The 144,179-nt window shown below is 37.9% G+C and overlaps 1 protein-coding gene across 2 annotated transcripts; it reads right to left on the reverse strand.

Moving 5' to 3' along the window:
- Window positions 1-48,165: 48,165 nt before the first annotated feature.
- On the reverse strand, window positions 48,166-120,013 carry MCHR2 (melanin concentrating hormone receptor 2). 2 transcript variants are annotated; one of them, XM_008007497.3, is made up of 6 exons: window positions 119,726-120,013; window positions 79,013-79,220; window positions 70,674-70,883; window positions 66,226-66,420; window positions 57,622-57,741; window positions 48,166-50,866 (listed from the first exon to the last, which is right to left on the reverse strand). In XM_008007497.3, exons 2-6 carry the CDS (start codon window positions 79,192-79,194, stop codon window positions 50,551-50,553), a joined length of 1,023 nt encoding a protein of 340 aa, XP_008005688.3. In that variant the 5' UTR covers window positions 79,195-79,220; window positions 119,726-120,013; the 3' UTR covers window positions 48,166-50,550. The 2 variants fall into 2 exon arrangements, with proteins under 2 accessions (XP_008005688.3, XP_072878796.1); XM_073022695.1 differs by lacking the exon at window positions 119,726-120,013 and having other exon boundaries at window positions 79,013-79,225.
- Window positions 120,014-144,179: the final 24,166 nt, after the last annotated feature.

Here is a 144,179-nt window from a genome sequence, read left to right on the forward strand (position 1 = left end):
GAAACTTTATAATGTTTTAAAATAAGAAATAGAGGTGTAGGCATAAAATTGAAAAATAAACTCCTAAAAGAGCTAAAATAGATTATAGCACATAATCTCAATACAGAAATCACACAGACAAACCTTTAGTGATGTTGGTTTTGCATCACATGTTCAAGTGGGAGCACATGATGATAGGATGAGTCCTCTTCTGTCAAGTTCCTCATCAGCTTTTATCTAAAAGAGTTTCATTTATTGAAGATCATCACCTCTTTGGGTTTAGTAGGAGTTGCAAAATGAAGTTGTTCTAACATTATCATTCCTTTCACTTAAGTTAGGTGGAGTTCTTCTGTAAAAAAAAACAACGCCTTTCATGAAATACGGCTATTTTTACACTGAAGTACGGTTTATTCATCAAAGGGAGAATATATATTTAACTCTTTTCTTTTAGTTACCAAATTTCAGATTAAGGCGTTTGTGGGCTACTTTAATACATGATAAAAATGTTGCTTCCTTCTTTCCCTCCCTTTATTGTTTCTGATGGTAGGCTTTCTCTTTTTCCATTAGATGCAAATAAATTCACGTATTTGAAATTGAATTAGATTTTAAATTGAATTCATGGATTTTAAATTACATTTAATTGAATCAATTTGTTTTGATATTGATTTGAACAAATTGATGATACAAAATATTTGGCGACATCCAGGGAAATATAATTATTGACTAGGCATTAGATAATAACACATAATTGTTATTGAATTGTTAGCTGTAATAATGATATTGTGTTTATAAAATAAGTGTCTATTTTTAAGAGAGATTCATACTAAAGATTGAAGGCATATATGATACTTTGGATTTGTCTTAATTATTCAAGGAAGAAAAATAGGAGATAGAGAAGCAAATGTGGCAAAATTCTGACAATTTAAAAATATGACAGAAGGGTAAGTGAGGGTTCTATTGTACCATTCTCGCTGCTTTTGTGTATACTTGGACATTTTCACAGTACAATTATTTTCGAGGCTTAGATTTAAAAAGGAATGATCAAATACGTATTATTAATAAAGAAATATTATGATATATTAAAAAGGAAAAAAGCAAGATAAGCAATGTTGTAAATTTTCGTGTGTGTTTGGGATATGACCAACAAGAAATAAGCTTAAAGCATATCCGTCATTCTCAATTGCGGCAGGTGGCCTGAAGGCCAGATAGCCAGCAGATGGCGCTCTGCGCCTGTTTTATGTGGTGGAGAGGCCTGCGCCAGTCATTCCGCTTCTTCCCGTGTTGATGCAAATCCTGAGCATTCTACCGTGTCAAAATCAACACTTCATGTTTTCATAATTAGCATTCTGCTTTTAGAAATGACCCTACTGTCCTTTTTTTTTCCTTAACAAAGCAAAGCTGCAAAAGTTTATTAAGCACAGTATTACACTCTTGGATGGGGAGGGCAGACAGACCTCTCTGCGAGATGAGATCAGCCCCTACTGTCCTCTTGGATTTGGATTTTGTCTTCCTTAGTCCTGGCTCAGTTTGGGCTTGAATTCCGCAACGTGCTTCACATGACGTGGGGGATGAGTGATACAGTGAAAGAACACTGGGCTGGGAGCTGGTAGTTCTGTACTTGGGTGACTTTGGGCAGATGTTTGACCTATTACGGCCTCAAATTCTTTGTTTGCAGACTAAGGTTGTGTACCAGATGATCACTAAGGTCCATTTCTTCACTCAAATTCTATGCTTCTGCTTCCAGCTTTCAGCCTACAGTTCTCTGGGGAGGGGACATAAAGGCACCACAGACAGTAGTGTCTTCAATAAAGTCAAGTTAGAGAGAGGATAGTTGTCTCAGTCGGTTTTCTGTTGCTTATGACAGAATACCTGAAACTGTGTAATTTAAAAAGAAAATGAATTTATTTCTTACAGTTACAGAGTCTGGGAAGTCCAAGGTTGAGGAGGCACATCTGGTGAGAACCTTCCGGCTGGTGGGAACTTGCGGTGTCCTGAGGTGGCACAGGGTATCTCATGGTGAGGGGGCGGAGCATGCTAACATGCTAGCTCACATCGGTCGTCTTCATCTTATAAAACCACCAGTTCCACTCCCACAACAACCTATTAATCCACTAACCCGTTAATAAGGGTAGAACCGTCATGATCCGGTCACCACTTAAGGATCCCTACCTCTCAATACTGCCACATTGGGACTTATGTTTCAACATGCGTTTTGGGGGGGATATTCCAACTGTTGCACTAGTGGACCAAATGACTGGATAACAGAGGAAGGGAACAATTAACAGAGAGGAAGGGGAAGCAACAGTTAGAAGGAGAAGGTCAGCAAGCCTTGGAGATTAGACTCTGAACCTGAAGCAAATGCAGAGCTAGCTATGGCTTTTGACATGGTTTGGAATTCGTTTCTTCCAAATCTCATGTTAAAATGTGATTACCAATGTTGGAGGCAGGGCCTGGTGGGAGGTGATTGGATCATGGAGTGGATCCCTCAGGAATGGTTTAGCACCGTCCCCTTGGTGATAAGTGAGCTCTTTTTCTGAGTTCATGCAGGATCTGGTTGTTGAAAAGTGTGTGGCACCTGCCCCCTCGCTCTCATGCTCCTGCTCTTGCCACGTGATGCACTGGTTCCCCTTTGCCTTCCACCATGATTGTAAGTTCCCTTAGGCCCTCACTAGAAGCAGATGCAAGCACCATGCTTCCTGTACAGCCCACAGAACCATGAGCCAATTAAACCTTGTTTCTTTATAAATTACCTAGTTTTAGGTATTTCTTTATAGCAACACAAGAATAGCCTAATACAACTTTATTTAGCAAATGGCAGAGGAGGGATTCAGGACCACTTTTGTCTCTATGAACCCTGGCCTTAGCTTCAGGCACAAAGTCCTTCACCTCCATGGAAGGTGGATTGTAAGAGCGAATGCAGTGCAGGCAGCAGTGTGACACTGCTCTTGCTTCTAGCTGCCAACAGCTCTGTGTTCATCTGCAGCCCTAGCCGCTGAGTGTCACTTTCTCCTCTGGTTCTGTCTTCTATCAACCCCTCATCCAACATCTATGTCCCTCTCATTTACCTCCATTTACAGACTAGCTCATGTTTAACTCTCCACTACTGCTGAATTTTGCTCCTCTTCTTTCATCTTCTCTCATTTATACAATTGTTAGAAAGGAATACCATAACAGATCAAACTGATATGCACCAGTTAAGGGATGGGAGGTTTAGAGCAAAGTAAAAGGATTGTGTGGGATGTCAGTACAGTGTCATGAGAGCCGCGTGACCATATAAGTATCAGGCATCCAGCAGAAAGGTAGGTGGCAACTCAAAAGATTTGAAAACTTGTCTATTCATGTTTCACTTACCAGATCAGATTCTACTTTCTCTGTAAAGCCTCCTACGCCCTCTGAAGTTTAAAAATGCTTATCTGAAAAACATCATTGATAATTTTTTTTAGCATTGATTATTATATTTTCATGTTCATGTTTCATGCCACTGTGTACTCTAGTACTCCTTGGGGATGGGAACTGCCTTGTTTATATCTACTGCGTCATTTAGCAGTCTTTGAACACAATAGTGCACTTCACTTTCAAGCATAAAAACAAACTTAACTTGGATTTACTTGCCCCTACATTATTTTAGCTTGCTTTCCAGCCTGTGAAAGTCACATTAAATTCCTGATTACTCTAGGATTGATCTCACAGTTTGAATATTGAAGTCCTTGGCCGTTTTCTCTCTAATTTTTACTCTTTTGCCTTCCAACTATTTTGCATCTTTCCCTCAATTTCTTCACATGATGGAACTGGAAGTGAAAGGAGATGAAACCGATTCATTTTTAGGCTGCTACTTGTAACTGTTAGAGTTTGTAGGGTTGAAGTCGAGGGGAAGGTTGGAGAAAGAGGTGGCAGCTGCTGAAAATGAAGTTTCCAAATAATGGGAAGTTTGCTATTCATGTTCTTTTATGTGCTGGTTGAATAAGTTAGGATTTTAAAAATGCAGTTGGCATTTATGATTCTATTATTTCTCATTATACATCAGGTTGTATCTGTGTGTAAATGCAAAAGGTGTTGTACTTTCATTGCCATTCTTCACTGAAATAAGGAGCCAACCTCTGAGCCATATCTCAGAATGAGAATTAGCCTCATGGAGCACCTAGCATCTTATGAGGTGTGCAGGGGGCTCTGCACTGTTCAGAATGGGTCAGGAGGCTGGATGGAAAAGGAGGTAGTTGGCTAGAAGTAATTTGTGTGTTATTAGGTTATGGCTTTTGTGTTTTGAATCTGTGCTGCAAGTTATCTTGAAAAGATTTCCCCCAAGTGGCAATCAGAGGCCAGGAAAGATACTTCTGGATTTCACTACTGGTGGAATCATAGACACTGGCCCCTCCAGCTGGGGTGCCAGATCACAGAATGCTGGAACAATTACTTTCTTTCTTATTTTCTTTTCCACTCAACAAATATTTGCATGACTATGAAACCCAAGAATCAGGCCCTCTAGATATTGAGAAAAGGATGCCTCATGCCTATTCCTAAGTTAGTTCTTTAAACTTGGAAATACTGTCTACTCAAGGCTGTGTCTGGAGCTGACTTTACTGATAGTTTTGGAGTCACAGAGGCAGTTACACTATAGAACAACATGTCAGAGCATACGGCCACAGAAGATGTTAATTTTGAATGTGAGCATGAAATACACCGTCTTTGCTTACTCCTTTTCTGTTATTAGTAGCCTTTCTCTGTAGATTCCTCCCTACTACAACATTACTCTCCTCCCCCCTCCCCCTTTCTTCGAAACCCCTCCTTCCATTTTAGTGTTGGGACCTGGGGATTCTATACTACTTCTTCATTATGCAGAGAAATTTCATTCTTGTTTCCAACTTTTCAGAAGCTCATATTTCTCTAAGCAAATGGTGTGCGGAAGTGCTTTGTTAACTAAAATGCCATCTTCTCCAGAGAAAAAATCTAAGGAGGTAGACAGTTTTAGTTAGTTGTAGGCATGTGTGTGTATGTGTCTGCTGCATTTGCTATAGATAAAGTCTTATGACAGATATTTTAGGGTAACATTTTCCAAAGTTTTTGAAAGACATATGAAAACCAGAGTAAGAAATATATTTGACTTCTCAACCCATGAAATATATAAATGAATATATATGCCTGTACATTTACATTCACATATATGCAAACACACATATATTTTATACAAAGTGATACCTTTATTAAAAGGACTATGTTTGATATTCTATTTCATTTATTTTAAAAAATACTAGTTCTGACCCTTTAATTTCATGACTCCTCATGAGCTTCAAACCTGAAGTTTATTATTTGGTGTGAGTGATATTACGTATCTTGCTTTTAGAAACTAATCCTAAAAAGCTAATACAGCCTTAACCTTAAGTTGCTCTACCGATACTGGCTTCAAAAAACCTAAATCAGTATTTGAAAACTTCAGTGGGAGCTTTCATTCTGAAACTTCTCCAAGAGGTTTTCTAAAAAAATCTTCTTTTTTTTTTTTTTTTTTTTTTTTTTTTTTTTTTTTTTTTAGATGGAGTCTCTCACCCCATCACCCAGGCTGGAGTGCAATGACATGATCTCGACTCACTGCAACCTCTGCCTCCCGGGTTCAGGCTGTTCTCTTGCCTCAACCTTCCGAGTCACTGGGATTACAGCTGTGTGCCACCATGCCAGGCTAATTTTTTTTGTATTTTTAGTAGAGACTGGATTTCACCATGTTGGCCAGGCTGATCTTGAACTCCTGACTTCAAGTTATCCACCTGCCTGGGCCTCCCAAAGTGCTGGGATTACAGCCATGAACCACCACACCTGGCCAAAAAATGCATACTTTAGTAGAATATGGCAGAAAATTTGGAAAGTAAAGTCAATAGAAACACAATCTGCAACTAACTCCCATCATGTACCCTGTTAACATATCATGATATTTCACTGCAGCATTTTTGCTATGCATCCAAACTAACTTCTTATTGCAAATCTTCTTCTTCATCTTGTTTTTTTTTTTTTTTAACTGAAAACCCTTATTGTTTTTCCTCACATGTCAAGGAAGACTAAGAACCTACATATAGGGTTCTAGCCTATATGTAGCCTCCCATGTATGCAGGGGGCACACTTGCACACACATACACACACACTCTCTCTCTCTGTCTCCCTCCCTTTCTCACAGAATGGAGGAAAAACTTCACTGCTTGACTTTAATATTAAATCTCACTTTTCTCACATTTTCTATGTTTTCACACCTACAGTCTGGCTAATCTATTTTCTAGGCAATTCTTAGCAGGAAAAAAATGTGAAAGTGATAACTAGATTGTAATGTGTGAAAAAGCTCTCAGTACAGATCTGAATATATTTGGGAGGAGTAAGAATATACTAGATTTTCAGAAAATTAAAGATGTCATTTAAATAATAACTTTCCTATACTGGCCTTTGAGACTGTCTTCCCTATTACAATGGCTCAGCTATAAAGTGGGACAAAATACTAATGTTATTTTTGAGGATAGCATAAGTCAGAATTAGTGGAGTTTTCCTAGGCTCCTTCTGTAGCTTGGGGGTCTAAATCGGAGTTGCTCTAGGATCATGTAATGTTAGTAATGTGTCTGGCTTTTCTTTCTAATCAACAGAAACACCCACTAATGACCTATGCTCCCTTTTTACAGAATATTTCCCACTTTCCATTTAGCTTATATAAGTTCTTCATAACTTGGGGCATTTATTTTGTTAGCTTTTTGTACTTAACAGGGGATTGGAATTTCATTTCTGAAGAGTAATATTTGCTGCTTTGAGCTCTTGAGGAAAAAATAAAAGGGGTTAATGATTTCAGAACATATATGTTTGAGTTAAGATAGAAAGTTGTAATCACAAGCTGATATAAAGGGATAATAATTTGCAAATATTAAAATCATTAATATAAATCTTCTATGTAAAGTATCTTTGTCTTGCTCCTTTCCAGTTTTAGTCTAAGACAACTAAGCTAATGCTGCCTTGGCAAGAGAGAATAGTACAATACACGAGAAAGCTAGATGGAGAGAGAGAGAAAGAAAAAAAGAAAGAGGAAAAATAAAATATATTTAAGTTTCTGTCTCCCTCTTTAACATATCCACAGCCAGGCTTGGTGAACTTGAACACAGAGTTATTTAGGACAGTAGTAGAAGAGAAAGTAGGACGAGAAGGGCGTCCCCTCCTGGCCCTCAGGGATGGTGAGAAGGAGACATAGAAAGAAGGCAAGACAATGAAGGTAGCTCCTTGCTCCAGGCTTTGATCCAAAGCACAAATGATGTTTTAAAAAAACTGTGGAGTACTGAAGTTAGAGGGGATATACTCACCTTATTTGGATCTCATGAAGGGTGCCTGGCAAGAATTACTGGCAGTCTCACAGAGTGAGGGAGTCAGAGTATCTGAGTCTGGCTCCCCAGCCTCTCTGGATTCTGGTATGGCATAGAGATTGATTGAGAGTCAGAAAACCTGCCTTGGGCAACTCCACAGCCTTGTAGGGTCAAGGTGACCCCATGACAGAAGCTGAGGGTAGAGCACCCAAACCTAGGGGACAACATGAAGGATGCATGAGAGATTTAGAATGGGGTTGTAGCCACTGAAAGCTGAGAGGAAGGAAGTTGAGTGTTTTAAAATGCAGTGTGTTAATAGAACATTTAAGGTATAGTAAGACCAACAGATCAGGAGACAGATGTCATTGAAAAGATAGTTTGTGAAGTTCCCAAGAGAAGGATGCATGCTATACTGTGGTAGGGGCACATGGGTGAGCAATGGGCTTGGCCAGGAGGCAAGGGAGAGAGGAACTGGAGGAATTGTGGTTTCTGTGGGAAGGAACAAGCAAGGCAGGGTAAGCAGGCTTAGGATTGGCTAGTTTGAATAATTTAGGCAAGCTCTGGAGCATGGAAGCTGTCCCTGGATGTCTGGTATCTGGCCCTGTGATGATTAGGTAAGGTTTGTGGTGTCTCAGAGTATAAGAACCTGATAAAGGAGGTGGTTGCGGATGTGACTCTGGCTTGATCATTTTTTATTTGAATTCTCACCTCCCTCCCACTCTGCCCACCCTGGGAGGAAGATTCCTCCTCCCTAGGTGGGGAAGGGCAATGAAGGAAGCGGGAGGCCAAGGCAGGGAGATTCAGTCATATTATCAGGCTGTCCAGAACAAGGTGTGTCTGGAATATGCATACAGGGCAGATGTCAATGCATCAAGTCTACAGAAGCTAGACAGGTGTTTAATACACTGAGTCAGCAGTAATGTTCCACCAGGCCCTGGCCAACTCAAGGAAGAACAGTCCACAGATTTACAGCTGCAAATACCAGCAGTGGATACCAGTAGAATGCTCACGGATGGACCAGTCAACACATCCAATATGTATGTCAGGCCAGCCTGGAACCTGCAAGGACCTGGGGGTCAACAAGAGGGTGAGGTCATTCATTTACTCATTCACTTAACAACTACTGTGAACCCAGATGTCAACTTGGCATGTGTAATCAAGGGAAAGGGCAGAATGAAAATAGACCAAGCACCATTTATCTTTTACCCTCAAGATAAATGATACCTAATAAAGGATTGTTTTATTTATTAGATTGGATGATATGTCAAATGGGATTAGAGTGTAATCTAGTGGTCCCCAAACATTTTGGCAACAGGGACCACTTTGTGGAAGACAAGTTTTCTAAGCTCAGAGGGTTGGGGGGGGGGCAGTGAGGTATGGCAGTGGAAGGGATGGTTTCCAGACGAAACTGTTCTACCTCAGATCATCAGGCATTAGATTCTTAAAAGGGACATGCAACCTAGGTCTCTCACATGTGCAGTTCACAATAGGGTTTGTGCTTCGATGAGAATCTAATTCCACTGCTGATATGACAGGAGGTGGAACTCAGGTGGTAATGCTCGTTTACCTACTACTCACCTCCTGCTAGGCCACCCGGTTCCTAACAGGCCAGGGACTAGTACTGGGTTGGGGACTCCTGGATTAGACCATTCCCTAGCACATGGGAGATTATGAAGGAGATCATATCAGTTAGAAACAACATGCACTATATTTTTGCTGATAGTGGAGCTTATTGTGAGTGAATTTGCAAGATGATTACATTGATTACATCTGTTTCTCCCAACTCCTCATAATAGGAAGCTGGCTTGGATATTGTGTTGGAAGAGAGTTGGAACTAGAGGAAATGGAAATATGGGATTAGGAAAAGAGACCTTTCTCTTTTCTTATTATAAAGGGTCATTTTAGAGCTAGGCAGACTTAGCTCCCATAATATTATGGAACTCATGATACCAATTAATTCTCCTAAGGCTTAATGAGCTTGACCCATACTTACTTTCTTTTAGATAACTATAAGAACCCCCAAAAGCCCTAAATACTGAAAAGAGGTTTGGATCATTCATTAAATTATTAACTATGCAGCTGCCTTCAATTTTCATCTTCAGGAATCATTAACCACTTTATTATTAATGATGGCAAAAATGGAACTAATTTTGCACAGTGGGATACTGAGATTAAGGCACTGCCTTACCTGCTTTTTAAATTATAGTACCGCCAACAAATACTGAGTGCCTACTGTGGGCTAAGCATCGTTTTAGATGAAGATTCAAGGGTAAAGAAGACACAGACTTGCCCTCAAGGAGTTTATAGCATGGTGAAGAATACAAAGGCAATTATCAAAACAGTGATGGAGAGAACTACTGGATTCTAGAGGGGCACATTCTTGGAAACTTCGGAACAGCTTTCTAGAGGAAGGGTGACTTACAGTGAAGAGTGAAAAGATAAATGTGAAAAGACCTAAGGAGAAAGCATTTAGTTTATCTGGAGAAGTAAAAGGAGTCCTATTAAACTTGTACTACCACAATTAGTACTAGTATAAATTGGCTTCCATGTGCTATAGGACTGCCAAGAATATTCCCCAAATCTTGCACATAACTCATCAACCATCTACAATTTTGGGGACTGACAGGCTTATGCTCATATTTTAGCTTTGATATCTTAAAGAATTTACTCAACATCTCTGAGCCTCTGTTTCTTCAACTGTAAAATGAGGATAATAACTTCTTTGAAGAATGATTATGAGGATTGAAATAAGTATGTGAATGTAATGTATATTTCCCTTTCTTACGTTCTTTAAACTGTTGATGGATTCCCTCAGCTTTAATGAAATTTATCCTAATTAAGAGATATTACTAGATTTTACCCCACTTTTGAAGGTCATAGCAATTAATGGGAAGCTTTTTTTTTTTTTTTGTGGGGGTTATGAACCCCAAAGAAAACTTCAAGAGTGAGGATTAAGGGAATGGATAAACTTCTTTCACAAGTGATTTTAGCAGCTAAGATGACAATGTGTCACCTCAGATGGTTAAGTCATCAAAGGACAGAAAAGCTATTCTGGAAAAGGTCAGAACCAACAGGATGGAGATAACTTATATTTGGAAAATTCTTGGCATTTCATGACCAAGGAGGAAAGGAATAATTAATTACAGCCCTCTTTCCCTCCAAACTAAGATAGATCTTCAGAACCCTCAACACTGTGTTCCTGGCAGCCATTGCCAGTAGATTAGCACTCCTACAAGGGTTCTCTAGGAAGAAACTAAAGAAGAAAAGACTTCTTTGGAGGGAGAAAGACATTTCCTTTTCTACCCAGGTGTCCTGTACAGAGATCCCTTTTCCCCTCACAGAGCTGAGGTCAGCCTCCACAGAGCACCAGCGAGGGACCTTCTGGGTTGAGCTGCTGTGTTCCAAGCTTGATGGGATCAATAGTTGGAGTAGTCTAAGAAGAGCTTATAGGATGTAATGGGAAATTTTTGTTGTGGCTATTGTTTGTTCTTGTTTTTTTTTTTTTAAAACATTCTGAAGCCTAATTTTTCTGCTATTAAACCAAAACCTGATTCAGAAATAAAGGCTCAAACAAATGTAACGGAATTATGAAAGTTACAGAATTGCTATATTTTAAATAATATTTTGTTAGAAAAAAATTTATAACCAAATATTGAACTATTCATTAGGGTAACAATTTTATAATTACATTAAAAAATTCTGTCATGAGTGATTAGAACAGATGGCAAGGTCTTCACAGCCTGATACAGTTTTATAACCTGTAGTTTCAAATGGATGTGGGTCAAAGTAATTCAATGATTATTATTCTGTTATTCCTCACCAAGAGAGTAACCAAGAAATTCTATAAAACCAGAAAGTGAGAGAATCTCCTGCTGATCGTTTCCTGTCTTCATCTGTAAGAGGACTTGTAGTTATTGTTTTGCAGCTTATGCATAGGAAACATTCACATTAAACAATCAGGAACTTGAGCCACTCAGAGGAAGTACTGATTATTTTTTTCTATTTTTTAGTGGAATTCATCATAATTTAATGTTTTATGTATTGGGAACAAGTGCAATGCTCCATATATCATACTACTCTAATGAGATGCACTATATGTCACCATGCTTGCAGAAGCCATGATTTGGTTCATCCCATTTGCCAGGTCTGGGATGTGGCAGGGAGCTTTATAACAGGTGCCCAGTGAAGCACACATGTTTTGCACAATTCATAATTCAGCCCTGGCCACATGTCTGTTCAGTGCTGTGGCCAGATTAGGCAAGTTGCTGCGTAGCCATTTCAAACAAAAATTCCTATTAAACTAGTAAATGAGATTTGTAACTTACCCAGCAAAGCTAAAAATGGGAAGAGTAAATTTTATTTTTGGAAACTGGTGGAACATTTACAAAATCAACCTGATTATTACATTTTTCTCACATGCTTGTTAGAGAGATGTTGATGTATAATGGAGGAATATATCTGTGTAGATATAATCGGTAGTCATACCACTGCCTATTGCATATTACTTATATGTTAATTTAAGAATAGAAATACTAATTTTTAAAATGTTTAGTTGATATTTTTTGAAAAATTACTATCTTTATTTTTATGCTACATTTTTCCCCTAGTTTGCTTATAATTGTTCTTGAAGAATACTTGAATGTCAGGGGGACTGGCCAGTGGGGGCTTCGGACACCATCTGCCCAGCTCCGCTGCCCCTCCCGAGTCTTGTACAATGGTCACAGTCTGGTGGCCATGGGGGTGCTGTGCCCTCCCTGGTCCCCACTGCCCATATCTGTGGATTGCCCCTTCCAAAGACTCCAGGGGATAGTGCAGACTGCCTGCCCCACTCCCCCATCACACAAAAAAGGCGATTCTCAAAACAGTGGCATGTTTGGTATTCCCTTTTTCTTCTCCCTCTCTCTCCTTCTGTCTCTCTTCTTTCTTTCTACCAACAAAAATTTCTTTAGATAAATGCTGCTAGGTGAGGCTACAAAGATGAATACATTGACACGGACACATGCTACTATAATGTGAGCCATGAAGTAATGATTGCTTTGAGAAGGTTACTATAATGTGCTTCTAGGATTCTCAGTATGCAAGGATTGTTCTAAAACTTGGGGGGTGGTGGTATCCTCTCATAGAGGGGACAACAGGCTGCTACTGGTGAGGGCCAGGCAGCTGGGGATGCTCAGCGCAACTATGATGTTATGAACTCCTTATCATGCACCAAAGGAGGCAGGATGCCGGAACATTCCTTAATCTCTCAGACTCTTATTTTCTTCATCTCTCAGCAAGATACAGTTTTTCTTTCTAACAATTATCACAGCTGTACACTAAATTGTGTGATTGCATATGCTATTATTTGCCTTGTGTATCTAGCTCCTAGCATAGAGTCTTACATGGAGTATGGGGTCAGTAAATATTAGCTGAGAGTATGAATATGTGAACAATGGAAAATTACTAACCTCAAAGTGTTTTCATGATAATTAAGAATAAATATTTTTTGATAAATGCATATGTGAATATAAAATGCCTAGGGTGCTTCCTGGCTCAGAGGAGGCACTTGATAAGTAAGTGGTTATGAGTTTCAGGTTAAATCATGCATGAATTATTTAAGAAAAAATATATAAATTAACACTTTTAAAACTTCTGATTACTTTTTGTCTAATGTCATTGGTGGCATGTCAATGTCATAGAAGCCAAAGTTTTACCATGTGTTACTATTAGAGCAGGGTTTATCTTAAAAAAATAGGGAGACTTTTTAGGGATATTGGGTCTTTGACAGGTGCAGAAGTTATCTGGATTAAAAATAGAAATGCTCCTTTTATGAAGACATAGATTGACATCAAATATTCCATAAATGAATCACTTTACCTTTCTAGTTAAAAATTTACAGCAATGAAAGCTCACATTCCTGTTGTATAGCTTAGTACAAAACTAGAAAATACATGCTTTAATGTAACTTTGGAGCATCAACCTCTACTAAATCTCATGCACTTTGATTAAAAAATTTACTTGTAGACAGAACCATCACATAAAAAGAAAATCGAAGCATTCTCTAACTGACCTAGCAATAGTTCAGTAATGATGACTGCCTGGAAAATTCTGTAGAGGACTGTCCACTGAGAACGTTCATCTGTCAGCAGCTGGGGAAAAAGCCCTTCAATCCAAAAGCAGAGTCAGGGCCACTATAGCATGGTGGACGGCAAGATGGAGGGTGGTTGACCAGTGTGCTTGGGGGTGGGTGGTGGTGGTGGCTGATGATGGAGGGGTGCGCTCAGCCACTGAGTCTTCTCAATGCTAACTTAAGGGGAAGAAGAGTAGGTTTGGTTTGGAAGGACGTAGATCCAAGCATACAACCTCAAAATAGCCACCTTCATTTTCACTCACCTTCTCATGACTGTTATTATCACATATTTTTCAATGGCTGGGCCAGGATGGGGACTGACTTATGTCTACATCATTTGATCTTTCATTTACTTTCTAGTTCTCTCTTTCAGCTGGCTCCTTTGCTGTGGCTTCTTTTTCCTCTTTTCTACAAAGGATTCCCAAGTGGTCTTATCTCTGGTGATTCTTCTTTTTCTGCATTCCCCACTATTTTGGGGGAAAATATGATTTAGCCTGAAGGATCAGGGCTGGGAGGGGTGACTGGAATCCAGAAGGAGAGAGGGGTGTGCATGGAGGCCTTCTGCAAGGGATGTGGCCAGCGTGAGACAATCTCACAGGAAGGGAACCTGGGGAATAAACAGTGATCTCACTGTACCTCCCTGCCTCCAATCACCTGCTGGTAGAACCCAAAGGGAAGTCCAAGGGTACCATGATCCATATTTGTTCAGATCAGTCTTCTGGAGTGGATAGCAGAGCAGAAAATGTTGGAGAGTAGATCTGAAGAGGCAAACAAGGTATTTGGCAAAACTCCCATATCTGTAGTTCTATCCCTAACTTCCTTCCGGGGCTGGAAATCTAAGGTATCCAAAATATTTTCCATGGAAACTAACCCTGTTTACCATCATTTTGTTTCTGCTGATGGAGTCTTAATTTCTACAGTTCCTGAGGTTCATAACACCAAAGCCTTCTTTGAGGTCAACTCGTCACTTCCACTAACAGTAAAGTTGAGGGAACAAGATGTACTACTTTACCTGCTTTTATATCTTCCACAGCAACAAGTAATGTTTGCAGATAGTGAGCATATAAGATATATTTGTGGAATTTTCTTGACTTCACTTGCTCAGGGCTTATTGCTAAGTAGAATAACTTTAACCTTGGAGATGTTTATTTTTCACTTGATTGTTGAAAGGTTGCAAAACTGGGCAGCTGCAGCCAAAGGTAACAGCCTTGAAAAAACATCAGAGGGTAGGACAGACAGTGCCTGCTCAATCAGGGTGGAAAGGGGAGAAGACAGAGGGAGCTTGCCTGATGTACTCACTAAGTGGCTGTTGAGTGAAGGTTTCCGTCGGCCAGTTATGGAGGAGGGAGACTATTTGTTCTTTTAAAATGATTGCTTATGCATTTGCGTTAGCTTTTATTAATTATTTTAAGTATCTTTAACACCAGAGATATCTCACACTAGTTGCCCTAGGGCAGTTAAAAAGCATTTTTTAAATTGATAAAAATTATATACATTTATGCTGTACAGCTTGATGTTTTGATATACGCTGTATACACTGTGGGATAGCTAAACCAAGCTAATTAACATACGTATTACCTCACTGCTATAGTTTAGATGTTTGACCCCTGCAAATTGCATGTTGAAATGTGATCCCCAACATTGGAGGTGGGGCCTAATGTGAGGTGTTTGGGTAATGGGGGCAGATCCCTTGTGAATATCTTGGTGCCATCCTTGCAATAATGAGTGAGTTCTCCCTCTGTGAGCTCCTGTGAGAGCTGGTTATTAAATGGGGCCTGGCATCTCCCCACCCTTCCTGTTTCTTGTCTCACCATGTGATCTCTGCAAACACTGGCTCCTTTTCACCTTTCACTGCGAGTGGCAACCTGAAGCCCTCACCAGAAGCAGAGGCTGACACCATGCTTTCATGTTCAGTCTGCACAACTGTAAATCAAAAACCTTTTCTTTATAAATTACCCAGCCTCAGGTATTCATTTGTAGCAGCACAAATGGATTAAGACACTCACATACTTATCAACTTTTTTTTTGTGGTTAAGAACACTTAAAATACTCTTAGCAATTTTCAAGTATACAATATATTGTTATTAACTGTAGTCACAATGGTGTATAATAGATCTCTTGAACTTACTTCTCTTTTCTAACTAAAATTATGTGTCTTGGACTAACATCTCCCTAATCCCCCACACTCCTGTTGAGCCTCTGGCAACCACTATTTTACTTTCTGTTTCTATGAGTTTGGCTTTTTAAGAATCCACATATAAGTGAGATTATGTAGTATTTGTCTTTCTGTGCCTGGCATATTTCACTGAACATAATATCCTTCAGGTTCATCCATGTTGTTACAAATGATAGGAGTTCCTTCTTTTTTAAGGCTAAATAGAATTCCATTATATATATATAAAATATATATAATATATATTTTTCTATTTATTTATTTATTTATTGAGACAAGGTCCCACTCTGTCACCCAGGCTGGAGTGCAGTGGCAAGATCTTGGCTCACTACAACCTCCTGGGTTCAAGCGATTCTCTTTCCTCAGCCTCCAGAATAGCTGGGGGTACAGACGTGCACTGCCATGGCCAGCTAATTTTTGTATTTTTAGTAGAGATGGGTTTTCGCCATGTTAGCCAGGCTGGTCTCAAACTCCTGGCCTCAAGCGATCCGCTTGTTTTGGCCTCCCAAAGATTACAGGCATGAGCCACCGTGCTCGGCCTGTGTGATTATTATTAACCTTAAAAATGTTGACACCGAACCTAATGGATTTGGGGAATATATTGGGCTGTGTTATCAAAGCAAAGTCATAACAATCTGTTTCTGAATCAGCGTCAACTTGACAGAAGGGGTAGGTGGGGTAGGCGAACCATCACTATTGCTGATTCTCAACCTTGGCTACACATAATAATCACTCAAGGAGCTTTGAGAAATAGTGACGCCTGGGTCTACTCCTAGGGATCTTGAATTAGCTAGTCCTGAGATAGAACCTGATATTAGTGAATAAATACAGGTCCATTGTGTCCACATCCCTACCCAGGAGACTAGCTGCTGAAGGGACAGAGAAGCCTTTTGTTTAATACTTCGGATTTTTCCTTCCTTCTGTTTCCTCTTAGGACAGTAAAAATGCAACAGTCGATTTCTCTTAAGGCAATTACACAAGAAATTTATGGTAATATGCCAAAGTTGAAGTCAAGGTGACTGCTTGGCTTATCATAGATATGATTGTGAACATGATAGCTCACAACTAAATGTGTTATAAAAATGAGTAGCGTCAGTAGAAAATGGCGTGTGGAGGACTGACTTATAATACGGATGTCCTGCTGCTTTCCATTGTTTATCATCAAGGTGGAAAGTGTGAAATCCAAAGCTCACAGATAGAAGCAGACAGCGTACGATAGTATATAAATCACTGTAAAGATGCAGAGTAAAGATAATACCCTATGTATAAAACTAATGATTCACAATCATTATACATGCATAGTCAATTCTTATCCTAGATAGATTTTTATGAAAACAAATATTTAATTCTTCAAAATGCCACCAGGTCTCAGAAGGAAAAGCCACATTCACCCTTGGACACAGGCGAGACCCTTAGGGTGCCTGACACCTTGGGACTACACTGTTGCCCACATGAACAATTCAAAATAAAATATATTTTAAAATATGATGCAAAATTTATATACATGCTGAAATCAAAATAACTTCTTTCTAGGTTTTCTGAGCATAAAACTCTAGATAAAATTCATGGTTTTATTTTATTTTATTTTATTTTAGAGATAGGGTCTTGCTCTGTCACCCAGGCTGGAGTGCAGAGGCATGTCACGGCTCACTGCATCCTTGACCTCCTGGGCTCAAGCAATCCTCTCACCTCAGCCTCTCACGTAGTTAAGATTACAGGCATGTGCCACCATGCTTAGCTAATTTTTATTTTTATTTTTGTAGAAAAGGAGTTTTGCTGTGTTTCCCAGGCTGGTCTTGAACTCCTGGGCTCAAGCAATCCACTTGCCTTGTCTCCCAAAGTGCTGGGATTACAGGTGTGAGCAACTCTTCCAGCCACGATTTTACTTTATTAGTGGCCCTTCTTTGTTGATGTGCTCAGTTTGGAACTAATCTGCCTACAGCGTAGCCTACACTGGGCCCACTTTCATGGTCCCCAAGGAGTACAGCATATCATTTCTAACCACCATGCTTGTGTTCCTGGAGAGCTGGGATTGTGTCTTTTTCATTTTTGAACGTCCCACAGTGCCTATTAACAATATATATTGATTGAATTATGTACATAGCACCATTGAGTCTGAGAGTCTGAGTAATTTGCTTCTGAGTTTCAACTAAAACTCTCCATCTTTCAACATACAAAAAGTGCCTTCCAGTAAATTTTTTGGAACCAGTTTTATTGTCACCATGTTTTATTGTTTTGCAGTGCTGATATTCTAGGGATGAGGCCTCAGTCTTAATGATACAACTGTGATTCATTGTTTACTACAGATTAGTTTATTTTAGTAAATGATGGGTGAATGTTGATTGATGGGGAGAGGGGAGGAAGTGGGGTGCACCAGAGGAGAATATATTCATCAAGATAAATAAACATCAATTTGTGCAGCCTCTCAAAACATGCTTTCTGAAAAGGACCTTTCTGGCATTGCTCCTCTATTTGCTTTCTGCTTCTGTATTTTAATTTACTGAAAATTCTGCTAGCCCAAACCTGCTTCCACCCACTGGAAAAACATTGCCTTTATAATGAAGAAAATTTATTGCCAACCGTGCCCTTGGAACTTCATGCATGCTGTTCATTTTGATGCCTGGCATTAAAATTAGCTTTTAACTTTTATTTGAATTTGTACTATTGTACATATGTAATTTTCTTTAACAAAATTACAATTTTGTTTTCCGAGAAAGCGACTGGTAGAAGAAAAGCTGCTTTGCAAATATTTGGTAGAATCTAACCTTTGTAAATAACTTGCCTGAGTAAAAATGCATGTTATTAGTCCTGCTTCCTCATATGTTTAAATAACATTTCCATCCTATACTTATCTGTGTCCTTGCAACCTACAGTTGAAGAGCAGTAGTTCCCAAACGCCAGGCTGTAACAGTGTTTTCACTGACTCTCAATCAAATTTGGCAAATAAAGACAACGTTGATTTTTTTTCATAAGGCTATTTTTCAGTTTAAAGAAAAAGTACCCGTCATTCTGTGATTTTTGTTAGATATCCTTTCCTTCTTTCTTTTGTTTCTTTGGTTTGCTTTGTAGGGACAGGATCTTGTTCTGTTGCCTAGTCTGGAGTGTAGTGTCATGATCATGGTTGACTACAGTCTTGAATTCCTGGTTTAAACAATACCCTTGCCTCAGCCTTACAAGTAGCTGGATGACAGGCTGGTGCCACCAGGCCTGGCTATTCAAAAAAAATTTTTTTTTATAGAGACAGAGTGCCACTCTGTTGACCAGGCTGGTCTTGAACTCCTGGTCCCAGGTAATCCTCCTGTGTCGGCCTCCCAAAGTGCTCCCAAAGTGGAATTACAGGTGTGAGCCACTGCTCCCAGTCTAAGTGCCCTTTCTTTCATAATATGATAGAAATAGGACAATGGTAGCTAGTTTTAAAAATGTTCTTGACAAAGTAAAAACATTGGGAAATGCTTCATTGTTTGTTTTGTAAGCTACAGAAACTACTGTTATAAGAATGGCAAAGACTATTCCTGATTCAAAATCAGCAGTTACAAAAACAAAAACCAAAACTGATTATCCTCTAAAAGAAGTGTTTTGACCAACCAAATTGGGGGCAACTCGGTCCTTTCTACAGACTGGAAATACTTTCCAAAGACTAAGAATTAGATTCTTGTAAGCTAGAGGCAACAGATAACATCTTTTGGTATAAGCCGTTGCCTAGGCTGATGGTAACCTCAGACCTAGCTGGGAACACACTCATGATTAACTGATGCTAGGGCAACAGAAAAATTGGCTCATATGTGCACCACAAGATCCCCTACTGGGGAAAGATAAGAACTTTCTAGGGGAAACCCCAAGTTATTGGTGATGGAGTAATATCCTATAAGACAAACCACAACTTTATAAGCTGAGTCCAGTTTCACATTGGCCCAGGATCTGGGCTGGATAAAGTCCTTCCATATGACACTTCTGTGGGTGGCCCACTGGCCTCAGCAGTAAACAGAGTATCCACAGAGGGCAGTCTCCTGCATCTGATCACTTTCCACTCAATAGAATTCCTCCTGGGAGATGGTAGGTGGGAGGATGAGTAGGAGAAGTGTGGAAACATTTTGATCAATAAGAAATTTCTCAAGCTTTTAACACTACTTTTTGAAGAGGACTCTATTAGCATTGTTCACCTATTCATTTTCTTTGTTTAATTTCACGACTAAATCTTAGCAAAAAGCCTGCTCCTACACAAAGGACAGGCATCTTTCCAAGCCCATGCCAAGATGGTCACTGTCATCAGGCATTCACTGTGAAGGAGCCTGCCAGTTATCACCTGGTTGGTGCTATGCTGGGATGGGACGGGCAGGGAACAGGAGGATATTTGTGGTTTCTTGTGGTTCCTTCCATCCCTTTTCAAATGTCCTCTTTTGTGGACCTACTGATGAAGTATCAGTTGTTCTACTGGCCTATGGTTGTCTAGGAAGATTTATATTATACTATACTATACTATACTATACTATACTATACTATACTATACTATACTATTATATTATATTATAATACAATTTCACTTCTTTTCTGGCATTTTCTAAGTCAATTACTCTTTTATGATACAAATGGATATATTGGTATACCATATATTTCTCTCTGTCTTCAGCTTTCTCATTTGCTTGTGCCAATCCCTTGTAAAATAAAATCCATCTGACTATGTCAAGAGAACAAAATCATGGCCATGAAGGCCTAGTGCTACTTTTTGAATGGACCTGACTTGAACTTTTCCATGCTGATAGGAAAAATCTGCCCCGCTTCTGCCCCTCCGTCACAACAGTAAACACAGAGTAGCCATTTGAACTCCATTGCACTTGCTTCTCATCGCCACAGGGAGTTTCCACTACAGTGACATCTCTTTCCAGCCCTCTCCAGCTCCCTCACTTGCTCCTTATCTGATTGGTGAGTTTAGATGGAAGCAAAGGAAATTGCTCCATTCAAACTTCCCAAACTCCCTTTCAAACCTGCTGGCCTGTGTAGCAGGTATATTTGAGTCTGTCCTCAGTATATGGAAAGATTACTGGGTGAACTTTGCCCTTAAAGTGGTGTCTTCTGATTTCCAGTTCAGCCTGTCATGGAGCAGGTAAGAATACTTCTGAAGTTGGTGTCAGGATGCCAGTGGAGACCACTGATTTAAATCCATGTTCTCTAATCCGCTTTACCAAAAGTAAAGCTGACCTTTTGATCTCCATCTGTCTGTCTCTTGGTTCTTATTTCTCAATCAGTTTGAAACTTGACAATGGGGTGTTATTTAATTGAACCCTTAAATTCCAAAATATAACCCCCACAAGCAACTTAACTTGTGACAGTGAGTAAATCATAGTTATTCACATGGTTCAATTTCCATGTCATCCATCTTGGAAACCTCATTTAAAAACTTTTGGACATACAACCTTGCCTCTAACCAACCTATTGGGACCCTGGGTGTGCTTTCTCCAACTGAGCTACTACATGATCTAGATTGGTATAAATTGTTGTTGATACTTTTAAGCTGAAGGCTTAGAGCTGCCATTAGGGGACCTTGTCCCAGGGCCCAACTGATCCTGGCAAATGTACTCACAAAAGACCCTGGGTGTGTGGCTACAGGTGACCCAGCAGCTCTCTTCCTCTGTGAAATATTCAGAATGTATGACCTCCCACATGAAGTAATATTGTAATTCAGATGGCTACAGGAGTCTGTTTCTGTAGAGTCCTCTCCAATATCTCTGATTTAAAATGCACTTGACCTTTGTTTGCCATCATAACTTCAGCAGCCAAGCCAGAAGACCCTAAATGTGAGTAGCTTTGTGAGACCACACAAAATTCTGCCTGTATCCCCAAATCCCATTTGATTGATGTAAGGATTGTTAATCTTTGCAATTTTTTCCCTTATCATCATTTTCCTATTTCTACCTACAGCATCCTAGCAGAACTCCACACTAGTTCCAACTCCAGGCTATCCTTCACCAGGCAGTCTGTCTAATGACCTATCTTTAATGGACGTGTTATGTTAGAATGTGTTTGGAAATCTAATGTTGGCTTCAACAAACAGGAATTTGTGTCAAATGATAGAAAGTTTGGAGGTAGTTGGCCATGCCCATTGTCCACCTCTTTTTGCCCTGCTTTGTGCTCTGGGGAGTTGATCTCTAAGGAGTGGGTTACCTGTGCTCTCTAACTCCTGGACTTTGGATTGGGTTGGCCAGTAGATTGGGTTGGCCAACAGTTAATTGGGTTGGCCAGCTTTGGATTGGGTTGGCTAACAGCAGGGAGGACAGAGAAGTTGGGATATTTCTTTCCCTGGCTTCCTCTATGTTGAGCCCAGTTGGATTGTGGCTGGAATCTTTTACCTAAAACAGTTCCTATGGGGAATCCCTTCTCTATTTCCTCCTGGTTCAGGCCTCTTGTATTAATATCTTCCTCTCCTTCCCTTCCAAGCTTGAAGTTGTAATGACTCCTCAACTACTGATGGTTCCTGAGGTTTCATTATTCCTTATTGGTTCTCCTTGGCTTGCCCACACTTTGTAAAGAGAGGCCCTTTATGAACCTCTGTTTAGTCACTCTTTGAGTGTTCCACCTGTTTCCTGCTGGTACTCTGATTGATGTGGCATCTGGTGGCATTGATTCAATAGAGCAAAGCTATTATATCTGTGACATTTCTGTGATTCTCTTGGCCTTCCCTTGGTAGTTGCAATATAGATGTTACTGTACCTGTCGGTGTTACAGGCAGAAAGAAGGGGATGGGGGTACCAGCTGACTCCTGTTACATTTAGCAGAAAAACAAAGGTCTTTTATTCAGTCCTATGGAATCCTAGTGTGAGGGGCCACACAGTGCCTTTAGGATTTCCAGGGTGATAAGAAAAAGGGAAATCAACATTTACTGAGCACCTGTTATGGATCAGGTAATGTATTAGGTGCTTTACACACCTCACTGCCTCCAGTTGAAACAGGTACAGACAGGTAAAGGGACTACCTTAAGGTTATTCAGCTCGAAACCAGCAGGTAGGGAATTTCAACATTGCTGTTCTTTCAGCAGCATTCAAACATTTATTCAAATGAGATCTTATGTGGAATAAAAATGAAAAAAGATGAAAGCTAAGCCCCTCTAGTTAAGTCAGGGAAGGTACCTGAAGATGTTGAAAAGAATGCCCTGCCCTACCCCATGGGGTTGCCCTAAGACTCTTCTGCAGAAATCCAGGGTTTCTTGGAATAGAGTTTGAAAACCAACACTTTCTACTCTGCTAGAAGCACACACAGAGCTCCCCAATAAAAATCAATTTGAACAAAGCAAATATTGGAAAAACCTTATTGACTCATCCAGTCCTTGACTCCATACTTCTTTTCTTTCAAGTCTATCTTTACTTTTAATATGAATATTTATTTTTATTAATGCAATACACACACATTGTTTTAAAAAATCAAATAGTACTAAAATGCTTCTGGTAAAAAATATGCACCAAAAATCTGCTCCCTGAAGCAACCACTTTCTACAGTTTTAGCTTCATCTTGTGGCATTTACCTCCACATTTCTAAATATAATGTTTTTGTTGCTATTTCCTATTTCTTTTTTGATTATTGTCTGCTGACTTTTTTATTTTATTTTATTTTATTTATTTATTTTTTTTAGATGGAGTCTCACTCTGTCACCAGGCTGGAGTGCAGTGGCACAATCTCAGCTCATTGCAACCTCTGCCTCCCGGGTTCAAGTGATTCTCCTGCCTCAGCCTCCAGAGCAGTTGGGACTACAGGCGCCTGCCACCACGTCTGGCTAACTTTTTGTATTTTTACTAGAGACTGGGTTTCACCATTTTGGCCAGGATGGTCTCGATCTCTTGACCTCGTGATCCACCTGCCTCGGCCTCCCAAGATGCTGGGATTACAGGTGTGAGCCACCGCACCCAGCTGTACTGACTTTTTATTGTGGCAGATTAAGTGTTTAGTTCTTTCATAATCCCCCTTTTTCCTGCTCTACCTATTTAAGGTAATTACAATTTTTATCAAAATCAGCTTTTACTTTATTGTACTGAGTCAAACAATTCAGTATAATTACATTACTTTTCTCGTACAGCTTCTCCTCCCCACACTTCAAGTTTGTATTTGCATCATGTTTCCATTTCCTGAGTTTTTCTTATATGTATTGATTATTTCCTCCAAACATTCCAGTTTACTTGTAGCTGTTTTTTTATTCATTGTGTTTGTTATTTGTTTCCTTTTTTAAAAAATCTTCTTCCTTTTTGCTTTATGTAGGCATTTTATGATTCCATTTTCTCTTCTGTCAGCATATCAATTATATTTCTTTAAATTTTTTTTAGTGGTTGCCCTAGAGCTTGCAATATACATTTATAAGTAATCTAGATCCACTTTCAAATGACACTATACCACTTTGTGGGTAGTATATGCCCAATTCCTCCCTCTTATTCCTTATAGTATTGTTGGCATTTATTTCATTTATTCAAATGCTATATCACCCAATGCATTGTTACTATTATTATCTTGAAAAAACAGTTATCTATAGATCAGGTATAAATAGGAAAAATAAAGATTTTATTTTACTTTTTTTTCCTTCTCTGACACCATTCCTTTCTTTATGTAGAGCCATATTTCTAATCTATGTCATTTCCTCCTCTCCGAAGAAGTTTGCTGATTTTTTTCCCAAGATAAGTCTACTGGTAACAAATCACCACAGTTGTATTTGCCTGAGAAAATCTGTTACTTCTTCACTTCTGAAGGATAATTTCACTGGATACAGAATTTAAGACTGGTGACTTTTTTCTTTTAACACTTTAAATATTTCATTCTACTTACTTTTGGTTTTCGTGGTTTCTAATGAGGAGTACAATGTAGTTTTTATCCTTGTTCTTCCATAGATAATGGTTTTTTTTTCCCCCTCTGGCTTCTGTCAAGGTTTTGTTGACTTTGGTTTTCTGCAGTTTGAATACGATACCTAGGCATATATTTTTTTCAGGGGTTGGAAATTTATTCTGCTTGGTGTTTTCTAAGTTTTTGTAATTTGTGGTTTGGTTTCTGTGATCAGTTTTAGAAAATTCTCGGCTGTTATAACTTTGACTAATTCTTCAGCTCCTTTCTGCTTGTTTCTTTTTCTGGTATCCCATTATGCATAGGTTATACCTTTTGTAATGGTCCCAGGGTCCTTGAATATGACCTTTCGTTTTTTTCATTTTTTTTCTCTTTGAATTTCAGTGTAGAAAGTTTCTATTAACATAGCTTCAGGCTCACTAATTCTTTTCTTGGCTATATTCAGTTTCCTGATGAGCCCATCAAAGGCATTCTTAATTTTTGTTACAGTTTTTTGATTTGTTGCATTTCCTTTTGATCCTTTCTTAAAGGTTTCATCTCTCTGCTTATATTACCCATCTGTTCTTGTATATTGTCTACTTCTTCCATCAGAGACTATAGTATATTAATTTTAGTTATTTTAAATTCCTGGACTGATAATTCTAAATCCCTGCCCTATATGAGTCTGGTTTTGATGCTGCGCTGTCTTTTCAGATCCTGTTTCTCCTTGCATTTTACTATGACTTGTAAATTTTTGTTGAAGATTAGACATGATACTAGGAGTTGAGGTAGATCGGCCTTTAGTGTGAGAGTTTATGTTTATCTGGCTAGGAGTTAGGCTGTGTTTATTGTTTGCTGTAGCTATGGATAATAGAGGATTCAGTTTCCTCTAGAGTCCTCTTTTGTCTTCAGGTTTTCCTAGATACTCCTTCTTAAGTAAAGTCTGAGCCTTGCAGTTCTTTCTGCCATAATCCACTGTTATTATATAAGAGCCTGGCCGATGTGATGGTAAGATGTGGGGAGAAGGAAAAACATTCTATATTTCTATAATTAGGTCTCAGGTTTTAGTGGACCTGTGCCCCTGGGCTTTGATCTTCATAAGTGCTTGTCACATTCCCCTGTCCCCCTTAGATGAGACAGAAAGGCTATATGGGATTTTTCTCTCCTCTTTCCATGACAAGCTAGTGGGGCTCCTTAGAGGTAATATTCATATAAGTGTGGGCCCCCTCAGGAAAAACCCACCCCAAGAATTTTAAACTCTCATGCTAGCCCACACTCAACGCTTAGCAATTTTTTGATTTTACTTTTGAAGTGTTCAAATGATTACAGATTCCAGTAGCTTCTGATTCAGGTAAACTGATCTCTATTCTTCTATTCACCTGTCTCTTCAGTTTTCAGGGTGGTAGTTTGCCAATTCTCTGACAGGTATAAGAAAGATGATTGATTTTCAGTCTGTTCAGTTTTTTTTCTTATTGTGAGGACAAGGATGATGACTTTCATGTTTCTTACATGTTGACATGAACATGGACAGCCCGGTATATCTGTAAAATAGTGCTGCCTTGCAGTACTATTTTCAGTGTGTTCAGATATATCAAGCAATCTAACAATTATGATTTTTTTTTTCTGGAGATCTCCTTCCTGGAATTTCATAGTCTCTGGACTGGAATGATTGCTCTCAGGCCTACTGCAAAATTGTAGTTCAGGGACTGCCTTCACTACCATTGTGAGAATTTTATTTGCCTGTCTTGAGCATAGGATTTTCTACTTTCTGGCTCTACTCTCTCATTTTAGGTGGAGCAAATCCTTCAGAATCTCCTTGGAAAGGGGCTCATAGGAGATACATTTTTTTTTTTTTTGGTCATTAACTATTGTAAATATGTTTTCTATTTTATTTTATTCTTCTGTTATACTGGATTGGTGATTAGGTACAGAATTATAGATTGGATTTTTTTTCTTAGCATTTTCAAGACATTGCAGTATATTAATAAATAATTTTGCAAATTCTAATGCTAACATGATCCATGTTGCTTTTTATTATTTGCCTATTTGGAATCTACTAAGGTTTTTCTTCATTTCTGGTGATGTGAAAATTCAGGATGATGTGCTTTGGTGTGGATTTCTTAAAAATTATTCTACTGGGCACTTGGAGGTCCTTTCAGTCTGGAAATTCACATGCTTCAGTACTGAGAAATGTATTGCGTACATGTTTGAACATTTTCTTCTTTTTTCTTTCCTTTTTCCTGAAACTGTTATTTGTCAGGTATTGAAACTTGTGAATTGATCCTCTGACACTTATTTTTCTTTCCATTTTTAAATTTTTTTTTAAGATTATTTTTTGGAGATTTCTTTGACTTAATTGTTCAACCCTGCTTTTACATTTTAACTTGGGTATTAAATTCTAGCTTGGATACTGTTATTTTAATTTCTAAGAATTCTTTCTTATTTGCTGGTGTGTTTTTATTTTAATAGACTATTCTTCTTATTTTAAGTGATGCAATATTTTCACTTCTTCCTGAGGATATTATTCGTGATTTTTTAAAAGCTTCTTTTTCCTGTATCGTCATTATTTCTTTTTATTGTTTTCTTTTTTCCCATTTATTCATGTTGGTCTCTGTTTTCCATGTTGGAAGACTTTCTCAGACTTCTTGTACTCTGGCTCTAAACAGCTAAAGTGAATCTCATGTGCATGGGTTGAGTTTATTAAATAGCATTCATCAAAGGATAATTATGGGATAATTGTTTTTTAGGAGACAACAGTAAATGTTAGAGTTTGTAATCATTTCTCTGAGGTTGTATGACAGAGATTGTAAATGCTTACCCAATACTCATGTACTTATCTAAATGTTCCATCCCCTTTTAGTTAGAGTGAGGCCATATGACTTGATTCTGGCCAGTGAGATGTGGGTCAATTTGTGCACATCTTGCACAATCCTCAAGCTCCCTCTTTTCCTCCTGTAACGTTATCCAATTCTACATGTTCTAGATGTTTAGCTATGCTATAGAGAAACACAATCTGACCTGTTTCAGACTGATGAGAGTAAGAAATACACTTTTTAAAGGATTCATTAGTTGCTACATCAAGGCCTATTCTTTCTGATCAATACAGGCCAGTTTCTCCGGAAAATAACCTTCTAGTTCTCTGCTTGGGGAGAATATGCCAGATTGTCAGGGTTTGACAGCAAGAGTGGGGAGGAATAGATGAAAATCTTCTCTTGGCCATAAAGGTGGTGAAGCAAATTTAGGGGTGTGTAATTACTCAGCATAAAAACTTTCATCACTTTCTTTTTCAGAAAGGCACTTGTGCCTTGCCCCTGCAGTACCAATTCCTGCCTGGTCTTTCCTATGTCTTGCTGGGTTTGCTTCCCTTTGTCCTCTTTCTCTGTAGACACTTAGGGTTCAAGCTTTTTTGCATCAGTTACCACTTTTCTGTCTGTTTTCCATTTTTTATGTTTTAAAAAATATTGTTCACTTGCTATTCTCCTCTTTTAACTCTTCGTTCTTGTGTATGTACACACTTAAAAAAAAATTCCTTCACTGAATTTTAATGGGGCTTCAAAAGAAAGAGGGCATAAAATGTGTGGTCAATTAGCCATGATTATCTGGATGTCTTCCCTTTACTTCAATACTTAGATTACTATTTTGGGGTTCGGGTGGAACTTCTTGCTCTAGATGTCATATTTCTGCTGTTCTCTTAAGTGGCTTCTTAAGGGCACAACTGTCATTAACCCTCCTGGTCCAGATCTTGGACAAATCCTGATGCCCAAATATTCATTTCTTTAACCAAGCACATGTGTCTGTCTGGGAGGCTGTCCTCCGAGGGTGATGGCGTAGCCAATGATCCCTTTATCACTTTATATCTGCCTATTGGTCCAACTACCTACTCAAATTGCCTCCTCCTCCCCGCTCCACCTCTCCTGGCACATGTTATACCTAAATCTGACCAGATTTTACTCTCCAAAACTTCCATGCATGTGCTATTCCCTCTGCCTACTATGTCCTGCCCCATTTTGTTTACCTGGTGAGCTTTTACTCAGCCATCAAGACTTAAGCCAAGAGATAAAACTTCTTCTTAGTCTTTGTGGATAGCTTTCCTGCTCTTACCCTCAGGCAGAGGTAAAATTTATCTTCTGTGCCCCAAATCATCTTTCATTTATCTTCAATATATAGCACTTACTTTGTTTTACTTTATAAATTGCTCTGTTTCAGCTTTGAGGGCAGTGACTTATTTGTCTTTGGGTCCTAGTGCTTGAAACTGTCTTTGCCACAGAATAAGCACCTGACACATGCTTGTTGAAAGTACTCATGACACGTTTCCTCCATTCTCCTGCTACTTGTGGGTAGACGGAAGTCTGAAACACCCACAACTCAGGGCTATTTACGCTTTTCTTGGGGAGTTCTGGGAAGGGAGAAATTACGACCTTCAGCAGAAGCCATTTACTCTCAGCTGACACCTTGTCCCTAATAACTAAAATCTTTCATGCTGCGTGTAAGCCCATTTCCTCTGATTCAGCAAATTCTCTTCTAAATATATTAGATTTAAACTGGGCGCAGTGGCTCACGCCTGTAATTCCAGCATTTTGGGAAATTGAGGTGGGTGGATCACCTGAGGTTAGGAGTTTGAGACCAGCCTGGCCAATATGATGAAATTCTGTTCCTACTAAAAATAAAAAATTAGCCAGCCTGTGGTGATGCACACCTGTAATCCCAGTTACTCAGAAGGCTGAGGTGGGAGAATAGCTTGAACCCAGGGGACAGAGCTTGCAGTGAGCCGAGATGGTGCCACTGCACTCCAACCTGAGCCACAAAGGGAGACTCTGTCTCAAAAGAAATTATACATACATGTGTGTGTGTATATATATATGTTATATATATATAAATATAATCGTTCAACCCCAGTAAGTTCCTCCTAGATCACAGTTTCCTTCTTGTTTTTTTTTTTTTTTTTTTTTTTTTTTTTTTTTTTTTTTTGCCATTCTTTTCTAGATCCTATAAAATAGCATTGTTAAAGTGAAGAAAAATACAAGTAAGTGAACCTGATTCTCTAGCCCTTTTAGAGAAATAGCCATGTGTAACACTGGGTCAATCCTCCGAGCTTTATGCTGGGTAAAAGGATTACTCAGTCTTTCCGCTAGAGTGGAGAGTAACGAATGGAACTTTTTCCCCAGAGTAAGTGCTCCAGTTGAGTGCACAGTGGACATTGTCTTAGCAGGATGCTAACAGCTTCAGTATACCTGCTATGTTATTGCTTTGCTTTCGGAGAGTGATGCCTAATAGATCAAATCAGAGGGCCTTAATCTTGTAGATCGAAAACTCAGTTTGCTCCAGCCCTGAGTCATGGTGAAATTGGAGTTCCACGCCTGTTGGCCTACCATTCATGTATCCCAAAGGCTCATATAGTATGTCAGAGAATACTTTAGTGAGGGCCATCATGTTAAGCAACAACAATGACAACAACAACAACAACAACAACAACACCACTACAACTGCCCAGAAAACAAAGGACAAGAAGGAAAAAGAGAAGAGCAAAAACTGCAAACAAACCTTTCTGAATGCTGGATGGATTTCAAGAAAAGAGAAGATTTTACTTTTCTTCTGTTTATTTTTAGGGAATTAAAATTATATGCAAAAGGGAAAGCATGAAATGTAGGTAGTTACTAAAATAAAGCTCAAAAACTCAGATGCATTCAGATGACAGTCATATGACTTAAAAGGGGCAAGGTCTCAAAGAATGGCACTTGCAAGGAGTGGGTTCTGGGGAGACGGGTGTGTTTGCTTCTCACCTAGATGGATTCAAACTTTGAAAAACACCTACCAGCATCGGGGAGTTTGGAGTTTCCTAATTAAGATGATGCTATCAAATCAGGCATGCAATCATAAGCATTACCTGGAGTGTGGTTACAAGCAAGAATCCCAGGGCTTTCCTATGAACTTCTAAACAAGAATCTTCAGGGAAAGGTCCTGGGAATTGAGCTATCTAGTATTTATTTATCTATTAGCTAGATGACACTTATGATTAGGAACTTTTGGGACACACCTAAATAAAATGTATGGTCTAGTGCTTTCCAACCAAGTGCAGAGTTATCTGATTGGGGAAGGGTGGAGGCCAAAAAATGGGCTCCCTTGGGATGAGTGTCATGAGATGATAGTGAGGGCAGAGAGAACATCCTGAGTGAGGAGATGTGGATGCTGTGAATGGCTTCAATGCAACTGAGGAAAGTGATTAGGGCTATGTTGAGGTCTTGCGTGTAAGACAGTGGATTTACTAAGATTTCCACAATCACAGGGATTGATTTGAGGTATTTGGAACTTGATGAGTGGAACTGTCTTTAAAGTGCATTTTGTTCCTACAGGAAACATAAGCTTGAAATGTGAAAATGGAGTTTCTGCTGATAGGCCTACTGCTTTTTGAGTGCCTCGGTTGTCAAGGTATATTTGACATTTTTCTGGATCAAAAGATTCCAGAAATTGTCTAATTTTTATTTTTTCATTTGTAAAGGTCATTGGCAATAGATTACTTGATCTGCCAACTTTTGAAGACAAAATAAAATTCCATCATGAAAAATTGATGGTTTTCTCTGTGCCTTATTGAAATGTCATATAGGTATCAAGACACAGATTAAAAATGCCCCTACTACAACTTGGCATATTAAAGGTAGAATAATTGTCAGGCTGTAGTTACATGCCACTATGCTGCAGGAAAATAAAATACGCTCATGATAAATGGAAAGAAGAATCAAACAAATATAGTATGGCAAATAAATACATTGAAGATCCCTTTTCAAATAGATTAAATAGGCATAGTACATAAACACAGATATTGGCCAACCAAGCTTGAAAATTTACTATTTACGTATGCTGTTTAGTGGTTTAGGATAATACTCACTTATTTTCTCATAATATCTTTAGGCCTGAGCATGGCATAACTGGATTTTTTGCTTACAAGGCTGAAACCAAGGTATCAACTAGGGGGCATTCTCATCTGAAGCCTAGGTCCTCTTCCAAACACAATCAGTTTGTTGGCAGAATTTGGCTCCTTGTGGTTGTAAAATTGAAGTCCTCAGCTGTAGAGGCTGTCCCTTTCAATAGGCAGTTCATAGGATTAGATGTTTGCTCCTTGAAGGCCAACAAGAGAGCATTGTATTGTTTGAAGCATCTAATTCAGGAACGCTCTGCATGTCCCTCTTTTTAAAAAATACATTTTACTGCATATACTTGAGGTACAAAACATGATGTTATGGGAGACATATAGACAGTTAAAAGGTTACTATAGTGAAGCAAGTTAACATATCCATTATCTTACATAGTTACCAATTTTTTGTTTCTGTAGCAAGAGAAGCTAAAATCTACTCATTTAGCATGAATTTCATATAAGTTCAATTTTATTACCTATAGTCCTCATGTTGTACAGTAGATCTCTAGACTTGTTCATCCTATGTATCTGCTAGTTGTATCCTCTGACCTACATCTCCATGTTTCCTTGCCCCTCCTTTTCCCACCAATACCCCACTCCCCTGCCCCGGTAACCACTGTTTATTTTCTGTCTCTTTATATTTGAATTTTTTAAAGGTTCACGTGAAAGTGAGGTCATGCAATATATATATATATATGTGTGTGTATATATATATATTTTTCCTATGGGCCTGGACTCCAAGAGCTCAAGTCAGGCCCACTTGAAACTTGGTCCAACTGAGCTCTTTAAAAGGGTCCTGACCCATAGAGAAAAAAAAAGAGCTTGTGAAAACATAAAATTATAAGCCTCATATATTTTACCTCAGCCTTGTCTAGAAAACATATTAGGGCAGAAACTACTAACTTTAATGACTGTAAATGAAGAAAGTTGGACAAATGGTGACTGTTGACACAAGTGCTTTGGGAGAACAAGCACGCAGCTAGCCATCACTTACTGTTAGGTGAGAACAACGTTAGTGAATACTTGCATAATTGTTACTACAAAGTTTAATTAATATTTATTTGTATTCCATCACTATAAAGTTATCCCATCACTATAAAGTTTGCTAATTAGAGCAAAGAGCTTTGCTATAGCAGTGAAAGATTCTTTTTTGTTTAATAGTTCTGCAAATTGTTGACATATAACCTCTAGAATGTTTGCTATAAGAAACTACATTTACTAGAACACTGTTATATAAAATTATGTTCACTTAAGGTTGTAAGCTACATTTAGTTTTACTTATCAACTTTGGTATGTGTTAATTTACTATGGCATTACTAGCTTTGGTAAACTTAATCTGTATAAAAGCTCTGTGAAAATTTTCTTAAAAATAAGCAGATAGCTGAAGGCATATTTCCTCATTGAAAATGATTCACAAGTAAAGTACAAAAGTGTCTTGCACACTGATTTTAGAAAACAACTCAGAATTTGTTGTCAAGGTGAAATAGATTTTAAAGACCTAAGAAGGGTGAATGAATAGAGTGCATGATTAACTGACGGTCGCAGGACATGCTCTGAGATAGCTTCTTGCATGTGGCGACTCCCGTGCCCAGGACTCCCACTTATGTGCCTGAGGCAGAATGAACTGACTATTCAGTTCTTGTCCTCACTGCCTAACTCATTGTTATGGGACTTTGGATAAATCTTTTAATATCTTGAAAGGATATCTCAGGTCTAGTGAAGTTCTAAAACACCATTCTTTGATCTCTATTTTCATGGGACCAGTAGAATATATTTGCGGGATAGCTGGGGTTTGAGATTAGCCACTGCCATGAAACAGTGGAACTAACTGGCACTTCCAGAGCATGAGATCACGATTCTGTTACTGATTACTTTCAAATATGTTTGACAGTTCAGAGAAAGGCAGTAATTGCTTCTCAAGACACTTAACATAGTCTCTGATTTCTCAGGCAGCAATGCTGTTAGTTGCTAGTTATTTTAAACCAAGATGGACAAAAATATGTCTTTGGAAAATATTGCCATTTTATCAAACTTAAAATTTTTTTTGGCATTATATTTACCAAACCAAAACTTTCATGCCAAACTCCAAAAACATTTAGACTTGGTTTCAATAGTTTCAGGGTCCACATACGTCTCAGAGATAATACCATATTTCATTTAATGTTCACTTGCACGTTCTGCCTTTGCTATACCTCCAAGTTAGCGTTCTGAATTGATTCAGCAGAATTAATCTTCAAACACTCTTGCTTCCTTCTGCCAGCTGGTCCCTTTTTAAGTTCTTTAGAGGATATTGGGCTGGTAAAAATAAAGGTCTTACTTTGTTAAGTGGTTATCCTATCATAAAAAGATAAAAATAGACACTAGTCGATTTTCAGACCAATCAATTGAATCCCCCTGGGTATCAGTGGGCAATATGAGCCATTTAATAGCTATTGGAGAGTTATAAAACTAAGAAATAATTTGTTTGGGTAAAGTTTATCTCCTTGTAAAAGTGATTGTTTCTTATAGTATTTAAGAGACTGGTTATGTAATCAGGGAAATATTTTTAGATGTGTTTGTAAAGCTGAAGTTTTGCTCTGCTGGCAAAAGAATCCACCCAAGTCATCATGAGCAGAAGATGCTCAGCAATAAGCATTCAGTGTAAGCACTCTTCTTTTCTCTTTTGGTCAGAACTACCATGATACGTCATGTGAAACAAATGCTTAAGATCTAATTGTGTTCTAAGTGGCCCCTTTGAAGTGACTCAAGTTACCTCCTTTTTAGAGGAAAAAAGCTCAGCATTAAGAATAATTCATTAACTTGCCTCCAACAAGTTTTTCTAATCATAGCAATACACATATAATAAAACAGGGATACTTTTGTATTCAGATGTCAAACCTTTCTTGGAGAAAAGGTTGGAAAACAGTATAATGAGGGCGGGGGAAAGGAAAGTATCTCTGATACATAGGAATCTATAATTTTGAACTAAACATTTAACTCATAAATTAATAAAATACAAGGAACAAAATGGCAGAAGATGAGCAGTGATAATAAGTACTTTCTGTATTTGTCAGGGTCCAATATGGAAAATCCAATATGGAAAACTTCAGGTATCTCAAGCAGAGAGGAATTAATGCAGGGAACTGGCTGAATACTTGTTGGAAGGATGGAGGAACAACTCAGAAAAGGGCATGTTACTCAGTGATGAGCGGTCACCTCTGCTACTGCCACTGCAGCCACTGCTGTTGGAATCATGCTGCTGAACTCCTGCTTCTGCTGCTGCCAGAGGTACCACCAGGAGGTAAGAGAAGGTGAGGTATTTTAGCTGATTTGCCAAAGACTCTAGGTGAGATACATGCAGAGAGGGTTGGAAGAGTAATCTCAAGATGGACTGGAGGACAATGGCTCTGTATTTGCTGCAGACTAGGATTATGGAAGGAGGTACAGTCAGTAACAACTGAGACATTTTTACAGAAAATTGTTGAATTAAGGATGTTGTAACCCACCTCAAGAGTTTGGGAAATTAATTCATTTTGAAAATATAATCAGAATATATTCGCCAGCATTGGGTGGTTATATTTCCTTTAGATACAAAATGCAAGCCCCCTCACATGTCTGAAGTCTACTGTTTTCTTTGAGTCTCTCTTATCGCATAATGCAAAGCGTAATTTTCTGGTCTATGAATTAGGTTTTGTTTTTCATCTGCTACAACTGTTTAGGAAAGAAGAAAGCACAACACATCCTAGAGACTGACCTTGGTGACCTGATCTGTCCTCTCTGCTTGTTTTTTTCTGCCTCTAGTATCTTTTTCTATGAAAATATCTCCTTCCTGTGCTATCCCATTCTCTTTTATATCCAACATATTGGTACAGAAGCCTGGGGTGGACACTACATATCCCTGATCACACTATGGTGGATCTGGACCAAATACATTGACAACAGAAAAAAGTGCTAGTAATTTGAATACTAGCTTTCTTGTTTTTTGAAGGTGGTTGAGAAGCGACTCTATGTAGAAGGAAGGAATCAGCCATTTAAATTGGGCTGACTAATCAGTTAAATCAAATAACTACTTATTTTTCTCTTCACCACATTAACCAAGTGTTTGACAGAACAGAGTGGTTAATTAAATGAAACGGACATTTCAGCACTTAACTTTATCCTACACATTTGTTACTTAAAAAGTATTTTTAAATTGTAACCAGTGAATTACTGAAAATCCGTTTGCAAACTATTGCTTTGAAGAGCTTAGCATTTGTCTAGAGAGTCACCTAAGACTTAGAAACTGGCTCGAAATGCAGGTTATTAGCACCCACATTTTCTTTATGTTCTTCATTTATCTATCAGCTTTTATCAACTCTTTAAAGTTCAATCATATCTTTTACCAGTATTTGGTCCTGCCTGTAGGTCCTGCCGGTAGGTCCAGCTCCTACCCAGCTCCAAAGTTCTATTGGGTGATTGCAGTGCCTATCTATCAACTTCTAGATCTGTTCGGCATCACTTTGGTGGTGAGAGAATGAGACTTTTGGTCAACCATTATAGAAAATAGGAGCTATCACGTTCTCATGTGCCTAATTAAGAGGTCTTTCCTTTGTGCAGTCTCTGGGGTTGACTGTGGCCTTGAGGGTCTATTGCAATTGAGGAAATCTTAGAAAAGAGCCAAATATGTTTAATTCTGTTCCCTAAGCATACCTTCATGCCATCAAATGCTCATAGCACTTTTTTTCTCCCACTAAGTCTCTTAAGAATTTTGAGTATTTACACGTACTGAAGGAAAATTTCAACTGTATTTGGACCAAGATGCAAAATGCAGTTTATTGTACTTTCATCTCACAGTCATTCCATGAAGTTTGTAATTTACCATGTGGCTCCAAAACCAAAAGCATGGCACTGATGCATTGGGATTTATTGGTGAGACAGTGTGATATAAGCAAAGAGGATAGTCAGGAAAAGGGGGTATGCAGCGCTTGGCAGAAGCTATTTACTAAAGGTGAATAGGCACGTGGTAGGGTCAATAGTGGGCTTGGCTAATATCAGAGGTTCAATTAGGCAAGTAAGCCATGGTGATCAAGAAGTTTGGATTCCCAGATGTGGTTCAGGCAAGCATTTGGCACCTTATGTCTGAGCCAAAGAGGCAGGAGGCAAAAGGAGTATGGTGATGGGAAATACGTGTATATGCTTGGTGTGTGTGAGAGTTTTACATAAATAATTCATAATGCAGATAGTGTATTCCAGATGACTGAGACTTAGGAGTAGAGAGAAGAAAGTTGAAAAGGCATGCTACACGGAGGGTGTTTTATGCTTTCTGAGTCTGTGCTTTGACCTGGTCTAAGTTGTTTTCATCAGAAATAAATCACTACTGACATTTCATTTTTAGTCACAACTCTAAAATCTCATTCTACGTTCTTGAAAAATCCTTGGTTTGGCAAATAAAAATTGGCAGCTACTATCTGTAGAAATCCATTCTCTTGAGGTAAAGTTGACAGAATCATTTAATACAAGTCCAATTCTCCCACACAGGAGAGTTGTGAAGATTAATGAAGCCATTTAAAAACATTCTTTGACAGCATATTGTAGAAAAGCCTTTTTAGAAAAATATTATTATATCTAGATTTTGGTGTTAGGGACGTAATCTTTTCCTAAATAAATTAGAATCTGGCTGTCTATCTATTCATCTCTCTATCTCTCTAATCTCTCTTCCCCAGAGGGATGTCTTTCACATGTATTTGATTTTTAACCTGGAGTAAGAAATATACTTTATATCACATACTAGTGTGTGTATGTATGCACACCACACCTGGGAACGTATATTGTATACACAGCTCTGCTCTGTTCTATTGATTAAGGGGGGAAAAGGAGGTAAAACAACTGGTTGAGCCACTAAATTGGTTTCATGGCTTTCTGGTTGCAACTTGTAGCTTAAAAAACACTACTAGTACATATCTTAAGTAAGCAGATAAGCATTTAGAAATATCTATGCCAAAACCCTGTGTCGAAATTATTCAAAGCAGGAACTCAAAGCACAGGAATCGGGTAATTGTTTAACTAGGCCAGAGTCATTTTCTTCAGGGACCTGGCGGGGGCGGTAAAAGCCTATAACAAGCTGCTTCTGAGTTCGCCCTAATTGAGCACTGACTCCCCCATGAGGTTTCTGATTGAATTTTTTTCTGTTTATTGCTGTGAGCAATACAGAAATTAATAGGCTAATTCCCATACCTAGTCCATATGGTATCTTTTGACAAATAATAACATTGTTACTTAAATGAGTGTTTAAAGAGACTAAAGTTATTTTATATGAGTTTTTGCAGTTACATGCATATTTGTGCTAGACGATAACTACACACTTGGTTCTAGTCCTTCTTCCACTGTTCTACAGAAATCTAGATGACAGTCTGTTTTCTGTCACCGTCCAGCATTGGGAATCTCCAGAGGCCATTCAGACATTTGTTTGTGTTGGCATTGGGATATTTCCTCAAGTCAAAATGGAGAATATTTCTGCCCATTTGCTTACACTTTTTCAAAATGACTGGCCAGTTTTGTTGAAACAGCCTGCCCTTATACCTTAATAATCACCTACATGGAAATTAACTACTGTCCCTGTTTCCTCAACTTAGGAGTTCTAAAAATCAGTATAGGCCAGGCATGGTGGCTCACGCCTATAGTCCCAGCACTTTGGGAGGCTGAGGTGGGTGGATCACTTGAGACCAGGAGTTCAAGACTAGTATGGCTAACATGGCAACCCTCTGTCTCTACTAAAAATACTAAAGTTAGCCGGGCGTGGTGGCACACGCCTGTAGTCCCAGCTACTCGGGAGGCTGAGGCATGAGAATCACTTGAATCTGGGAGGTGGAGGTTGTAGTGAGCTGAGATCATGGCACTGCACTTTGGCCTAGGTGACAAACTGAGACCCTGTTTCAAAAAATAAAATAAAATAAAATCAGTATAGCTCATACTGCACGATATGATTTTTATAACTTAAATTCTGGTTTCATTTTTAAAGAGCACACAGTATTCAAAATCTCACACGTTTCATAAACCTTTCAGCACAAATCTGTACAGGGCGGTGACATGCTGTTTTGATTATGTCTCAGCTCATTTATTTAAAAGGCCTGAAAGGTTGTTTCAGCAGATTTCCTGCAGGTGTGTCTGATTACCTGTGCTCCACTGATTCAGTAAGATAAATGGAAAACTTAGATCTTCATGAAATAGGGGCTTAAGGGAGAAATTCTGCAATGAATTGTCTTAAGAAGGAAAAGGTTCCCCAACTCTAGATGTATTTAATCATAGGCTTGCTGACTACTTGTTTGAGACACTTTGGGAAGGACAGTAATGTAGAATTAGATAGCTTGTAAGGTCTCAGCCAACTGAGAAATTATATGAGCTCAAATTATGTGAAAAGGTTGTCATATTTAGCTTTCAGATCTATTGAATTTTCAGTGACAGGCATATGGACTGGCACCCAATATTCTAAGTTATCATTTGCAAAGTCTGGGTTCAGTATGGTAGCAACTTCAGAAAAGCTTGTGCTGAATTGGTTCTTCAGTTTAAAAACTTCAGTCACTATTCTTTAGCCGTTTTCTTCTTCCTTTTTCTGGGGTGTCAAGCTCTACATTTGCAGAAAAATTATTAACGTTTAAATACTAGGGAAGCCAGATAACATCAGGCATGAACATTCTTTGAAGAATCTCTAATGGTTCTTAATCATTTTGGAATCACGGATGCTTTTGGACCCTGCCCAGAACAGTGCACACTGAATTTTACAGGCTTAGAGGATTCACCCCAGATTAAGAATCCTTGTAACGAGCAATAGAAACAATTCCTGAAAGTATCAAAGACCCCAAACCATAAAATTACTAGAATAAAATATTGAGGAAATGCTTTAGGACACTGGTCTGGGCAAATACTCTTTAAAATAAGAACTCAAAAGCACAGGCAACCTAAGCAAAAATAGAAAAATGGAATTTTGTCAGACTAAAAAACTGCTGCACAGCAAAGGAAACAATCGACAAAGTGAAGAGACAACCCGCAGAATGGGGGAGAAAATATGTGCAAACTACTTGAGGGGATGATAGACACCCCATTCTTCATGATGTGCTTATTTCACATTGCATGCCTGTATGAAAACATCTCATGTAACCTATATATAGATATACACATACACACACCCCCCCCACTATGTACACACAAAAATAAATAAAATAAAATAAAAGTCTAGTGAAAAAAAATTTACAAACTATTCACTTGACAAGGGATTAATAATCAGAATATATAAGGAGTTCAAACAACTCAAAAAAAGATCTGATTAAAAAATGGACAAAAGATCTGAGTACATATTTCTTGAAATAAGATAAACAGATGGCCAAAAGGCATATTTATAAAACCCCAACATCACGAGTCATCAGAGAAATGCAAACCAAAAGTACAGTGAGATATCATCTTGTCCCATCTCATCCCAGTTAAAATGGCTTTAATAAAAGAGACAGGCAATAATGAATGCTGGAAAAGATGTAGAGAAAGGTGAAACCTCACACATTGTGGTGAGAATATAAATTGGTACAGCCACTATGGAGAACAGTATGGAGGTTCCTTAAAAAACTAAAAATAGAACTACCATATGATCCAGCAATTGCATATATATCCAAAAGAAAGGAAATCAATGTATCAAAGAGACACCTGCACTCCCAAGTTTATTGCAGCACTATTCACAATAACCAAAATGTGGAGTCAACCCAAGTGGCCATCAATGGATGAATGGATAAAGAAAATATGGCATTTATACACAACGGAATATTTTTCAGCCATAATAAATGAAATCCTGTCATTTGCTGCAACATGGATAAAACTAGAGGTCATGTTAAGTGAAATAAGCCAACCAGAGAAACAAAAATATAATATGTTCTCTCTCATATATGATGTAATGAAATGTTATTATTATCTCTGGTTTCTGAATTAGGGATGATTTTTCTTTCTTTTCTTTTTTTGAGTTTTTTTTTACAAAATTGACACACAGCAACTGTACATGTAAATGGGTACATAGTGATGTTTTGGTACATATAAGAGTGATTATCAGGGTAATTGGCATATTCATTATCTTAAACACCTGTCATTTCTTTGTGTTGGAAACATTCAACACACTCCTAGCTGTTGGAAACTATGTAATATACTATTGTTAACTATAGTCATCTTACAGTGATGTAGAACACTAGAACTTATTTCTCCTATCTAGATGTAGTTTTGTATCTTTTAACAAATATCTCCCTATCTCTCCCTTCCCCATGCCCTGTTCAACTTCTATATCCTCTGTTCTACTTTTTGCTTCTGTGAGATCAATTTCTTTTAGTTTCCACATATGCGTGAGAACATGCAGTGTTTAATTTTCTGTTGCTGGATTATTTCACCTAACATAATGTCCTTCAGTTTCATCCTTGTTGCTGAAAATGACAGTATTTCACTCTTTTTAATGGCTGAATAGTATTCCATTGCATATATATGCCACATTTTCTTTATCCATTCTTCTTCTGCTGGACATGTAGGTTGATTGCACATGTTGGCTATTAAGCATAGTGCTGCGATAAACGTAAGAGTGCAGATGTCTCTTTGATATACTGATTTGTTTAGCTGTGGCCCAGTAGTGGGATTGCTGGATCATATGTAGTTCTATTTTTAGTTTTTGTGGAACCTGCAAACTGTTCTCCACAGTGGCTCTATTACTTGTTTTCCAAATTCTCTATAGTGAGCATATTCTTATACGTTTTATAAGTTCAGAGATAGAAAATAAATGTTATCTTTAAAACCCACATCCGGACTACAAGAATATATTTAAATTGTTTTTCAAATGATGCTGTTATATTATAATAATTATATGAAAGCAAGATAGAAAGTATTCATGTAGAGAAGACACCTGGTATTATAGAACCAGCTGTCTTTAGAATCTGTAGTTATTTAGCTTGATAACATTTACAGGAATTTGATTCATTGAAAAGAAGACAGAACTGAGCATTTTCCACTTGATACCTAATCTAATTTTATAATTTTGAAAAGGTTATTCTTTGAACTTTCAGACATTCTTAAAATGTGCTAGGCATTTTTGAAGTTCAGAAATTGGTTTACAGAGGTGCAGGCTTTAAGTTAAGTGCTTGTATTATTTATTAAATACCTTTTTCATAGATTCACAGTAAAGCATTTGAAGCCATATTAAATCTTTTTATCTCATTTATTTATATTTTTTCATATGAAATCTTAAGGAATGCAAATTGGTCATCTTTTAGAAAATCCTAAACTCAAATAAAGGCAAAATGTCTGCAAGGATTTTAATACATAAGTGATATGTCAGTGCTTTATCACTACATTTAGAATAAAGAAATAAAAAGAGGAGGTTTGAAGAAATTTGTAAGGTACCTGAATGACAAACATGCTTTCTCAGTTTATTTGACACATCTTTCTATTTGTTAACCTCTAGATAGATATCTTTCCACATCCATGTGTAACTATGAACATGCATATAAATATGAATATAAATATATGCACAACACATGCACACAAACACTCCTCAATATTCCTGAGAGTGTTCTTTGTCTGTCTTCCTTTCTCATTAATTCATTCCTTTGTTTATTTCATTACCTGTTTCCCGAATACTTATTATGTAACAGATACTGAGGTACCACAGATGCTAAGATGAGTCAGATGCATTCTGGATTTGAGAAGCTTACAATGTAATGGATAAGATAATTATGCAAGTAATATCACTGATTATACTACAACAGAGGGAGTTATAAAGTATGTAAGCACTAACAAGAGGATGGCTAACTTGGCTTGCTTTGGGGGTAAGAATGGAAGGAAATAATATTTAAATTTGGTGTAATGAGTACAGGTTTGTTAGGTGAAGGGGAAAAAGCCCCCTAGATTTGTGAATGTATACCCCACGTGTATGACTGACCAATCTACAGGGTGAGTAGAGGTGAATGGTCACCGTGGCTCAACTGTGAAAGGCTTTGTACATCAGACTACATTGAAGCCTCAATTCCATTGACCTGGAGCATGACTGTGATCAAGCCCCAAAGTATGCTTTGTCTCAAGGCCAAGGATCATCTTGTTCTTCTTCTGTTCCAATTATCACAGAGTGCTCCTTGTAGATATATAATCAGTACCCCACTGTGCAGAAGGCAACCCTCCATTCTTGCTGAAGAAGTGCTTTAAGTAAGTCCATTTTTCTCTTCAGGTGTACCTTTTTCAGAATCAAATAGTAAACAGTACTCACAGTGCTTTCAGGAGACCTTCTCATTTGCAATGATCTGGGAATCCCAAACTCTGTTAAAAAGCAGCAAATACCTACTCAGGCTGGCAACTGGGTCAAAATGTTAATTACTCTCCAACAGCCACATTTTTTTTTCCTCTCTTCATTTGCTCTTTCACCTCTTCAGAGACTGTAATCAAGTTTGAATTTTCCTTACTGCTGAGACTACTGTGGTGTTAAAAATAAGTTAGCCCTTTGCCTGTCTCCTGGGCACTTATGATGTCAGACGTCATTGGTTTCTCTCCTTTTTCAAGTTAATTACATTCAGTGTGAGTTTGAATTTTCAAATCCATCTGTTTTCTCCATCTCTGTAGGCAGTTTATTTATATCTACCCTTTTAAATAGAAAAGGAATAGAACAACAGCTTCCTCATACTTTAAGCATTTTCTGTTCGATGCTATAGCTATTTCTTTTAGAATAAAATTGCTGGAAGTGAATTTGTTTCACAGCTGCTAAGTAGTGATGAAAAACTGCCCAGTGCAGCTTGGGTTTCTCTTTGTTGTCCTCTCCTATAGGCACCTATTACAATGTATAGACTTGTGTGTTAGCACTTTTAATGCTAACTGGACTATAAACTCCGTAAGGGCAGGAAAATGTTTTTTCGCCAAGCTGTATCTGAAACATATTTTATATTCATGCTATAGATATTTATGGAGCAGCTAGCATATTCAAATGGAATAAATGAATGAGTGAATGAATCAAGATTCATAATAACTGCATGCTTTAGAGGTTCACGATTTTTTTAATCACAGGGACTATTTTACTAATTTTTACTTACATGGATGCTATTTTGGTAACCTATACTATAATACAAATCACCCCAAAACTTATGGCTTACAAAACAAGGACAATTTATTATTTCTTACTGTTTTGTGGATTGGTAGATGACTCATTTTTTGGTTACATCTGAGTCACTCTCATGGCTGTGAATGCTGGAGAGTCAGCGGGTCCAGAGGGTATCACCCACATGTCTCACAGTTGGTGCTAGCTACCATCTCGGGTACCTTGGTTCTCCTTCATGTGGCCTCTCAACCTCCAGTAGGCTAGACTGGCTTCATTATGTAGTGTTTCAAGCAGGTTCAAGAGGGCAAAAGTAGAAGGTTCAAGGCCCTTGAGGCCTACCTAGGCTTTGGAATTTACATGGTATCACTACTGCCATATTCTATTGGTAAAAGGAAGTTTCAAGGCAGTCTGGATTGAAAATAGACTACTTCTCAATGGGAGAAATTGCAAAATACTGTGACTGTTTTTTCAATTAAGTATTTTTAAGTGATGATGTTGATAATCATGATAATGAAGATGATGAGGGTAATGATAAGGACACTAAACGTATTGAGTATTTGCACTATCTAAGCAGTGTTTAAAGTACCTTAAGCATCCATGTCTCATAACAACAGTTTGAAATGGGTGATGTTATCATCTTCAATTTGCAGATAAGGAACTGAGAGTTAGAGTAGTTATTGAACTTGCTCAAGGTCTTGCAGGCACTAAGTAGCAACTTAGGGATGCAAACCTAGGTCTACTGACTTTATAACCTGTGGTTTTTCTCTCTTCTCCCACTTCTCCATATTCTTTATGCAATAATTAATCCCTGGTGTCTGTATTATACTTTTCCATGTCAACATCAATCTTGATTTTAAGGAATGATACAAAACTCTAAAGGATTAATAATGAGATTATAAAACTAGAAAAATTATTGTATGACTGGGTTGCTAATAAACAATATGGTTGAATGAGCATGTAGATATATACACACTGTTAATTTCTACTGGTAGCCTGGTGTTGATAATTGCCAAAAAGTATGTTACATTCTTTTTCTTTTTAAGATTGATCTAGAAACAGATGGGCAGAAACTCCATTTAATGAATACAGATTGCAGCTGGTCTTTCTCCTGGGTTCTTATGTTAATCAGTAGCTTTCCCATTGGCTAGAAATCTCAAAATCATTTCGTCATCTTCTCTCTTCCTCATTCCACATAACCAAATTTATTTTTGAAGGTTTCTCCTATGTCTTTCCTCCCTTGCATTTCTATTGGACACAACTTTTTTTCAGCTTAAAGTGTGTTCTATGGAACAGCAGTATCAGCATCACTTGGGAGCTTGTTAAAAATGCATAATCTCAGATTGCACCAAATCAGAATCTGCATTTTAACAGTATCTCCAAGTGACATGCATCCACTGTGAAGGTTGAGAAGCATAGTTGATAAGAGCATCAGCCTGGGTTGCTAGCCGAGTAACCTTAGGCCGGTTACTTAACCTTCCCAAGCCCTGGATTCTTCATGTATGAGATGTAGACAATATGGTATGTAGCTTTGAGGGCTGTGTGAGGATTATACGAGATTATGCACAATGCCTGGTACACTGTATGCACTCAGCAAATGGTAGGTATATGTACACACCTTTATTGTCATTGTGCTGGTTGAGACATTTCCTGGACCATTGTGATAACTTACTATGATTTTCAGCCTCAGGCTCTTCCCGTTCTTTTCATCACACACTCTAGTGCTAGCTATTTCTAAGAGCACAGATTTGATTGTGATCCTGCCCTCCTCAAAAAGTTTCAAGGCATCTCACTGCATTTATAAACCAACTTCTTGGCATGGAATCCACAGCCCCCTACATTCCGAGTACAGCCTGAGAAAGAAAGATATGGTGGAAACTAGGGAAGGCCTAAGAGTCAGGAGCTTCAAAATGTTGCTCTTGTTCTGGCAACAAAAAGTTTAGTGATTTTGAGTTATTACTTTACCGTCTTTGGGCTCCAGTTTCCAAATCTATAAATTAAGTAGTTTAGTCAACAGTTTTTTAAAAAAATATTTTCTTCTGTGCAGGATGTGCAGGTTTGTTACATAGGTAAATGTCTGCCATGGTGGTTTGCTGCACAGATCAACCCATCACCTAGGTATTAAGCCCAGCATCCATTAGCTATTCTTCCTGATGCCCTCACTCCCCTAAACCTGCTGACAGGCCTCAGTGTGTTTTGTTCTTCCCAATGTGTCCATGTGTTCTCATTGTTCAGCTCCCACTTATAAGTGAGAACATGCAGTGTTTGGTTTTCTGTTCCTGCATTAGTTTGCTGAGGATAACAGTTTCTAGCTCCATCCATGTCCCTGCAAAGGATGGGATCTCATTATTTTTCATGGCTGCATAGTATTCCATGGTGTATACGTACCACATTTTCTTTATCCAGTCTATCATTGATGGGCATTTGGGTTGATTCCATGTCTGCTATTGTGAACAGTGCTGCAATGGACATACGCATGCATGTATCTTTATAATAGAATCATTTATATTCCTTTGGGTACATACCCAGTAATAGGATTGCTGGGTCAAATGGTATTTCTGCTTCTAGGTCTTTGAGGTATCACCACACTGTCTTCCACAATGGTTGAACTAATTTACATTCCCACCAACAGTGTAAAAGTATTCCTTTTTCTCTGCAACCTCACTAGCATCTGTTGTTTCTTGACTTTTTAATAATTGCCATTCTGACTGGCATGAAATGGTATCTCATTATGGTTTTGATTTGCATTTCTTTAATGATCAGTTGAAATTTTTTTCATATGTTTCGCTTGCCTGAATGTCTTCTTTTGAGAAGTGTCTGTTCATGTCCTTTGCAAGGGTCTTACATCTAGTAATTTACCAGGGTGGAACTTAAACCAAGTCTACTGACACTAGGAATTCCAAAGCCCAGTCAACACAACATTGAAAATTGAGGAGAGGAAACTCATTCCTTATTTCTTATTCCTGGAATAATTTTGTCAATTGCTTGGGAATAGACTTACATATGATATTTTAGATAGCTGTTATTAAAAAGTGTCTAGTATATTTGCCTTGAATGTTTTTCAGAGAAATAGCAAATGTATTCAGTTTTATAAATTAGGATGAACAACACATTTAGTAAGCTACAGGAACCACCTGTAGTCTCAGTAAAAATCATACAGTGTTTTAGAAATGCTTTTTCCCCCCGCTTTTGATTAAAGGACTACTTTATACTTTCAAATAGGTTTCTGATAGAAGAGAATACCCTTGAAGTAGCATCCCAGAATTACACTCCCAGTGATGGTGTGATGGGCCAGAGGTAGCTATTTATCCTCAAGAAGCTCAAAGCTCTATTTTCATAATGCAATGTTAAGTTTTTCTGTTGTTAAGGTAACAAGTTCTTGTGGTTTTGCTGCTATTGCAATACATTTAATTCAAAATTATTCCCATTTTCTCAATTCTTACATGAAAAAGGTAAACTTTTTTGTGAGATTTAATCAATTTTGACCCTTTGATATGATTCACTTTTGTCTTTAAATTCAGACATTAGTAGCAATGAAATCACTTAATGAAGAATCCTTTCATAAACTGATGAGATGAGTACATTTAGTCTTAGAAGAAAATGTCAACACAGTTTTTTTCCTTAATTCTATGATGTGCGTTCCATGTGTGTTTCTGAGGGTATATTTATTAATGCGAATGTTGTGTTTTTACTCCCCAAAGCAGTCATTAAATTAATGGTATATTTTATGAATTGTATTTTAGAATCAAGAAACCACTGTAGATTGTTCTCTGGGACACCTAAGTGGGTACAGTTGATCTACAGGAATCATAGGAGATACTGGATTTTCAGTTCTTGAGATGAGGTAATGTCTTAGGCATTAAAAAATTTATTCTCAGTGGAGCTCAGCACAGTGCCTTGGAAATAAAGTATTCTGTAAATATGTGTTAAATGATGAATTTACAAACACAAGAAATCAAGATACCAAATAAGTATAGTCTTTTGAGTAGACTATAGCTACATCTAAACTAATTGCTAAAATGGCAAATGGAAAAATCTGATGCTACCCCTGCTAGGGTGATGTCATAAAGGAATTGTAACTGTACGGAGTGTAGCGCTGTTCCTAACTTTAGGTGAGATAAGAGGCGTTTTGTAGAATGAATTAAATTATTGGTGTAGAGAGCTGTCAACAAAAAATTGGGGGCAGTAAAAGAAAATCTTGTTAATTTCTCTATTTTGCTTTGGGCTGATTCCATAGAGCTCTGTGAAGAGAATGGATAATTAATGTCTGCCATTCTGACAAGTAATCCAAGTAAATTCTGAATCAGGTATTTCTTTAAAATTTGACAACTTTTAGAGCATAATTATACAATATTGATTTACTCAGTAAACTTTTAAGTATTTGTTATAGCTATTATCAACTGTATCAGTGTTCCACAGGGACTATGGTTTGGTAGAATGGACTCAGGGCTAGTTTGTAGCTGCTTTTTAGGTGTAGGTCTCTAGACACACAATGAACTGTGTTAAAAATAATTTGGTTTAATTGTGGCTCATTTTTCTCACCTTTAACACTTGATAGTCTCTAAAGTATCTTTCAGATTCAAGGTTCCTTGAGCCTGTGACATTATAACCCACAAAAGCAGTAATTTCTGGACATAATACAAGAGTCTAGGTTTCTGACAATTTGGTATGATAATGAGTGCCTTCAAACTACTGGCCATATTTAAGATACATTTTACTAATTCTGAAACATTTGGTCTTTGTTCAGGAGAAACTATTTCCATTAAGAGAATATAAAATCCCTTATAGAAAATCTTAAAAGTAGAAGCTACAAGCCAGAGGTAAATTAATACACAAGCAATTCTTATTCATTTTTATTAATTGATGATCAAAGTTTAAATGAGGCACCTACAATTGAATAAGAATAGAATAAGGATACAATTATTATTTGACTGAGTGACAAATACCCAACTATCACTATTAACTTCATTTGAAAGTAAACCTGTATACATATCATGGCCAAACATATAAAACACATAAAGAGTCTCTATCAAACCACCTCTGTAAATCTGCATATAAATATGCTTATGCATAGAAAGGCTATATAAAGGGACAAAGATAAATTTATTAGTCATCCTTTTTATTTTCTACTTTGATTAAACTAAAGCTCCTTATGACTCTTAGTAAATATAATTTAAAATAATTCACTGACCAATTGTTTGAGGACTATTGGGAATGCTACTGAAAAAGGTCTGTGGTTTAAAACTGAGTCTTTAAAATCATAATATTTTTCTGTATTAAAAAAGACAATGAAAGTAAACAATTGATTTTCAATTATCACATAATAAGATATTTCTGACCCATTGTGCTGGGTCTTCAGAAGTCAGTATTATTCACTGAGTCTGAACTGTTGCACCTTAGAAAAGTGAGAATGAAGACCCCTGAAATTGTGGCCATGACACAGCTTCTCCTTGACGTTTTACAGGAGCATCCAGCTGCATATGTAGGTCTCTAGACCTCAGCTATGGAAATAAAATGTTTCAGATGTGTAGTTCTCATGTTGTTTACGGAGCCATTCATCCAGATATGCATTTAGATACTATCCAGTTCTGAAGTTGTGCCTAAAAATTCTAGAGTAAAATAAATAGGGTTAAAAATCACGTCTGGGTTGATTCAAATACAAGTTTATCCAAACACAATTGAGATATAAAAATGGAGATCAGATATAAAAATGGTTAAGTCTTTTTCTAAAAAGGGCTGATTGAAAATTGGTTTCAGATGTTTATGGAGTAAACAAATTTAATGTATTTAGATGAAGAAGGTGGGTTTACAGACTTTATCCACAAACAAAATAACGATATTTGTCTCAGTGTAGAACCCAGGCATTAAATGCATTGTTTGCTTGCCTAACTATATGTAAGTCTAAAGAGGAAAATATAGATATAATGAATACCTATGAAAATTTAAGGGCTAATTACTTTTCGTACCTTAGAACAAACATGTATACTGTAACCTAAAGGGAATGTTTCTTGGTTTTTTGTTTGTTTGTTTTTTGAGATGAAGTCTCACTCTGTTGCCCAAGCTGGAGTGCAGTGGCGTGATCTTGGCTCACTGTAACCTGCACCTCCTGGGTTCAAGCGATTCTCCTGCCTCAGCCTCCTGAGTAGCTGGGACTACAGGCACGCACCACCATGCTCGGTTAATTTTTTTGTATTTTTAGTAGATACAGGATCTCACTATGTTGGCCAAACTGGTCTTGAACTCTCGACCTTGTGATCCACCTGCCTCCACCTCCCGAAGTGCTAGGATTACAGGCATGAGCCACTGAGCCCGGCCAGGAATGTTTCTTAATGAAGCTTAAAGTCCAGAAGTAAAGTATTATTATTAAAGTGCAGATACCAGTTTCTACAGTTTGCAGGTGTGAGAACAAAGGTAATCCAAAAGGATGCTTAAACATCAACTTGTTTCTATCAGACTTTAGTTCTCCCCTTGCAGGGCTATAGGAGAAAGCAAAAGAAACTCCAAGTTACTGAGTTCTCCAGTATAATAAGTAAAGGTTGCCAAGGTGGTGCAGTAGAAAAGAAACAGGCAGAGCTGAACATTATTAGCCTGGCTCTTAGATAGCTGTTGCAGCATTAGGCCTAGCGTATGTCCTTCCTGAGCCTTAGTAAACAAAGGTAATAATACTTATTTCACAGGTTTGGTACATGTAATCTTACACATTGCATGTGTGCAATAAATGGTAACTGTTATTCTGAAAGGTAGGGCTTAGTTGTTGAAGGTATTAGATTGGACCATATAAAACCAACATATTTGTAGATAAAAAATAGCCAAATTTCAGACTTCACTGTGAGGTGATACCCTCCTAGGAACCTTGAGGAAACTGTTACAGTGAGGCCACAGTGTGGAGGGCAAGGTCAGGTTCCTTGGTGAGTTTTGAGTCAATGGTCATGGATGGCCATTTGCATTAGTGACTAGTTTATAACATGCTGGAATAATATACGCCATCATGAAGCTTGGGTATCTTAGACTATCCCATTCCCTACCCACAATATAGATTAACATTTTACATCTTGCTAAAGTTAGCATATTAAACTCATTGCATTTGCATGGTTACACTTCTGTTCCATGCTGCTAAGAGTCACAAGTACACAAGAAAAATGGGCATAAACATATAGGTACACCTGCCCTTTCTAATAATACCAGTAAGATAATCATGTCTAGACTCATGGTGATCCATGTACTTTCCTAAAAGTGTGATTTCAGAGTGTTTCCCATATTTTTGATTTCCTTGTCAGTCACTCTCCTTTGGATTTGAGGCAGACGTTTCTGGAAATTTCCACTCAGCAGGATGTAGAGAAAAGGGTTAATGCTGCTGCTGGCATAGCTGAGACAGATGGAGAGGTAATAACCCACATAGAAGGCCAGTGTGGGCTGTTCCATCTGTAAGTTCACCAGTTGTATCACATGATAAGGGGCAGCACTTAGGATAAAGACTGCCACCAGCACCAGCACCATCTTTGTCAACTTCATCACTCTCTGTTTTGGTACGCTGGGATTGCAACTGCAAAGGAAACATTCAGATAGACAGGGTATAAACAACCATAGAAATCATGGGGCAATGTGTTCCTAGAATCTTTTGGACAGTTCATAATGGCTTTGCAGTGAAATATGAACCTCATTATTATATTCCTACTTAGTGCATTGTGATATATTCTTTTTTATTATTGTTGAAAACTTTCCAAAGTTTCCAAAGCTAGAACAATTTTTTTTTGTTATTATTTTTTTATTTTTTTTGTGGGTACATAGTAGGTGTATATATTTATGGGGTAAATCAGATGTTTTGATACAGGCATGCAATGTGTAATAATCACATCATGGAGAATCGGGTATCCATCCCTTCAAGCATTTATACTTTGTATTACAAACAATCCAATTACACTGTTTTCATTATTTTTACATGTGTAATTATCATTGACTATAGTCACCTTGTTGTGCTATTAAATGCTAGGCCTTATTCATTCTTTTGAACTATTTTTAAATACCCATTAACCTTCCTCACCTCACCTTCAGGCCCCTACTATCCTTTCAAGCCTCTGGTAACCATCTTTCTATGCTCTATGTACATGAGTACAATTGTTTTTATTTTTAGATCTCACAAATGTGTGAGAACATGTGATGCTTGTCTTTCTGTGCCTGGTTTATTTCACTTAACATAATGACTTTCACTTCCATCCATGTTCTTGCAAATGACAGTATCTCTTTCTTTTTTATGGCTGAATAGCACTCCATTGTGTATACATACCACATTATCTTTATCTATTGATCTGTTGATGAACACTTAGGTTGATTCTAAATCTTGGTAATTTATATAGCCAAGCTTTTCAACTTGATGTGATCCCATTTGTCCATTTTTGCTTTGGTTGCCTGTGCCTGTGGAGTAAGAAATTTTTGCCCAGACCAATGTCCTGGAGATTTTCTCCAATATTTTCTGATAGTGGTTTCGTAGTTTGAGGTCTTAGATTTAAGTCTTTAATCCATTTTGATTTTTGTGTATAATGAGAAATAGGGCTCTAGTTTCATTCTTCTGCATATGGATATCCAATTTTACCAACATCATTTATTGAAGAGGCTGTCTTTTTCCCAATGTATATTCTTGGAACCCTTGTTAAAAATGAGTTCATCGTAGGTGTGTGAATTTGTTTCTGGGTTTTCTATTCTGTTTCACTGGTCTACGTCTCTGTTTTTATGTCAGTACCAGGCTGTTTTGCTTACCATAGCTTTGTAGTATTATTCGAAGTAAGGTAGTGTGATTCCTCTAGTTTTATTCTTTTTGCTTAGGATATATTTGGCTATTCTGGGTCTTTTGTGGTTTCATATACATTTTAAGATTGTTTTTTCTATTTCTGTGAAGAACATCATTGGTATTTTGATAGAGATTGCTTTGAATCTGTAGATTGCTTTGGGTAGTATGAACATTTCAACAGTACTGATTTTCCAAATACTGAATGTGGAATATCTTTCCATTTTTTGGTGTCCTCTTCAATTTCTTTTACCAGTGTTTTATAGTTTTCATTACAGAGATCTTTCACTTCTTTGTTAAGTTTTTAGGTACCTAATTTTATTTGTGGCTATTATAAATGGGATTACTTTTTTATTTCTTTTTCAGATTGTTGACTATTGGCATAAAGAAATGTTACTGATTTTTGTATGTTGATTTTGTATCCTGAAACTTTACTGAATTTGTTTATCAGTTCTAATCTTTTTTTTCTTTTTTTTTTTGTGGAGTCTTTAGAGTTTTCCAAATATAAAATCATGTCATCTGTAAACAAGGATAATTTGGTTTACTCCTTTCCAATTTGGATGTCCTTTATTTCTTTCTCTTGTCTGATTGCTCTAGCTAGGACCTCAGTACTATGTTGAGTAACAGTGGTGAAAGTGAGCATCTTTGTCATATTCCAAATCTTAGAGGAAAGTCTTTCAGTTTTTTCCTCATTTAGTATGATACTAGCTGGGGGTCTGTCATATATGGCTTTTATTATGTTGAGGTATGTTCCTTCTATACCTAGTTTTTTGAAGGTTTTTATCATAAAGAGATGTTGAATTTTATTACATACATTTTCAGCATTTGATATTTCAATTTGATATATTGAATTTAAATGATCATATGATTTTTATCCTTCATTCTGTTGATATGATGTATTACATTGATTGATTTACATATGTTGAATCATCCTGGCACCCCTGGGATAAATTCCTCTTGGTCATGATGAATGAGATTTCTAATATACTGCTGAATTTGGTTTGCTAATATTTTGTTGTGAATTTTTGCATGAATATTTATCAGAGAGATTTGCCTGTAGTTTTCTTTTTTGTTGTGTCTGTCTGATTTTGGTATCACAGTAATACTGGTGTTGTAGAATGAGTTTGGAATTATTCCATGCTCTTCCATATTTCAGGATAATTTGAGTAGAATTTGTATCAGTTCTTTAAATGTTTGGTAGGATTCAGTGAAGCCATTGGGTCCTGGGTTTTTGTTTCTTGGGAGACTTTTTATTATGGCTTTGATCTCATTACTTGTCAGTGATCTGTTCAGATTTTGGATTTCTTCCTGGTTCAATCTTGGTAGGTTATATATGTATAGGAATTTGTCCATTTCTTCTGGATTTTCCAATTTAATGGCATATAGTTGCTCATGGTAGCCTCTAATTATCCTTTGAATTTCTGCAGTATCAGTTGTAATGTCTACTTTTCCATTTCTGAATTTATTTATTTAGACTTTCTCTCTTTTTTCTCAGTTAGTCCGACTATAAGGTTTGTCAATTTTGTTTAACTTTCAAAAAAACCAGATTTTTGTTTCATTGATCTCTTGTATTGTTTTCTTCATTTTAATTTCATTCATTTTTGCTGTGATCTTTATTGTTTCTTTCCTTCTACCAATTTTGGGTTTGGTTTGCTCTTCTTTTTCTAGTTCTTAAGGTACGTTATTAGACTGTTTGACATTTTTCATCTTTTTTGATGTAGGCACTTAGAGCTATAAAATTCCCATTTAGTACTGCTTTGCTGTATCCCATAGGTTTTGGTATGTTGTGTTTCCATTATCATTTGTTTCAAGAAATTTTTCAACTGCCTTAATTTCTTCATTTACCCACTGGTCATTCAGGAGCATATTTTGTAATTTCCATGTGTTTGTATAGTTTCCAAAATTCCTCTTGTTATTGATTTACAGTTTTATTCCATTGTGGTCAGAGAAGATGTCTGGTATTATTTCAGTTATTCAAATTTTTAAAGACTTGTTTTGTGACCTAACATATGTTTTATCCTTGAGAATGATCCACGTGCTAAGGAAAATAATGTATATTCTGCTGTCATTGGATGAAATGTTCTGTAAATATATATTAGATCCATTTGGTCTACAGTGCACATTAAGTCCAATGTTTGTCGATTTTCTGGCTGGAAGATTTGTTCAATGCTGAAAGTAGGTTATTGAAGTCTCCAGCTACTGTTATATTGGGGCCTATCTCTCTCTTTAATTCTAATATTCGCTTTATATATCCGGATGCTCCAGTGTTGGGTGCATATATATTTTAAATTATTATATCCTCTTGCTAAATTGACCCCTTTTTATCATTATATGGTGATCTTGTCTCTTGTTAAAGTTTTTGGATTGAAATCTATTTTGTCTGATAAGACTACTCCTGCTTTTTTTGGTTTCCATTGGCATGGTATATCTTTTTCCATTCCTTTTTTTTACAGTCTATGTCTGTCTTTATAGTTGAAGTGTGTTTCTTGAAGGCAATAGATCAACAGGTCTTGTTTTTTCACTCATTCAGCCAGTCTTTGTCTTTTTATTAAAGAGTTTAGTCCATTTACATTCAATGTTGTTATTAATGAGTAAGGACTTACTCCTGCCATTTTAAAATTTGTTTTCTGGTTGTTTTGTGGTGTTCTCTTCCTTTTTTCTTTCCTTCCTGTCTTCCTTTAGTGAAGGTGATTTTCTCGGTAATACGATTTAGTTTCTTGCTTTTTAATTTTTGTTTATCCACTGTATGTTTTCTGAGTTGAGGTTGCCATAAGTCTTACAAACACTATCTTATAAGCCATTATTTTAACCTGATAACAACTTAACACTGCATAAACAAGCAAAAAGAAAACTAGTAAAAACTCTACACCTTAACTTTGTCCCCCCAATTTTTAACTTTTTATTGTTTAAATTTATATCTTTTTGTATTATCTATGTCTTAAAAAGTTGTTGTAGTTATTATTTTTGATTGGTTCATTGTTTAGTCTTTCAACTTACGGCAAGAGTGGTTTACATATCACAGTTACATTGTTATAATATTCTATGTTTTTCTTGGTACTTACTATTACCAGTGAGTTTTGTACCTTCAAATGATTACTTATTTCTCATTAATGTCCTTTTCTTTCTGATTGGAGTACTCCCTTTAGAATTTATTGTAAAATAGGTCTAGTGTTCATGAAATTCCTCAGCTTTAGTTCATCTGGGAAAGTATTTCTCCTTCATGTTTGAAGGGTATTTTTGCTGGATATGTTACTCTAGAGTATACTTTGTTTTCCTTCAGTGTTTAAATACGTTACGCCACTCTCTCCTGGCATGTAAGGTCCAAAGTTGGAACATTTTGAAAGACCAAATAAATAACAAAGTATTAAATTATGACTCAATGTATGAAATAACTATATCAGTCTATAGTAATACAAATAATATGGAATAAAATGAGGAGAGAAGAACCAGACCTTCTTTACAGAATAATTCCAAATAACATGGGGATTCTTATATAGATACCCCCCTTTCAGAAGATGGAGCTTAATTCCCACCTTCCTGCTTCCCCCTTGAAGGTAGGCTATGTTTAGTAACTCATTTCCAAAGAATAGAATAGTGAAAGGGATAAACAGTTTCATGGTGGAGAAACTTAGCAAACACCACCATAACCAGGTAATCAAGGCTAGAATCAACAGTGATGTAATGTAGCCATCATGTGACCCCTGATATGCTGTGATGAGAAGAGTTGATTTTTTAAAATAAAAACATGTAAGTACAGTTTAGTAATGATACAATATCAGACAAACCCAGATTGGGAACATTCTACAGGATACCTGGCCAGTGCTCAAGACTACGAAGGTCATGAAAAATAAGGAAAGAGTGAGAAATTCACAAATCAGAGGATACTGGGAAGACGTGATAACTAAATGCAATGTGCTATTCTGGATTGAATCTGGAATAGATTTAGGACTTTAATGGAAAAACTAGTGAAGTCCAATAAAGAATGGAATTTAGTTAACAGTAATGTACAGAAATTTTCTTTGTTTTGACAAATGTCTTAGGTAATGTAAGATGTTAACTATGGGAAAACTGAGTGAGGGGTAGTTGGGAAACCTCTATACTATCTCTGTATTATCTATACTATATTTTTACTATCAACTTTTTAAGAAATGCAAATTATTTAAAAATAAAACATATTTTAAAACTCATACATTTAATCATGTTATGTCATATTTAGGCATTTAATGAAAATTTCCCTGGGACATGAGAGTAACAGACGAACAAAACTTGGAAATAATTTTAAAAGCATGGGAGCTAAAAATCATTTGATTCCCCTGCAGTTTATCAGAGTAGGCCCTATCATTCCTCCAATTTCTTGCATTTTGACGTGTATGAGATTTGTTTCATAAGATCCTCTTTAGCATTTCTGAGAAAAATGTCAGAAGCAAAATGATCTGATTTGGAGAACTGTTTTAAAAAGGCTCAAGCATTCTCTCCAGCTGTTGGTGTCTTGAATATTCCATATGATTTCACTTTAACCTTCTTACCAACTCAGCTCCCTGGGATACATTTATAAGCTATGTTTTTTTCTGTAACTGTGGCTACTTCATTTTCTTCCCAAATGGACCATACTTTACAAGTGTAAGACTTTCAAAGAATTCCAAGTAACTAGGTGGTAAAAAAAACGTTGTGAGCCAACAGACTCCTTACAAACCTTTGGTTCAAGGGTTTGCCACAATTTTTGAGGAATGGTGGTTAAATTGTTCACATTTTTTTAAACAAAAAATTTGCAAAATTTGTAAATTTGTAGTGTGCAGGGAAACCCAGCAAACTTGCCTTTCCAGAAACACAAAAATATATTTACAATATAATGTTTAATGAATGTAAGTGTGTTTTTACCCAACAGGTTATATAATTACTGACTTATTCATTTGAACAAGTAGATTGTGGAATACACAATTGCAAGGTGAAAATAATTTAGATTTATTTATGCAGTTTTAGAGACAAGTATCTTCACAGGTCCTTCTCAAGTTTATTGACTTTAGGTTAAGTCTTTGGTTTTATTTGCTCCTAAATAATCTTTTAATATTAACAAAACCCATCTTTTAAAACTCAAATATTAATGAGACTTTTCTCCTCTAAATTAAAAAAAATTGAAACACAAAAATTAAAAGGTTGCACATAACATTTAAGATATTTACATACGCATGCAACTCTGCAAAATGTGCAATGAAAACAGTTAAATAACCGTTGATAACAAAAAAAAATTATTCTTTAAATAGAATCTTGAGTTCTGTACGCATTTTAATGCAACCATTACATCAGTGATTTTTAACATTTGTCACTGAGAGATTCTTAAGCAGTTTATTTAGTACATGTCTTATTTTCCAAAAGTTCTTTCTATAGACATATATCAATGTCGACATGTCTAAGTGTGGTATGTTTCAAGTCACTGTTGCCTCAGTTTCTATTGTAGATGTCTTAGACTATCTAAACTGTTCTTTTAACAAATAAAGCAAAATATGGCAAACACTTACCATCTGGCATCCTTATTCTGTTGATACATCTCCCAAGTATAGCATAAAATTGAAATATAGCACACCAAAATCAAGGGTAGAGGGAAAAAAAAAGTTGTTATTGTCAAATAAAGTGTATACCTGTAAAATGAGAGAGGGAGAGGGGAGAGAGAAGAGAGAGAACAACATCATTACATTAATTGGATTAGGAATTGGCTTTTGCAGTTTCCGAGGCATGATTCTTTCATTTTTCACGGTCCAGGATAAAAGTCCTTGTGGATCTTTGGTTGCTTTATTGTAGAGAAGCCCTGATCTTCATTGTTCACCAATAACAATGCTTGTCTTTTCTCTAGCCAAACCCAGCTGTACTGAGTGCAGTATAGGTGAGGCTACCTATCACCAATCTTCAGTGTTTAACAATGACAGGCAACAGTGTGTAACGTTTATTATATAGTAGGCACTGTTCTAAGCATTTTTAAAATATCTTTACCCACTGAATCTGTGAAACCCCATGAGTATGATGCCATTAGTGCCCTTACATTGTAGAAGAAGAAACTGAGGCACAGAGGGGTTAAGTGGCTTGCCAAAGATTACCCACGCAGTAACTGAAAGAGGTAAAATTTGAACCCAGGATAGCCAATGCTGGTGGGAGAAGTAATGAATAAACACTCTTATCTATGTTTCTTTTAAACAATTTTTGCTGATGCATAATAGATGTACATCGTTTCAGGGTATATGTGATAGCTTAATACATTCATATAATTTGTAAAAATCAAATCAGAGTACTCGGGATTTATCTATCATCTTAACTATTTGACTTTTTAAAAATGCTAGAAACATTAAAATTATTCTCTTCTAGCTATTTTGAAATGTACAATAGGATATTTTAAACTATAGTCATCCTACTGATTCATCAAACACTAGGTCTTAATTCTTCTAGTAAAGTGTATCTTTGTATCCACTTAATCAACTTCTCTTCTTTACCCACTTCCTCTACCTTTCCTGGCCTCTGGTAACCACCGATCTACTATCTTTATGAGATTCACTTTTTTGGCTCCCACATATAAGTGAGAACATGTGATATTTGTCTTTCTGTACTTGGCTCGTTTCACTTAACATAATAGCCTTCAGTTCTATTCATGCTGCTAAAAATGACAAGATTTCATTGTTTTTTATGGATGAATGCTATTCTATTGTGTATATATACCACATTTTCTTTATCCATTCACCTATTGATAGGCATTTAGATTAATTACATATTTTGGTTATTATGAACAGTACAGCAATAAACATGGTAGTACAGATATATCTTTGATATATTAATATAGTTTCTTTTGGATATAAACCCAGAACTGGAATTGTTGGATCATATGGTAGCTCTACTTTTAGTTTTTCAAGGAGCCTTTATAGTGGTTGTAATAATATATATTCCCACCAACAATGTACGAATGTTCCCCTTTGTTCACATCTTTGTCAGCATCCTTTATTGCCTGCCTTTTTGGTAAAAGCCACTTTAATTGGGGTGAGATGATACCTCCTTGTGGTTTTGATTTGCATTTCTCTGATGATTAGTGATAGCACTTTTTGTTTACCCATTGACCATTTGTATGTCTTATTTTGAGAAATATCTGTTCGGATTTGTGCTCATTTTTTACATTGGATTATTTGGGGTTTTTTGCTGTTGAGTTGTGTGAGCTCCTTATATATTCTGGTTACTAATTACTTGTCAGATGGATGGTTTGCAAATATTTTATTCCATTCTATGTGTTGTCTCTTCACTTTGTTGTTTTCTTTGCTGTGCAGAAGCTTTTTAGTTTGAGGTAATCCTATTTGCCCACTTTTGCTTAGGTTACCTGTGCTTTTGAGGTCTTACACAAAAAGTCTTTGCCCAGACTAATGTCCTGGAGCATTTCCTATGTTTTCTTCTTGTAGTTTTCATAGGTTCAAGTCTTAGATTTAAGTATTTAATTCATTTTGATTTGATTTTTGTGTACAGTGAGAGGTAGGGATCTATTTTCATTCTTCGGCATATAGTGTTCCAGTTTTCCCAGCACCATTTATTGAAGAGACTGTCCTTTCTCCATTGTATGTTCTTGCCTCTTTTGTTGAAGATGAGTTGGCTATAAATGTGTGGATTTGTATCTGGGTACTCCACTCTGTTCCACTGGTCAATGTGTCTTTTTATGCTAGTACCAGGCTGCTTTGGTTACTATAGCTTTCTAGTAAATTTTGAAGTCAGGTAGCATGATGCCCCTAGCTTTGTTCTTTTACCTCAGGATTGCTTTAGCTATTCAGGGTCTTTTGTGGTTCCACATAAATTTTAGAATTTTTTTTTTTTCTGTTTCTGTGAAAACTGTTATTGGTATTTTGAGAGAGATTGCATTGAATCTGTACATTGCTTTGGCTAGTAGTGTCATTTTAACAATATTAAGTTTTCCAATTAATGAGCATGGAATATCCTTTTTTTGTGTCCTATTTCTTTCATCAAGTATCTATGTATGTGTGTATTTTTTTAAATCAGGGTTTTATAGCTTTCCTTGTATAGATATATTACTTCTTTTGTTGAATTGAATACTAGGTATTTTATATTCTTGGTAGCTATTTTGAAGGCAATTGCATTTTTTGATTTCTTCGTCAGATTGCTCATTACTGCATATATAAATGCTATTGATTTTTATACATTCATTTTGTGTCCTGCAACTTTACTGAATTCATTTATCAGCTTTGATAGTTTTTTGGTGGAGTCTTTAGGTTTTTCTAAACATAATATCATGCCATCTGTGAAAAAGGCTATTTGACTTTTTCCTTTCCAATTTGAATGCCCTTCATTTCTTTCTCTTGCCTAATTGCTCTGGCTAGAATTTCTGATATTATGTTGAATAAAAGTGGTGTAGGTGGGTATCCTTGTCTTGTTTCAGATCTTAGAGAAAAGGGCTTCAATTCTTCCCCATTCAGTGCAAAATTAGCTGTAGGCATGTCATGTATGCCTTTTGTTATTTTGAGGTATATTCCTTTTATAACCAGTTTGATGAGAGTTTTATCAGAAAGGGATGCTGAATTTTATTGAATGATTTTTTGGCATTTATTGAAATAGTCATACGGTTTTTGTTCTTGGTGCTGTAAATGTGATGTATCAACTTTATTGATTTGCGTATGTTGAACCATCCTCACATTCCTTGGATGAGTCCTACTTGCTCATGATATATGATCTTTTTAAAGTGTTGTTGTATTCTGTTTGCTAATATTTTATTGAGGATTTTTGCATCTATATTCATCAGTAATATTGGTTTGTAGTTTTCTTTTTGTGTGTGTCTCTGGTTGGTTTTGGTATCAGAGTAATGCTGGCTTTATAGAATGAGTTTGGAAGTATTCCTTCCTCTTCATGTTTTTTTTTTTTTTGAAGTTTGAAGAGAATTGATATTAATTATTTAAATGTTTGGTAGAATTCAGCAGTGAAGCCATCAGGTCCTGGACCTTCCTTTGGTGAAAGATTCTTTTTCAGCGTCAGTCTCCTTATTCGCTGTTGGTTTGTTGAGGTTGTTTATTTCTTCATAGTTCAATTTTGGCAGGCTGTATGTGTCCAGGAATTTATTTATTTCCTCTATATTTCCCAGTTTGTTGGCATTTAGTGATGCATTACAGTTTCTAATGACTCTTTGTATTTCTGAGGTTTCAGTTGTTATGTTTCCATTTTTGTTTCTGATTTTGTTTATTTGGATCTTCTCTGTTTTTCTCAGTCTAGCTAAAGGTTTGTTGGTTTTGTATATCTTTTTGAAAAGCCAACTTTTCATTTTGTTGATCATCTGTATTTTTTTAAGTCTCAATTTTATTTATTTCTGCTCTAATCTTCATTACCTCTTTCCTGCTACTAATTTTGGGTTTGGTTTGTTCTTGCCTTTCTAATTCTTTGAGGTACGTTCGTGGGTTGTTTATTTTTAAAGTCTTTCTACTTTTTTGATATCGGCATTTATCACTATAAAATTCCTTGTTAGTACTGCTTCTGCTATATCCCATAGATTTTGGTATGCTGTAGTTCAAGTTTCATTTGTTTCAAAAATGTTTAAATTTCCTTCTTGATATCTTCATTGACTGATAACTCAGGAGCATGTTGTTTAATTTACATATATTCATGTAGTTTCCAAGGTTTCTCTTGTTACTGAGTTTAGTTTTAGTTCACTGTGGTCAAAGACACTTGCTATAACTTCTACTTTTTTGAATTTGATCAGGTGTGTCTTGTGGCCTGATAGGATTATTCTGGGGAATGTTCTATATGCTGTTGAAAAGAATTTGCATTCTGCAACAGTTGGGTGAAATGTTCTGTAAATGTCAGGCCCATTAGGTCTAGCGTGTAGTTTAACTCTGCCGTTTCTTTGTTGATTTTCTGTCTGGATGATCTGTCAATTACAGAGAATGGTGTGTTAAAGTCTCTTACTATTATTGCATTGCAGCCCCTCTTTCCCTTCAGATCTATTAGCGTTTGCTCTATATATTTGGGAGCCCCAATGTTGGGTGCAGAGATACTTAAAATTGTTATATCCTTTTGTTGAATTGACCCCTTTATCATTATATAGTGACCTTCTTTGTCTTCTTTTACAGTCATTGATTTGTAGTGTATTTTATCTAAATATAGCTACTCTTGCTATTTTTGATCTCCAGTTGTATGGAATGTCTTTTCCCATCCCTTCACTCGCAGTCTATGTGTGTCTTTAGAGGTGGAGTGGGTTTCTTGTAGGCTGCATATAGTTGAGTCTTGTTTCTTTATCAAGCCACTCACTGCATTTTAATTGGAAAATCGAGACTATTTACATTCAGTATTATTATTGATAAGTAAAGACTTACTACTGCCATCTTGTTGCTTGTTTTCTGGTTCTGCAACTTTTCTCTTCCTTTCTTCTTTTCTTACCATTTTCCTTTGTGGAAAAGTGATTTTCATTGGTGGAATGTCTTAGTTCATTACTTTTTATTTTTAAAATCTGTTATGGATTTTTGCAATGTGGTTACCATGATATTGACAAAAAACATATATATTACAAGTTATTCCGAAGAGGTGATTATTTATCTTACATCACAAAGAAAATAATAGAAACAAAGAAACAAGTGGAAAAAACTACACTTTAACTCCATTCCCCTACATTTTAACTTTTAGTTGTCTCAATTTGCATATTTTCATATTATCTGTCTCTTAACAGGTTGCTACAGCTGTTATCATTTTTGATAGATTTGTCTTTGGGCATCATGCTATAATTATGAGTGGATTATATACCAAAATTACAGTATTAGAGCATTCTGGGCTTGTTAATGTATTTAATTTTATCCAGGGGTATCATACCTACAAATGTTTTCTTTTTGCACATTAGTGTTTTTTTATTTTTCCTTCCAACAGAAGAACTCCCTTTAGCATTTCTTGTAAGACAGATCTGACGGTGGTAAATTCCTTCAGCTTCTGCCTGTCTGGGAAACACTTTATGTCTTCTTCACAGTCAAAGGATAGATGCAATATCTTGGATGGCAGGTTTTTTTGTTTTTGTTTTTTTTCTTTAGCAGTTTGCAAATGTCATTTTACTCCCTCTTGGCCTGTATGGTTTCTAGTAAGAAGTCCATTTCCAGATGAATTAGAGCTCCTTTACACGCTATTTGCTTCTTTTCTTTTACTGATTGTAGAGTTCTATCTTTGTCTTTGACTTTTAAAAGTTTATTATCTGCCTTGGGGTAGAGTCTTATTTGGGTTGATTTTGTTTGGTGTTCTCTGATCTTCCCATATCTGGATATTTACATCTTTCTCAACTTTTGGGAAATTTTCTGTTATTATTTCTTTGAATAAGCTTTCTACTTCTTGCTCTTGCTCAACTCCCTCTTGAACACTGATAAGTCTTAGATTTGGTCTTTTAAAGTAATTTTTTCTATATCTTGTATACAGTCTTCGTTTCTTTTCATTCCTTTTTTTTTTGTGACTGTGTATTTTCAAATAGCCTGTCTTTGAGCTCACTAATTCTCTCCTTTGCTTGACCCATTCTGCTGTTGAGAATTTTTAGTAACTTTTTCAGTTCAGCAAATGTATTTCTCAATTCCAAGATTTCTTTTTTAATTTTTAAATTATTTCAATCTGTTTGTTAAATTTCTCTGATATATTTCTGAATTGCTTTTCTGTGTTATCTTGGAGATCACTGAGTTTCCTAAAAACTACTATTTTGAATTATTGTCCAGAGAGTTCACATATTGCTGTCTCATTAGGGTCAGTTACTGGTTCCCTGCTTTGTCCATTTGGGGAGATCACCGTTTGCTGTTTGCTGTTGCTTCTTGTGGATGTACATCTATGTCTTTGCATTGAGGATTTGCTATTTATTCCAGTCTTCTCTGTCTGACTTGTTTTGGTTTTTATTGCATATATTTTCTTAGAGAGTCTTTATTGCTAGGTTGTTGTCTCCTTTTGGCTCTAGGTTGCACCTTAAGCCCAGGTTTGCTTTCGCTCTAGTAACCCATCAGTCACTGGCTATCCTGAATGGGGGAGGTCCCAAAGGAGATATCCCAGAGGTGTGGGAAGCCTGGCTAGGGGTTTGTCCAGGGGACCTGCTGAGTGTACCTCCTGCAGTGTAGTGGTATTGAGTAGCCACTCTGATTTAGCGTCTCCTTTGGCTGAGCTACAGAGTAACTGTCCCACCTCCCTACTTTGTCTCTGCCTGTTCTCAGGGATATTTCTCCCTTCCAGCACTTGTGATACTTCCCATAGGTTAAGGCAGAGACAGGTATTTTGTCAGGGAACCCAAGGTTGGTTCCCTGGGAAAGGAAAGGAAAGGTGGGAAAGCTGGTTGTCTACCTTGATCATGTTTTTTTCAGTGTAGAAACTGTGAGTTGAGGGGAAATTTTTCATGTGCTTGGTGTCAAGCAGAATGGGGGAGGGGGTGCCATGAATGTGGAAATCTGATTCTATTACAGTCGACTTGGAGGCTTTTTCATATGATTTTTCACTTCTCTGAAGCCTGAGGAACTGTCTCATCCTCAAATTTGAGTTCTGGAGTTCTGGGATATTGCTAATGCTAACCTTGTTGCTGTATATTTGTTTTTGATTTTCTGAGGGCATTCAGTGAGCTTGCTTCTATGCTGCCATTTTGGAACTGGAAGTCCAGTCCTATCTATGTTGCACTGTTACATTCTAAATGTTTGTGTTCCCTCAAAATTCCTATGTTGAAAATCTAACCCCCGATATAATGGTATGAGGAAGTGGGGTCTTTGGGAAATAATTAAGTCATGAGAGTGGCGCCTTCATGAATGGGAATAGTGTCCTTATAAGAAGAGACACAAGAGAGCTTGCTTCCTGTCTCTCTCTTTTGCCACATAAGGATAGAATGAAAAGTTGGCAGACTGCAACCTGGAAGAGGGCTGTCATCAGAACTTGATCATGCTGGCACTTTCATCTTGGATTTCCAGCTTCTAGAACTGTGAAAAATAAATTTCTATTGTTTACAAGCCACCTAGTCTATAGTACTTTTTTATACTAAACTGAACAAAACGTGCATGTATATGATTTTTTTTTTTACTGGATTAGTGGATTTGCAGGTCCTTTACTGCCATCCTTCTTTGGCTGTGTCCACATAATGCAGAAATGACTCATCTGTTTGACAAGTTATGGAGTCGGAGAAAGGGATCTGCCGGACTGACTTGAGATAGCGTATGTAAAAATATCTAATACAGTTACTGGCCATTGGTAGTTGCTCAAAGAATTTAATCATGAACTCCAACTATATGTTCAAATTTCAAATTGAAGACTTTTAATTTCTTCTTAAATTAAAATGCATAAAATGGCTATGGTAGTTGCATTAGTTTCCTAGGACTGCTGTAAGAAATTAGCACAAACTGGATAGCTTAAAACAATAGAAATTTATTCTCTCACAGCTCTGAAATCTAGGCATCTGAAATCAAGGTGCTGGCAAGTTTGGTTCTTTAGAAACTCTGAAGGAGAATCTGCTCTATGCCCCCTCCTACCCTCTCTGCTGGTTTCTGGCAATCCTTGGTGTTCCTTAGCTTACAGATACATCACTCCAATCTCTGCCTCTGTCTTCACATGTCTTTTTCTGTGTGTCTCTGTATTTCTTAAAATCTGCTTCTCCTTATCAGGACAATAGTCATTGGGCCCACCTTAATCCAGCATGACCTTAACTTAGCTTGATTACATCTGAAAAAGCCCTATTTCCAAATAAGGTCACATTCACAGGTATGGCGGGGGGAGCTGGTGTAGGACTTGAACATATCTTTATAAGGGACACAATTCAAGCAAACCGCAATTGCATACTGATGAGGTTTGAGTTTGAGTGACTCTGGAAATTCCTTACCTCCCCTGATTGCTGCATTCCCACTGCATCTGGCTGCTATGAATCTTTAAAATCCTATTTAAATATATTTGTGTCCACTGAGGTTACATGATTGAATTCAAAATCTTTTTCGAAAGGTTACCCTCTCCTTAAAAATCAAACTATCACCTTGATTGCATGTGTAGAGAAACCTAAGTGGAGATACTGGTGAGAAGAGGATCCACAAGGATACTCTTTGAGGCTGCTCACATGTTGACAAGGAGAATGAAGTACTTCACAACTTAATTCAACTCATTTTTCTTAAGTTTTAACAACTTACCAGAGTACATCATCAGGGGATGTCAAATCAAAAGCACAACTCTCGACACCGTCTTTAAATTTGATGACCTTCGAGTAGATCCAGACAGGCAATGCCAGGATAAAGGAAGCTGCCCAAAGGCCCAAATTGATCCGGATGGTCTTGTACCTTGTTCTCCAACTTGTCAGTCGAAATGGTTGGACGAGGGCAAAGTACCTGCAAAAGCAGTCAGGAAGAGTTTTGGAACAATCAATAAAAACACTGAGCTCCAAGGATGAAAGGTTCATGACGAGAGCAAATTATTAGCATTATTGTCCTCCCTGAAGCACACCTCTATCAGGGCAAAAGAAAGTTATATTTTTAAAGAGCTGCCTGGTATCTGTAGAGAAAACAATTCTTGACCCTGCAAGTCTGAATAAACCACTCACTGAAATAGTTGTTCCTTCTATGAACACACTGATAATGGCAAAATTCTGCAGTGCACTCTTTACAAAGGAGCTTTTCCTGTAAACGAGACTCTGGAAAACTTTGTCTCTGAATACAGATTTCCTCCAGGAGGAAATGACCCTTTTGCCAGCAAGATTTACTGACACAGAGGCAGGAAGGAGGAAAATGTGGGGCTAAGAGAATCTCTCAGCAGAAAGGGAGTCAAGAACATAGAACAAACATTTTGCCCCGAAGGCTTTATACTAAAGTCACCACGCTCATGGAGTTTCAGCTCACAGAAGTCACAGTCAGGATGAACAAGTGTGACTAGTATAGACAATGCAAATTCCTTAAGGAACTTAGGCTAGAAGCCAGAAGGAAGAAATGGGCTAATTTCATGGGGAAGCATTTTTCATTTTTTTTCTTTTCATTTTACAGCCAGGAAAAAGGGGGTAATCATTAATCAAACTTGAAATTCTGACATATCTAATATATTTAGTCCTCCAGCAAATCCAAAGAATTTTCAGAGCAAAATGAAAGCTGAAGAATGAAAAACAAGAGCTCAGATTCAGAAGGAAGGCCTATTTGAAAAAGCACAGCTTTGCTGGGGGCTGGGGGTGGTGGAGGATAGTATCAGCAGAAATTAAACAAATGTAAAAATGGTTTTTATGGTCACTTAAATTTCTCCAAGTTTTTGTAAAGCTACTTAATGAAGACTCACAAAAATAAAAAATTTCCTCTTCTCTTGCTCTTTCAATTTTGCACCAGAAGCAGGACATTTGTATTCAGTTAAGGGGCCTTTGGTTGCAGAAAGTGGTTTCTGGCCAGGGCTCCTTAGCTACCCATCCTCTGCACACTGCACATGCATTCCCTGTGGCTAAGGAGAGAAGGGCCTCTTTTCTCCCTGCTGGGGAAGTGGATGCCATAGTGACTGCATAGCAGCCCAGCCATCATTTTTACTGGAATTATAGAATGATGAAGTCATGGGATCAAGCAATTAAGGAATCTTCTCTGATAGCATCCCTCCCCAGCTGAAAACCTTTCAATGGTTTCCTATAAATTTTCAGAATTCCTCCCATGTTCCACAGGTCTTTTTTTCCCACCTGGTTCTGCCTGCTGCTCAAGCTGGAGCCTGTGCCAGTCTCTCCCTTGACTTCCTCGAGCTCTTCCCCTTTCAAGGTCAGGCACATACTGTGCTACCTGCCTGGCAGGATCTGCTTCTGCTTCTTCCTGCTCTTCCTTCAAGACCCTATTTAACTGTCTCCCTCTTAGGGAAGACTTGTTTGACCACCCATTCTATACAAGGGACCATGACTGTAAAAGAATATTATAGGGAGACTCTATTTTTCCTTCCTAGTGTGTTATCACTATGTGGAAATAAACATTTACTTGTGGGACTCTTCACTTAATGTCTGTCTATGTCACTAGAATGAAAGCCCCACGAGGGCAGGAGCCTTGACTATTAGTTTAAGGCCACTGTATCCCCTGTGTCCAACAATCTCTGGCATGTGGTTCATGCTCAATAAATATTTTTTGAATCAATGAATGAATAAATTGCAAATTTTGGCTCCTACTTACTGACTCCTGATGTTTTAGAGAATTTATTTATAAAAGTAGCCACTAATGAAAGTCTAGGTGGCTTTCATTTGAAAGAAAACATTTTTGACATTTTGGGTGTTTATATATTGTTTTTGTATGGCTATGGAGGTAGGAGCCGACTACTAGATATTCTACACACTTGCAGTTATCACTAATTAGGGAAAGCAAAATGAGTTATTGGAAACACTTGAAATGTATGATCCATTAAATTGGCAATTAAAATGATTTAAATATGTAAACACTAAGGCATACTGATGGCGCCGACATTTAGTTATGACCTTACAAAGCAAGCCTCATTTCTTTTTTACAAAATTGCAGATTTTGTTAAACTTTAATGATTTTAGTAGAGTTAGAATTACAAGAAATGTGAGGAAGGTAATGGTTCAGTTTTATAGCCTCTTCATTTGTTTCTTACCACCTGATTTTCCAGAGCGAGGGGAAGGAAAGGGCAGATGTCTTAAATGTGAAATGAAATTTTAGCATACTATGTCCATTGGATTAAAACCAAACAAAACAAAAGACTACGAGTAAGATACACAGGCATGCATGTGTGTACATGTATACATACAGAGAAAAATCTGTCAATATTAAAAAATATACACAGTTTGTCTGTTCCAAGGCAGAAAATGCCCATTCACTTCATTTACAGTAAAAGATTTACAGGAGTATACCCCCCCTTTTTTTTTTTTTCAAAAAAAAGGCAATATTCTCCTGCATCCAAGGCACAGTGTATAAAGAAGCTCGTATTATCCCCAAGAATGGGATTACTAGTGGTATGGGCTATACCTTAGGTTGCTTTTCCATAGTGAGCCTGGCCTGTTCAAGGCCCTCTTCCTGGTATTGGAACCCTGACATGTTTATGGGGCTTTTCTCATGACACAGTCACAGTGGCTGGCATCAGCTGAGCTAACTAGACCTATGCAGTATATTGATTTAAAAATATGCGAATTATAAGTTGAGAAGGAAACTTTATATTTTGAAAATTCTCTTGCAAAAAAATAAAAGTATATTTAAAATTTTACCATTATTATTCATTTTTGTCAGAGTGGATGATTTATATGAACCTTGTCATTCTTTTTTTGTTCATCTAAAGAATGGTTCATCACTTCCCCACCCAAGAGTCCCATTTGGAAGGGTGAAAGAGGCAGGGTTCAGGAAGATTTCTGGATGGACCTGGGGAAATTTAACATACCCTTCAAGACATTCATTCATTCATTCATTCATTAATATTTTTTTAGCACCTGAGTGCCAGGCAGTGTTACACACACATTTATGATATATTGATGGACAAAGACCTTGCCTTTGGGGAATTTACATTTGAGGTGCAAGGGAACTAGACAATAAATCACACACACACACACATGCACACACACACACACACGTGATTTATGTAATATATTTGAATCAAAGGAAAAAGACAGTAGATCAGAGAAAGGAGGATTAAATGTGTTGGGCCGGGGTTGGGTTGGGAAGAAGGCAGATGGAGATTTTAAGTGGGTTGTCCCTGAAAGACAGAGTAACACTGTTGGAAGTACTATGGTTGTCTTTAGGCCCTGTTTCTGTTTGAGGTGAGCTGTTAGGACGTGGTGTGGGCATTCTGGCATCTGGATAATGCAGGGCACATCCTAGCTTGCATGCTTCCTAGACAGGCCAGAGATTGAAACAGTTACAACTACCTGCCATCTCTAGAGTCAGATGATTTGGGTCTGAACTGGATTCTACCACTTATCGGCTCAATAAGTACTCACTATCACCATCATCTCCTCAAATAACATTAGCTTACATGGATGGTGAAAGGGGCTATGGCACATTCCAGGACATAGTGGAATACATTTCTAATAATATAAAATGACAGCATTTGTATTAACCAATCACAACAATGTTTGTGAAAGATGATCTTCTTGGCACTGGGAAATTGCTTCATGGTCATATAAGAACCTCTATTTACTCCACTGATTCCTTAGAGCTATGAGGCAATAACAAGTGTATGAGACAGTGGACATATCATAAATAGCCTTGGACAGAGACTAAGAAACCTACTTTAATTCTTGGCTCTGCTGCTAATTCTCTATGTGCTTCTAGCAGATCTCCTCACCTCTTTGGGCCTCAGCTTCCTTACTGTGAAATTGATGGGGGGAATTCATTCTGGTTTCTAATATTTCACGGTTTTGTGATTTTTTTTTCATGCAGTGAATTGCAAATAAAACTGAGTTGAAAAGAATGATTAGAAAAAAGGAGATTTTTGTGTTTTATGTTTTCCATTAAAAATAGACCTCTGTGAAAGTTGAACAAAATATTCTTAAGTAATCAATCCTACAATGAAACAAGCAAAGGAAGAAAAGCTTTGCTGTTATAAACCAAAACTGATGTTGGAATTGGAATGAGCTTGGGGAAGCACAGGCACCTCTGAATTATATTAAGATATTTCAAAGTCCTTCACTTACCTGTCCACACTCATTACAGTCATGATGGCACTACAGGCAAATTGGTTACAAGTATCCAGGGATGTGATGATGGTGCAGAGAGGCCCCCCAAATACCCACTCTCCCCCTCGGGCCCACTGGTGAACAAGAAAAGGCATTCCAATGATGTGGACCAAATCAGCCACAGCCAGGTTGCAGATATAGATGTCAGGGACTGTTTTTTTCCTGGACCTGAAAGAGATAGAGGAAACTGAGGTTTGACATTGAATGTATACAGACTATTCAATATATGCTACCTGATACAATTTTTAATTGCCATAATGCATTTTAAAATGTTAAAGGAAAACCTACACAAATGCATAGAGAAAATGCCTAGTCTTGTGTATATTTAAGCATTTTGAACTATTTATTTGATAACTTACTGTGGTGGTTTAAAAATATGTCCACAAAATCTTTGATATTCCTTTCAATAGGTGTAGCCTAATTCCCTCTCTCTCTTTTTTTTTTCAATTCCCTCTCTTTGAGTGTTGACCTTATTAACTTGCTTCTAACAATGAGAATATGGCAGAAGTCACAGTGTGTGACTTTGAAATTGGGTCACAAAGTTATTGTAGGGTTTTCTCTTTGCTCTCTATTGGATTGTTCTCCTTGGTGGGAGCCTGTTGCTATCTTGTGAGGATACTCAAGCAACACTATGGAGAGGTCCACGTTGAGAGGAGCTGAAGCTCCAGTCAACAACCAGTCAGCACCAGCTTTCGAGGTATGGGAATGAGCTACCTTGGAAGTAGATCCTCCAGCTGCAGCCAAGCCTTCAGATGACTGTAACCCTGGAAGACAGCTTGATGGCAACTTTATGACAGCTCATGAGCCAGAACCAACTAGCTAAGCTGCTGCTGAATCCATGACCACTGGACACACATGAGACAGTAAACGTTTATTGTTTCAATCCGGTATGTTTGGGGTAATTTTTTAATGCTGCAACAAGTTATACCGACTTTAAATACGCTCAGACAAAAGATTTAGTCTTTACTCATTCCTAGTATTTAAAACAGCTGAAGACTGAAAATAAATGATTTCTGTTGTCTAATGCTTTTTTTTTTTCCTCCTGTTGTAGCTTAGGCCATTGTTAAGATTTCAACAATGACTTAGAAATATTCCAGTAAAATCTAACAAATAGCAACTATTAATAAAGACCCTGAGATCCAGACAGAGAGAGTCATCTGAAAAGAGGGAGCTGGTAGGTGGCACTGAGAATGATGTCATGTCTCCTGTGGGGAACTGGGGGTGGGAGAAGTGAATTCAATGCTATCTAGAAGTGGCCTTCTCATCAGCAGGTGAAATACATTTCTGAGAGCAGAAATTTAAAATTCAGTTGGTTCCTCTTTCAAGGAGCTAGCACATTCAATAATAAACAGGTATCATCTTTATCTGGGAGATGCTGTTTATTAATTCAACAAACATTTTGTTGAGCACCAATTACATGGCAGGCATAATATTGTGCTCTAAGGCTGTAAAGCTAAACCATGTATAAACCCTGTCATCAAGGAGCTTATAGTCTAGACTTGCATAAATAAATGATCACATTACAATTTGATGACAGAAAACTAGAGACAAGTACAAGGTCAAGAAGCACAAAGAAGGGGCCCTCTCCTTTTTCTTGGGCACGGTCAAGACAGGTTTCTTGGCAGATGTGGACAAATAAGAATTTAAAGAGCATATAAGAACCAGTCCTAAGATTATGCCACAATTGCTAGTTTTCTCCTATTTCAGGGCTAATGCGCTGCTGTTTGGAAGCTCGTGTGTGTCTTTATTATTCATTGGCTACAACTTCTAGGGCCTGTGAGCTTCATTTCTCAGCTGTCAGATTCTCATGTGAAACATCAGATTGGGTGAGGCCGTCTCTTCTCCAGGCCTTGGCAGCACCCACTATGTGGGGCAGTTACTGCCATGGAGTCCTCATTCAGCAACCATACTGTATGCATTGTTGCTGCCACTAAAAAAACAGGTTGGTTCCTTGCTCTTAGGAACTTAGTGCCTCACACCAGAATGACCAAGAGGGAGAGATGACATGAAGAAAAGATCATGTCAAACAAAAGACCAGCCAGCTGACTGTCCTTGGTCTCTCATCCCCTGTCCTCTCCAGGCCATTACAGTGGGAAATGGAGAGGGGACAGGGAAGAGGGACAGATATTAGCAGTCAGATAGAAAGAGCTCCAAACTTAAAAAAAAAAAAAAAACAGACAAAAAAAAAATCGTAAATCTTGGTCTATAAATAGACGTTATTTGCATGTGAATTGGGATATAAACCATAAGCAGTAGCTTAGGTCTCAATTGCAGCAATTAGATCCATGGCCCTTGTTTTTCTCTAGAGGGGTACCCATCATTTACTGATAATGAATTATGGTAATTATATTGTGGAGACAGTGCAGGCCATTAACTGGCAATTAAAAAGAATTAAATAAAAGTGTGTCTCGATATTCTGTATAGTACAAAGAGAATTCTGAAGCAACTGATAAATTCATCTGGACATAAGTTACTAGGGCAATATAAATAACACATTATATTTATTATTGTCCTCTTTACTGAAAGCAACAGCATCAAAATTAAAAACAAATAGAAATTGTAAAATTTCTAACTATATAAATTATATCCCATTTTAGGTCTAATTTATCTTCAGATTTCCTGATGTCAGACTTCATGAGATTTATGTTTCTTATGATGTAAACATTTAAAATAAAATACAAAGACTTGTGATAATTTTGGCTAACATGTGTTCCATATGGTTAAAGTGGTCATATCTAATGCTCATTAATTTGAGGAATGACAAAATAAATTACGGTATTCTACACTACCACACTCAATAGGATATAGCTGTTATAAGTCATAGTTTGAAAGAATATTTAATCACATTGGAAAAAAAAAGAAAGAATACTCATGTAGAGCATGACTCTAAATTTATTTAAACATTTGTTAAAAAATTTGCAGGAACAATATGTCAAGTGATCACAGTGATCATCTATTTGATAGTAGTATGACTGATTTTTTTACTTTACTGTTTGCATTTTCTGACAATTTTTCAAAATTTCTATTAAAACCATGCTTACCTTTTGCAATCAGAAATAACAACATATGATATGGATTCAGTAAAACGAACAAAACACAACACTACGCATGTAGGCTGCTGTGCTTGTCATTCGCTAGCCTGTCCTCAGGCCCCTTTGCCAACTGGCTTCTGATTAGGTTTGGCCAATCGGAAGCACTGGTGGGAACTAGAGAGTAAGGAGAAGAGAAGCCAGAATGTAGCCCTCACTCCATGATCCAAGATACCAGTGGGGCTCCAGCTCCCACCAGGCAGCCCAGACTGCGGAGGGCTGTAAAATCTTTTTCTCCCTTTCTCCCTCCAGCTTGGGGCAGGGAGAGGAAGGTGGTGTTGGGGTGAGGGATGGGGTAGGGTGTAGAACTGGCTTCCTGCTCTTGTTAATCTCTGGGTTGCCTCACCATCCTACCTGGCATTTAACTCTAGTTGAATTAAATTGCTATCATGAGCCAATGCCAATGGATTAGTAGTCATTTCCTGAAGCACTTTGCTGAGAAGAATTCTGAATCCTCACACAGGACACACCTGTACAAGACAGATGCTACACAGGACAGACCTGTGTGATTAGAGATGACTGCTAAGGGTGAGAGAGTTTACAGTAGAGTCACATATTTGCCAACCCTTCTCTAGATAGATAGAGTGATATAGTGGAAATATAACCTAATTGGGAATTTTATTTTCATTTCTATGCCCTCACTCATTGTGCCATTAGGCAAGCCACTCAACTTCTTTAGATTCCCAAGCCGGCTTAGCATATTGGCCAACTGGACCACAGATCTGAACAAATGTGGTTGCAAGGTACTCTGGCATCTAAAACATATCTGTGCAGCCAAGGGTATGGGTCAATTCCAACAAAAGTCTGTGTATGGCTGACATTTGGAATGGTAGAGGGCTGGGTTAGAGGGAGCTGTTAGTTATTATTTAATCTGGGTCGGGAAAAAAGAGACCTATGTTCTAAAACGTTTCCCATCCCTGTCAGCAACTGGAATTCTGCCATTAGACAGTATTTCTCTAGGTTAATACATTGTCCATCTTGTAACCTCTGTTTCATGATTTCATGATTTAGTATTAATTAGTTGACCTGACAGGGAGATGAAGGCAGGAAATGACAAAATGGGAACTCTTTATTTTTGGAGGATAGGGCACCTTTTATAGAGACTCTGCCCACTTGAAGGGAATCTATCAGTAAACAGAAGGAAGATGCGTTCAGAAGGTGGCTGTGGGGGTCTGATAAAAAAAGTCAGTCCCTTTATTGAAGTACAGGTGATTCCCAGGGCCTGCTGTGCCTGTGGAGAATAGTTGAGTAATGGGGTTGAGTTCGTTAATCGGTCTCCTGGGAACGCAAGAGGAAAATATTATAATTGGCTCAATTTTCTGCCTACCTTTTCTAAACTGACTTCTTTTGACCTGCTACAAATTTAATGTACAACAGACTAGTGATGATCTGGCCTTATTATTTTAAAGTCACCCTCCTAATACACAAGTTGCTTCTTGCTTTTAAAAAAGGCACATAGAACATCTTATTCTTGAAGCTCCATCTTTCTTAAACATATTTATTTTACATATGTTTCTAGTCTTCATTTGGCAAAGTCAGAAATTGGTTCATTGCTTGCTTATGACTCTTAGTTCTATTGGTGAACACTGGTTTTGATACAATTACTACCATAAAAGGAAAAGTCATTAAATCTTGTTTAAATGTTATTTATTTCTCCTTATTGTTACCGTTGTCTTAATATTTTATTTAATTCACCTGTCTATTCAGAAAGTAACAAAAGATCATGGCAAAGCAGGATGAAAACACTAATACAAATTGCCTTAAAATATTTAGAAGGCAATTTGCAAAAAGTTGATACATTCCTAGCCAACTAACTAACTAAATAAATGTAAGTTGCTTTCAAATGACTTTTGAAAGATTAATAAATTTTTGGTGAGCAATTTGCAAGGAAAAGTGTTAAAATCTTAGCAAAAAAATTAAAACTGTTGTTTTAATTAAAAATTGTTCCCAATATTTTTGAAAGATTAAAATATTTATTTTAAAAGCTCCATTAGCATTTCTTTATCTAATGTATATTCTCACGTTATGTATAAAATGATAATATGAAGAAATGACAGATTTTTCACAATAATGCCAACAAATTGGTCCATATAATGGCAAGTGTTTTTTTTCCCAGTTAAATGACGGTTGACTTTATGTTGAAAATCTGTTTCCATAAATCATAGTTCAGAATTTACTTTTAGAAGAGTTCACATTGCACATGTCTTCCTTTTTTTCAACTTTGTCTCCGTATAAGTAGATGGGATTAAGCTGTTATCTATTGGTGTAAATTGAGGGGTCCAAGAAATTTATCTGGCTCCAAACATCTCTTCGACAGCTTGTCACAAGGCCTGGAATCCCACATTGCAAAGATTTTGCATATAAAAGCCACCTGTGAAAATGCAAACATTTCAGAAGGGCTAATACCTAATAAGGACTTGGTTTTTCAATGGTGGTACCAACGCTTTTGGGTATAGGACACACTATATGTATCTGTAGAAGAGCAGAGCAGAAATACTGGAGGCCATGAGGGAGAGATGGAAGAAGAACTGGGCAGGTCCAACAGGCAAACAGGGGTGAGCTAGAAATATTCTCAAGTATCTGGCTATTAACTCTCTACTCAGCACTATTGCCTCTTTGAGGCTCCCTAAGAATATTTGATTACTTCCATTTTCTTTCCTGGAACTCATCTGAGCCATCTTTTTTCCCCCACAATTGATTGTTTTTATTGTCTTTCTTGTATTATTTTTCAAATTATTCCATGAATTTAAATCTCATCTTGTCCACTAGAATATGAACTTTTTAAACAGATGCTGCCTTTTTTTTTTTTTTTTTTTTTGGTATTTTCATAAACCCTAGGGCAATGCAGGGCATGCAATAGGTATTTACTAATATATATTGAATGGACATTCTTCTAGCACTTAAAGAAAAGTTTAAAATGCTTGATATTCACAAATGGCTTTACAGGACACAATAAGGAATGCCTGAATTTATTAAGAGTAGAATCCCTATGTACTAAATAAATCTTCAGCTGTGACTGGTATAAAAAATACCATTGATCCTCTGCTTCTAACTGCGGAGAGAGCGAAAATGAAAGTTTGAGAGAGGCCTGGCTGATGAGACGCCACCCGGGGAAGTGACAAGTTATGAGTCTTCTCAGGGGTGATGGTGATGAGCACCATGTGCATGACCATCCTGAGGGGTCCTCTTGCTCTCAATGAAGGCTATAAGGATTCTTTTATCTTTATGGCAAATCCAACAACTGTCTCTATAGTTTTGATGACCTCTTTGTTTTCATTAGCTGTGGAGGAAATAACCTAGAATTTGGAATAAGATCTGAGTTCAATTGCCAGGATTGCTACTTACTAGCTCTGTGATGCTGGACCAGTTATTTACTCATCTGAGCCTCTTTTCTTAAATATATAGTACTGTATATATAATAGTACTGCTACATATATAGTACTATATAATGCACTATGTATAATGTACTATATATAGTGTATATATATACTATATATATAAGTACTATATAATGCTATATAGTACTAGTATAATAATAGTACTGCTGTGCTTTTTAGTGTAGTATGTTCCACAAAAGTTTTTTGCAGTTATGTGTTAATATGATGCTGAAAACACCTATTAGGTAGTACAGGTTGGGCATCCCTAACTTGGAAATCCAAAATCTGAAATGCTCTAAAATCTGAAAGTTTTTGAGGAATAACATGATCCTTCAAGTGGAACATTCCACACCTGACCTCATGTGATGGGTTGCAGTCAAAATGCTGCTGCACAACACACAGCATTTCCAAGGGAAAAATGACCCTCCCAGCCCCCTTCAGCTGCTGTTGTTTCGCAGCTGGTGCAGGTGTTCTGGTGATGTTACTGGGCTGCTTAGTTGCCCTGAACACATCATTTTTCACTGTATTAGTGGTATTAATGGTCATATTTTTTACTGCTAAGTACCGTTGTGTGAATAAGTTTAAGAAAGTGATTGTTCATTGGTTAGATGTAAATCTGGAGTCAGGAATGATGGTGATGCCAGACAACCACAGATGTCCACATGGGTGGCAGAGAGAGTGATGACTTTACTATCTGATGGTTTGGTTTACAAAAATTTGTCTCATGCATAAAATTATTTAAATTATTACATAAAGTTACTTTCAGGCTTTGTGTATAAGCTGTAAATGAGACATAATGTATTTTGTGTTTAGACTTGGTCCCTTCTCCAGGATATCTCATTATGCATATACAAACAGTGCAAAATCCAGAAAAATCTGAAATCTGAACCACTTCTGGTCCCAAGCATTTTGGATAAGGGATACTAAACCTGCAGTCTAGAATATCTTTTATAACATATGAATATGTACAAACATTTTAAAAATGGCAATTTTAAGTATAATCAGAAACTAGGAAAAAAAAGTTAACATCCTATAGTTATTAAAACTAGCAAAACTTACATGTGAAAATCAAGATAGCAAATATACCAAGTAGTTATAGGGCTTGTGTGCACTAATTCTGAATCCATTTGATCAAGTCCCTAGAAAACAAATAATCAGTTCTTATTCTCCAGGTAAAACTTTAGTCTCTACTTGAGAGGAGGGAATTACCTGAATTACGTGAGATACGTGGTGCCCAGGCAGGAGGTACTGGGGGGCAAATGTCTCTCAGTTTGGTCTATATAGGCTGGTCTACACAAAAGGGAACAGCCCACTACCTATGACTCCCTGCATCTTCTGGTGATCAGATAAAGTCTCTCTTTTGCCCAAGTGAGTAAAAGAATCTCTTTCATCTGCCTAAACAGGTCAGCTTTTTAGGATAATTCTTATTGCTGGAAAATAAAATGTTGCATTGCAGTTTCAAATCTTACCCGGACCCTACCCTTAGAGATTCTGAGTTAATGGGTCTGGGGTGAAACTGCATATCAGGAGTTTTTAAAACTCCCCAGGTGATTCTAATATGCAGCTAAGACTGAGAGTCATTGCCCTAAAAATTCACTGACCCAGCAGTAAGCATTGGCCTAGGTCTTAGCATGTTGAGATTTCCAACTGAGATGTTACCTAATGCATGATGAAAGTATCTGTAGAATCTTCATTAATTATCTTAATTATCTTAAGCAAATATTTAAGAAATTGCATTTCATTAAGCAAAATGCTACAGGGGAAAGGATTCATTTAGGGAGCTTTGACTGTAGTTTCCTAAAGCACAGAAGGAAAAAAAAGGAGCCCTTACCTTATTATAGTGAATACAATGAGGATGTTGCCAACCAGCCCTGTTGAACAGATAATCCCAATCATGGAAGGGAGGATGACTGTATCTACAACACTGGCAGTTTGATAAGCAAACTCTTTATTACAGGATTTGTTTGAAAGTTCGGCAGAGGTGTTCCAACAAGATGAGTGAAATGGATTCATTGTTCATGGACTTCCAGGGATTAAAGCTGTGAAGTAATAGGAAGTGATTTATTTAGTGAACATTCTCTCAATATAACTTCCTTTACCTAATTCAAATAATATTTTTTGGGACCTATTTTTTTTTAAACCAAGATTCCATGGAACACAGGATTCCAGGTTGAGTATGATTTGTCCCTGTTCATAGTAATCTCACAGATTACCATAAGAGACAGGTAAACAGCAAGTTACAGAACAACATGAGAAGCACCATGATAATCTTTGTATCTTACCACATCTTACTGTACTATATGCTTTGAGCATAGGTGATATTTACCTAGTATATACTGGTCCTGGTTGTTTACAGATCGCTGGTATTCTTATTGGCCTGTAGGTCTGTTCATATTGGCTAGTACTCTTGTAACACTTATGTTGTTAAATATATCCTCTCCGTCTGCTATAAAATGCATGGGGTCTACTGAACTCAGATTGTTTAGAAATGGAATGGATAAGACTTCCTGATGTGATTATTGGACTATCCTGAAACATGAGGAAGAGTTAGCTGAGCAAAGTAGAGTTGTGGGAAGGGAAAAGTGTTGTAGCCAGCGGAGGCACCATGTGCAAAGAAGTATTCAAGGAGAAATGCTCACTGCCAAAAAATAAACAAGTAAATAAAGCCAAATAGAACTAGAAAATTATTTGCTTGATCATCTGTTTTGATAAAAGACATTTTAAAAATGCCATCTAAGTCTGGTGTTTGGTAATGATAAATTGGATTACTCAGATTAATCTTCCCACTGAAAATAAAATATGCTGGACAAAATATGTGTGTGTGTATTTATATTTATGTATGTCCGTGTGTGTGTATACAGCAACTTAAAAATATTCAAGGTCTGAAAAATCAGTAGGCCTTCCCTGGCTGGGTTTTGAATGAGATCTTGAAAGGTAAGTGGAATATTGAAGCACCAATGCTATCTTGATTTAGAAGACATTTAGGGATGACATAGCATTTGAAGTCTGGTTCCATGTCTGCAAGAAGTCCAGAGAAAAATTAGGGTCCAGGGCCTACTGAGGCTGGGGAATCTCACAGGAGATACTCTCCTCTGAGCTGGAGCCTCAGGGGCTTCATGATTAAGTGTATTATATTTGGTCAGATTAAGAAAGTTCCCTTCTATTCCCAGTTCATCAGCAGGTTATTAGTTTAATATTAAAGATGGTTTTTCCATCAATTGAGAGAGTGATATGATTTTTAAAAAATGTTCTTCATTTTCATTTGGTTCTTTTTCATGTCTGTCACGTTACTTTGATAATTGAATCTCCCCTGAAGAAAACTTTAATTATGAAATGCTGAACATTTCCCTTTCAAAACATGAAAGAATGTCCACTATTACCAGTTGTCTTCAATATTGGACTTCTCTAGCACAATGAGGGAAAAAAAATAGGATGTATGAGACTTGGAGAGTAAGAAAGTCTCAGTGTTATTATTGTGCAGCTATAAGAGAATTTAGTAAGTTTGCTGGATATGAAAACAAGCCAAAAAATTGCATTTCCATATATTTTCTACAAACCATTAGAAAAAGAAGGTTTAAAAGAGTTAATATTTAACTGTTAAAAATATATATACCTAATGCTAAACCCAGCAAAAATATATAAGAACTCTACTGGAAAAGTTATAACATTTAACTGATGTTAAAGAACATTTGTAAATGGAGAAAAATACCAAGTTAACGCATTTGAAGACTCATTATTCTATAGATGTAAATTTCCCCCAGATTGACTTGTAGATTCAATGCAATTCCAATAAAATTCCAAGTTTTATTGTCTGTGAAAGATGATAACATACTACTTCTGACATAAAAGACTAAGAATAGTAAATAAACTCTTGAAAAAAGAGAACCAGATAGGACTTAATTTATTTGATACTAAGACAAATTATAAAGATACATTAATCTACATAGTGTGATATTTGAATAGGGATAGACAAATAGAACAAGGGAACATTAAAGAGAACATTAAAGAGAGCCCCCACACATACATTACACTTGATACATGAAAAGATGTCACTTTAGAGAAGTGAGGAAAGAATGGACTCTTCCATAAATGATGCTGGGACAACTGCCATCTAAATAGAAAAAAAAATCTCACCTATATAAATATATATTATACACACATATACATGAATTCATATATGCTTACACTTATATGTGCATTGATTTAAAATCTATATATACATAAAAATAAACTCCATGTGGCTTAAAAACAAATGTAAAAGGCTTTTAGAAGTGAATATAGAATATCTTTATGTCCTTGGAGTAAAAAATTTCATAAACACGACACAGAAAACACAGATGTTTAATAAAAACCTGAAAAATTTGATTACAATGAAAAAAAATCTGTTCATTAAAAGACACCATTAAGACAGTAAAATAGGAAATTTCAGACCCTCTTTCTCCCATGGCAACACTGATTCAACAGCCATACATGGAACAATTCCTTTTGTGAGAAACACAGAAACCAGTTAAGAAACTTTTGCATCCTAGGCAAAGGGGAAGCCAGCTACATCAAAGCCAGTAGAAGAACCTGTGGCACCCTCTTGCCATAGTATCTCTCTCTGGCACAGTGCCATGTGATTGCGGGGAAACTTCCAGCTCCTGGCTTCTCCCTGGGGACAGAGAGGAAACTGGAGCATATGTCCATTTTTCTGACTTTCAAGGGGCTTCTTTGGGGACAGGCTTTTGTCTTATCTATCTCAGTGTATTGGCAGGAAATGGCATATTCTGGATAGCTGGGGGCTCCTCAGAAAAAAAGAGCTGGGCAGTGTGCTGCTGCTCCAGAGGACCTGTGGTATAGCTGACAGAGGTCAATGCTGCTCGGCAGTCTCTTCCTTCAAGGAGAGAAGAGTGGAGCATATATGCAGTGTTCTGGCTTTTGGGGGGTGTCCAGAGGTACTAGTTTCTATGTAGTCCAAATTGGAGCACTGATGAGACCTCATGTACTCTGGATGCCTGGAAGGCCACTGGGAACACAAAAAGAGTCAGGTGGCATGCTTCTATTTTGGAGAACCTATGGTACAAAAGATAGATATCAGTGAAGAAAGAAATTACGAGTTCCAGGAGAAAAGAAATTGGTAAATCTCTCTAATTAGGAACCCAGACACAGACATCCAGAGGAGATATGTCCACAGAAAGTGTTTGCGATGTCCCCTGAATCTATAGCTATGCTGCTTGGTGAAGATGTTTCCCTGTCTGGAGCCAGTATACAAAGACTGGGAGAGGTAGCTATATTGCTAAATATATAGATATAGATATATCTATGTAGATATAAAAGCATAGATACTAATGCAAAATTACAAGGAACACAAAGAAGCAGAGAAAACTGGCCCAATCAAATGAGCCAAGCAAATTTTCAGAAATTGATACTAAAGAAACAGTTAGATACTAATTACCTGACAAATAGTTCAAAATAACCACCATAAAGGTGATTGATAAACTCATCAAAACAATACAGGAACAAAATGAGAATTTCAACAAAGGGATAGAAAATATAAAAAAGAACGAAACAGATTTTGGAGCTGAGAAATTCAACAATTGAAATGAGATTCACTATAAAGTTTCAACAGCAGATTTGATCAAGCAAGAGAGAGAATCAGAAAATCTGAAGACAAGTCATTTGAAATAAACTAGGCAGAGGAGCAAAAAGACCCAATAATAATAATAATGAAGGGTAAAAATGGCCTAAAAGGCACTGGACACCATTGAAAGGATCCATATACATGTTACGGGAATATCAGAAAAAGAAGAGAAAGAAAGGGACAGAAAGCTTATTTAAAGAAATAATGGTTGAAATTTTCCTAAATCTGGGAAGGGAAATGAACACCCAGATTCAAGAAGACCAGCCTACCTCAAATAGTCTACATCCAAAGAAGTCCACAAAGGCAAGAGAAAATTTCAAAAGCAGCAAGAGAAAAATGATTCACCATGTACAAGGGACTTCCAATACATCTGTTAGTGGATTTCTCAGCAGAAACCTTGAAAGCCAGGAGAGAGTGGGATGATATAGTCAAAGTGCTGAAAGAAAAAACTGGCAACCAAGACTACTACGTCCAGCAAAAACATTCTTTGAAAATTAAAGAGAGATAAAGACTTTCTAAGAAAACAAAAGCTCTTCAGGGAGAACTACAAACCACTGCTCAACAAAATAAAAGAGGGCACAAACAAATGGAAGAACATTCCACGCTCATGGATAGGAAGAATCAATATCGTGAAAATGGCCATACTGCCCAAGGTTATTTGTAGATTTAATGCCATCCCCATCAAGCTACCAATGACTATCTTCACAGAATTGGAAAAAACTACTTTAAAGTTCATGTGGAACCAAAAAAGAGCCTGCATTACCAAGACAATCCTAAGTCAAAAGAACAAAGCTGGAGGCATCACGCTACCTGACTTCAAATTATACTACAAGGCTACAGTAACCAAAACATGGTACTGGTACCAAAACAGATATATAGACCAATGGAACACAACAGAGGCCTCAGAAATAATGCCACACATCTACAACCATCTGATCTATGACAAACCCGACAAAAACAAGCAATGGGGAAAGGATTCTCTATTTAATAAATGGTGTTGGGAAAACTGGCCATATGCAGAAAATGGAAACTGGACCCCTTCCTTACACCTTATACAAAAATTAACTCAAGATGGATTAAAGACTTAAATATAAGACCTAAAACCATAAAAACCCTGGAAGAAAACCTAGGCTATATCATTCAGGACATAGACATGGGAAAAAACTTCATGACTAAAACACCAAAAGCAATGGCAACAAAAGTCAAAATTGACAAATGGGATCTAATTAAACTAAGGAGCTTCTGCACAGCGCAAGAAACTATCATCAGAGTGAACAGGCAACCTATAGAATGGGAGAAAATTTTTGCAATCTACCCATCTGACAAAGGGCTAATATACAGAATCTACAAAGAACTTAAACAATTTTACAAGAAAAAACAACAACCCCATCAAAAAGTGAGCAAAGGATATGAACATACACTTCTCAAAAGAAGAAAATAAAAGTATTTTAGGAATGCTTTTTTTTTTTTTTTCAAAAAAGTGTTTTAGGAATGCTCTTACACTCTTTGTGGGAATGTAAATTAGTTCAACCATTGTGGAAGACAGTGTGGTGATTCTTCAAGGATCTAGAACTAGAAATACCATTTGACCCAGCGATCCCATTACTGGGTATACACCTAAAGGATTATAAATCATTCTACTATGAAGACACATGTACATGTATGTTTACTGCGGCACTATTCACAATAGCAAAGACTTGGAACTAACCCAAATGTCTATCAAGGATAGACTGGATTAAGAAATGTGGTACATATACACCATGGAATACTATGCAGCCATAAAAAGGATAAGTTCATGTCCTTTGTGGGGTTATGGATGAAGCTGGAAACCATCATTCTCAGCAAACCATCACAAGGACAGAAAACCAAACACTGCATGTTCTCATTCATTGGTGGGAGTTGAACAGCGAGAACATATGGACACAGGGCAGGGGACATCACACACCAGGGCCTGTTGGGGGCTGGGGGCTGGGGAAGGGATAGCATGAGGAGAAATACCTAATGTAAATGTCGAGTTGATGGGTGCAGCAAACCAACATGGCATATGCATACCTATGTAACAAACCTGCACATTGTACACATGTACCCTAGAACTTAAAGTATAATAACAAGAAAAATATGAAAATCATGTCAAGTATCTTTTCCAACCACAATGGAATGAAATCTATGACAGGAAAACTAGCATGAATTTATTTTTTCTTCCTCACAATTTCACAGAGAGATTTTTTTCTCATGGTATATCATATCAAACTCAGCAGATGATTTTTAAAATTTCTTTATAAAGTAAAAATCTTTTACCTTTTCACTTAAAGCACTTTATAGCTTTGCTTTGGCATATCCAAATTGCCAGCATTACTAGTCTTGTGCTTTGGGTCTGTTGTTAAGTAAAATAAGGATTGCTTGAACACAAGGACTGCTATACTGTGACAGTCAGTCTGATAACTGAGACAGCTACTAAGTGACTAGCAGGCAGGTAGCATATGCAGTGAGGTTATGGTAGACAAAGGGATTAATCATGTCTTGGGAGAAATGAAGTTAGATAGTATGAGATTTCACCGTGTTCCAGTAATGGTGCACAATTTAAAACTTACATATTGTTTATTTTGGAAATTTCTGTTTATTAGTTTCTAACTGTGGTTGACCACAGGTAACTAAAATCTTGAAAAGTGAAACCATAGATAAGGAAGGGCTAGTGTATGGTCAACTGATCTTCAACAAGGGTACCAAAGTATACAATGGGAAGAGGATAGACTTTTCAACAAATGATGTTGAAAAATCTGGGTATCTACATGCAAAGGAATGAAATTGGACCCTTATCTTTCACTACACACAAAAATTAACTCAAAATCGTTTAAAGACTTAAATGTATGACCAGAAATGGTAAAACTCCTAGAAGAAAACATAGGGGAAATCTTCATGCCATTGGTTTTGACAATAATTTCTTGGATATGATATCAAAAACACAGGTAACAAAAGCAAAAATAGATAATAAGTCTACATTGAACTAAAAAGCTTCTGAACAGCAAAGGAAACAACAGAGTCTAAATACATCTGACAAACTGGGAGAAAAATTTGCAAACCACAATTCTGATAAATGGTTAATATCCAAAATATAGAAGGAACTCCTATAACTTAATATGGATAGCAAATAAGCAAATAACTTGATTTAAAAAGTGGGCAAATAACCTGAACAGACATTTATCCAAAGAAGACATAGAAATGGCCAACAGATACAGGAAAAGATGCTCAATGTCACTAATCAGGGAAATACAAATAAAAACCACAATGAGCTATCACCTCATCCCTGTTAGGATGACCATTACTAACAAACAATAAAAACATACAAATGACAATTTTAAAAAGTGACAAAACAAAAAACCCAGAAAATAAGTATTGAGGATGTGGAAAAATTGGAACTCTTGTGTACTGTTGGTAGGAATGTAAAATAGCGTCGTCACTATGGAAAACAGTGTGGAGGTTCCTCAAGTCAACAGATAGAAACCACCTTAATGAACACTGATAGATGAATGTATAAACAAAGTTTACACATACAATGGAATATTATTCAGCCATAAAATTAAGGGAATTCTGTCATATGCCACAATATGAATGAACCTTGAGGGCATGATAATGAGTGAAGTCAGTCAGTCACAGAAGGAAAGACACTATATGATTTCATTTGCATGAAGTATCTAAATTAATCAAACTTATTGAAGCCAAAAGTAGAAAGGTGGTTGCCAGGGGCTGAAGGATGAGGAAATGGAGAATTGTTGAATAAGTATAAAGTTTCAATCATGCAAGGTGAAAACAGTTTAGGTCTTTGCTGTAAAATACTGTGTTTATAGTTCCTAATACTGTACTGTTCATTTATCAGTTTGTTTGGGGGTGGTTATCATGTTATAGTTTTCTTTTTAATCATAATAAGAAATGCATGTAGAGGACAAAAATGAATGTTTGAGAAATGATGCAGTGTTTAGTGGTTCATGTTCTAGGTGGAATATTCCATTCAATGTCCTATTGGTAAACTATGTTTGCAAAAAATAAAAAATAACATGGGAATTTAAAAAAAGATGCCAAAAGTCAAGTCTCAGAGTGAAGATATTTCTAAGACATATAACCAACAAAAGGCTCTTGATCAAAATATATAAACTATCTATATGAATCTATAAAAAAAGATAGAGAATCCTACAGAAAAATGGCAAGTGACTTCAATAGGCATTTATAAAATAGGCATCTGGCTGGTGAATAAACATATTTAAAAGGTATTTAATTTCATGAAGATAAGGAAAAGGCAAATTAAAAGCACAAGTGGATACCTTTGCTTAACTATCAGATTGGTAAAAATATTCATGTCTAACAGTTCTAAGTGTTGGAGCCACAGAAACTCCCACCACTGCTGGCAGTATAAATGGATATATAACTCTGGAAAACAAGGAGGCATTATTGAAGTTGAGTAGCTACGTATTGCTGCATGACCCAGAATCTTCCCCTTAGGTGGGATATACCTAAAGATACACAAGTTTATATGTACCAGGATATGTGCTCCAAAATGTTTACAGAAATATTCATTTAAAATGCCTTAAACTGAATGTATTAGTCTGTTATCACAATGCTATGAAGAAATGCCCCAAACTGGGTAATTTATAAAGGAAAGAGGTTTAGTTGACTCACAATTCTGCATTACTGAGGAAGCCTCAGGAAACTTACAGTCATAGCAGAAGGCAAAGGAGAAGCAGGCACCTTCTTCACAGGGTAGCAGGACGGAGTGAGAACAAGCAGGAGAAATGCCACATGCTTATAAAACCATCAGACCTCCTGAGACTCACTCACTATCATAAGAACAGCATGGGGAAAACTGCCCCCATGATTCAATTACTTCCACCCTTGTTCTGGCCCTTGGCACATGGGGATTATGGATATTACAACTCAAGATGAGATTTTGGGTGGGATACAGCCAAATTATATAACTGAAATTAACCAAATGTTCATTTACAATGGAATGGATTGTGATATATTCACACAATGAAATACTATATAGCACCGATGGGAACAGATTCTAGGTACACAGAGCAACATGGATGGATCTAAAATCATAAGGAAGGGCAAAAAGCAGAAATTCATATGTATGATTCCATTTTTATAGAATAAAAACAAGGTAAAATGAATCTATATTATAGGGATACATATAATGATGGTAAAAATATAAAGAAAAGCAAAGAAGTGATAACTGGAAATGTCAGATTGTTGGCCACCTCTGAAGAGAGAGCAACTTGTGATTGGTAAGTGGTTCAGAGGGACCCTGATGAGCCAAAAACGTTCCGGCTTTCTTGTCCTTGATAGCCAGTGTTTTCTGTATGGTTCTGCAGGTTATAATAACAGTAAAAGTATTGTTAAAAAACCAGTATAACATCTGACCATACGGTTCCAAGGCAATAATCTAACTCTCTGTTCTCTCCTTTATTAATGCTTAGTCTTAATTTTCTGCCACTGTTCTCTTTTACTTTCCAAATTGATTATTTCAAATTTTAAAAATCATCTAATATGATGTTAACTTTGATTGTGGTTCTGTTATACGAAAATTTAATGTCAAAGTGTTTACAAAAAATGTAGCAAAACAGCTATTTTCAGGGAACACCGATAAATATGACTGACTGGCTGAATTCATTGAAGAAATTTGTATGGAGAAACATATTCAGTTAGTTACCTCATGTTGTTTTAAAAATAACTGATGTGGCTCTTTTAAAAAGCCAAAATGATTAATTTATTTTAATTTTATTTCATTTTTAGTCTTTTTTAAAATTTATTTATTTATTATTATTATTATACTTTAAGTTATAGGGTACATGTGCTTAACGTGCAGGTTTGTTACATGTGTATACTTGTGCCATGTTGGTGTGCTGCACCCATCAACTCGTCAGCACCCCTCAACTCGTCATTTACATCAGTATAACTCCCAATGCAATCCCTCCCCCCTCCCCCCTCCCCATGATAGGCCCCGGTGTGTGATGTTCTCCTTCCCGAGTCCAAGTGATCTCATTGTTCAGTTCCCACCTATGAGTGAGAACATGCGGTGTTTGGTTTTCTGTTCTTGTGATAGTTTGCTAAGAATGATGGTTTCCAGCTGCATCCATGTCCCTACAAAGGACACAAACTCATCCTTTTTTATGGCTGCATAGTATTCCATGGTGTATATGTGCCACATTTTCTTAATCCAGTCTGTCACTGATGGATATTTGGGTTGATTCCAAGTCTTTGCTATCCTGAATAGTGTCGCAATAAACATACGTGTGCATGTGTCTTTATAGCAGCATGATTTATAATCCTTTGGGTATATACCCAGTAATGGGATGGCTGGGTCATATGGTACATCTAGTTCTAGATCCTTGAGGAATCGCCATACTGTTTTCCATAATGGTTGAACTAGTTTACAATACCACCAAGAGTGTAAAAGTGTTCCTATTTCTCCACATCCTCTCCAGCACCTGTTGTTTCCTGACTTTTTAATGATTGCCATTCTAACTGGTGGGAGATGGTATCTCATTGTGGTTTTGATTTGCATTTCTCTGATGGCCAGTGATGATGAGCATTTTTTCATGTGTCTGTTGGCTGTATGAATGTCTTCTTTTGAGAAATGTCTGTTCATATCCTTTGCCCACTTTTTGATGGGGTTGTTTGTTTTTTTCTTGTAAATTTGTTTGAGTTCTTTGTAGGTTCTGGATATTAGCCCTTTGTCAGATGAGTAGATTGCAACAATTTTCTCCCTTTCTGTAGGTTGCCTGTTCACTCTGATGGTAGTTTCTTTTGCTATGCAGAAGCTCTTTAGTTTAATTAGATCCCATTTGTCAATTCTGGCTTTTGCCGCAGTTGCTTTTGGTGTTTTAGACATGAAGTCTTTGCCCATGCCTATGTCTTGAATGGTACTACCTAGGTTTTCTTCTAGGGTTTTTATGGTATTAGGTCTAACATTTAAGTCTCTAATCCATGTTGAATTAATTTTCATATAAGGAGTAAGGAAAGGATCCAGTTTCAGCTTTCTACTTATGGCTAGCCAATTTTCCCAGCACCATTTATTAAATAGGGAATCCTTTCCCCATTTCTTGTTTCTCTCAGGTTTGTCAAAGATCAGATGGCTGTGGATGTGTGGTATTATTTCTGAGGACTCCGTTCTGTTCCATTGGTCTATATCTCTGTTTTGGTACCAGTACCATGCTGTTTTGGTTACTGCAGCCTTGTAGTATAGTTTGAAGTCAGGTAGTGTGATGCCTCCAGCTTTGTTCCTTTAACTTAGGATTGTCTTGGCAATGCGGGCTCTTTTTTGGTTCCATATGAACTTTAAAGCAGTTTTTTCCAATTCTGTGAAGAAACTCATTGGTAGCTTGATGGGGATGGCATTGAATCTACAAATAACCTTGGGCAGTATGGCCATTTTCATGATAGTGATTCTTCCTATCCATGAGCATGGTATTTTCTTCCATTTGTTTGTGTCCTCTTTTATTTCACTGAGCAGTGCTTTGTAGTTCTCCTTGAAGAGGTCCTTTACATCCCTTGTAAGTTGGATTCGTAGGTATTTTATTCTCTTTGAAGCAATTGTGAATGGAAGTTCATTCATGACTTGGCTCTCTGTTTGTCTGTTACTGGTGTATACGAATGCTTGTGATTTTTGCACATTGATTTTGTATCCTAAGACTTTGCTGAAGTTGCTTATCAGCTTAAGGAGATTTTGGGCTGAGATAATGGGGTTTTCTAAATATACAATCATGTCATCTGCAAACAGGGACAATTTGACTTCTTCTTTTCCTAACTGAATACCCTTGATTTCTTTCTATTGCCTGATTGTCCTAGCCAGAACTTCCAACACTATGTTGAATAGGAGTGGTGAGAGAGGGCATCCCTGTCTTGTGCCACTTTTCAAAGGGAATTTTTCCAGTTTTTGCCCATTCAGTATGATATTGGCTGTGGGTTTGTCATAAATAGCTCTTATTATTTTGAGGTACGTTCCATCAATACTGAATTTATTGAGCGTTTTTAGCATGAAGGGCTGTAGAATTCTGTCAAAAGCCTTTTCTGCATCTATTGAGATAATCACGTGATTCTTGTCTTTGGTTCTGTTTATATGCTGGATTACGTTTATTGATTTGTGAATGTTGAACCAGCCTTGCCTCCCAGGGATGAAGCCCACTTGATCATGGTGGATAAGCTTTTTGATGTGCTGCTGAATCCGGTTTGCCAGTATTTTATTGAGGATTTTTGCATCGATGTTCATCAGGGATATTGGTCTAAAATTCTCTTTTTTTGTTGTGTCTCTGCCAGGCTTTGGTATCAGGATGATGTTGGCCTCATAAAATGAGTTAGGGAGGATTCCCTCTTTTTCTATTGATTGGAATAGTTTCAGAAGGAATGGTACCAGCTCCTCCTTGTACCTCTGGTAGAATTCAGCTGTGAATCCATCTGGTCCTGGACTTCTTTTCGTTGTTAGGCTATTAATTATTGCCTCAATTTCAGAGCCTGCTATTGGTCTATTCAGGGATTCAACTTCTTCCTGGTTTAGTCTTGGGAGAGTGTAAGTGTCCAGGAAATTATCCATCTCTTCTAGATTTTCTAGTTTATTTGCGTAGAGGTGTTTATAGTATTCTCTGATGGTAGTTTGTATTTCTGTGGGGTCGGTGGTGATATCCCCTTTATCATTTTTTATTGCGTCTATTTGATTCTTCTCTCTTTTCTTCTTTATTAGGCTTGCTAGCAGTCTGTCAATTTTGTTGATCTTTTCAAAAAACCAGCTCCTGGATTCATTGATTTTTTGGAGGGTTTTCTGTGTCTCTATCCCCTTCAGTTCTGCTCTGTTCTTAGTTATTTCTTGCCTTTTGCTAGCTTTTGAATGTGTTTACTCTTGCTTCTCTAGTTCTTTTAATTGTGATGTTAGGGTGTCAATTTTAGATCTTTCCTGCTTTCTCTTGTGGGCATTTAGTGCTATAAATTTCCCTCTACACACTGCTTTAAATGTGTCCCAGAGATTCTGGTATGTTGTATCTTTGTTCTCATTGGTTTCAAAGAACATCTTTATTTCTGCCTTCATTTCGTTATGTACCCAGTAGTCATTCAGGAGCAGGTTGTTCAGTTTCCATGTCGTTGAGCGGTTTTGATTGAGTTTCTTAGTCCTGAGTTCTAGTTTGATTGCACTGTGATCTGAGAGACAGTTTGTTATAATTTCTGTTCTTGTACATTTGCTGAGGAGTACTTTACTTCCAACTATGTGGTCAACTTTGGAATAAGTGCAATGTGGTGCTGAGAAGAATGTATATTCTATTGATTTGGGGTGGAGAGTTCTATAGATGTCTATTAGGTCTGCTTGCTGCAGAGCTGAGTTCAATTCCTGGATATCCTTGTTAACTTTCTGTCTCGTTGATCTGTCTAATGTTGACAGTGGAGTGTTGAAGTCTCCCATTATTATTGTATAGGAGTCTAAGTCTCTTTGTAAGTCTCTAAGGACTTGCTTTATGAATCTGGGTGCTCCTGTATTGGATGCATATATATTTAGGACAGTTAGCTCTTCCTGTTGAATTGATCCCTTTACCATTAGGTAATGGCCTTCTTTGTCTCTTTTGATCTCTGATGGTTTAAAGTCTGTTTTATCAGAGACTAGTATTGCAACCCCTGCTTTTTTTTTGTTCTCCATTTGCTTGGTAGACCTTCCTCCATCCCTTTATTTTGAGCCTATGTATGTCTCTGCATGTGAGATGGGTCTCCTGAATACAGCAGACTGATGGGTCTTGACTCTTTATCCAGTTTGCCAGTCTGTGTCTTTTAATTGGAGCATTTAGTCCATTTACATTTAAGGATAATATTGTTATGTGTGAACTTGATCCTGCCATTATGATATTAACTGGTTATTTTGCTCATTAGTTGATTCAGTTTCTTCCTAGCCTCGATGGTCTTTACATTTTGGCATGTTTTTGCAATGGCTGGTACCGGTTGTTCCTTTCCATGTTTAGTGCTTCCTTCAGGGTCTCTTGTAAGGCAGGCCTGGTGGTGACAAAATCTCTAAGCATTTGCTTATCTGTGAAGGATTTTATTTCTCCTTCACTTATGAAACTTAGTTTGGCTGGATATGAAATTCTGGGTTTAAAATTCTTTTCTTTAAGAATGTTGAATATTGACCCCCACTCTCTTCTGGCTTGTAGAGTTTCTGCCAAGAGATCTGCTGTTTATCTGATGGGCTTCCCTTTGTGGGTAACCCGACCTTTCTCTCTGGCTGCCCTTAAGATTTTTTCCTTCATTTCAACTTTGGTGAATCTAACAATTATGTGTCTTGGAGTTGCTCTTCTCGAGGAGTATCTTTGTGGCGTTCTCTGTATTTCCTGGATTTGAATGTTGGCCTGCCCTACTAGGTTGGGGAAGTTCTCCTGGATGATATCCTGCAGAGTGTTTTCCAACTTGGTTCCATTTTCCCCCTCACTTTCAGGCACCCCAATCAGATGTAGATTTGGTCTTTTCACATAATCCCATATTTCTTGGAGGCTTTGTTCATTTCTTTTTACTCTTTTTTCTCTATACTTCTCTTCTCACTTCATTTCTTTCATTTGATCTTCAATTGATGATACTCTTTCTTCCAGATGATCGAGTCGGTTACTGAAGCTTGTGCATTTGTCACGTAGTTCTCGTGTTATGGTTTTCATCTCTTTCAGTTCTTTTAAGGTCTTCTCTGCATTGATTATTCTAGTTATCCATTCATCCATTCTTTTTTCAAGGTTTTTAGTTTCTTTGCGCTGGTTACGTAGTTCCTCCTTTAGCTCTGAGAAGTTTGATTGACTGAAGCCTTCCTCTCTCAACTCGTCAAAGTCATTCATCCAGCTTTGTTCCGTTTCTGGCGATGAGCTGCATTCCTTTGGAGGGGGAGATGCACTCTTTTGAGATGGACTCTTGCTCTGTCACCAAGGCTGGAGTGCAGTGGCCGTATCTCAGCTCACTGCAAGCTCCGACTCCCGGGTTCATGCCATTCTCCTGCCTCAACCTCCCGAGTACCTGGGACTACAGGGGCCCGCCACCTCGCCCGGCTAGTTTCTTGTATTTTTTTTTTAGTAGAGACGGGGTTTCACTGTGTTTGCCAGGATGGTCTCGATCTCCTGACCTCGTGATCCGACTGTCTCGGCCTCCCAAAGTGCTGGGATTACAGGCTTGAGCCACCACGCCCGGCCCCAAACTGTGATTTTAATTCCTGCATCATTCCAGTGAACAGAAATTTCTCTCTGGTCACTTAGTAAAATAATTCAAATGAAGGATGCTACGAATGTTTGCAATTGAAAAGTGAAATGTCTTTCTGTCAGTCAAGAATTATTATAAAGTTCAGTTGTTTCAGCTATATTGATTTAAGTGTTTAGCCACTACTTATCCTAAGGAGGTGGGTAAGAGGCAGAAATGAAGTACTATGTTTAAAATAGACTCCCAGCCAATAAGACTGTAATATTACATCATGATCACCAACTCATGGTGTATTCCTCATTAAGATAAACTCCATTAGTCTTTTCTGTCTAGCTTCTCCTTGTCACTTAGAGATATGTGGGCAACTGAGAAGTGAGAGGTGGAATAACCCCTAGCTTGCTTTCTAGCTATGAGAGGTGACCAAGCCTAATTTCCCCATATCTAAATCCAGTCACTCTAGCTGCTGTCTAAACAATATCAATATATAGAAATGGGATCATGGGAATGATCCACTTTCCTCTGGTTCTCTTCACTGTTTGAAGTGTTTTGAACTAAAAGCTGGTGCTATGTTTCTAAACCCATTCCCTGTAGATTAAGGACTAAAACCTGGAGCCTTAACCTCAGCCCTATCTTGGTTCACAACTCACTCCTACAGTTCTTACCACCTCCTCTCCATCCCAGGGTTCCATACCCCTAGTAAACAAAATCTAGTGCATAATGATGATCATGATGATTATTGTAATAACTGATATTACATGAACACTTACTAGAACACATTATTCTCAATACCTTTTTTGGATTATCACATTAATGATCACAACCTCACTATGAGATAGGTACTATTTTTTTACCAATGGGGAACCTGAGACTAAGAGAGATTACTAAACCAAATTCTTTGCTATAGGCACTATAATGTGTGTTAAGTGAATGAATGACATAAAATAGAGTATGCCTGCAGATCACTGAAATAGAGATTTCACAAATAAAGTCTGAATAGAATGTAAGGAGACGGGTGGATCAGATGAAAAATGAGATCCTCCAGTTAGTTGGGACATAACTTAGAGAGCAAATGTATCCATAGGTGTGTATGGAGGGGGGAGTGTTGACAGGTAAATGTAATTGTGTACATTGTGGCTACTGACATGTCTTCGGTGGTTTTCCTAGTTATTCGCAGTAGGTATTTTTCCCCATATGATTTTTTCCCTTGATATTTAACTTGAAAATAGTAACGAAACAAGTGGCCAAAAGCTGGCTCACCAGTTCACTTAATCTCATCATCATGACTGTTTACTGAAATAAGTTGAATTATTTTAGGGTTTGTGTTTTAAAAATAACCAAAACTATGAAATTATCACTACAATGTAAATAAGCTCATCATCTGTTAATTCTTTTGATTTAATCTCTGCATCATGTTCCTCTTTGCCATGTATTTTTTATTATCACTTTTCAGACTTCTTAACACTGACTTTTTGCTTTAAAAAGCCTAATGTTCTTTAAATGCATTTCCCCTTTTGCTTGTCCTAGTCATCATGAATAAATTGTGTATGTATGAGGATGTCAGGTATATAGATGAACGATGTGAATCAGAATATATTAAACTGACACTGTCAGTCTTCTTTCAACACCAACCTCACAAGCATGTATTTCTCTCTTTTTTTTCCTTTAAGAAAAACAATCTTGCTACCAAAAGAATCAACTGTTTAAGACCTGTTTTCTGGGGTCATATTTCAAGTAAGTGTCAAAACTTGCAATTTAAGGAATGAGAAAAAGGTTCATACTTTGAAAAGTATCAAGAAAAAAAGTACTTTTTTCTTTAATATTCAGGGTGGTTAGGTTCAACCCAAAGGTACCACATGAGCACAGATGAAGAGACAGTGCAAGGGGGTTTTTGCAAAAGAGTTTTTATGCAGTTAATCTTATTTAGCATTGGCTTTCATTATAAAATTAGGGAGAGTTTTCCTGGATGAAAATGGCCCCTAGATATAATGAAATCATACTGAAGAATTGAGAGATTCTTTATACAAAAGATTCTTTAAAATAACCTTTTGATTAAATATTAACAATAATTAAAATTATGAACATAATTTAAATACTAATTCTTAAACTTTTTCAACAGCTAATATTTAATAACCATCAGTGAATTAATATTTTGTTTCTGTATATTTAACTAATGAAACAGTCTATTAAAAACACAAAGATAAGAATATGGTACTTGCTGAACCTGTGAAGTACCAAATATTGATGGGCATTCACTCTTCAAGTTTAGCAGCCATACACCTGGAGGGAAGGCAGCCTGCTACCTGCCACAGTTCACAAAACAAGATGAAAGACAAGTAGGTTATTTTTCTTGACATGGATTTATTATTTGATTTGGTGAGTTTCCCAGTTTGAAATTATATTAAGTTAATAAAGCAATGAATTTCTTACAAATATGACAAGGATTCACAAAATTCTACTTATGATGAATTTCCATTGGTACAGTAATTTGCCTTTACTTCAAACTTCAGCATTTACAGGAGATGATAAACATGAAGTTTTAATTGACACTGAAGAAAAACAGTGACAGCTAAGGTAAATGAGCTCTACTTTTTCAGGTATTTAAGGATAAAAAGGTTACAGTTTACTTTCATAGTCCTTTCCACACACAGTATCATTTAGCATATTTCTTTCTTTTCTACTCTTTGAAGCTCCCATCTTCCTCAAAGGACTCGAGAGCTGGAAAATAAATAAAGCAAGTTGTATAGAGAGGTGGAAGGGTGAGGCTACAAAGCTTTGGGCTGAGATTTCATTAATCTGGGAGTTGTCAATAACAAGTAAGTCTTCTGACTGCAATTCTTTTTGGTTAAGCATTAAAAGAAATTAATATGTAGCCAAATAGACTATAATCCCAAATCTTATGACGTGAAGCCATTAGTCTTAGAAACACATGTGGGGAGCTATCTTCCTGTAGATTATATTTGGAGAAGAGATATTGAAATTCATAAATGATTTGTGAGATCATAAAAATTGCTATCAATAATTCATTGGAAAAAGTTTGCCTACAGCTTAAACTTAAGTCATCATTTTCAAAAATGCATATGGCTCCCAAAACTATTCATTTGCATTTATAATCTATATTTTCTTTTTTAAACTTATAGAAGTGCTTAAAAAGCAAGTGTCATAAAAGTTAACTTTCTCTATTTATCTTACATTTTATAATTACAAAACACTAGATTTTTGTGTATACTAAATCCCTCTTAACACTAATATTTCATTATCTAAAAATGAGAGGGGCAGAGCAAGATGGCCGAATAGGAACAGCTCCAGTCTCCAACTCCCAGTGCGAGCGACACAGAAGACCGGTGATTTCTGCATTTTCAACTGAGGTACTGGGTTCATCTCACTAGGGAGTGCCGGACAATCAGTGCTGGTCAGCTGCTGCAGCCCGACCAGCCAGAGCTGAAGCAGGGCGAGGCATCGCCTCACCTGGGAAGCACAAGGGTGAAGGGAATCCCTTTTCCTAGCCAGGGGAACTGAGACGCACAACACCTGGAAAATCAGGTAACTCCCACCCCAATACTGCGCTTTAAGCAAACGGGCACATCAGGAGATTATATCCCACACTGGGCCGGGAGGGTCCCACACCCACGGAGCCTCCCTCATTGCTAGCACAGCAGTCTGCGATCTAACTGCAAGGCAGCAGCAAGGCTGGGGGAGGGGCGCCCGCCATTGCTGAGGCTTAAGTAGGTAAACAAAGCCACTGGGAAGCTCGACTGGGTGGAGCTCACAGCAGCTCAAAGAAACCTGCCTGTCTCTGTAGACTCCACCTCTGGGGACAGGGCACAGCTAAACAACAACATCAACAACAAAAAAGCAGCAGAAACTTCTGCAGATGCAAATGACTCTGTCTGACAGCTTTGAAGAGAGTGGATCTCCCAACACGGAGGTTGAGATCTGAGAAGGGACAGACTGCCTGCTCAAGTGGGTCCCTGACCCCTGAGTAGCCTAACTGGGAGACATCCCCTACTAGGGGCAGTCTGACACCCCACACCTCACAGGGTGGAGTACACCCCTGAGAGGAAGCTTCCAAAGTAAGAATCAGACAGGTACACTCGCTGTTCAGCAATATTCTACCTTCTGCAGCCTCTGCTGCTGATACCCAGGCAAACAGGGTCTGGAGTGGACCTCAAGCAATCTCCAATAGACCTACAGCTGAGGGTCCTGACTGTCAGAAGAAAAACTATCAAACAGGAAGGACACCCACACCAAAACCCCATCAGTACGTCACCATCATCAAAGACCAGAGGCAGATAAAACCACAAAGATGGGGAAAAAGCAGGGCAGAAAAGCTGGAAATTCAAAAAATAAGAGCACATCTCCCCCTGCAAAGGAGCGCAGCCCATCGCCAGCAACAGAGCAAAGCTGGACGGAGAATGACTTTGACGAGACGAGAGAAGAAGGCTTCAGTCCATCAAACTTCTCAGAGCTAAAGGAGGAATTATATACCCAGCGCAAAGAAACTAAAATTCTTGAAAAAAGAGTGGAAGAATTGATAGCTGGAGTAATTAATGCAGAGAAGGTCATAAACGAAATGACAGAGATGAAAATCATGACACGAGAAATACGTGACAAATGCACAAGCTTCAGTAACCGACTTGATCAACTGGAAGAAAGACTATCAGTGATTGAGGATCAAATGAATGAAATGAAGTGAGAAGAGAAACCAAAAGAAAAAAGAAGAAAAAGAAATGAACAAAGCCTGCAAGAAGTATGGGATTATGTGAAAAGACCAAATCTACATCTGATTGGGGTGCCTGAAAGTGATGGGGAAAATGGAACCAAGTTGGAAAACACTCTGCAGGATATCATCCAGGAGAACTTCCCCAACCTAGTAGGGCAGGCCAACATTCAAATTCAGGAAATACAGAGAGTGCCACAAAGATACTCCTCGAGAAGAGCAACTCCAAGACACGTAATTGTTAGATTCACCAAAGTTGAAATGAAGGAAAAAATGTTAAGGGCAGTCAGAGAGAAAGGTCGAGTTACACACAAAGGGAAGCCCATCAGACCAACAGCAGATCTCTCGGCAGAAACTCTCCAAGCCAGAACAGAGTGGGGGCCAAGATTCAACATTCTTAAAGAATTTTAAACCCAGAATTTCATATCCAGTCAAAATAAGTTTCATAAGTGAAGGAGAAATAAAATTCTTCACAGATAAGCAAATGCTTAGAGATTTTGTCATGACCAGGCCTGCCTATAAGAGATCCTGAAGGAAGCACTAAACATGGAAAGGAACAGGTACCAGCCATTGCAAAAACATGCCAAAATGTAAAGACCATCGATGCAAGGTAGAAACTGCATCAACTAGTGAGCAAAATAACCAGCTAATGTCATAATGACAGGATCAAGTTCACACATAACAATATTAACCTTAAATGTAAATGGACTAAATGCTACAATTAAAAGACACAGACTGGCAAACTGGATAAAGAGTCAAGACCAATCAGTCTGCTGTATTCAGGAGACCCATCTCACATGAAGAGACACACATAAGCTCATAATAAAGGGATGGAGGAAGGTCTACCACGCAAATGGAGAACAAAAAAAAGCAGGGGTTGCAATACTAGTCTCTGATAAAACAGACTTTAAACCATCAAAGATCAAAAGAGACAAAGAAGGCCATTACATAATGGTAAAGGGATCAATTCAACAGGAAGAGCTAACTGTCCTAAATATATATGCACCCAATACAGGAGCACCCAGATTCATAAAGCAAGTCCTTAGAGACTTACAAAGAGACTTAGACTCCTATACAATAATAATGGGAGACTTTAACACTCCACTGTCAACATTAGACAGATCAGCGAGACAGAAAGTTAACAAGGATATCCAGGAATTGAACTCAGCTCTGCACCACCGGACCTAATAGACATCTACAGAACTTTCTACCCCTAATCAACAGAATATACAATCTTCTCAGCACCACATTGCACTTATTCCAAAGTTGACCACATAGTTGGAAGTAAAGTACTCCTCAGCAAATGTACAAGAACAGAAATTATAACAAACTGTCTCTCAGATCACAGTGCAATCAAACTAGAACTCAGGACTAAGAAACTCAATCAAAACCGCTCAACGACATGGAAACTGAACAACCTGCTCCTGAATGACTACTGGGTACATAACGAAATGAAGGCAGAAGTAAAGATGTTCTTTGAAACCAATGAGAACAAAGATACAACATACCAGAATCTCTGGGACACATTTAAAGCAGTGTGTAGAGGGAAATTTATAGCACTAAATGCCCACAAGAGAAAGCAGGAAAGATCTAAAATTGACACCCTAACATCACAATTAAAAGAACTAGAGAAGCAAGAGCAAACACATTCAAAAGCTAGCAAAAGGCAAGAAATAACTAAGATCAGAGCAGACCTGAAGAAGATAGAGACACAGAAAACCCTCCAAAAAATCAATGAATCCAGGAGTTGGTTTTTTGAAAAGATCAACAAAATTGATAAGCTGCTAGCAAGACTAATAAAGAAGAAAAGAGAGAAGGATCAAATAGATGCAATAAAAAATGATAAAGGGTATATCACCACCGACCCCACAGAAATACAAACTACCATCAGAGAATACTATAAACACCTCTACGCAAATAAACTAGAAAACCTAGAAGAAATGGATAATTTCCTGGACACTTACACTCTCCCAAGACTAAACCAGGAAGAAGTTGAATCCCTGAATAGACCAATAGCAGGCTCTGAAATTGAGGCAATGGCTAACAGCCTACCAACCAAAAAAAGTGCAGGACCAGATGTATTCACAGTCGAATTCTACCAGAAGTACAAGGAGGAGTTGGTACCATTCCTTCTGAAACCATTCCAATCAATAGAAAAAGAGGGAATCCTCCCTAACTCATTTTACGATGCCAACAGCATCCTTATACCAAAGCCTGATAGAGATACAACAAAAAAAGAGAATTTTAGACCAATATCCCTGATGAACATCGATGCAAAAATCCTCAATAAAATATTGGCAAACTGAATCCAGCAGCACATCAAAAAGCTTATCCACCATGATCAAGTGGGCTTCATCCCTGGGATGCAAGGCTGGTTCAACATTCGCAAATCAATAAACGTAATCCAGCACATAAACAGAACCAAAGACAAAAACTACATGATTATCTCAATAGATGCAGAAAAGGCCTTTGACAAAATTCAACAGCCCTTCACGTTAAAAACTCTAAATAAATTCAGTATTGATGAAACATATCTCAATATAATAAGAGCTATTTATGACAAACCCACAGCCAATATCATACTGAATGGGCAAAAACTGGAAAAATTCCCTTTGAAAACTGGCACAAGACAGGGATGCCCTCTCTCACCACTCCTATTCAACACAGTGTTGGAAGTTCTGGCTAGGGCAATCAGGCAAGAGAAAGAAATAAAGGGTATTCAGTTAGGAAAAGAAGAAGTCAAATTGTCCCTGTTTGCAGATGACATGATTGTATATTTAGAAAACCCCATTGTCTCAGCCCAAAATCTCCTTAAGCTGATAAGCAACTTCAGCAAAGTCTCAGGATACAAAATCAATGTGCAAAAATCACAAGCATTCTTATACACCGGTAACAGACAAACAGAGAGCCAAATCTTGAATAAACGTCCATGCACAATAGCTTCAAAGAGAATAAAATACCTAGGAATCCAACTTACAAGGGATATAAAGGACCTCTTCAAGGAGAACTACAAACCACTGCTCAGTGAAATAAAAGAGGACACAAACAAATGGAAGAAAATACCATGCTCATGGATAGGAAGAATCAGTATCATGAAAATCGCCATACTGCCCAAGGTAATTTATAGATTCAATGCCATCCCCATTAAGCTACCAATTAGTTTCTTCACAGAATTGGAAAAAACTGCTTTAAAGTTCATATGAAACCAAAAAAGACCCCGCAATGCCAAGAAAATCCTAAGCCAAAGGAACAAAGCTGGAGGCATCACACTACCTGACTTCAAACTATAATACAAAGCTACAGTAACCAAAACAGCATGGTACTGGTGCCAAAACAGAGATATAGACCAATGGAACAGAACAGAGTCCTCAGAAATAATACCACACATCTACAGTCATCTTATCTTTGACAAACCTGAGAGAAACAAGAAATGGGGAAAGGATTCCCTATTTAATAAATGGTGCTGGGAAAATTGCCTAGCCACAAGTAGAAAGCTGAAACTGGATCCTTTCCTTACTCCTTATATGAAAATTAATTCAACATGGATTAGAGACTTAAATGTTAGACCTAATACCATAAAAACCCTAGAAGAAAGCCTAGGTAATACCCGTCAGGACATAGGCATGGCAAAGGCTTCATGTCTAAAACACCAAAAGCAAGGGCAACAAAAGCCAAAATTGACCAATGGGATCTAATTAAACTAAAGAGCTTCTGCATAGCAAAAGAAACTACCATCAGAGTGAACACGCAACCTACAGAACGGGAGAAACTTTTTGCAACCTACTCATCTGATAAAGGGCTAATATCCAGAACCTATAAAAAACTCAATCAAATTTACAAGAAAAAAACAAACGACTCCATCAAAAAGTGGGCAAAGGATATGAACAGACATTTCTCAAAAGAAGACATTCATACAGCCAACAGACACATGAAAAAATGCTCATCACCACTTGCCATCAGAGAAGTGCAAATCAAAACCACAACGAGATACCATCTCCCACCAGTTAGAATGGCAATCATTAAAAAATCAGGAAACAACAGGTGCTGGAGAGGATGTGGAGAAATAGGAACACTTTTACACTGTTGGTGGGATTGTAAACTAGTTCAGCCATCGTGGAAATTAGTGTGGCGATTCCTCAAGGATCTAGAACTAGAAATACCATTTGACCCAGCCATCCCATTACTGGGGATATACCCAAAGGATTACAAGTCATGCTGCTATAAAGACACATGCACACGTATGTTTATTGCGGCACTATTCACAATAGGAAAGACTTGGAATCAACCCAAATGTCCATCAGTGACAGACTGGATTAAGAAAATGTGGCACATATACACCAGGAATACTATGCAGCCATAAAAGAGGATGAGTTCATGTCCTTTGTAAGCACATGGATGCAGCTGGAAACCATCATTCTCAGCAAACTATCGGAAGAACAGAAAACCAAATACTGCATGTTCTCACTCATTGGTGGGAATTGAACAATGAGATCACTTGGACAAAGGAAGGGGATCATCACACACCGGGTCCTATTGTGGGGATGGGGGAGGGATAGCATTAGGAGATATACCTAATGTAAATGACGAGTTAATGGGTGCAGCACACCAACATGGCACATGTATATATATGTAACAAACTTGCATGTTATGCACATGTACCCTAGAACTTAAAAAAAAAAGGCTACTGCTAGCTAATTCAACCATAATAAAGTTTGCTAGATAATAAGTGTAATTTATGATGTTAAGATTCAATCTTTGACCATATCACTGCTTTTCTGGAAACTAGTACAAACAACATAAATACTTCGAATATGAGGTAAACTCAAAAATTATACCCACGAACTGAGCAGGCAAGGGGAAAAAACACTTTAAGAATCAATATAAACAGAATCAATGCCAACATCATGTGGCAAAGTATAGAGGAACGCAAAGGAAGAAAGTGCAGCTGATGGGCCTCTCTGGCAGGGCCACAATCAGAGGCAAGGTAAGTTTCCACTTGATTAGCAGCATTTCAGCAGCTCCAGGGAGATGCCCCACCTCTTACTTATCTGACATTAATTTAACTGAGAATGTAGACTTTCATCTCCATAGTACAAATGGTGCTTATAATGTGAAAACCCCTGAGAATGATTAAGTATTGTATTCAATGCATGACATAGAATTAAGGACTGCCATCTGACTCTCCTCTGAAAGCAGGTTGTGTTAAGAGGACATTTCCTAGACTTGCCCATCTTATAGAGTCTGGAAGAGGCTATGGGAGGTCAAAACAGTTCTTTAGGAGAACAGCTCATCCGTTGGCCCTCTTTGAAAGAGGATGATAGCACATTGGGGGTGGCTACAAAAGGCTAGGACACCAAAAAAATGTACCCCGCTTCACAGTTTGTGCTGCAGTCAGTGTGAGATCGTTAGTGGGCTTTTAATTAGACAGCCCTGTTCTGATGTTGGTTGGAGTACAGGCAGGGGAAGAACTGGGGAAATGAAAAGGTGCCATGGCCAGTACTAGGCAATGGGAATAAGCAGGTCTTCTGGTATGGCGATGCAGGTTGTGCACTGCTCAAAGGTGCCACATCCAAGTGGTGGGAGGTGGGATGGAGGGAGGTGGGTTGGATGGGGAATATCATTTACTTCACAGACATTATAGGTTGGTGTATTTATTAAAACAGTTTTTCAGTTGATAGTTGTAGAGAATCTTGTTTTAATAAAATCAGCACATTATGCCCATTTTCTGACATTATGGGAGTCCGGTGACTTGGGAACACAGAGAGTCTCTAATTGGCAGAAAGGTCCATAGACGCAGCACTGTACACCCAAGGAAAGAAACTGTCCCAGCCTGAAAGGATCCCTGTACTTCGCCCTCACTGAGGGCAGGAGTCATGCTTTATTCATTTTTCTTTTTTCCTATCACCTAAGATAGCAGCACAGTATGCATGTTCCATTGAACTTCCCTACAACCACAGTAGCCACTAGGCACATGTGGCTATTGAGCTCTTGCAGTGTGGCTTGTCTGAATTGAGGTGTGCAATAAGTATAAAATACACACTTGATTTTGAAGAGTAAGTGTAAAAAATGTAAAATAAATCCTTAATAATTACTTTATATTGATTACACCTGGAAATAAAAGTTTTACTAGAATAGGGTAAATTAAATGTATTATTAAAATTAATTTCACCTGTTTCTTTTTACTTTTAAATGTGGCTACTAAAAAATTTAAGATTACATATGTGATTTGTATTTGTGCCTCCTACTTGTCTTGGGCAAAGCTGCCTGGGAAAGCTGACTACAGAGAATATCCTTGACAACAATTCATACAGTGATTATTTACATTGTTGCTAATTTAATATCCTTTAATCTAATTCTGATTTACCTTATATCCCTTTTTTTTTTTAACATCTTACACTTAATATTTATTTGAGGACTTAAAGTTAACAAATGATTGGAAAACAATAAAGAAATTTTTTAAAAAATTATTATTATACTTTGAGTTCTAGGGTACATGTGCATAACGTGCAGGTTTGTTACATGTGTATACTTGTGCCATGTTGGCGTGCTGCACCCATCAACTCGTCAGCACCCATCAACTCGTCATTTACATCAGGTATAACTCCCAATGCAATCCCTCCCCCTCCCCCCTCCCCATGATAGGCCCCGGTGTGTGATGGTCCCCTTCCCGAGTCCAAGTGATCTCATTGTTCAGTTCCCACCTATGAGTGAGAACATGCGGTGTTTGGTTTTCTGTTCTTGTGATAGTTTGCTAAGAATGATGGTTTCCAGCTGCATCCATGTCCCTACAAAGGACACAAACTCATCCTTTTTTATGGCTGCATAGTATCCCATGGTGTATATGTGCCACATTTTCTTAATCCAGTCTGTCACTGATGGACATTTGGGTTGATTCCAAGTCTTTGCTATTGTGAATAGTGCCGTAATAAACATACGTGTGCATGTGTCTTTATAGCAGCATGATTTATAATCCTTTGGGTATATACCCAGTAATGGAATGGCTGGGTCATATGGTACATCTAGTTCTAGATCCTTGAGGAATCGCCATACTGTTTTCCATAATGGTTGAACTAGTTTACAATCCCACCCACAGTGTAAAAGTGTTCCTATTTCTCCACATCCTCTCCAGCACCTGTTGTTTCCTGACTTTTTAATGATCGCCATTCTAACTGGTGTGAGATGGTATCTCATTGTGGTTTTGATTTGCATTTCTCTGATGGCCAGTGATGATGAGCATTTTTTCATGTGTCTGTTGGCTGTATGAATGTCTTCTTTTGAGAAATGTCTGTTCATATCCTTTGCCCACTTTTTGATGGGGTTGAAATTCAGGACATAGGCATGGGCAAAGACTTCATGTCTAAAACACCAAAAGCAATGGCAGCAAAAGCCAAAATTGACAAATGGGATCTCATTAAACTAAAGAGCTTCTGCACAGCAAAAGAAACTACCATCAGAGTGAACAGGCAACCTACAGAATGGGAGAAAATTGTTGCAATCTACTCATCTGACAAAGGGCTAATATCCAGAACCTACAAAGAACTCAAACAAATTTACAAGAAAAATACCTTATTATATCCCTTTTAAGAATTCCATGAGGAGGGATCTTTTAATAGGTTTAAAGAAGAAAATGTTTGAAAAATGTATGCTCCTTTGCAGAGACAGTTAAATTAAGAAGAAAAAAAATTTTTCAATGACTTCGCACTTTGCTCAACTGATCTACAAGCCTTTATTTTGTGAAGTGAGTTGTTTGTTGTTGAAATTTGCTAGCATTAAAGTAATCTCATATGAACTTGGTGACACATTCTTGTTAAAGATCTTTGTTTAATTTGATCATTTCAACTTACAAGATGATTATTCTGTTTTGTAGTTTTTCTATAAATTAATGAGAAAGTAAACATTCTAAAAGCACACTAGCACACTTTACTTGACCCGCTATGGGCCCTTGTTAAACACTAATTCTCAGGTACACATATAAATTTTCCCAGCATCACAGTCTCACCTATGGGGATGAGTGAGATGTTTTAAAAGAAGGCAATGTGCTCCACTAAATCTGGACTAAGCTCACTCTAAGAAAAAATAATTTTACTTGGGACCATCTGGTTGCCAAGTCAGGGCAAGCTGAGACTGAAGTTGTTTCTGCTAATGTCCTGGTCGGATCCAGTTCTGAGAGCCTGGGGGAAGCTTTCGGAGGTCAAGATAGTTCTATAGAACTATGGTTCATCCACTGGCCTTCTGAGAGGCAGGGGAGAGCTGCCCACATAGTCAATGGGATGGACTTGAAAAACTTCATTGTGAAAGCATGTGTGTGTGTGTGTGTGTGTGTGTGTGTGTGTGTTCACGCACATGCATGCAAGTGCACGAGAGTGAGTGAAAGAGAGGAGAGTGACAGAGACAGAGAAACATAATTTTCGAGATATAACCTTTCCAAGGACCAGATCTACCATCGACATAAAATACCCTCTGTATTGGGATCTTCACTGCTGAATCAAATTATGGATGACTTAAAACTGGGAGTGAAGTATTTAATAGCAATGAGAAAGTGGAATAATTTTTTATTCTGCCAATATTCAGTGCTCCACTGACAGGTACTGATTACATGAAACTAGCTCCAAAAACATCAAAGAAAAGATATATCCATTCAGACACTGCAATCCCAGAAGGATTGCATGAAAATATTAGCATTCATTTCTGCTGCAGGTTTTATGATAAAAAGTTATTACATATTTGAGTGGATGTCAAAGCAGGGTTGCAAATTTAACAAAGGAAAAATCCTTAGATAATCTTCGTCTCTTTCAAATAGGTCAAATGCTTATAAAATAAGAGACATTTTACTTTGACAATCAGAAATCAACCACAGTAAAAATAAGCACCTAGAGGTTTTTCTAGCTGTCAATCCTTTTGCTTATTAATTTATTATTATTATTGTTACTATTTTTACTTTAAAAGTACAGATTATCCTATGCTGTGGTCCAAACATTAACTTAGCAATCCTATGTCTATCATGTAACATTCTAGATTGAAGGCAAAAAACAAAAATGTCTTATTAGAGTTGAGATAAAACTGACTGGTACTTTTCTGCTAAACACTTCCCTGTGGGGTAAGAGTTTCAAGCACAAAGAAGAGGGTGGCCATAAGAAAAAACATGTTTCACTACTGGACAGTGGCTTGTGACTGGAGCTGTTTTCCTGAAAACTGGAGTCTGGCCTCTGGGAAAATCTTCCTTCTCTGTGGGGATCTGGCAAGTGGTATGTGTGGTTAAACATAGAGATGTTGGGGATGAATCCAGGTTCTACCCTACAAGGATTGAGAACAGTGTCAAATTCATTAACCTATTTTGTAACCTCAGTTTCCTATCTGTTTAATGGGAATAATATAACTCATTGCATAAGGCTGTTGCGAGGAAATGAGATGTAAGGCACCTGGCACACGGCAACTAGGAAATGTGTTGGTTATCACTGCTGTTACTATTCATTTTATAGCTGTGCTTTCTCTCAAGTTCTCTCTGCATGAAAGTCTCTTTCCTTCCTTGTTGATGTGGAAAGCTCTTCTTTTCAGAAATGGCTCACCTCTAAGAAACAGTCGGTGATTAATTCCAGCTCTGTGAGTCTCCGCTTTCTGTATACTCTCAGGTTTTTACATAACTCATAATTATTAGTTGTGTGTTTACATGCACTTCCCCAAAACTGCTAGCTACTGTAAACACATGGTGTAAGCTCAACACAATGCTTGTTGACTTTATCCCTCCCGACAACTTCCCATATATCTTGTATCTAATTCCATATTCTAGATTCTGATTTCACATCTCCCTAAACCCTCTGCTCCCTACCTGTCTCTGTTCTATTCAGATGGAATTTCAGGTTTTCCTCCTCACAGCTTCACTGCTTCCTTCATTAGTTCTCACTGCAGTTATGGCAGCCTTGTCTCCCACTTTGACAAAATTCCTTTTCAGTCTTTCGTGGTCCATTTCAAATCTGCCTCCTAAATTAAGCCTCAGTTAATGACTCACATCAACCCACCTTCCCCAGCCCTACTCAGGATGGCTGTTCAGAAATCTAACATTGATGTATAAAACAATTTTAACTGGGGCCGGGCACAGTGGCTCATGCCTTTATGCCAGTCCTTTGGAAGGCTGAGGTGGCCAGATCACTTGAGGTCAGGAGTTCGAGACCAGCCTGGGCAATATGGCAAAACCCTGTTTCTACAAAAAAAAAAAAAAAAAAAAAAAAAAAATTAGCCAGGTGTGGTAGTGCCCATCTGTAGTTTCAGCTACTCAGGAGGCTGAGACAGGAGGATCGTTTGAGCCTGGGAGGTGGAAGTTGCAGTGAGCTGAGATTGCACCACTGCACTCCAGCCTCGGCAACAGAGTGAGACCTACTCTCCAGGAAAAAAAACACAACACCTAATTTTAATTGGGGTGCTACTATGGGTGCCATGATTTGGATGATGAACTCTTGATGGGGAAGTGGCTTTTTCCATTTCTCCCTAAAACTCTGATGCAGGCTGATCAAATTGAGCACTCAAACATTAGATGTTAGGGAAATAAGTTACTTATTAGATGCTGAGACAAATGGAAAGTGACACTAGATGCTCCCTTTCTCCCTTTTGGACTCAAGACAGAGCACTGTCTTGGTGAGACTGGCCTTTCTTAAGGTATATGTGGCTGGTGCCAGCCATGATGTTTTTGGTTTTTTGTTTTGTTTTGTTTTGTCTTATTATTATTAGAGACAGGGTCTTGCCCTGCTGCCCTGGCTGGAGTGCAGTGGTGCGATCATGGCTTACTGAAGCCTCAACTTCCCAGGCTGAAGTAATCGTCTCACCTCAGACTCCTGAGGAGCTAGGACTGCAGGAGTGCACCACCATGCCCAGCTAATTTTTTTTTTTTTGGTATTTTTATAGAGACAGGGTTTTACCATGTTGTCCAGGTTGGTCTCAAACTCCTGGGCTCAAGTTATCCTCCATCCTTGGCCTCCCAAAGTGCTGGGATTACAGGTGCGAGTCACCGTGCCCAGTCCCTGCCATGGGGTTAGCAACAACTCTTGGAAAAGAACTTTTTTCACTCCTGAGTCCTCATACTTACATGTTTGTCTATAGAGGATGTCACAAGTAGAATTAGGTCTCAAAAAGCCATCTGAGCTAGCCCTATACATACCATTTTATTAAATGGACCTGCCCACTACTCTGAACTTTCTGAAGCAAGCCTGATCCTAATTGCTCCCCCCAAAAGAATTTGAAATCATCACATTCAAGCTTTTGTCTCACCACTCTAATAAAACCATTGTTTTCAAGGTTACTCAATCTTACTGTTGGCTAAATCCAAGTAATTCTTCTTTGTCCTTATTTTAGTTGGTTTCCTGGCAACATCCAACATCACTGCAAATTTCTTCCTCAGAACATTCTCTTCTCTTGATTTCCTTGACATGATGCTCATCTGTTACTTAAAAAGTGTGCCTATATTTGCATTTATCTGATACATCTTTGCCTATATTTTTATTTTTCAACCTTTCTGAACTGCTTTATTTAAGGGATGTTTCTTATCTACAGCATAGGGTTGGATATTCCATTATAAACCAATTTGAAGTTCTTTTTCCAATAATAGAGATAGAATTTAACTGCTTTGCATCTATCATAATAACAGATATGCTTGTTTTTAGCTCTGGAAGGAAGGATTGGACTCTTTACAGGGGGCTTCTGATTAGGTATCCTTTCGCTGGCAGGTGAATCATTTGGGATGTCTATGCTAGTTTCAAAAAACTCTATACAAATGGCTTAAACATAAAGGGTATTCATTATCTTGCCATAATAAAGACGTCCAGAAGTATTTCATATTTTGTCTTGTTATACACACATGCATGTACATACACATGTATACATATATATATACACACACACACACTTATACATGAAAGAGAAATATTTATTTCTCTACATTTTTCATGGTATCTTTTTGTTTTTAAACAATGTTTAGGAAAATGTATATTTTTGTTTTATAGGTTACCTTTGTTTAATTTTACATGCTACTTTTAGACTTTAATTCTTTAGATATTATCTTTTAGTTCTTTCATATGTGACTCACTACATACATAGAATTTTTAAAAACCCTGTGATCATCTCAATAGATGCAGAAAAAGCATTCAGTAAAATCTAGCATCACTTCATGATAAAAACCCTCAAAAAACTAGACTTAGAAGGAACTTACCTCAAAATAATAAAAGTTACATATGACAACCCATAGCTAACATCATAGTGAATGTGGAAAGGTTAAAAGCATTCCCCCTTAGAACTGGGACAATACAAGGATGCCCCCTTTCACCACTACTATTCAAACATAGTACTGAAAGTCCTAGCTGGGGCAAGCAGTCAAGAGAAAGAAAGAAAAGTCATCCAATCAGAAAAAAATAAGTTGAATTATATCTGTTTGTTGATGATATGATCTTATGCCTAGAAAACCCTAAGGACTCCTTGAAGAGACTCCTAGATCTGATAAATGACTTCAGTAAAGTTTCAGAATACATAATCAATGTGCAAAAATTAGTAGCATTTCTATACCAATAATGATCAAGTTGGGAACCAAATCAAGAACTCAATCCCATTTACAATAGCTACCAAAATAAAATAAAATACCTAGGAATAGATTTCACCAAGGAGTTAAAAGATCTCTACAAAAAACTACAAAACACTGATGAAAGGAGATAATACAAACAAATGGAAAAGCATCCTATGCTCATGAATTGGAAGAACCAGTATCATTAAAATGACCAAACTGCCCAAAGCAATCTACAGATTAAATGAAATTCCTGTCAAATTACCAGTATCATTCTTCAGAGAATTAGAGAAAGCAATGCTAACATTCATAAGAAACCAAAAAAGAGTCTGAATAGCTAAAGTAATACTAAACAAAAAAGAATAAATCTAGAGATATCACGTTACTTGACTTCAAATTATACTATGGCTATAGTAACCAAAACAGCATGATATGGGCATAAAAACAGACACACAGATCAATGGAACAGAACAGAGAACCCAGAAGTAAAACCACATACCTCTACAACCAATAATCTTTGACAAAGCTGACAAAAAATACACTAGGAAAGTACACTCTATTAAATAAGTGGTACCGGGAAAATTGAATAGTCATATGCAGAAGAATGGAATTGGACCCATATCTCTCAGCATATACAAAAGTTAATGCAAAATTGGTTAGACTTAAGTGTAAGACCTGAAACTACAAAAATTCTAGAAGAAAACCTAGGTAAAACTATCCTGGACTATCCTAGGCAAAGAATTTATGACTAAGTCCTCAAAAAGAAATGCAACAAAAACAATAGGCAAATGGGATTTAATCAAACTAAAAAGCTTTTGTACATCAAAGAAATAATCAACAGAGTAAACACACAACCTACAGAATAGGAGAAAATATTTGCAAACATTGCATCTGGCAAAGGGTTAATATTCAGAATCTACAAGGAACTGAAACAAATCAACAGGAAACAACAACAACAACAACAAAAATAATCCTATTAAAAAGCAAGCAATGGACATGAACAGACATTTTTCAAAGGAAGACATACAAATGGCAAGAAAAATATGAAAAAATGCTCAATATCACTAATCATCAGAAAAATGCAAATTAAAACCATAATGAGATACCATCTTACACCAGCCAGAATGAATATTGTTAAAAAGTTAAAAACCAACAGATATTGGGAAGGATGCAGAGAAAAGAAATACTTATACATTGTTAGTGGAAATGTAAATTAGTACAACTTTGCAGAAAACAGTATGAAGATTTCTCAAGGAGTTAAAAAAAGAACTACCCTTTGATATAGCAATCCCACCACTGGGTATCTACCCCTTGCCCCAAAAGAAATCAAGTATCAAAAAGACACCTACACTTGCATGTTTATCTAATGCTATTTACATTAGCAAAGTCATGCAGTCAACCTAAGTGTCCATCAACTGATGGGCAGATAAAGAAAATGTGGTATATATGTATACTATGGAATCCTACTCAGTCACAAAAGATAATGAAATAATGTCTTTTATGGCAACATAGACGGAACTGGAATCCATTATTCTAATTGAAATGACTTGAAACAGAAAGTCAAAAACCACATAGTCTCACTTATAAGTGGGAGCTAAACAATGGGTACACCTGGACATACAGAGAAGAATAATAGACGTGGAGATTCTAATAGGTGGGAAAGTGGGAGATAGGTGAGGGATGAAATAATTCCTATTGGGTACAATATATCCTATTTGGGTGATGGGTACACTAATAGCCCCAGACTTTACCACTATGAAATATATCCATGTAACATAACTGCACGTGGACCCCTAAATATATAAAAATAAAAAAAGGAAATGATAACATTGGCATATTTCCCCTTCCTTGCTTTTTTCCTCTGGCCCTCCACTGCTCAATTTTGGTCAACATAATAAATTTTTAGTTTGAGCTTTGTATATCTTATACTGTATTGTGTTGCATTGTATTGTATTGTATTGTATTGTATTGTATTGTATTGTATTGTATTGTATTGTATTTATTTATTTTTTGAGAGGGAGTCTTACTCTGTTGCCCAGGCTGGAGTGCAGTGGCCTGATCGCAGCTCACCACAGCCTCCACCTCCTGGGTTCAAGCGATTCTCCTACCTCAGCCTCCTGAGTAGCTGGGATTACAGGCACATGCCACTGCACCCGGCTAATCTTTATACTTTAAATACTTGTTTTGTCAGTATATCCTTTGACTCAGACATATTACACAAGGCCATAAGTGAATTTAGTCTACCTTCCACCTTCTTTCCCTCTTCCTCTTCCAGTTTTGGTTAGGTATTTAAACCAATTTATTTGGTTAGGTAATTAAAATTTTTCACAGCATATAATATGCCATCCAAATCCCCAACCTTGCTTTAGGATTAGTTCTACAATTAAATACATTCCATGCTCGCCACCATTCTTTTTACTTTGGGTTAAGGAATTTGTCAAAAACTATACAAAAATTAAGTAACAGAGTCAGGATTTAAACCAAAGTTTGACACAACATTCCATGCTTTTTCCACTACATTATGCTTCTTTCAAAAGTCTACATACACACACATACACACATACACTTAAACTACACTGAAAGCAAAAGAGATCAAGACAGTACACAGAAAAAGTAAGCAAAATATAAGAAATTAAGAGTTAAAAAGTAACAATAAAAATTGAAATAAATGGATAAACACATAAAAGAGACTGAAGTCACTTCATTAGCACCCCAAAATAAACACTGTTTTAAAATTTTTCATGTGGGCACAAAAGGTTATTTTTTTTATTGATAAGATTGGCAGGCCAATATTGAAAGAAAAGAAAAGGAAACGAGACCAACAAGTCTATAGAGGGTTAATCATTTCTTCAAAAAGGCATTAAAACAGGAGGCTAAGTTAAAAATCATTAGGGATTATTTGCATCTCTGGAACTAAGGCAGCCATAGACTTCAGCAGAATATTTAACTCATTTGATGTCCCAAGGGATGGATTCATTGCAAGAGTTTTCTGATTTGGTTCTCTGTGGCTGGTGTGTAAATAATTTGGGTTGTCTTCAACTGCCAGTTACAGAAGACCAGCCCTAAATAGCTTAAACATAACAGTGAAGTCCATAGGGTAGACTTTCACAGGGGAAGATAGGGTGGTACTTTCAAGATTGCTTATTTCAGTGGCCTAATAGTGACATCAGAGTCCAGGTCTTTTCCTCCTTTTCCACTGCAGCTATCCTTAGCACACAAATCTTTTCCAAGGATGGTCCCCACAGGGATACAAGATGATTACAGCAGCTCATGCTCATCGTCATGTAAGCACAATAAAAGCCAGAAAGGACCATCCCTTCTTTGTGGACATTTTAAAGAAAGTGCAATCCTTTCCCAGCAGCCTGTTTTGCACACTGGCCCACAAGTATCATGGCTTGAATTTGTGTCACATGCTCTCTGCCACACCAATCATTGCATTGGTAGGAGGACTGCAATTACAGTAATTGGTCTAAAGTAATCTCAATTCACCCTCCCCCGTGGGGCTAGAAATGGACACAGACTTGCCTGAAGCTCAGAGCCACCCAAATTCAAGGCAAGGAAAAATGAGATTATCAACCAACAACATTTGTCGTAGGTAGAAATAGAACAGAAAGACCTTCCTTTTACCCTCTACCTCTCACTTTTGAACATTCTTAAATACTATGGAGGATGAGAAGACACATCAGTCCATCTTTTTTCATGCATCTTCTAACAGTGGATTGTTATTGGGCATACGTTGCTACCAGCAGGCGTATACCTTTTTCCATATAATGAATGGCACACTAGGTTTCTCTTCCAGAATGGCCATCAGGTAATATTTATTTATGACTAATGTTAGCCTCTCAAGGCCTTTATGAGTCAATTAAGAGACCAGCCTGAATGTCTCCATGAGCTAAATGGATGTTTACCCACACACATGTACATAGTCATACTCATGAAAACACCTATGACTCCTATGAGAAAAATAAATATTAAACACAGGTTAAAAACAAGCATTTCAAATGGCTGAAAGAGGGTCTAAGATCATATGAAATATACCACAGGTTTAAAATTACTACCCACCAGGAGGATCACTTGAGCCCAGGAGTCTGAGGTTACAATGTGCTAAGACTGTGCAAGTGCACTCTAGCCTGGGTGATAGAGCATGACCCTGTATCAAATTAAAAAAAAAAATATTGCCTAGATTTTCATGAAGGAAGACATAAAAACCAAGATAAAGAGGTAAAGTGCCAATTTTAAGCAAGATTTATAGAATGTTTGTAATGTGCCAGATACTGTATTGAGTACCTTATGTACATTACCTCACTCAAAATTCACAGTCAGATCAAAGGCAAATACTAGTATTATCTTCATTTTGCCAAAGAAAATACTGAGGCTAAGAGGGTAAGGATATTGCTCAGGTTCCTCTGTAAGTGAGTGGTAGGGACAAAAATTAAACCCAGTTGTGTCAGGCTCTAAAATTATGTTTTGACCTTTGACCTCTACCCTGACAAGACAATGAGAACAATGGTACCCCTGAAATGTTTCCTCTCTTTAGGGTCCCAAACTGCTCCTGTAGAGCTACATAGACCTTGTTTAATAAGTCATCACTGCTGCTTGAAAGAATCAAGAAATATTTCGAGAACATTACATATGTCTCTGATATAGAGGCTCTCTATAAAGAACAAACTGTACTCCCCTTCCACTTTTTGGAAATATAAAATATTTTAGGCAGAATTTATGGAATAAATGCCTTAATAATACACAATTTTATAACATTTTTATTTAAAAAATGTTTTTTTATATGTGTTCTGTGAAATAATCTCCCTCAAAGACAGCAGCTTCTTTTAAATTTCTGAAGAATTTTCGTTGGAGAAAAAAATTCACCTAGATTTTTAAAGTAGCAATACATAATCTTTTTTTTCATTTCTAAGATTAAAAGGCATTTTCAACCAAGTAAATTTGCAAGTTCATTGGCTTTAAACAACAAAACAAAAACTAAATTCCATCTTACTGAAATTGAGCAGAGCATTGTATATGAATTAGCTCAATTATTTAGAAGGTGTGGGATGTCAGGTATACTTAGAACAAGGTAGGAGCCCGGTTATGAGACTTCAGTGTTCTGCAACCCTACATTAAAATTGGAGTAACGAGCTACTAAATGTATCAGACTTGAGTTCAGCACAGTAAAAACTTTGCCAATATTTTACATGCTTAATACAAATCCCAAGGATAAAACTTTTTCTCATAAAATGTGATTTCCATCTATGTCTCTCTGAATGTTAGAGTCCTAGGATACACATTATTTACCCTGTATGTGTGTGTGTGTATTCATTTACCTCAATGATGATCTGATAATCATGCCAAAAGCTAGTATTCAAGAGAAACTTTATTAGTCCTGAGAGTATAGAAAGATTTAAAAATGTATGTTAATTAAGTAAAATGTACGGTGAACTTATTTGGAACTGTATTTAATGAAATACACAATTGTTACTGAGCTGCATGGCAGCTGTAAGTCATACAGAATTTACAAAAGACTGTCATTTCATCAGCATTAATTTTACACAATCAATCTAATTTTTAAAAACTTTTCTATAATCATAAAGTTTTCCCTGGATAAAAGCCATTTGCATAATTCTGTCTCCTCTCCTCTCTGTCTCTCTACATTTTTTTCCTTATCTTCCTGCCCTTCACCAAGATAGAGGAGCCCCAATACCGGGCCCTGCCCAAGGCCTCAGCATCCACCTCTCCTCCTTCCCACCCTGATCAGGGCATCAGCGGCTTGGAAGCTCCAGGCCCTCGGTTCTTCAGACCTTGGAGCCACATCTAGCATGTCCTTAGATATGCATCTCCTGCTTTATTTGGAGGCGTCTTTATGACATTCCTAATAATGTTGGGATGGGACAGAAAGGAGAAACCCAGGCATGTGATTAAAGGGTGGTAACCCCAGGGAGAGAAAGGGCATATGCCAATGGTTCTGGAATTGTAGCAGCAAACAGTTTGGGGTCAGAGGAGTGAGAAGGTGCAGGCATGGAGATAAAGAGTGGGGAAAAGTGGGGAGCAGAGCAGCCTGTGGGGCCCAGGACCTCCGTAGGAGACCTTAGCGGTGAACACATGCTCTCCTGGCACAGTTTCTGGCAGATTCAGCCTCAGCTCATCCTCCTCAGGGAAGCTGGAAGACAGATGGAGCTGGAGGACAGAGCTGCTTGGGCTTCCCCTGACAGCCCTCACCAGCAAAGCATACTTGCCTTCCTAGAAGAATGTGACAAATTTGGGCCTAATCTTAGCTCTGTCGTTTTTAGCAGTGTGACTTCAGGTAGTCACCAACCTGTCTGAGCCTCAGTCTCCCCATAGGTGAGGTGGGAATAATACTCTCTACACAGTTATTGTGAGGATTTAATGAAATGAAGCATCCGAACATTGCCTAAAACAGAGCAGGCTCTTGACAAAAGTGTTTTTCTTTTCTTCAGCCCTGAGGCATGAAGAAGGTTCTTCTTCTCATTTCCAGCTTTGCTCTATTTTCCCCACCGGTATTTATTTCATTTCACTTTTTAGAATCAGAATGTTAAAAATAAATACATAAGGGATTGGAGGTGAGTAAATTGGAGACTGAATAAGTGATGGCTTGGGTTTCTTCCGGCTGGGTTGAAGGAAGAGGAGTCATGCTGGGTGAGGGGGTGTCACTGCGGAAGGCAGAGGCATCCCGGCATCTTGAGGGCACAGGGGCATTTTCCATCCCTTGTGGAGTGGGAGCTGTGACTGTCCCTTGCAGGGCATCTAGGACCTCTGACTAGACAGTCCTGGACCATAGGTCTAATGGGCATCCAAAGGTCCTGTGAAGGAGGAGGCTCCCCACCCCGCCCACCCAACTCTAGGACTAAAGTGCTAGGCTGGGGAGTTTGGGTGTCTGGTAGGATAATTGCTGCCTCTTGTGCTTTTAGCCCACGACTTGGGTTAAATCTACAGGCTCGCCTCTCAAAATAGACACTGGACTTAGCAGTATACACAACAGACCTCCCCTCAAACTCTATTTCTAGTTTTTGAGGAGAGCCAGGCTGACACTAAAAATGAAACTGGTTCTCTCACAGCATCTTGGACCTGTAGGATTGTTCCTGGCTCCTCTTTAAAGAGCCTGGTGGCTTTTCCTTCCCTATTCAATCTCTGTCTAACTATCTACACTAATATTTCAGAAACATTCAGTGGCCTGTGCATTGGTGGTACTTTATTCCCCAGGCATGAAAAAATTTTTTCTTGGAATTGGAATGCTTTGTGCAGTCTAATAGTCTGTGTTAGGCTAAGAGTCGAATAACATTGCCCTTGTAAATATCTTGTCACAGCCATAAGACAATAAGTGAGGGCATGTCTGCTCTGCAAAAGGCCAATTCAATTGTGACATTAAACAGATGTTGTGATCCAAATGAAACACATATAATGGGTTACCAACCAAATTCAGTCATTTCCAGCCAGTCAGTATTCCCCCCTCATCTCTACCCACTAAGTTATACTAACAAACAGGTTATTATTTAAGTAGAAAAATGCAATATTAAGAAGTTAGAAAACATTCATTGAAAACAGACTGCCTCCGCATTTGCACTGAGCTAAGTTCTACGAAATACCTGCACATTTCTCAAATCCAGACGATTTTATGTTCATGCCTGATTCTTTAGTAGTAGCTTCAGGACCATTTTAATAAGAAGATTCCACCTCAAACAAAGATATTAGGCTTTGGGGCAAAGCCTCATTAAAAAACTACAAGAAGTACATTTTTAGAAAGAGTTTTTCAAAGGCTGTCAGAAACCCTAGCTGAGTTGCAAAGGGCCTAGGCTACCTCCTGCCCCCTCTCCCCAGTGTTCTGACAGCTGCTAACTTCCCTAGGGCCATTGAGGAGTGCAGATGACCTGACCATGCAGGAGTCCTGTGACAGAGGAGTAATATTAACTAAGTTAACTAAGTGGGAAGGGGGGCTTCACAGAAGTCCGTCCGGAGGCGCGTACAGGGGACACGGGGATCTACCTGGAGGAAGAACTGAATTTGTCTTTTCTAGTTCAAAAAAGCCTTCCCGAACTCTTAGCAAACAAGCCAGTGATCGCCTCCTCGCCTTCGCCACTTTAGTTCAGCCTCTCTAGTTCCCATGGAGAGCCTGGATGAACTAGCCCCGCGCGCTCCAGCGGTCTCGGTCCGGGCCGCTGCTTCCGGAAAGCCACTCCCTCTTTCTTTTCCCACCTGTGTTTCCATTTTCTTTGCCGAGTATGAAACTAGCCGGCCACCCACCCGCCCCGCTCCGTGGCGGAGGTGCCTCCACAGAGCCAAACTTTGTACCTTCTGGGATGGAGAGGGATCCCCCAATAATCAGACACTACCGGCGAGCCAGCCCCGGGGAGGGGCGACTGGTGGAGCTGGCGCCAGGCCATTCCCGCCGCGCAGCCTACGGGCCCTGGGGCGCGCCCACGCCCGAGCCCGGCCCCCCTCGCGGCGGCCCGCGGGATGTCACCTGGGTGCTGGCGTCCTCCCCGCGCGGCGGGCGGCCCGGGCGCCCTTCCTCTCTGCGGGACTGCAGGTCTATCCGATAAGCGCGCGTGGCCAAAAACAGCTCGCAGCGGGTCCCAGCTGCGGGAAGGTGGGGGAGGAGTGGGAGGGTCTCTGGGACCGATTGGTAGCCAGCCCTACCTCTATTTCCAAAGCGGGAGTCAAGACACAGGAACAGCCAAACGCCCGAACCAGCGGGGCTACCTTTGTCACTTCATCCAATCCGAGCATCGGGTGCATCATGCTCTTTTCTAGGAGCGTGGGGTGCCTTTGCGAATAAAATCTGAAGGCATCTCTGCTCTCGCGGAGCTTGTTTTTTTTTCTTATTTTCAAGTGCTTTTCTTGACTTCGGTAGTCTCTAAAGTTCCTGTGAACATTTGTAGGTGTTTTCAGCTAAGCAGTAATAGAAACCTGACCTTCTTTTTATGTGAACAAATGTTTATTGATGTACCAAAGGTTTAAAGGAAGGGCAGGGGGAAAAGAGAGAGGAAAGAAGAAACCTATCATACCACCAAGGAACTTGTTTTGTTTTCACGAACTTTTAATCCACCCAGTACAACTGCTATAATGATCTTGAGCCTCATGCTTGCACCCTGATCAAATCTGCTATCCTTAGTGGCTACTTAGCAAATAAGGTGACAAGGACGAAGCTGGAGTTAGATCACTTCCCACCCAAGGGAGCCTCATACGATTTTGGAGACAGGCAGCCCTCCCCGCATTCCATCCCAGCTTTATCCTTTACTGTTAGGCATATGACCTGGGGCAGATTTTTTAATGTTTCTAATCCTCAGTTGCTCATTTGGTACTACCAGAATTGTAAAACTTCCCTCCCAGGGATGCTAAGAGGCTTCACTGGCTTGACATATGCAAAAGCCCTCAAATCAGGCCTGGCATGTAGTTAGTGCTCAATATGTGGTCCTATGATAATTATAGTCATTATAGCACCTTTCAGAATCCTTCCTTCATCTATAGTGTGAGTAGTCAGAGTGACATGGCAAAATGTCCTGTATTTCACATTAAGTTAGGAAAACGAGAAAAACTTGAAAGGTTAGTGACATTGGTTAAAATTTCAAAATTTTTAAAGCAAGTGTAGAGTTAATGATTATACATTTCAGAACTGGAAGTCACCTTAGAGTTAGCGTTTGTGCAAAAAGACATCATCTCTAAAATATCTCAGAAAAACCAAGGAGACATGAGTATGGGAGATGAAATTGAAAAAGAATTTGGATTTCAAAGTGGGAGATTTCAAACCATCTCTTCGGAAAGAAAAACAAGAAGAAACACCTGACTCATTTATCAGTCTGATTATCTAAACCCCCTCTACAATACCCTTGTGGAAAAGCCTTTTCAAATTCTCTGATAATATAAAAATTCAGCCCACTATGAGTTTATACACCTCATGTTTTTTCCAAGTTAAAATCTTGAAGTATATTTTCCTGTTCAACTTTTCTATCCATGACCAAATGTTAAGTCATTTCAAAGAAAACTCAGAGTGGCTTGTCTTGAAGTTCTCACCTGTAGGCAATCTATTTTAAAAAAAGACAGGGATATTGGTAATGCCAATTTTTGCTACTTCAATTCTTTGTTCCAGTGATTGATGATGATGAGGATGATGATGTTGACAAATTCTATCTAATTATGTACTCTCAATGAAGGATGAATAAATATCATTTTGTTGTTGTTGCCAAATTGAAAAGTGAAGAATACATTTTTTTTTTCTAGCCCAATATATTGTATTGTGTTTTATAGGGCATTGGTGGCTAGAAAGCCTGTGCTAGAGATCGCTATTTAGGAAAACATTAGCATATGAGGCTTACTTACATCCTTGCTTATGTTTGACAATTTCCTTTGACGTCAGTGGAGGATATGTGGCCTCATCTTACATTTTGGTGCCACTTTTTATGTATACTTTAAAAAGTATCATTACATTCTTTATTTTTATAATAATTGGAAGGTACACAAGATGGGTGTTATTCCATTTTACTAATAGAGAAACTGAGGTTAAAAGTTACAGTAAACCATAGACAGTGAAACAGAGGCTGAACCAGAAATAGAATCCCACCCAATTCTCACCCCAGACCTTGAGCTTTCTGATGAGGTCACATTCTTTAGATAACATAGGAGAGCCAGAATGCCCAGTTAAAATCCCACCCCTCTAAAGTCCCTGCCTTTTTTTCTCAGCTGGAAACTGGGAAGTTTGTCAGACAAAGCACTTCAGTTTACTGGCAATTTATGTGTTGGGAGGTGGCTTTGTGGGCAGAGCTCCTGCTGATCTGGTTTTGTCCTACTATGGCTACAGACTTCTGATTATGCTTATCAGAAAAACTTTCATTTGGTTCAAGGATTTTTGGTGAGTCTCATTAATTATGGTTTTATAACAATAAAAGAGATTGGTGCAATGACTGACCCCACATGCTGATGAGAATGAGGCTTATTGTGTTCCACACGTATATATACCATGGACTGCAGAGTGCCCTCAGTGGGTTCTGATCTCTATTCCTTCTCATTAAGGGATTGTTCAGGAACATCTCCGTGCTGACTTGGCATGACTTTCTTCTGAGGACCCAGGCTGTTCTTGAGCTCCTCACTGGCCTGGGCTTGGATATTACTTGTCTCTGCAATCATCTGCTACCCAGCTTGGTCTTTGGCACTGCACTTTCTCGAAGTACAGTCTCTGAGAACTTAGTCTTAATCATCCACTCCTATCAAAGGATCTGATTCCCTCCAAAATCCATTACAGATTCCTGACTGAGGTTCTCTAGGAAAATGATCTCTCTCTAAACTGAACTCACTGTGTCCATATTGACTCTATGAACTGAATTTTCATTGAGTTTTGACAACAGAAGGGATTTTAAAGACCTATTAACAAGAAGAATTTCTGCTAGGAATCTAGTAGTGGGTTCCATTTAGGTTATAATGTTTTATAATGTCTCTCAGGCTGCAGCACCTCAGGAAATTAGCCTGAATTAGGAAATTCTCAGGAAGTTAGTCAGATGTCATTTTGTGTCCACTAACATAAGCATTGCATAAAAAGAAGTGAGATATTGCAGTGTTTCCGAAAGCGTGTCCTATGGAGCACTAGTTCCATGAGATGATCCATAAACAAAGGGTTTTGTTGTGAGAATTGTTGGTCCTAGCTCTTTTTTCTAATTTATTTTTTATTAATTCATTATTATTATTATACTTTAAGTTCTAGGGTACATGTGCATAATGTGCAGGTTTGTTACATATGTATAATTGTGCCATGTTGGTGTGCTGCACCCATCAACTCGTCAGCACCCATCAACTCGTCATTTACATCAGGTATAACTCCCAATGCAATCCCTCCCCCCTGCCCCCTCCCCATGATAGGCCCCGGTGTGTGATGTTCCCCTTCCCGAGTCCAAGTGATCTCATTGTTCAGTTCCCACCTATGAGTGAGAACATGCGGTGTTTGGTTTTCTGTTCTTGTGATAGTTTGCTAAGAATGATGGTTTCCAGCTGCATCCATGTCCCTACAAAGGACACAAACTCATCCTTTTTTATGGCTGCATAGTATTCCATGGTGTATATGTGCCACATTTTCTTAATCCAGTCTGTCACTGATGGACATTTGGGTTGATTCCAAGTCTTTGCTATTGTGAATAGTGCTGCAATAAACATACGTGTGCATGTGTCTTTATAGCAGCATGATTTATAATCCTTTGGGTATATACCCAGTAATGGAATGGCTGGGTCATATGGTACATCTAGTTCTAGATCCTTGAGGAATCGCCATACTGTTTTCCATAATGGTTGAACAAGATTACAATCCCACCAAGAGTGTAAAAGTGTTCCTATTTCTCCACATCCTCTCCAGCACCTGTTGTTTCCTAACTTTTTAATGATTGCCATTCTAACTGGTGGGAGATGGTATCTCATTGTGGTTTTGATTTGCATTTCTCTGATGGCCAGTGATGATGAGCATTTTTTCATGTGTCTGTTGGCTGTATGAATGTCTTCTTTTGAGAAATGTCTGTTCATATCCTTTGCCCACTTTTTGATGGGGTTGTTTGTTTTTTTTTTGTAAATTTGTTTGAGTTCTTTGTAGGTTCTGGATATTAGCCCTTTGTCAGATGAGTAGATTGCAACAATTTTCTCCCATTCTGTAGGTTGCCTGTTCACTCTGATGGTAGTTTCTTTTGCTATGCAGAAGCTCTTTAGTTTAATGAGATCCCATTTGTCAATTTTGGCTTTTGCTGCAGTTGCTTTTGGTGTTTTAGACATGAAGTCTTTGCCCATGCCTATATCTTGAATGGTACTACCTAGGTTTTCTTCTAGGGTTTTTATGATATTAGGTCTAACATTTAAGTCTCTAATCCATCTTGAATTAATTTTCGTATAAGGAGTAAGGAAAGGATCCAGTTTCAGCTTTCTACTTATGGCTAGCCAATTTTCCCAGCACCATTTATTAAATAGGGAATCCTTTCCCCATTTCTTGTTTCTCTCAGGTTTGTCAAAGATCAGAGGTCTGTAGATGTGTGGTATTATTTCTGAGGACTCTGTTCTGTTCCATTGGTCTATATCTCTGTTTTGGTTCCAGTACTATGCTGTTTTGGTTACTGTAGCCTTGTAGTATAGTTTGAAGTCAGGTAGCGTGATGCCTCCAGCTTTGTTCTTTTGACTTAGGATTGTCTTGGCAATGTGGGCTCTTTTTTGTTTCCATATGAACTTTAAAGCAGTTTTTTCCAATTCTGTGAAGAAACTCATTGGTAGCTTGATGGGGATGGCATTGAATCTACAAATAACCTTGGGCAGTATGGCCATTTTCATGATATTGATTCTTCCTATCCATGAGCATGGTATGTTCTTCCATTTGTTTGTGTCCTCTTTTATTTCACTGAGCAGTGGTTTGTAGTTCTCCTTGAAGAGGTCCTTTACATCCCTGGTCAGTTGGATTCCTAGGTATTTTATTCTCTTTGAAGCAATTGTGAATAGAAGTTCAGTCATGACTTGGCTCTCTGTTTGTATGTCACTGGTGTATAAGAATGCTTGTGATTTTTGCACATTAATTTTGTATCCTGAGACTTTGCTGAAGTTGCTTATCAGCTTAAGGAGATTTTGGGCTGAGACAATGGGGTTTTCTAAATATACAATCATGTCATCTGCAAACAGGGACAATTTGACTTCTTTTCCTAACTGAATACCCTTGATTTCTCTCTCTTGCCTGATTGCCCTAGCCAGAACTTCCAACACTATGTTGAATAGGAGTGGTGAAAGAGGGCATCCCTGTCTTGTGCCACTTTTCAAAGGGAATTTTTCCAGTTTTTGCCCATTCAGTATGATATTGGCTGTGGGTTTGTCATAAATAGCTCTTATTATTTTGAGGTACGTTCCATCAATACCGAATTTATTGAGCGTTTTTAGCATGAAGGGCTGTTGAATTTTGTCAAAAGCCTTTTCTGCATCTATTGAGGTAATCACGTGATTCTTGTCTTTGGTTCTGTTTATATGCTGGATTATGTTTATTGATTTGCGAATGTTGAACCAGCCTTGCATCCCAGGGATGAAGCCCACTTGATCATGGTGGATAAGCTTTTTGATGTGCTGCTGAATCCGGTTTCCCAGTATTTTATTGAGGATTTTGGCATTGATGTTCATCAGGGATATTGGTCTAAAATTCTCTTTTTTTGTTGTGTCTCTGCCAGACTTTGGTATCAGGATGATGTTGGCCTCATAAAATGAGTTAGGGAGGATTCCCTCTTTTTCTATTGATTGGAATAGTTTCAGAAGGAATGGTACCAGCTCCTCCTTGTACCTCTGGTAGAATTCAGCTGTGAATCCATCTGGTCCTGGACTTTTTTTCGTTGTTAGGCTATTAATTATTGCCTCAATTTCAGAGCCTGCTATTGGTCTATTCAGGGATTCAACTTCTTCCTGGTTTAGTCTTGGAAGAGTGTAAGTGTCCAGGAAATCCATTTCTTCTAGATTTTCCAGTTTATTTGCGTAGAGGTGTTTATAGTATTCTCTGATGGTAGTTTGTATTTCTGTGGGGTCGGTGGTGATATACCCTTTATCATTTTTTATTGCGTCTATTTGATTCTTCTCTCTTTTCTTCTTTATTAGGCTTGCTAGCAGTCTGTCAATTTTGTTGATCTTTTCAAAAAACCAACTCCTGGATTCATTGATTTTTTGGAGAGTTTTTTGTGTCTGTATCTCCTTCAGTTCTGCTCTGATCTTAGTTATTTCTTGCCTTCTGGTAGCTTTTGAATGTGTTTGCTCTTGTTTCTCTAGTTCTTTTAATTGTGATGTTAGGGTGTCAATTTTAGATCTTTCCTGCTTTCTCTTGTGGGCATTTAGTGCTATAAATTTCCCTCTACACACTGCTTTAAATGTGTCCCAGAGAATCTGGTATGTTGTATCTTTGTTCTCATTGGTTTCAAAGAACATCTTTATTTCTGCCTTCATTTCGTTATGTACCCAGTAGTCATTCAGGAGCAAGTTGTTCAGTTTCCATGTAGTTGAGCGGTTTTGATTGAGTTTCTTAGTCCTGAGTTCTAGTTTGATTGCACTGTGGTCTGAGAGACAGTTTGTTATAATTTCTGTTCTTGTACATTTGCTGAGGAGTGCTTTGCTTCCAATTATGTGGTCAATTTTGGAAAAAGTGCGATGTGGTGCTGAGAGGATTGTATATTCTGTTGATTTGGGGTGGAGAGTTCTATAGATGTCTATTAGGTCTGCTTGATGCAGAGATGAGTTCAATTCCTGGATATACTTGTTAACTTTCTGTCTCGTTGATCTGTCTAATGTTGACAGTGGAGTGTTGAAGTCTCCCGTTATTGTATGGGAGTCTAAGTCTCTTTGTAAGTCTCTATGGACTAGCTTTATGAATCTGGGTGCTCCTGTATTGGGTGCATATATATTTAGGATAGTTAGCTCTTCCTGTTGATTTGATCCCTTTACCATTAGGTAATGGCCTTCCTTGTCTCTTTTGATCTTTGATGGTTTAAAGTCTGTTTTATCAGAGACTAGTATTGCAACCCCTGCTTTTTTTTGTTCTCCATTTGCTTGGTAAATCTTCCTCCATCCCTTTATTTTGAACCTATGTATGTTTCTGCATGTGAGATGGGTCTCCTGAATACAGCAGACTGATGGGTCTTGACTCTTTATCCAGTTTGCCAGTCTGTGTCTTTTAATTGGAGCATTTAGTCCATTTACATTTAAGGTTAATATTGTTATGTGTGAACTTGATCCTGCCATTATGATATTAACTGGTTATTTTGCTCATTAGTTGATGTAGTTTCTTCCTAGCCTCGATGGTCTTTACATTTTGGCATGTTTTTGCAATGGCTGGTACTGGTTGTTCCTTTCCATGTTTAGTGCTTCCTTCAGGGTCTCTTGTAAGGCAGGTCTCGTGGTGACAAAATCTCTAAGCATTTGCTTATCTGTAAAGGATTTTATTTCTCCTTCACTTATGAAACTTAGTTTGGCTGGATATGAAATTCTGGGTTTAAAATTCTTTTCTTCAAGAGTGTTGAATATTGGCCCCCACTCTCTTCTGCTGTGGAGAGTTTCTGCCAAGATATGCTGTTAGTCTGATGGGTTTCCCTTTGTGGATAACCCGACCTTTCTCTCTGGCTGCCCTTAAGATTTTTTCCTACATTTCAACTTTGGTGAATCTGGCAATTATGTGTCTTGGAGTTGCTCTTCTCTAGGAGTATCTTTGTGGTGTTCTCTGTATTTCCTGGATTTGAATGTTGGCCTGCCTTACTAGGTTGGGGAAGTTCTCCTGGATGATATCCTGCAGAGTGTTTTCCAACTTGGTTCCATTTTCCCTCTTACTTTCAGGCAGCCCAATCAGACGTAGATTTGGTCTTTTTACATAATCCCATACTTCTTTCAGGCTTTGTTCATTTCTTTTTCTTCTTTTTTCTTTTGGTTTCTCTTCTCACTTCATTTCATTCATTTGATCCTTAATCACTGATACTCTTTCTTCCAGTTGATCGAGTCGATTACTGAAGCTTGTGCATTTTTCACGTATTTCTCATGTCATGGTTTTCATCTCTTTCATTTTGTTTATGACCTTCTGTGCATTAATTACTCTAGCTATCAATTCTTCTACTCTTTTTTCAAGATTTTTAGTTTCTTTGCGCTGGGTATGTAATTTCTCCTTTAGCTCTGAAAAGTTTGATAGACTGAAGCCTTCTTCTCTCATCTCGTCAAAGTCATTCTCCGTGCAGCTTTGATCCATTGCTGGTGATGAGCTGCGCTCCTTTGCCGGGGGAGATGCGCTCTTATTTTTTGAATTTCCAGCTTTTCTGCCCTGCTTTTTCCCCATCTTTGTGGTTTTATCTGCCTCTGGTCTTTGATGATGGTGACGTACTGATGGGGTTTTGGTGTAGGTATCCTTCCTGTTTGATAGTTTTCCTTCTAACAGTCAGGACCCTCAGCTGTAGGTCTGTTGGAGATTGCTTGAGGTCCACTCCAGACCCTGTTTGCCTGGGTATCAGCAGCCGAGACTGCAGAAGATAGAATATTGCTGAACAGCGAGTGTACCTGTCTGATTCTTGCTTTGGAAGCTTCCTCTCAGGGGTGTACCCCACCCTGTGAGGTGTGGGGTGTCAGACTGCCCCTAGTAGGGGATGTCTTTCAGTTAGGCTACTCAGGGGTCAGGGACCCACTTGAGCAGGCAGTCTGTCCCTTCTCAGATCTCAACCTCCGTGTTTGGAGATCCACTGCCCTCTTCAAAGCTGTCAGACAGAGTCGTTTGCATCTGCAGAGGTTTCTGCTGCTTTTGTTGTTGTTTACTGTGTTCTGTCCCCAGAGGTGGAGTCTACAGAGACAGGCAGGTTTCTTTGAGCTGCTGTGAGCTCCACCCAGTTTGAGCTTCCCAGTGGCTTTACCTACTTAAGCCTCAGCAATGGCGGGCGCCCCTCCCCCAGCCTTGCTGCTGCCTTGCCGCGAGATCGCAGACTGCTGTGCTAGCAATGAGGGAGGCTCCGTGGGCGTGGGACCCTCCCGGCTAGGTGTGGGATATAATCTCCAGGTGTGCCCATTTGCTTAAAGTGCAGTATTGGGGTGGGAGTTACCCGATTTTCCAGGTGTTGTGTGTCTCAGTTCCCCTGGCTAGGAAAAGGGATTCCCTTCACCCTTGTGCTTCTCAGGTGAGGCGATGCCTCGCCCTGCTTCAGCTCTCGCTGGTCGGGCTGCAGCAGCTGACCAGCACCGATTTTCTGGCACTCCCTAGTGAGATGAACCCAGTACCTCAGTTGAAAATGCTGAAATCACCGGGTTTCTGTGTCGCTCGCGCTGGGAGTTGGAGACTGGAGCTGTTCCTATTCGGCCATCTTGCTCTGCCCCCTGAGTCCTAGCTCTTTAACCCCTCCTTGGATCCACTCCTTGCAATGGCCTCATCACAGATGGAGCATATTTCATCACTCCTTAACTTTGGTCTTGGCTATGTGACTTGCTTTGTCTAGTTGAATAGGGATTACAGACTCAGTATGACAGTTTTAGCAGTAGGACTTAAGAAACTTAGTGCATTTTCACTGCCTCTTTTGTACCTCTGGCATTGTCCAAGAAGAACATGTCCTGGTTAGCCTGCTAAGCTAAGGAGGATAAGAGAAGCATAGAAAACACAAATTCCCAGGCCTGCTGCTTGAACCAGAAGTGTTCCAGTCAAACTTCAGCTCTGTAAGAATAAATGATGGGCCGGGCGCGGTGGCTCAAGCCTGTAATCCCAGCACTTTGGGAGGCCGAGATGGGCGGATCATGAGGTCAGGAGATCGAGACCATCCTGGCTAACACAGTGAAACCCTGTCTCTACTAAACATACAAAAAACTAGCCGGGCGAAGTGGCGGGTGCCTGTAGTCCCAGCTACTCGGGAGGCTGAGGCAGGAGAATGGCGTGAACCCAAGAGGAGGAGCTTGCAGTGAGCTGAGATCCGGCCACTGCACTCCAGCCTGGGTGACACAGCAAGACTCCGTCTCAAAAAAAAAAAAAAAAAAAAAAGAATAAATGATGATTGTTCGGAGACACTGAGTTTTGGTGTGGTTTACCATCTGGAATTATTGTGGCAGTAGATAACTAATAAAATAGTCAAAAGTGTTTGGGCCACATATAACTCCCTCTTCTCAGAATCATAGCCCACATTAATATATTAAAGGCTCTGAGAAGGACTGCATTAATTCATTACTTCCCAAATTCATTTCATTTTTTACCTTTATGTTATAATAATATCATATAAAATATACACTTTGGATTTAAAAAAAAAAAAGAAAGAAAAGCAGTTTGCCTAAGTCCTAAACTTGTTATTAAGAAACCTGGATGAACTCTTAGAACAATTGACAATGATTTTCAAGCCTTACCAATCAATCGGATTCAAAAAGTTTGCTTATTAGTAAATTCCCATTTACCTTCTCATGGCTGCTAAATTTCACACCAGTGACTTGTCTGGTACGGCTCTAAATTCCTAAATGATTAAAAATTATTTTCCACTTCTGGTGCTAGCCAAATTTCAGAATGATTTTATAATCAGCATAAAGAACATTCATTTTTTAATAAATGACCAATGAATTATATTGATCAATTTTAATTAAATTCTTTTTTTTCAAATAACAAATCTAATATTTGCTATTAAAGTTACTTAGCAGCTATGTTGGTGTTAAAAATGAGAATGAATAACCTAAAATATTGGCTGATCTCTTTTTCTCTTAGTTATTGAAAAATGGGGAGCACTTTCAGGAGAACTCTTTTTTAAGCTTAGTCACAATGCCAAGGCTTGGAACTGCTTTCAAGCACAAAAGAAAACACAGGGGTTGCAGGAAACATATAGAAAACACCTCCTTTTTCATTTAATTTGGTAACTATGAATCATTGTTGATATCTGTTTATATTCCCTAAGGGGCCTTGGCCTATGCTTTCATTTCAAATACATGTGCTCATGTTGAACAACTACCATTGGGAGTGATGTTTGTACAAGAATTTATTTCTTTCCAAAGTCTTGAAGAATGGTCACAGCTTATCATGTAAGCTGTCTCAGTAAGCATGAAACATTATGACCTGGAATGTCTCAAAACAAAGTGAAAAATCAGTTGACCTTTCATACTTTTTCCTTCTTCTAGGTGGACTTCTTTCTTCCCACTATATTTGCCCCTGACTGGCTGGTCTATGGTAAGGTGCTATCTATTAACTAAAGTGTTAGTAAAATTATTTCATTTTAAAAATCTCTTATTTTAAAAGTGGTACTTTTAAAAGACATTTATTCCCAATAATAAAATGCTTGGAGTATTATTCCAGATACTAGGGGTACAAAGAAGATATCATCCCTGCCAATGAGGACCTTGCAATCTTGTGGTGAAAATAAACACATAAATAGAAACAGTGCAAATGAAATGAAAGTATGATATCCATTCCTAAGATAGAAGTAAGACATGTTAATTGAGTATTCTTAAAGGAAGTCATTTTTATGAGTTTGCTCATGTCGTGTAGCAGAATTTTGATGGGTTAGTGAGTTGAGGTATACAGCCTTAGTTTTTATTCTTTGAAAAAACATGAAGGGTGCTTTACCTTGGGTTCTAAGACAGAGAATCACCAAGATTCACTGTGAACTACCATCTTTAATATTTGGAATGAGAACTACGTACTCTACTAAACAGTTGCCCTAAGCCTAGTTATAGATAATAAGCTATATATAATATAAAAAGAGAAAGTGGATGTTAATATCCAACTCCATCTTTAAGAATTATGAGAAACTTTGAGGGAAAAAATTTCAATGAACGGTCTTTGGCTTAATCCACTCTGTATTTCTCCTGCTGCATCAGGTTCCGTAACCCTCTGTTATGTCTCCAGTGCTTTTTGGGCTAAGGCAGAAATGCCAGGGCTGGTTTTCAGTCTCAATTAATTTGCACAAATTTCACTTTGGCTTCAGAGTTTGTAGGGATAATTGCCTCCCCAAATGCTCTGGGAAATGCATGCTTTTATTACAAGGGTTACCATATATCTCAGTTTATCTGGGACAATCCCAATTAATGCCTATTGTTCCGATGTGACTATTAGTTACATCTTATGCCAGTGTAATGGATTAATGGGGCAACCACCTATTTGTCCTGCTCACCCTGTGGGAAAGGGATGGGAGTGTTATAGTCTGCTCCCTTTGTCTTTGAGATAAGAGCTGAAAACAGAGCAGAAATGTGGGTACCATGAAACTTCCTGTGTGCACATTAATATCTTTCTTGGGGGGCAGTAGCTCAGAATTCTAAGGTTTTAACATTTCATGTCCCCATCAAATTAGCCTCATATCCTTCACCTCCCATGCATTCATTCTTTGAGAGTGAAATGTTTAAATGCCTACATTTAATATTTACATTTATGCTTTTTGAATAATTTTTGAATTATATGATTTATAAATAATTTATAAATGCCCTTCATTTTGCTGTAATGGCTATTCAGAAAATGATTTAATTTACTCAATTTTAGTGTAGCACCACCATAAATTCAATGGGAAATTGAAAAGAACTCACTGGTTTGCTGTTTCTCAATATTGGTGCATTTCATCTCTTTATTTCAAAGATACATTGTGTCCTTGTGTATTGAGTAAAAATAGCTCCACTATCTAATAACAGAGACGTACTGTGTTTGACAAATTCCAGATTATAAAACATGTTTATAGTGGAATTGATAAAATTCATAGTAGCAGCACTGTAGGGAAGACAGATCTATGTATTGGGTCTAGGTATGGATTGGAATCAAGTCTAAAGGCCCCTTGTGTAAGTTGTGTGCTTTGAGGGAAGTAATTTATTGTTTGGGAGCCTCAACTTCATTATGGATAAAATGAAGAAAGTAAAACTTGCCCCACCCACTTCATAAGGCAAACAAATGTGATGAGTGTAAAATAACTTACCAAATGTAAAGTACTATGTGATCATAAGTGGTAGCAGAGAGCGCTGTCCTTCAGGCTGTTTAGAGGTATTATACTCACAGAAGAAAATATATCCACTTAAAAGGTGAGATTTCTTAGTCTATCTCTCTTTCCATTGGCAATTCCATTCCCCCTATACAGACCAAAGCTCAAACAAGTTCAAGCCAACAAGAATTTGTCAAGAATTACTCTGCACCACTGGGTTTTGACTCCTGCCAGTGCCTGAACTTGATTTGGTTATAAAGATAAATAAGATATGATTCTGCTCTAGGGAGCCCACAATCCAATGAGAGAGATAGACATACACAAGTTAATTTCAATATAATGTAATAAACAGTATAATTTTTTAAAAAGTCACAGAAGAATGTCAAGACACTTAGTAAACCTGACTCTCATAAGGTAAGTTTAAAGAAAGATTTCAGGTGTCAATGATATTGTGTATGTCAGAAAGCCTTCTGTAATAATCATTATGGCACAGTTCTCAGGTGTAACAAAGGGTCAGAGATTACACCTCCTTGCTCCTATAAAAATAACAAGCACAGATTTTGTTGTAGAACAGACCAGTGCCTAATACCTCATTCGGTCAATTACTTGCTACATTTCTGAGCTTCAGCTTCTTTATCTGTGGTGCAAGGGCAATAATATCTACTTCAGTCTGCTGGAATGTCAGCTTTACAGGGGCCTTTGGCCTCTTTTGTTTATTACTGTGTCTCCGTCACTTAGAACCTGGTAAGCACTATGGACGTTACCTTACATAGATGGTAAGTACTCAATAAATATTAATAGTTGTGGAATTTGTTTAGTAAATGAAGGTAGCTATTCATCTCCCAATCACCATTTTTTTTTCTTAATTTTAATCAAGAGCCACCATAAAGTCAAGGAGATATTGGACAGGGTCCACTGGTTTACTCTTTGCTTCTCAATTCTGACTAATTTCACCTTTTTGTCTTTCAAATATGCATTTCAAAGGTACACAGTGTCCTCGTATATATAGTAAAAATGGCACCGTTACACAAGACAAAGGCAAAAGGCAATGGACAGGCCATGCTCATAATGCTTCCCTGTGTATATTCACGTGGTCTGCCATGCTGCAATGTCCTTCCCTATTGAGAAATTTGCAAGGATCTGAAGACTCAAGTCTGTATATAGAAATGATATCATCAAATATGCATACTTTTTCTGTTTTTCAATGTTTGGAGTCTCTGTTTTCATAAGTGTTCAGTTATTCTGAAAACAACCTTTTCCCAAATTGTCAAAGAAAAAACTGTGACTATGCTAGAGTAGCTCATCCATCAAGCTACATCCTTTAAGTACTTTCTCATCTAAAGGATTGACAGATTGCACATTTCACTGGAAAGCTGTCACACAAATATTCCCCTGGAGAGTTGGTGGCTCCGGAGCTTGAAGAGTTGGGTCTCAGAACGGCAAATACCTCACTGAGAACCAGCGCTAGCATCAAATGCAGTTCTCCCTACTGGCCACTTGGTGGCAGTGCCAACTGAGTGCCAGCTCAAGCCATTAGCATGCACACAAGCATGTGATTCCCAACTTCTATTCAAATTTTAGGACCTACAAGGGGTTTCTGGTAAATCACATGGGCTAAGGTAAACTTTGCTTACTGACAAAGAGGCTATATAAGAATTTTAAAATAAATTTCTTACCCTGATTTATGACATTAGGTTAGGCCCCCAGTTAGGTTACACCTAAAAAGGTGAATAATGGCAATTTCCTCAGTGTCTTTTAATAATCTCTACCTTGACATCACACATAGGTCAAACATAATCCAGGTCCTATCCCAGAACTGGTTATTATCCTGAACTTCTCCACCTCCTAAATCTTAAACTCTGTTCTTTGACCAAAAGCATCTATCTCTCCCTCTTTGCTGTTATCGCAAAGGTGTGATTTCTCAGAGATCACAGTCTCTTGACCCCTTCTCTTTCTTCCTGTTTTCCAGATTCAGTAGCCCATCCTGCAACCCTTCTGTATTAGGGTTCTCCTGAGAAACAGAATGAATAGAATGTAGATGGTAGATATATAGATTAGATAGATTAGAGATAGATAGATATAGAGATAAAGACTTACAATAGAAATTGGCTTATATGATGACTGTGGAGACTGAAAAGTCCCACAGTCTGGCATCTGCAAGCTGGGAACCAGGAGAACTGGTGGTGTAACTCCTGTTCTAATTCCTAAGGCCAGAGAACTAGGAGCTCCAATGTCCAGGGGCAGGAGAAGACAAATGCCCCAACTCAAATGGGGAGAGTGAATTCACCATTAGTCCACTTATTTGTTCTGTGTAAACCCTCAATGAATGGGATAATGTCCACCTGCATTGGTGAGGGCACAGGCTCATTGCTGCACCTCTTTTGCTGTAAAGTGAGTTTATTGATCAGAAACAATGCTGTGTGGAAAACCATGATGGTGGATAAGGCATTCTGTAAATCCACAGATGACAGCTTTGGCAGAGAAGCATAGCATGCAAGAAAGGCAAGTTTGTATCCAAAGTAAGTTTCTATTTTAGCATGGACAAAACACTGCCCCTTCCATGATGGAAGTGGTTCAGTGTAATCAACTTGCCACCAGGTAGCTGGATGATAACCATGGGGAATGGTGTCATATTGGTGTTCAGTGTTGGTTTCTGCTGCTGGCAGATTGGGCACTCAACTGTGGCCATATCCAAGTTGACTTTGGTGAGTAGAAGTCTGTGTTGCTGAGCTCATGCATAACCACCATCTCTGTCATCAGGACCACTTTGTTAATGAGCCCATTGGCCAATGACAAAAGTGGCAGGAAAGAAAGAGACTGACGGGTATCCACAGGACAGCTCATTCTATCTACTTGATTATTAAAATTCTCCTCTGCAGAGGTTACCCTTTGGCAGGCGTTCAGATGGGACACAAATACCTTTTTTTTTTTTTTCCTCATTCAGAGATGTTTCCTCTCTGTGTGTTGGCCCATTCTTTCCCAGGCTCCTTTGACAACTCTTTAAGTGTTGCTGGAATTCTTCCTTAGACTTCTTTTCTCTCTATACAACCCCATGTGACCTCTTTTATGGCTTCAATTATCACTTATATACTAAAGAATATATTCCCAAAACAGTATCTCCAGACAACTTGTCTAAACCTGAAGTCCTCTTTCCTTCATGTCTTCTACCAAGTTTTTATTTTATTTTATTTTATTTTTTTACTCACTCTGTTGCCCAGGCTGGAGTGCAGTGGCATGATCTCAGCTCACTGCAACCTCTGCCTCCTGGGTTCAAGCGATCCTCATGCCTCAGCCTCCCGAGTAGCTGGGATTGCAGGAGTGCACCACTACACCCTGCTAACTTTTGTATTTTTTTTGTAGAGATGGGATTTTGTCATGTTGGCCAGGCTGGTCTCGGACTCCTGGCCTCAAGTGATCTGCCCACCTCGGCCTCCCGAAGTGCTGACATTACAGTCTTTTACCAAGTCTTCTCATCCTTTATTCTTCATCTCATTAATGGTTCTGTTAACCACCTAGTTATCAAATTGGAAACCTAGAAGTCATGCTTTACTCCTTCCTCTCTCTCACTTCACAAATCTGTGTAGGCACCAAATTCAGTTAAATGTAGTACCTTTACATCTACTGAGATAGCTCACTTCTCCATCTCCATAACCACTGCCTTAGCTCAGGCTGTCTTCATTTTCCCCCATAAATTACTGAATAAGTTGCTCATTCCTTCTCCCAACAAACCAATTCTCCAAACTCCTGCAAGAGGGAATTTCAAACAGGAAGATCTGATTTGCTTAAATTCATTTTTGTTTTTTCATATTATTCAGCATAAACTCCTAAGCATAAAGTTTTGGAAATACATTCTGAAAAAGTGAAACAAATGACAACTTTCTGAAGCTATTGGAAACTTAGATAAAATGTTTAACATTAAAGAGAAACTATCTGTTTTGTGGTAATGATGTGAATTTAAATTTTGGTGGAGCAAGGCTTTGTGGTAAATATAACATTTGTATTAACATAAACATCTATGGAGAAGAAATAAATTCGAAGCTGTTTGTCATGTACAGATAAACCATAATTGTATTCAAACAAGCTATGATATCATATCTGTTAAAATACAGTCTGTAGTTGTTGCAGTTTAAAGAATTTAACATATCTCATATGGCTAATGTCATAAAATATTTGTGATGAAGTTGATGTTGAATCATAAAACAAGCTTTGACGTGGCAAATTGCACTTTATCTCTTTTCTTCCAATCATCAGTTGAATTTTACAAGTGTTTTAGCCTTTGAAGAACTACTTTGCAAATAGATGTTAATGCTCTACAACAGTGTTCAACTTTTTGTAAATGAGCTTTTTAACCTTTTAGTATATTAAAAAGTCACCTGTGAATCTATCAATCGTTAAACTGTTCTGTGAATGTAATGTCAAAAAGTCAGCTTTGGCAGCATTTACTGAGTTGAAATTATTATAAAGAAAGCCGCGCCTGTAGTCCCAGCTACTTAGGAGGCTGAGGCAGGAGAATGGCGTGAACCCGGGAGGCGGAGCTTGCAGTGAGCCGAGATCCGGCCACTGCACTCCAGCCTGGGCGACAGAGCGAGACTCCGTCTCAAAAAAAAAAAAAAAAAAAAAAAAAAGAAAGCCTACACCCAGATCCCAGATGTTGCTTTTCTAAATATCATTCTCCAATAAAAGCAACCAGGGATCCTTAGAGAAATGGTTGATGTCAGCAACTCTCAGTTTCAGTTAGGATTGGAACAGGGAAAATATAAGATGAGCTTGAAGCATTTGTAGCCCCAGGAAGCAAGGAAGAACCCCTAAAACAAAGGATAAAGGCATGCCAAAGGGACAAAAGAGCCAACCTGAAAGAGCTCCCAGTGGCCACATTGGAATAATTTGAAAAACAAAATAATAATAATGTTGGATTATAACTGAAAGCATAGTATGATTATACATGAATCTGCACTGACTATATATATACAATTCCCCTGGAATGGAAGTATAATTCCTTCCTTCTTGAGTATGGACTGGGCTTCATGATTTTCTTCTAAAATAGAGCATGAAAAGGAAGAAAAATAATAACTTTATTGTAGAGAAACCTGGCAAACACTACCTTAAGCAAGTGATCATGGTTAACATCACTAGTGCTACGGTATGTTGACATCATGTGATGAGAAAGGCATTTCACCTTTGTGGTATTCTCCCAAACTCATAACTCCAGTGCATCATAGGAAAAACATCAAACAAAAACTGAAGAATATTTTATAACATATCTGACCTGTACTCTTCAAAACTATCAAGGTCATCAAAAACAAAAACAAAGACACAGACTAAGATGAGACTAAGGAGATATGACGACTAAATGTAATGAGGTATCCTGGACGAGATCCTGAAACAGAAAAATGACATTAGGGAAAAACTAATGAAATTAGAATAAAGGGTGGAGTTTAGTTAATAGCAACGCACCAAAGTCGATTTCTTAGTTATGAAAAGTGTACCATGGTTAAAGCATGATGTTAACAAAAGGAGAAACAGGGTCAAGGATATACAGGAATTCTCTGCACTACTTTTAAAGTTTTTTTGTAACTCTAAAATTATTCTAAAAGAAAGAGTTGGTTTAAAAAAGAAAGCCTATAATATGGAAAATGTTAAATGTATTAATCCCAGAATTTTGGGAGGCCAAGGTGGAAGGATCACTTGAGCCCAGGAGTTGGAGACCAACCTGAGCAACATAGGGAGATGCCATCTCTACCAAAAAATTTTAAAAATTACCCAGGCATGGTGATGCACACCTGTGGTCCCGGCTATTTAGGCAGCTAAGGTGGGAGGATCACTTGAGCCTGGGAGGTCAAGGCTGCAGCGAGGCTAGATCACATCACTGCACTCCAGGCTGGATGACAGTGAGACCCTGTCTCAAAAACAAAAACCAAAAAACTTATTTCTACAAAACCGAGGAGAAACTGAAGAAATTATGGGGAACTCAAACAGTGTGTACAGGAATCAATTTTGAGTATCTTGGCTTGTAGAAAGAATATTTTGATGGAGTGCCAATTTTTAATTGGATAATTTATATTGACATCTGGAATTGAAAGATATTGAGAACACTTAGATTTTGCAGGATTTATATTTGGCAAAAAATTCAAAAGTATATAAATTCCGGCTATGTTTTTTCACAAGTTCTTTTTTTCATGCAAAATAATTTGTCAAAGAAATTGTACTCTGAAGGAAAGCAAAAAGCATTGCTTGTGACAGTATTGGGGTAAAACATTCATACATCTCAATTAGAAGAAATTAGAATTGAGACTATTCTTCGTAACTGGCTCTGAGTTTGCCAGGAACCTCAGTGCCTATGGGGAGAACATATTATCCAATAAAAAAAGTAGAGAAGTGTCAATTTCAGGTGTCAACAATTTCAAATGTATTAGCCACCAAAATAACACTTTGCACATTTCAATTTGATGAACAAATTAAAAATATTAAGATACTTATTGAAAAAAATGCACTCTTCAAGAAAATACTAGTAACAGAGATAGATGCAGCTAAGCAACTGAATATGCACTACAGTCATTGTTTTGTTTATTTCATTTTTAAAGCATTCAGGTAGTCAATATGACAAAATAATTCTAAAAATTATTTAAGGTGCAAGAATGTATGTTATTTTCAATTTTTTGAAGTAATTTTATTTTAAAAAAGTTTTTAATAGAACTACCAATGTAATACAATAGGACCAATATAGTAAAAACACAATTTGTTGCTCAATAAATATTTTAATTATGTGATTTTCATGATTGTGTTAGCATATTCTCTTTCACTCTCAAACACGCTTTCACGTGGATAAATTCTGTGGTCACATAACATATAGATATCCTTGAGCAGCCTGCAGACAGGCAACAGTTTCTTATTCATTGTTGTACCTTCATTATCTAGCATGGGGATATTTAATACAGGTTTATCGAAGGGATGAATAAATGAATGTACGTTTTGTCCTGCAGAGTGTTCAATGGTGCTGCTGCTAATGAAAGGTAAGCAGTAGCAAAGCTTGACATGAATGCTTTTCCTGTCAGCAGGATGTGGGCCTTTAACACCTGGGTGAACCCTAAACAGGTGCTGCATCGTGGAAATCCAGGTGCAGAGCGGAGCACCTCATCCATCTCTCACAACTGCTCCCTCCTTTTGGGGTTCCTATAACCTTAATATTTTTCTTTTGAAGCTTTTAAAATCTAACAAAAAATTGAAAGAAGAATATAGGTAACACCCATGTTTCTTTCACTTCAGAAAATTAATAATTTTATACTGTCAAACATGCACTTAAATTTTCCTGATTGTCCCCCAGATATTATTTTTAGCTGCTTTAAACCTGTATCCAATGAAGTTTCAGGCATTGCATTTGTCTGTGTCTCTTTTATCTCTTTTAATCTAGAACAGTCCCTGCCTTCTATTGTTCATTTTTCACATCCCTGGCTTTTTCGACAAGTCTTGCAGACTGGCCTTTTGTCTACTCTTTAGTTTTTAAAATGTTATAAAGTGAATTAAGAACATGTGGCCAAGTTCCCTTTTACTAGACAAGGATGATTTAGGGAGATGGGCTTTTAGGCAAAAATGCTAGTCAGAGAATGAGGAGAGATTTCATTTAACATACAAGACTTAGGGGCTCCTTTCCATATAGTCAAGGAAAAATCCAGCCATTTTACTGAAGAAGTAATCATTTAGAATTCATTGATAATTACTCCTCAAAAATATTAGGTAAAATTTCCATCAAGCAATTTCTGAAGCACAATAACTGCATTTGAAAAGAAATATTTTACGCATTTAAGGCACGATTTTAATTTGGGTTTTCCACATATGTTACATGTGAGTACATTTAAAGTTAAATGACCTGCTACCACATGTTAATTATCATTTGTGCTAATAAACAACAAAATAGGGTGATAAAGAGGTATTTTAAATTTTATTCCATTCTTCTATACACTCTTGCTAGGAAATTAACTCTGCATTTTTTTTTGGGGGGGGGGGAAGGGAATAAAGCAGGCATAGGCACCAATCCAAATCGATTCTCCTTTCATTAAAACAGACTGATTTGTTGCATTGAATCAATGAATAGCAGTTACTAGGTGCTGAGAATAGATAAAGAAAAGATAGCAAATATGGCTCCTGCTTTGGAAGATGTTTTGTAATAGTATAAATAAGAGAAACATGCTGTCACATGTTCTTTCACTTTCCACCTTTTGGTATATATTAAATATTATATATACATGTTATATACATATATATATGATACTATTATAAATGATTCATTATCCATGGCCTTAAGTCTTCTTTCAGAATTTGTACAGAAAATGGTAGGCACTCAATAAATGCCTTTCGCACAACTGAACTCAAATTTGTTCCATGCATATTGCTATTTTCAAATTAATGTCACACATGGTCTGAGTGAATTTCATCTGCATTGAAATGTGGAGGAAGCTCTTGACAGATGACAGTGTGGGGCCCTGCAGGGTGAGAAGAAAAGCCGTGCCAGCCTGAGGGAGAATACTGTGACCTTAAGGCTGCCCTTGAAAGACAGCGGGAGTGTGCGGCTCACACAGCACCCCCAGCACGTCTGTGCTGGGCTGGTGGGTCCCAGGATGTACACAGGAGTAGAAAACAATAACTATATTAGCATTCAGAGCCATCCACACCAAATCGCTGCCTCCTCCAATGTCATCTGCAGATGGGAAATCTGGGGATTTTTAGATGGTTTTTATGATAATTATAATGCCACTTACATGTGCATCTTTCTCTAAAGCACTGCTCATGAAGTAACTACCTAACCTATTATGCTGTTGTTAGAGGAGGAAAAAAATTAAAATTACTCAATTAATTTGTTTACGTGGAAGTCTTACTGTAGCATATATTTTCATACATTTATATAAAATGTATCCCTTCTGGCACCAAACAGTGTTGAATCAGTCCCTTCACCTCTATGAGATTTAGTTTCCTCATAAGTAGAGAATGAGTAAAAATATTCACTATGTTTATCCCTCAGAGTTGCTGAAAAATCAAATGAGAAAATGAATGTGTATGAAAGTAAAAAAAAATGTGTTATTCCTACTATTACCTGTCTCTTCAGCTCATATGTTTGTACATGACTCACATCCATGGATGGAGAAAGGATGAAAGTTTATTCACTAGGGTCAGAACATCTCCCAAGAGTGGCCTGGAACACTTTGAAGTCAGGAAAGAGGGCTGCTCTATTGGCTACTTAAAGGAGTTTTCTCACTCTCTCTACATCCACCAAAGCCCAATTCAGTATTTTCCCATCCAACTTAGTGGTGCGCATCCCCACCCAGAAAACATTATGAGATGGTGGAAAGACTCCAAAAACAAATAAAACAGCAGGGCTGGAATTTTGACTCCACCTTTGTGTTAGTCCGTTCTCATGCTGCTATAAAGACATACCTGAGACTGGGTAATTTATAAAGAAAAGAAGTTTAATTGGCTCACAGTTTCACCAGCTGTATAGGAGGCATGGCCAGGGAGGCCCCATGAAACACAATCATGGCAGAAAGCGAAGAGGAAGGAAGCACGTTGTACATGGCTTGAGCAGGAGGAAGAAAGAGAGTGAAGGGGGAGGTGCTACACACTTTCAAACAATCAGATCTCTTGAGAACTCACTGGGTATCATGAGAACAGCAACAAGGAAATCTACCCTCATGATCCAGTCACCTCCCACCGGGTCCCTCCCCTAACATTGGAGACTACAGTTCAATATGAGATTTGGGTGAGGACACAGAGCCAAACCATATCAATATTTAATTTGGTGTGTGACCTGGTACACAATACTGAATCTTTTCAAGTCTTATTTTTCTTATTTGTGTAACAACCTTAGTATTGTTAGTCAGTTGTGTAACATAGAATGTGTGAAGCAATACACAGGGGGCTTTTAGAAAATAGTTTACTTTGCTCAAAATGGACAGCCCACGCGCCTTGAATTTCCTCGTTTTTGGAAAGGAGATAACACTTATAGAGGCAGTATTCAAATTAATGAGACAATGTATGAAAACTCCAGCAAGGAGCTTGGCATGTGGAATGTAATTAATTCATTCAGGCTTCGGTCTTGTAATGGTAACATAGTGAGATGGGGCTAGAGGAGGAAAATCAAAGGAGTCTGTGGCTCAGACAGAGACCTAGGTCATGAGGAAAATAACCTGTGCTGTGTGTAATAGGGCTGAATTGAGGCTGCTTGATCAAGAATATCTGAGTAAAACCCACATTCTATTTTTCCTTTGTTTTAAAGATACAAGTGCCAATTGTTAAGTTTTTCATGCCTGACTTGTCTGTTTACACTGCTACCTAGAAGGGACTTAGGCTGGCAAGTGCAGACGCTTGTTCTCTGGTGTCAGTAGACTGGAACCTAAGCTTGCCATTCATTGCTCTCCTGATCTTTATTTGCTCTGAAAGAGGAACTGGAGTAGATGTGGGAGAGATACAGTGTTTTCTAACCTATTTTATCATACGTAAAAATGTAGCATAAACTCCCAAGTCCCAATCTAGCAGTAAGTCTTCTTGTCTCTGCCTTCAAAATATATTGTCTATTCACTTCTTCCACCTCCACTGCCACCATCCCAGGTCAAGTCATTTTTTTTTTAATTTATTTTTTTTTTTTGATACACAGTCTTGCTCTGTCACCCAGGCTAGAGTGCAATGGTGTGATCTCTGCTCACTGCAACCTCTAGCTCCCAGGTTCAAGCAATTCTCCTGCCTCAGCTCCCCAAGTAGCTGGGATTACAGGTGCCTGCAACCATGCCTGGCTAATTTTTTGTGTTTTTAGTAGAGATGGGTTTTTGCTATGTTGGCCAGGCTGGTCTTGAACTCCTGACCTCAGGTGACCCACCTGCCTCGGCCTCCCAAAGTGCTGGGAATACAGGTATGAGCCACCGTGCCTGGCCCACTCTTATCTTGTAAATGGACAACTGTGTCAAAGTATTCTATCTGATTCTGCCTTTTTTTTTTTTCTTTTTCCATTTCTCCCTGTAGTAGACATGGTGATTGTGTTGACAGCCTCCAGTCAACTCTTTGTATTGTGGCAGCTGTGTGGGTTGTGTGGGATTGACCCCACTACCATCTTTAGGGAGTACCCTGATGACTTAAAGCCTATCAGGAAAATCCATGTACTGTTGTTGTAGCACTCGGTTCAGACAGCCCAGGACTAACCCAAGCAGCTCCTGATATTTATCTGGCCAAAGGATTGGTTCAAGGTAGTTCAATTGTGCAAATCTTAGGGCATTTGTCAAATGGACAGAGGGAGCCGTCTTGTTCTCTCCTTCTGGATGTGAAGGAGAAAGCATGATGTGGTATGCAGACTGGTAGCCATTTTGCCCAGATAGCCTGAGAAAGAAGCCACCAAGTAGGAGGCAAAGCCATCGGAATCTCAGAGAAGTGGAGTAAAATCCCCGACTAAACCATGCCTAAAGTCCTTTCTTCCTTTGAACTTTCAGTAACATGGACTAATAAATCCCTTCTAAGTCATTTTTGGATTCTTATAATGGTTCCTAATGACTTTATTATCTATGCTATAGACAGAGTGAT

Source organism: Chlorocebus sabaeus, chromosome 13, assembly GCF_047675955.1.
Source record: "Chlorocebus sabaeus isolate Y175 chromosome 13, mChlSab1.0.hap1, whole genome shotgun sequence".
Lineage (NCBI taxonomy): Eukaryota > Metazoa > Chordata > Mammalia > Primates > Cercopithecidae > Chlorocebus > Chlorocebus sabaeus.

Bases quoted from the DNA above. Each gene is read 5' to 3' on its own strand.
- MCHR2 (XM_008007497.3), bottom strand. From the start codon at position 79,194: ATGAATCCATTTCACTCATCTTGTTGGAACACCTCTGCCGAACTTTCA. The intron at 66,421-70,673 runs GTAAGTGAAGGA...CTGCTTTTGCAG, and splicing joins ACTGTAATGAGTGTGGACAG to GTACTTTGCCCTCGTCCAAC. The intron at 57,742-66,225 runs GTAAGTTGTTAA...CTCATTTTACAG, and splicing joins TCCCCTGATGATGTACTCTG to GTATACACTTTATTTGACAA.